At 39.0% G+C, this 130,206-nt stretch overlaps 1 protein-coding gene, 2 long non-coding RNA genes and 1 other non-coding gene across 6 annotated transcripts; 2 read left to right on the top strand and 2 right to left on the bottom strand.

Moving 5' to 3' along the window:
• Positions 1 to 13,534: 13,534 nt before the first annotated feature.
• Positions 13,535 to 16,349, bottom strand: LOC131237566 (uncharacterized). Of its 2 annotated transcripts, XR_009167316.1 has the most exons (4): positions 15,879 to 16,347; positions 14,313 to 14,500; positions 14,046 to 14,144; positions 13,535 to 13,636 (listed from the first exon to the last, which is right to left on the bottom strand). It is a non-coding gene; the product is annotated as an uncharacterized LOC131237566 (long non-coding RNA). The 2 variants fall into 2 exon arrangements; XR_009167315.1 differs by lacking the exon at positions 13,535 to 13,636 and having other exon boundaries at positions 13,992 to 14,144; positions 15,879 to 16,349.
• A 25,055-nt stretch (positions 16,350 to 41,404) lies between these two features.
• LOC131230450 (uncharacterized) lies at positions 41,405 to 42,317 on the bottom strand. The gene is made up of 3 exons (XR_009164033.1): positions 42,223 to 42,317; positions 41,858 to 41,965; positions 41,405 to 41,772 (listed from the first exon to the last, which is right to left on the bottom strand). It is a non-coding gene; the product is annotated as an uncharacterized LOC131230450 (long non-coding RNA).
• Positions 42,318 to 74,332: 32,015 nt separating this feature from the next.
• Positions 74,333 to 83,497, top strand: LOC131237565 (uncharacterized). 2 transcript variants are annotated; one of them, XM_058235396.1, is made up of 3 exons: positions 74,333 to 74,739; positions 76,748 to 76,866; positions 78,766 to 80,449. In XM_058235396.1, exons 1-3 carry the CDS (start codon positions 74,536 to 74,538, stop codon positions 78,851 to 78,853), a joined length of 411 nt encoding a protein of 136 aa, XP_058091379.1. In that variant the 5' UTR covers positions 74,333 to 74,535; the 3' UTR covers positions 78,854 to 80,449. The 2 variants fall into 2 exon arrangements, 1 of the variants encoding a protein (XP_058091379.1); XR_009167314.1 differs by lacking the exon at positions 74,333 to 74,739 and adding an exon at positions 83,111 to 83,497 and having other exon boundaries at positions 76,173 to 76,866; positions 78,766 to 79,744.
• A 17,472-nt stretch (positions 83,498 to 100,969) lies between these two features.
• LOC131238069 (small nucleolar RNA R71) lies at positions 100,970 to 101,076 on the top strand. The gene has a single exon (XR_009167488.1). It is a non-coding gene; the product is annotated as a small nucleolar RNA R71 (small nucleolar RNA).
• Positions 101,077 to 130,206: the final 29,130 nt, after the last annotated feature.

Genomic DNA, 130,206 nt, shown 5'->3' with positions numbered 1-130,206 from the left:
GTATCAATGGAGGGCCCATAGTGGCGGGGTCCCTCCTCTCTATCTCACCGTATATTTCTCTCTTTCTCTCTTGTTGTGATGGTGTGGATCCCACCAATATATGTTTTATCTACCCCATCCATCTACATCAGGCGGTGTGGCCCACTCTATTGCAGGTGACGATCCACACCATCCATTATTTGGATGGCCCAATGCATTTTTTTAAATATATATATATATGTTATATTTTATATAATATATATAATATAATATATATTATATGCATATATGTTGGTGGGCCACATCTACGTGGGACCCACCATAGCAATGTGTTTATGTATGTCGTCCAGCGTCCAAGGACGCTGGACGTTGGCAAGTGAAGTGTTAATGGCAAGGGTGTGTACTTTAAGGAAAAAGATTAAAAAAAGGAGAGAGAGAAAGAAGTGGTGGACTTCTCATGCAAGCCCCACCTTGATTCAGGTATTTAATCCAAGCCTTTTATCCTCTTCCTCGGATAATTTTAGGCGTTGAGCAAAATTTTGGAACCAATCCGGTTCTCGAGCGGGGCATACCATAAGAAATAGACGTATCACCATTGAAACCCACTTTGACCCTTCCATTCGCCAATAACACATTGCATATTGGTCTCATTTCGTCGATCATGAGTCGTAGAATCGTATGGCTGGGTCGGATCGGACTGATGTGGGCCCTACCATAGAAAATCCGCAGAAAAAAGGTTTTCCTTTAAAAAAAACAAAAGCAAGGGATGCAGCAACGCTGACACTACTGTTGTCATCAGCGCTGGCCACTGACGGACGGACGGGCTGGGGCTCACGGCCCCAGCTGTGGGCCCCACCTTGATGCTTTTCAACCATCAACACCGTGCATTTGATGGGTCCCCTCAGTCCACACGTCCACTCCAAAAATCAGCCTTATACGGAACTCAGATGGGCCATACCATTTAAAATCATGTGAAGACTTGCCAAAACATATAAAATCACTTGGTGGGGCCTACCTGAGTTTTGGATGTCACTGAAATTTGGTCTGGACCGTTAGTCCAGTAGGACACACAAAATGGGTGGGCTGGATCGTGGACCACATCACTGTGGGCCATAGATTTGGGGGCTCCTCAACGGTTGAATGGCAAATAAACAATACCGTGGACCAGGGTCCACGGGACCTTGCAACAGATTGGATGACGAATAAACATCACAGTGGACCCTGCCCTGGTCCATGTGACCTTACGAACGGTTAGATGACAGTGGGCCCCAGTCCAGTGGGCCCTCCCCTAGTCCACATGATTTTATGAATAGATTGGATGGCAATAAACACTACCGTGGCCCATAGTCCACGTGAACTGTTTGGATGGCAAATAAACATCACAATGGGCCCTACCTGGGTCCACGTGGCTTTATGAACAGTTGGGTGGAAAATAAACATTATGTTGGGCCCTAAGTTGGGTGGAAAATAAACATTATATTGGGCCCTAGGCTGGGTGGAAAATAAGCATTATGGTGGGCCCCACATATGTATGTATTGTAAACCACACCCTCCATTAGTGTGGGCTCCATCATGATGCATGTGTTTCATCCAACTGTCCAACTATTTTAGAGATGATTTAAGGCCCATTGCTGAGGCCCACCTTGATTTGTATAGGGCCCATATTATGAGGCCCATTGTAAAGCATGTAAGAATTGTGTGTTTAGACCAGCTTGATGTATTTGTGAACTGCCCACTAAGGCCCACTTGAGATATATGAGCCCATGGTTTGAGGCCCATTTGGTGTATTTGGGCCCTTGGGTCGAGGCCCAACAAGATTTATATAAAGCCCATTACAACGTGACTCTACCATGGTTCATGCCTTGGGAACAATGTTGGTTTGATGTCCACATTACAAGTACAATGTTGGTTAAATGTCCGCATTGTCACTCTCCCTAAGGCCCATTAATAGGCTCATACCTGTAATATATAGGCCGTCTAGGCCCATCTTCATTTTGATCAGAGCCCATCACTACATAATATGTATAACATAGATCCATGATTCATGATCATATGCATCATATGTATGCCTGATATGAGAAGTGACTGATCATAGCATATGCCTTCGGGCAGATCGTTATGGGCTTCCTGATAGGCGGAGTCGCCCCACATGAGCGTTCGGTGCGCGGAGGATTGTTGCATGTTTGGTAGGGTGATTCATGCACTTGCATTTATGTGATCATAATTATTGTATGTCCTAGCAACATCAGGGCCATAACCTCCACAGACTCATCGTGGGTGGCTGGGTTGGATACCGAAGATGTTTGGTTCTAGCATACGGGCGCTATGGATGTCCCTGAGTGAAAATTCCTAAACCCAATGGTACCAGAGGATGACTTCAATGTCGAGACCGAGTGGATATATGAGCGCACGAGGGCCGAATACCAGGAGGCCGTGTCTCCCACTGTGTCGTGGTCGGTTGGAAAGGGGTGTGGCCTTACTCACCCGAGGGTAGGGGGCAATACTAGGCTGAGTTTGACCAGCTCGCGAATGGGTCCGCTATCGACGTGCCGGATAGGTATTGGCAGACTATTGGCCAGGAGGATAGTGAGGTTTCTTACGCTCACTTGGACTGTGCGGCTAGGAGAGCGACAGTGCCATTTGGAGTGTATTGAACCCCAGTGATTATCCAGAATGAGAACTGTACTGATATATGATAAGGTTTGGCATGCTTGAGTTGCATCTCACATCGCATGGCCGTGTTATGGCCGATAGCATTCATATCTTGCACCGCATAGCCTTGGTACGGCTGATTGCATTCATGTACTCATCACCATGATTCTGCATTCCTCTGACCTTGCGTTCTGAGCATACTTACATTGCACACATACTTACATCACCCTCTAAGCTTTCTATAAGCTTATGCACGATTGATGCATGTAGGTGACGCCAGGACGCAGTCGCAGCCATAGTCTCGCCGTAGTTGGAGCGTGCAGCCGAGCTTCTGGAGTTTTGTTTCTTTTGTTACATTGTATTTTTCCTTTCTGTCGCATTGTATTAAAAAGTTTTTGACCATAGTGGATTTTGTGGTGGTGCTCTTGTGGTTATTATTGTGGGTTATGCTTTTGTTATGCTCATTATGAATCAGACGGATGATTTGAAACCCTCCTTGTAGTCTCCCAGGATCGGAACCTGGTAAATGGGTGCCGGGATCCGAGAATGGGGTTCTACGGAGGCTGTCGGTGCCGGATTCGGCGATCGGGAGTTTTGTGAGCCCGGTTTCCGAGTTCGGGGCGTGACAATGGCCACCTATGCGTCCCAAATCTTCACGATCTGAGGCGGAAAGTTCTCGAGGCTGTGCATAATTTGAAGATAGTGATGCACACTGGAAGTATGAAGATGTATCCCGATATGAAGAGATCATACTGGTGGGACAACATGAAGGCCCATATAGTAGATTACGTGTCCCATTGTCCTACATGCCAGCAGGTTAAGGCAGAGCATCGCCGACCTCTTGGACTGCTTTAGCCCATGCCCATTACTAAATGGAAGTGGGACTTTATCTCTATGGATTTCATCTTAGGGCTACCGAAGACGAGGAAGGGGTATGACTCCACATGGGTGATTGTGGACCGGTTGAAGAAATCAGCTCATTTCCTCCCTATCAGAGTTTCGAACTCTATAGACGAGTTAACCAGGTTATACATCAAGGAGATTGTGCGTCTACATGGAGTTCCCTTAGAGATCGTGTCAGACCGAGACGCGATTCACATCTATCTTCTAGACTCGTATCCAAGAAGCAATGGGCGTGAAGTTGAAGTTCAGTATCGCGTTCCACCCACAGACTAACCGGCAAATGGAATGGGTGAACTAGGTGTTGGAGGATTTACTGCGAGCCTGTGTGCTGGAATTCAAGGACAGTTGGGATGACTGTCTTCCTTATGTAGAGTTCGCCTATAACAATAGCTTCCAGGCGAGTATTAGCATGGTTCCTTGCTAGGCACTATATGGGCGTCCATGTAGGGCACTGCATTGCTGGGCAGAGGTTGGCAAGAAGAGCCTGATTAGCTCAGAGTTAGTTAAGGCGACTTTAGAGAAAGTCGATATTATCAGGCCCCAACTTTTGGTAGCACAGAGCAGACAGAAGAGCTATGCCGATACGAGACGATGACCGTTAGAGTTCGAGGTTGGGGACCATGTATTTTTGAAAGTTTTTTCAATGAAGGGAGTCTTCCGGTTTGGGAAGAAGGAGAAGCTCACGCCTAGATTCATTGGCCCATTCCAGATACTTGATCGAGTGAGGGCGGTAGCATACCACCTTGCTTTGCCCACACCACTCATAGGCGTGCACGACGTATTTCATGTATCCAGGCTAAAGAAATACGTTCCCGATCCTTCCCACATTATCAGATGAGAGCAGGTAGAGTTGAGCGAGGACGCTACATATGTACTGCGACCAGCGCGTGTCCTAGACAGGAAGGAGTAGGTATTACGTAGCAAGGTTATCCCACTTGTAAAGGTATTGTGGACGCATCACACTGAGAAAGAGGCTACTTGGAAAACAGAAGCCGAGGTCCGAAAGAACTACCCTCAGATTTTTGAGGAGTACGAAAAGGTACTAATTTCGAGGATGAAATTTTTCTTTAAGGGGGGTAGATTATAACGTCTCGAAAAAATCCGTACAAGGACCCGAGTACCACCTCAGGCAAAAATCACCCAGGACCAAAACCTTTAGAAATTAGGTTAATATTAGGAAGTGTTAAACTAGAGTACTTATGAAATTAGCACTAATCCCTTTAAATATGATCTGCAAGACCCAAACCGTGCAGAATCATTGATGCTACATTGCCCTAAAATCTAGAATCCATCCCTAAACCCGATTGCTCTCGGGAGCACACCGAAACTCCATATCGGACCTGAACCACATGTCGAAAGTCCGATAATAGTAAAACTATACAGCTATGACCGCACTACTGGGCTTGACAACTCCCTCAGAAATCAAGTCTTAATTGTGTCTAGAAATGCACAACTTGAGCCCAGAGCAAAGTGTGTGAGAAATGTGAATATCTTTAGAAATAAAATTTGAATTTAAGTAAACTGAGTTGTGTCGCTTGGGCACCAAATATAAGGATTCAGACCGTCAGAATCTGACCCAAATATACCCTCGGATCAGGGGAAATTTTTCATACATGGCAAGTACTTGTGTCCTTGATCGAGTGACGGTGACCGTTGAACTGAAACTGGTTCGCCATGGTCGATCTGTAAACTTGATCGGAGTGAAAACTCAGCCTAACCTAGATCTAATGTCAGGAAGCTTAAGTCCGACCGAACACAGAAAAGGGGGCTCCAGAAGTGCTCCATTGGATCGGAACAGTTGATCTTTGGACATAACCTAAGTATACTATGGCCCTGGGGCCATTCCCATCAGTTTTAAGCCTATATAAGGGCCTTAAACCCTTTCTCTTATATTCCATACGAATTTTAAACCCTATGAAAGAGAGGAGAGGAAAGAGAGAGAGAGAGAGAGAGAGAGAGAGAGAGAGAGAGTTGGAGATTCATCCTGGGATTTGATCCCGTTACTCCACGCACTTAGCCACCCTATCTGTATCACAAATTCGACGTTTCTGACAATGTACTTGGGTAAGAAAACCTAACCCTAATCTGTTTTAGGGTTTCAGCTAGTGTAAGTTATGAAATAACTAACCTAAGTCATGCTATAGGTTGTCAATCCGCCGTTGACAAAGACTAAATATCTAAAACGAATTCGTTACGTGTTTACCGGCGTAAGGTGCGGACTATAAACGTTTAGGTTATGGTTTTCAAGACTTTCAATGTCAGTTAATGATTTATTACTGACGTGGGTGCTATTTCACATCCCAAATACGATGTTTGTTTTGCGTTTCAGGTATATATTAACTATATTGAGTTTAGTTTATTCCGTGTATTTGTAGAAAGGGTCGTATACATATGAAATTTGAAAATGTGTTTGCCATGATTAATTGCTATGTGTTTATACTAGTTGTATGTGTAACAACTCCTTGGCGAAAGGATTTGCCCCAATACATGTTATGCCAACATACGTCGTGTATGTTAAAAAGTGTAGTTTAAGTGTTTGTAAAAATGTCTGAATGAAGTAGTAGTTAGTAAATTGTACTTTATATGATTGTTGAGATATGATTCTCAACTACCTTAATTATGTATATTATTTCCTCCATATATTTATACTATAATGTCTGTTTAGGTATGAAATGTATATGTGTGAATTCATGTTCAAGTTGTATTTCCTAATATGCTCAAATGATTGTATGAATTGGATTATTGATTCATTGCTGCCTTGACTTTTTCATATGATTATCTGCTGAAGTTGAATGCGCATGGGACTATGATATAGTCCAGGCAATCGGTAACAGGCCCTGATTTGGTGGCTGAGGTTGTTTTCGCCCCATAGGACGTGTTCGATGAGTCTGAGTCATAGTTTGGTTGTCGACAGTGGTTAGGCCACACGGAGTGCTTATGCACTTCATGTCGATCAATTCGATGTGCGCTCGTACCATTCGAGCTCGTCAAGTAACCCAATTGACACGATGTATGTTTACCATGTATGGACACTACTGCTTGAACCTAAGGTACTAACTTACCATTGAAAATCCTGTTAGCCTTGGTACCTCGATCCGCTAAGACTCATGAGCCGGGCATGGTGGTATGGGACACCGTGGTCGAGCTGTCGGCCTACGTCAGGGTGATGAGCCCACCCGTAGTGACCAATGAGCAACACAACCTCGTGAGCTGAATACGGTGGTATGAGACACTGTATTCGAGCTGTCGGCTTACACTAATAAGGTGACGAGCCCTTTGTAGTGACCTCAAGCATATTCTAAGACCACGTAGAGGCGACGAGCCTTTACGTAGCAACAAGAGTACATACTAGGCCTGCACTGATAAGGTGATGAGCCCTTTGCAGTGACCTAGAACCGTAATATCGTATGAGATTTACTAGGACTGACGACCCTAGAATGGATCATCATTGGGAATTGATATAAGGGAGGTACCTTAGCTTCCAAATCTTGCTGTATGAAAAAGGACTAATAAGAACTCAGTAATCATGTTCATGCACCGCATTACGTGTGCGTTTGATGTAGCAGGTCAAGCACTGAGGAAGGGTTGCATGCCGCGATAGTGAGATGAAGTCGCTGAGGGAGACTAGGCGAGGGCAAGCATCATTATTTCATATCATTCTTGCATTAATTAGAGTATTTAGAGATGTTTGAACGTGCTGCTTTATCATTACTGCTTGATTGAATTGATAACATGTTAACCTTTGCTTTATAGCTCCACTGAGTTGATCACTCACTCCCACGTTATGGGACGATGTTTTAGACACCAACCAGACCCTGTTGTAGTTTTAGGTGATGGCGCAGACTGCGAGGCAGAGCTACACTTTGAGGATGATGAGGAGGAATTCTCATACATGCAGTATTCAGGCGGGTTTACGTAGACCGTTCTGAATCGACGGGGCTTCAGGGTTGATACTTTGTAGTGGACCATCACTTTTTGGATATTTTATATTTCGAAACAATACTTGTAACTATTTGACCTGGCAATACGTTCATACTTTGGGGACCTACAATGATTTATATATTTTATGCACCGATCGCAGTCTTCCGCTTGCGTAAATTCAACTATCCCTGGAGTATGATCTACTGATTTAGCTTAATCTCATTCATGTTTTATGCACTAATATGGACAACATCAAATCATCATTATCTATGTTGTATAAGTGATGCGTTGGAATTCGAGAGTTGGGTATCTGCTCGACCCCCGATTTTCAGGGCGTTACACCCATGATTGGGAAACCCCATGATTGGAATCCACGGTGCCAAATGACCCTAAGGGCCTATTTGGGAGTGTGAATTTGGAACCCCCTTGATTCGGAACCCCTAGGAGTGGAAACCCATTAGATTTGCAATCCTCCTAGGGCCTGTTTGGCTAGGTGAATCCCATGGGATTAGGAGGGATGGGATGAATTTTAAGGTAATGATGGTGGTGTCAGTGGATTGGTTTAAGATCCATGAGATTGCTCTATCCTGGTACACATATCCTGGGATTTTACCTTCCAATCCGTTCAACCTAGGGATGGGATTAATTTTAAGATAATGATGGTGATGTCAGTGGATTGTTTTAAGATCCATGGGATTGCTTATATCCTAGGACAGGTTCACTGGATCCGTTTGGCTCGTCATGCATATCTCGGGATATGCCTCCCATGTGACAATTTCCCTTGATGTGACAATTTCCTAACCTTTCCTTGAAAATGAGCAAAATCATTTCCCAAAAGACCTCTTAAACATAGATTTCCACAGTTACAAGAGACCTCTTAAGTAAGTTTGGTTTATGATCAATTGTAAGTAGCTTTTTTTTATTATTTAAAGTTACTTAATCACTTCAGTTTATATACTACCAGAAAAACATGCAAAGGCTACGGATAAAAGTCATAGCTAAATACCTATGGCTGCGGTTTTAGTCCGTGGCACGACCGTAGTCGTAGGTGCCATAACAATAGGTATAAAACCTATGGCTATGGATTTAATCCGTAGCCATAGATTAAAATAGCTACAGATATAATCTGTAGCAACTATTTCTGTAGCGAAAAGTACATATAGCTACGGATAGTATTTATCGCTAAAAGTGTGGAATTTAATAACAGCTACGGTCGTCAGATAAACAGCTACGGTCAATATCCGTAGCTATTTCTTACATTAAAAAGTTTATAATTATTCATTCATTCATTTACAATCATTCATTCAATAATGAATCAATTACAATACTTCATTCAATCAATTACAATTACAATTACAGTTACAATTATAGTTATAGTTACAGTTATAGTTATAGTTACAATAATATACTGAAAATACAAAGAAAATGTCATCAGGTCATCATCCTTTTCTTGGTGAGTCTGGTCCCCAACTGATGAATATCCCAGATCTGACACACGCTACAAAGATCCTCTTCCCTTTGCATAAATCTCCTTTGCATTTTTCTTTATTTTGCAGGAGGCAATACCTTTCCATCTATCTGTTCTTTTTTCCTTCAAGATTTCTTACTGCCAGTAGAGAGGATATAACCAGCATATATTGATGAACAACCAAGAGATGAAGATGGGTACATGTTTGTACCCATTCCCAGCCGACGCCCAGTTTTCTTAGCAATTGCCAATTGATCACCTGCAATGGTTTCCGTGGGGGACAATTATAGCAGCACTGACTGGCAGTGCGATAATATAAAGAAAACCAATTCAAACATGAAAAGGATGATTTCGACAATGAGAAAACTCAGAAAAAGGTTTCACTACTCCCAAACTTCAGTTGGGAAATCTGTAAATATAAAAGGAAAAAAGGAATTGATCAACCATTGTATTTATTGTTTGGCTGTGGATATCTCTGTTTAACCTTTTTCTCATACTAATTAACTGTTGATTCAATTCACATAAATAAAAAGAAAAGAAGTGTTAATATCACAACTGCTGGACAGTACTTAATGCTAAATTCTCATGAATGAGCTATGAACTGTGACACCGTAATTATCATTATCCCAGCAATTCAGGGATTGGAATTTCTAAAATACAATAGAGGAAAACTATGTAGTTAAGTATGAGTTTATTTAAGGGTTTTCTCAATGTCATAAACGTTTCGAGAGAATTGAGTATTGGTTCCATAAACTGTTCAGAGTCAGCAACATTTCTTGATTTACAATTCCTTGCAGTCTTGGTTGGCAACAACAAAGAATTTGCAATAAGATTCCAATCATATTTTTTTTTCAATAGTGCGCTCATTCATATGTATTTGCCCTATACAAAAAACAATTCACAATACCAATAAAGCTCAATTGTAACAGGTTCTGCCTCAGGTACATCAGGTGCATGTGTATCTCTATGTAGAACACGTAAAAGATGTGCAAGGTTCCACGTTCCAAAAGACCTCCAAAAACAAATTAGAATTCCATCTCCATTGGAATGAGAATGTAAATGCAATTTGTAACTCTGACAAAAACTTTTATGCTCTGGCAAAACAGACCAAAAATGGAGCAATACAAAGTAAAAAATGACATGAAAAGGAAAATAAAGCTACCAAAATCTATGCCACCTCAACAATTTTCTCCATTAGAACTATGGACTAGAAATAGACAGCTGAGAATGAATTAATGCCATTTCCAAGATTACATCATGATCTGCTGAGTTGCAGAATTGAAATGGACTGCAAATTGAATTTGAATGACAAACTTTTACAAATCATTCCACATCAAGAAACCTTATAAGCTACTAAGAAATTTCCAACCCATAGTGACAGATGATTGATTTGCAGGATGAAGGAAATCCATATTAAATCAATCAGTACAAGGAAAAAAATAAATAGATTATGGTTGCTACAAATATAAACAACAAAAATGGCAATATCTTTGCATTGTTGTATATCAAGAAGCTTCACAATAAACTAGAAATTCATCACTCACAGTAACAGATAATCAAAATAGTTATAAAAAAAAACTGTAACTTGTTTATATACAATATTGAAGTTACAAGCCATAAATGGTTTACCTCTAATTCTTGAAATTCAAAATGTTTAGTAGTTCCAATCATGAAAGATTCCAATTGCCACTTGAGTTCTTTGGAATCCATACAACAAAGAAACCCAACTTCAATTCAATGAAAATAAAGAATTATGCATGAAAAAATGTTAAAAAATTGAACCTTTTTCTATGGCACTCTTGCTTTACGCCAAAGCCTCAGCTCTTCTGGTAAGCTTCACGTCAAATTAATGTGTATGATAACCATTAGTCATTGCTCAGCAATGATTCAGAATAAGAAAGAAAGAACAACCATCATACAAAGGTGTAAGACATGCAAAGTTGTTGGGCATAGAAAACAAGAATCATGAGATAAGTGAGAGTGAATCGGCCTACCTTTTGCAAGAAGTTTATACAACTTTCTTTGGTATAATGCTAGCTTATAAAGAATACAAGACAAGCAATTCCCTATGGGTGTTCATTTTAACAAAAGGAAAAAGGCGGCAGAAAAATCTGTATCGTTCACTCATCAGATGGGTCCACAAGCTACAAAAAAATCTTACTGTTATGATGACTCCAAGCTACTCGCTGAAACTACCTTGAAAATTCCTCATAAAATTCGAATAGACTTAAAATAAGAGTTCAACCTCCTAGCACTTCATCGCATCCCAGGATATGTAGCTTTCTTGTCGTGAGTTTCAGCTTCTTTTCCACTCTGTTCCGGGATTCCATCTCTAGTTATAGCTGCCTTTCTAGCTCTATGAGTTGCATGTCCTCCAAAAGGAGATAAGGGAATGAGAAGAAAGAAGGATACTCAATTCAAAATCAAAGTTGACTTAGATTCCCAACATGTAATTTTAACTAAGAAATCCATCAAATTACAATACCCATGAATTTTTTTACATGGGAAAAAACAGAGGAGGGTATTCAAAAAATAGAAATTAAAAAAAAACCCACAAAATTCTACAGATATTATATAATTATAATATAATAGAAATGACAGTAGTCTTTCTAAAAAAGTAAAAAAAAAAAAAGAAAAGATAGTAGCAAAAGGAAATGAAGAAACATAGCTTAACATGTGGGTCCCCTGTACATTTCTTTTTGTCAATGAAAAAACATAGCTTAACCATTCGGTTTGTGCTTTAGATGTATTTATTAGTGGACTGTCTTTTATTTATACATTCAGACAAGAGAAAAAAGGTTAGTAATCCGGTAGAGTTAACGAATGGAAGGCAGGCACTTAAAAATTGCTAAAAAAATTACATACCTAGAATGCAAGTAATTAAGTTAAATTGTCCAAACCTGAAATGCACATGGATGGCAGGGCTCACACGCTTGTGGAATTAGCAAATATCTTTCCAATTTTGGCAAACTTGGTTTCAAAGACCTGCTTTTCCGTAGCATCAAGCTTGTCCATTAGTTTCAACCGAAAAAGGAATGGTAAATCAAACTTGCATAGAAGTATGAACTCGGATTGACAATCGTAGAGATTCCAAAAGAAAAAGAAAAGTGTAGATGAAACAACACTTTTTTCATCTTGCTGAAATAAAAGAATTAGTTCTTATGCCATTAGCCAAAGTAACAACATTTTTAAAAAAGAAAAAGATGTAAAAGAATCCTCTTTCAAAGCTACACCTGGAATTACAACACATGAAACAAAAACAGATGTTTTTTTATGATTTGTTCTAGCTGGAAAAAAAAGAAGTTATCATGACATTAGCCAAAGTAACAATAGTTTTTTATTTTTATTTTTAATATATTTAAAAGAAATTTCTTTCAAAGCTACACCTAGAATTACAACAAAATGAAACAAAAACACACTGGCCATCCTAATCATTCATTGAATCTAAACAAACATCACACCATTAATCAGACATGATTCCTTAGTGTAGTCTTTGGCCCATGGCTCATCTAGTGTGCCCACCCAACTCTTGAAAAGTTCTAATCACCACCATAGCAGAATGGATAGCGGAGATTTCTTTTAAGACCTAAACCAAACCATTTTCTAGATATTGGCACTCTCATTTTTCTATACTTTAATCTACAACACTCCTTTATGTCCACAAAAACATACAGGCAATAATGCATGATTTTCAGCAAATTATTTTAAAGCTATCATCAATTGATACTTCAAGTCAGGTAATGCTACTGCGTTGAGAGATCATAGTTATTTTTCATAGGGACCTCCCAGAAAGGGTGAAGAAGGGCTAACCAGGTAATATTTGAGCAACTGTTGCAGCATTTTCTTTTAGGTTTGGTTGGGTGAGAAGGTCTCGCTCCATGTCAAATGGTACTGGGTCAAGCTGGATGGCTTTTGGGATTTCGAAAGCTTTTAACTGCCAAGCATGAATAAGTTATGATTTAGCTTTGAGTGGACTATGAGATAGTTAGAAAAACCTTTCAGCTTCCAAATAAGTAAAAACATGACAAATGGTATTGAAAACCCAAGACTGAAGAAATATCACTTCAAACTGTTTAGCTACTAATTACCTTCTTTGCTTTGGCATGCTTTGTAAGTTCCCCAAGAATGTATTCTTTTGCCTTGGCATTCTCACAGAAAGCGGCATAATCCCCACTTAGCCCATTCTCCTCATCCCAACAGTCAAGTGCTTGCTTGTTGGGATTGACAACGGTGATGAGGAAAGACTCAAAGTTGTTTCCATATATTCATATCTAAGAACAAAAGGAAAATACACTGCAACAGAAACAAAATAGTGAAAATGTGTCCCTCCCATAGATTGTTTTGCAACATTGCTCATTCGGATTCATGTCCATGAATATCTCATTCTACAACAGAAACCAACAAAACTCTTTCATGGTTTTTGTACAAATCACATACTAGAGGATGTCTAGCTCAATATGAAGCGAACTTCTTGCTTGAATCCCATGTCAAGCATTCAATCAGCTTCGTCAAGAACCTGCAAATAGTTCATGGTTATTATATGACAAGCAAGGGAGAAAATAGATCAAAGGAGTGTGCAGGCATGTAAAATCATGAATTATGAAGATTTTGTCCCTTTTTGAAAGATTATGGAGAAAAGTAAAAGAAAAAAAGGGATTAGCTCAAACCAACAAATTAACCTGGAGTGTAAATCGATTCATCTAAATCATCATCCTGTTGAACAAAAATGCAATGATTAGTATCCATAGGAATATCCAGAACCAGACAGAATGACTTGATAATGAGTTCTTCAAGGAGCCATCATCAACATGTCTGCAAAACTATGCGTGAAACATGCCATTTTTTAATATTTGTGGTAGCATTTATGTGACTGTGTGCAACAAATGCAAGAAATAGGAGGCATGAAAGTAAGTACTTCCAAGGCAAAGGAGACTGGCTTTCCAGTAGTCCTCTAATCTAACCCAAGAAATAGGAAGCAAGAAAGTAATTCTTTTAGGATGTTAAAGAGAAAAACAGAGGCATTAAAAAAAGAGCTTCGTATAACTAATGAAATTCACTACGATAGTAAAAAAAAACTAACTCCAATTGCCTACATTCTTTAAGGACACTTCTGGACACTCACCCATAGAACCTGGGGCTTTGAGTATAGACAGCAAATTCTCTTTTGGTTGGGGCTCATCACTCAATGATGACAATGGTGAAGTCATTGATGCATCCCCACCTATTGCAGGAAAAAGAAAAAGTATAGAACAGTATCAACAAATAAGCAACTTTAATAAGAAACAATAGTAAAATCTCCTTGACATGAGTGGTGAAAACAATTGAAAACTTCATAGATGTAACAGGACCACCACAATAATAATTTAAAGAAAAAAATGGTAAGAGTTACATGGCATCTGTGTGATATATAGACGCAATTTCCAGCTCAGTCTCATTTTGCATTTTCCTTGGCCAGGAAAATCTGTCCCTGAGAGAAAAAACAAGCTTGTAGAATCATCGACTTGCAATTGTTCGTATCCACTACATCTATTGCTATTGTGAATGTTCTGAAGACATCCAATCTCTGTATACAAGAACCTGCAATGATGAGGAGCAACAATTACAAGTATAATATTAGATTCAGCTGCTAAATAATGTTCTTGTTGTAATATTCAGGAACATTAAAAAATGAACTTCCATTACTAAAATTTAACAGCAGATCTCAATAGTAGAGGCTATATGATTAAGAACTAGCACAATATGTACTAATGAAGTGAACTGAAATAATTAGTTCTTGAAGTGGAAGTGACAAAATTGCAATTACCTTGGTATTCATATTGAGGAACCAATCTCCAAATTTCAATTATATTACCATCATGTCAGATACAAATGGAAGTTAATTAACTGCAACTTGAGGGCTATTCCCTCATATCATAAATACTAGGACAATTTCACCATTTCCTTTCTATTGAACTAACCATGGTTAATTGGTCACGGTGCATCCAAATGCCCGTGATTCAATGAAAGCCCGTGATGTGAAGGTGTGGGACGTGCTAGAATCTAAGTAGACGCCAACATGTGCTGGAGATCTGTGGAAGTAATCAATATTTTGAAAGAGTACGTGAGACAATCGAGAATATTGGTTGAAGCATTTCTTCAAACATGTAGGGGGCCATGGACAGTGGCGGACATGGCTACCACTGCCATGGCTACTGCCCAATTTCCGGCTATCAAAAGAGAAAAATAGAGAGAGAGAATACCTCGAGTGACTCTGTTTATTTATTTATTTATATATTTTACATGGAGACTATAATTCTTCTTCAAGAGACAATGTTCAACAAGTTCAACTACTGCTACAACAAGGGCAGATACTTCATAACCATGAAGAATGAGTAAATCTTTCTATTTTTTTTTTATTTTTTATTTTTTTTTTATTTTTATTTTATAGGAATAGGATTCCTTAAAATTTCACAAACAAAGGGAGAAATCCGAATTATAAAAGAGATTTCAACATCAAAGTTGGGGAAAAAAAAAAGGAATATGATACCCAAACACCCAAATCCAAATGGACAAAAAACCATCAAATCCCAAAACAAAACCCCCCACTGAAGAAAACATAAATTACCATAAACCCAGTAACCCAAATCCCCAAAACACAAAACCAATCATACCCTTAAAAGAAAATGTTGAAATGAACAACAAAAAGAACCCACCCTCAAACCCAACACGATCAGACCCCAAAATCATTTAAAAAAAAAAAAAAATCCCACCCACGAAATGAAAGGAAAAGATGATCCTTTTCCCATTACAGATTCAGAAAAATAAACCATAAATTTGATTTTTATGAAAGCTCAAATCCTTTTCCCATTACAGATTTTAGGAAAGCCCTAATTCCAATATTGTAAAATATGATAATATGCAGATTTGTAGATCTAGAAATAAAAACCCTAAATCTCCATTTGAGAGAAATGAGTACCTGGTTGGGGAAGAGGTGAAGGGTGGGGGCTGCTGGCCACACCAGATCTGGAGATGATGCTGGAGACGATGCGCCGAGAGAGAGAGAGAGAGAGAGAGAGAGAGAGAGAGAGAGAGAGAGAGAGAAGGGCGAGGGCGAGCAAAGGCAAGGGAGTGCGAGAGAGGGAAAGTGAGGGCGAGAGGGAGAGGGAAAGGGAAAGTGAGGGCGGGAGTGTGCGGAGGTTTCTTTTACCAAAAGAATGAGCTAAAATTTTGGGGACCGCCATTGCATGGACAGTCCTGTCATGGGCTCGTGGGGCCCACCATGATGTACATGGTTTATCCAATCCATTCATTCATTTTAGAATCTAATTATATGCGTGATACAAAAAAAGGAGGCAGATCGAAGGACCACGTGGATCACACAAATATAAATGGCAACGACTTAATATCGACTATTTCCAACGGTGTGGTCCACTTGAGCCTTCAATCTGCCTCCTTTTTTTGGCACATGCCTTAAAATGAGCTATCCAAATGGATGGACGGCTTAGATAAAACACGCATGTTGCGGTAGGCCCATGGAGGCTCTCAGGGTACCGTAAAACTTCAGCAGGCCGTGGGAATGCAACATCCTTTAGCTATGGATTAAAACTCCAGTAATTAAGCTACGGTTTATATCCGTAGCAAAAAACTCTCATAGTCCGTAGCTTTTGGTCATTTTTATGGTAGAAACCAAGATAAACTACTTAAGGAATAAGCAACTTAAGTAACTTATGATCTAAACGCCCCCAAAGAGGCTGGAAAAAAAAAAAAAAACAACTAAAGGAAAAGTTACCGAGAATGGTCTGTTGTCGTTGATTTGGATTTACGCTATTTCGTCTTTCGTGTTCTTCTCTCGAATTCTCTTGAACATTTGTTTCTTTTACTTTCCATTTTCAGGTACCCAAGCAGCTCCAAGGAAGAGCACCGCTGCTGCTTCACTTTAATGAAAACTTTGTGGTTTTGTCTTTGATATTTGAAGTGAGAATTAATGGGCTGGTAATGGCAAGTCACATTTTAGTTACCTTCATTTTCTTCTTCTTCTTCTTTTTTTTTTTTTTTAAAAGACACGGGGTGCCCCACCTCTTTTTTGAAGTGAGACTAATCCCTTCGTTTTCTGTTTTTGGTTGGAGTTGGTCACATAGTGAACCCAATATTGCAAATGCTTTTTGGCGACGCAGCCAAAGTATGGTGCTACTTTCATCTGCAACTTTCTTTTCTGTACTATTTTTCCTTTTCTTTTTGTCTTTCCTTCATTTTTTTTTTTCTTATTTAATTACAACTTGCTGCTATTTATTGCAGTTATTAGAATCCTGAAGGCCAAATGAGACTCCAGGTTACAACTATTACAAGGACATGGGCAGATAGTTCTGCCAACTCAAGAGGTCAGATGCAGGTTTCAGTGTTTGTTTTTTGCTAGTGGATTGTTTGAAAACTGTTCTGCCCAAATATTGAAAGAATATTTCCTAGGGCTGTCAATTAAAAAGGATGCTACTTAGAGTTAACACACACGATCGTTAGGCCCATATTGGGATGCCAGTTTTTTGGCATTGGGGATGAGATGCTTATCCTTTAGGCTTTATTTTTCTGTTAATCTTTGCCAAAGTAATGTTCTTCATTATGGCCGCCATATCTGTTTCTACAAGATATATGCAGTTGGATAACTTTGTGTCCATCTTGTCAGTTAGACAATCTCTTTTTATACATCTGTTATGCAGTTGGTTATTGTATATCAATTCATATGTAAGAACATTTAGTGATGATATGCATAGGTTGAGCATGATATGATAATTCATATAAGGGTGTGCTTGGTTGCACTAAATATCATGAAACTTGGTGATATTTTGCAGTAAATAAGACTGATTAATCATTAAATTTCATGAATGACATTTGGTTCTACCAACTGCACCCAAGCTAAAATGTGCTTTAAGCTAATTAAACTATCCTTATTATAAACTAAGGCAAATGTATATACAGTTTTCTGTTCCATGATAGTCATCTTTGATATCCTGTTTATAGTTGGCCCCATGGCCAAACATCCAAGTCACTACAACAAAATGGAACATTGCTGCCGCATTTTTTGCAGCAGCCAACATTTAACGCTGGTTGTGGTTTCCACTTGTGGCAAATCAGAACATGAGCTTACTCTACATGTCATCAGTCATCAGACAGGTGATCATATAACTCTTGGTTGCATAGTGAAATTTTTCAGTAAATTGATTTAGGATTGTTTGGGTGGGAGTAGAAAACGAAAACATCATTAAGAGGGATACTGTTTTCCAGCTTTTTCCAATCCAAATTACATGCCAGGAGTTGTGAGTAGAGAAGAAAGGTTCATTTGGTTTGGGAATCTCAGTAACAAACCATGATGTAGCTCTATTTCCAATGAATGAAATAGGAGTTGTGAGTAGAGAAGAAAGGTTCATATTATAGCTGAAATCTGTGTCTGACACTTGAATGATATTACATGATCTATTTGTATGCTTATTTTCAAATCATCAATGAGCCCCAGAGGCTACTTGTGAGTCTCCCCAAATGTGACGGGTCCGGGCTGATCATATGGTGAGCCCCACCATGAATGTTTTGTGGCCAGAAAATCAGGCTGGTCCAGTGATCAGGCTGGTCCAGTTATATCAACCATCCAGTTTTTGTACAAGTGTGGCCCTCCCATTGGCCAAATTGTCCTTTATTTCAGGCCACACACATCTAAGGTGGGCCCCATGTGATGAAATGCATGGATCTTACACCTTGGCTCATGTTGGAAGAGTAGAACTATTCTTCACATGTCCTAGCTGTTCCTCAAAAAATGAGTAAAACCATTTTAAAAAGAAAAGAAAAAAAAGAAAAGATGCTGCTTTTGTTGTTTAACTGACCAATTTACTGAATGCTAACCATTAACCGAAATAGGATAATACTATTTGTATGGCTATTAAGTTGCTTAAAGAACTACCAAATATTGAAAACTTGGAAGCTATCTATTCAATGTGCTATTTTTTTGGATTCCAATTCAATTAAGAATCAACTTTGCAATGGATTCCAATTCAATTAAATTAGGAAAATGTTTATAACCTTTTATAACTCCAAAAACACCCAGATGAATTAAATCTAGACCTGACTTTCTTTTCTTTAATACAAATTTCAGTTTCCGATTAAAATTTCACTTCAATCATTTTTTAGAAAAAAATAAAAAACCATTTCTACCAGGCTAAATATTGTGTTTGCCCTGGTTCTAAAGGTGTTAACTCTGCTGTTCGAGCTTTGCCCAAGTCAGTCACATATCGTCCTGCTTTTTGTACTAAGAATTCCATTCCCCTTCCTTAATTTAATATTATTTCTCGTTACCAAGCACCTAAATTCAATAGAGACCACCCCTCTTTTCTTGATCCAATGAATCTAATATGGACGTCAATGTTCACATTCTTTTAGTTTTAACATATCTGGAATTTCTTATGAGATTGTGTTCTCACTGCTTCCACCATCTTCAAAATCATGCATAACTTACCATTAGAATTGAAAAGTGATGCGAAAAATATTGTGCTCAAACCAGTGCACCTCATTAATTACTCGAGGCATTGATAGCATCTTTTTGCTAGATAAACCAACATCTCTACCTCTATACACATTTGTTTCATCTTTTATAATCAGTCCTTATCATTACATGCATGTTCTTCATTCTCATGCTCTTTGTTGGGGCATGATTTGGTGTATCTTTGACATAATTCTTTCATTGGCCAAATTTGCTTTAGTTGCACCACCACTATCAAATATGAAATGATACTGAATTCACTTTAGTTGCACCACCACTATCAAATATCAAATATCAACAGACATTCAAGACATTTGCTCTATATGGATCGTGTGTGCCTTGGGTAAATAACTTGGCATTTCACAACGATTGATTTATTCTAAATTGTTTGGAATCTTATATGATTTGTGATATTTTGATAAACATGATGCATAGGTGCAGTATGTGCCTTTTGTTAATGTTTGGAGCAATCAATAGTTGTGAAACTAGTTCCATTACATTAACTAGAATTCTTTTCTTGCTTTACTCCTATTTTCGGGAAATGGTGAAGGGTCACTCACGTCGTGGTAAATTGGGCAGGTTATGATATTCTTCAGTGCACATGGGGTGATAGTAAGTTATGTTGAGGATTCAGGGGATCCTTATAGAGATCCAATGGAAGATTATATCAGTTTAATAATGGAAGAATTGAAATCTAGAGGAATTGCCAACAGTCACACTCTTGCATGCCAGGTAATTCATTTAAAATTTTAGCTTTTGGTTTCTAGGTTTGATTTCTAACTGCTTCTTGCTTCTCAGTTCTTCAGTTTGTTTGCCACTTATGAGACATCTAAATCACCATCATCTAAGCCTTATCCTGACTAATTGGTGTTGGCTTCTGAGACATCTAAATAAACAGTGAAAATTACATATGTGCTACACCAACCAAGGCTTTAGAACTTGCAAAAACCAAGTGGACTTGGTTTCGCTAAGGAACAAATTGATAGGTCCCTTTGAAATATATATGTTTCAGGATGAGTTGCTATGTGAAAGGTGGCAGTTTTAACTAACAAAGCCGCAAACTTACATATTCCTAACTACCCAAGTCTCCCATCTCAGTTGATGTGCCAGGTTCACAATGTTATACTACATGCATGTTTTAACTCATACTCAATCTTCCTTTAGTCTTTATGTTTCCCTTAGTAGATGCTCTCTAATACCTATCTGGTTGCATATATTGCTTGGAACTACAGGTAGAGAGAGTGCTGATGAGATTTACACCCAAGCGACTCTTCAGCCGGTGAACTCTGTAAGCAGAATTTGTTGTTAATGTTGACTGAATTATGTCTCCCCTTGCGATCTGTGATCTTTGAAGCTCATAACAATTTTCATTTGTGTAATGCTCATGCCCTTGTTGGAAAACAATTCTCTGCATAGGGGTCATGAAATTCCCCTTGGATGGGAAGCAGATTTTACTTGTTTATGATTCTTTTCCATGTGCTGGCTTCTTTACACGCCCAGCCAAGACTCGATGAGTTTGGTATCCTTGATTCAGTGGTTTGTACAAGATTTCGTATCGGTATTTAGCAAATTTGAGTTGACTCAACATGTTTTCAATTGTGCTTGGGTCAGGAAGCTATTAGATTCTTTATGAATTTCTTGTGGTTTTCTAACTAGGGATTGGGTGCAGGACTGGCTATTGGCTTGTATTCTGGCATCATAGTAACAGGGACCAATATTTGTCAAAATCGCTAAGATATTTGTGTTTGGATTGGTGAGAAAAATATTTGAAAGATCTTTCTAAAAAAGAAATAAGATCATGTATAAGACTTTCTACAAACTGGTAGAAGTCTAATGCCAAAGAAATTTGTGTAAGTGTCATTTGGTTTTGATGTGCATTAGCTGTCTTCTTTGTCTTATACAAGATTTTAAAGGAGCATGGGGCTCATGACCCCAAAAGAAGATTTGGCCATTATAAGGCATTTTCTAAAATCAAGTCCTTAATCAAATTGGCCGTCCATTAGCTTTTGTATGGTGGGATACTTGGAGACAACATGTCTTTTGTCTCAAGAAGTTTGTTCTGAAATTGCCATTTCTTTCTTTCACCTAATGTTTAGTCTTAAAATCACAATGTTTCTAGGAAAAAACTCCTTTGTTAGCTATATTGTACTTAGTGCTCTTTGCCTCCCGATATAAAGCAATCATTGTAATTTCTCCATTTTTCTGTGTGTTGTCTTCACTGTAACTTAGCTGCACTGGTCCTTTGCAATACTATTGTTTGGTTTTTGGCTTTTTGCTAATCCTTTGCTTTTGAGATGACTCAACATTGGGGAGATAAATGGACCCTCCTTGAAACCATAATGATAATTTTGTTTTAAAATCTTAACCATTTATTATATAAGTTGGCTTATTGTCATTTGGTCATGTTTCTATTCATAATAATTCCTCTGAACTCTAATCAGGTACACGAATCCTTGACTTGAGGTCCTTCTCATACTATTGACATAACAAGGGAGGTACATATTTTCCTTGAAAGTATGATACATGAGCCTAGTTCATTTTTGTCAAATTCCATGTATGATAGTGATGTTAATTTTTTATTTTTGTGTTACCATTTTACATTTGAACCATGACCATATGCAATCTGAGGTGTGGGGAGGCTCACGAGGTTCCTTGGAGATCTTTCTCAGTTGTCTCTAGCATCCCTGGATTAAGCTGAGAAAATGACCTTTGTATGCAAGGTTGGTCATCTTGTGCACAATGTATGAGGACGGAGATGATGACATTTGTATACAAGGTTGGTCATCTTTTGCACAATGTGTATCAATCATTTACTTTGTGCTTCCACAAAAAATGGACACATGCCGTGATGGTTTGTGATCTGAATTTTTGGTGAGGAAACTTGTTTGACAGTCATGTTAAAGGTGATACTTTTGTCCTTCTGTATTATATGTATGCAACTGATGCTTGATGTGGAAATCTGGCCCTTTTGAACCTTCCCTAATTGCATAAGTGGCTGAACCAGCTCTGTATGTTACACATAATTTGTCATCCACTAGTTTCTGTAAATGAAGAGAAGAGGATTGATCTTAACAGTATGGTCGTCATGCATATAGACAAAAAATGCTTGCAATGAATTTTTATGAGTACTAGGTAACCTATTAATGAAAACAATGTCTCCTTCCATAATACGTCTGTTTATGATTTGACCAACTTTCAAATATGTATGTCCTTTTGAACCTTCCCTAATTGCACATGTGGCTGAACCATCTCTATATGTTACACATAATTTGTCATCCACTAGTTTCTGTAAATGAAAATAAGAGGATTGATCTTAACAGTATGGTCATCATGCACATAGACAGAAAATGCTTGCAATGAATGTTTATGAGTACTTGGTAATTTTGGAGTCCTTGGTTAGGTTTAGGCTAAAAGTACGAGTGCTGGAGCCGACGCTTCGGAATCCGAACTCATTCTTTTGAAAAATAGAAAAATGGGAATATTAGTAAATATGGATTTTCTTGTTAAGAAGAAAATGAAAGATGGATTGAAAAAACAGAAAAGAGATTTTTTTTCTTCTTTTTTGCTTCAAGAGAGACGGAGAGGTGAGAGTGGGGAAATCGGGGGAGAGAGTGGGGGAATGAAGTGACCGCGTGAGATTTGAAAATAGCGAGTGTGGTTTGGTTTGAAAATGACGTTTCGCATGTGTGGCTATGAGAGGTGTCTACGGATGTAGATTTTTACTTGCCCATCTTTGTTCATGAAAACTTTAAGTTAATGTTGAAAAAGTAATTACTTCATTACTATTATTATTATTTAATTATATAAGGTTTTTACATTTTATTTAATTAGTATCCATATTGTAGATATCATCTCCTTTATTCTCTCTAGTAATAATTGGTTTTGTTAATATTGTTTGTATGTTGGGTTATTTGTGCATTGGCTGAGGGGTCTTTTTTTTTTTTTTTTTTGGTCTGCTATCTTCTGGAGATTTGGTTTTGCAACTTATCAACAATGTTCCTGACCTCTCTTGGGTGGAGTCAGGTACAAGTTTCATTTATTTTCTAGTAAGGCATGTAGAGGTGACTTATAATTCCATGTCTATGGACTTGAGAAATAAATCAATACAAGTGGTAATGTGTTTGAATTCAAGTACCTTAAACACAATTCAAGTTAATTGTGGAGTTAGAAGTCTTGTTACAGTTCTTTTAGTTTCCTTCTCAAAGTACAATCTCTTCCTAGTGGTAATGTGTTTGAACTCAAGTACCCTATATCATTGTGTTTCCATTTCAACATATTCTAGCATGTCTTGGGATATTTTGGCTTATCTTTGTTTACTAAAGACAATTCAATTTAGTATTGGCTGAAATTGTAGATGAACAAGGCACATTAAGTTATAAGTCTTTCAAACTTATTGCAGATTGCTGATGCTCTTTTACTATAATGCAACAATGACACTTGGCATATTGCAAAAGCTTGGGTTTATCTTTGGATCATTTAGTTTATGTTTGGATGGATTTACGTAGTTTGGGTTTAGATGGATGTGAATGTGAATATGATGAAATATATTATATAACAGGTGTATATCAGGAAGAATATCTGTGAAATTTATTGTAACAGGTGTATATCAGGAATTTGTGTGGAATTTTGTGCTGGAATATTTTTTTTTTAAAAAGAGACTTTTACCTACGAAAATTTTCAGTTTTGAAAATATTTTTACCTACGAAATTTTTCGTAGGTAAAATTTTTCTTATGTAAAAAAGTTTTGTAATTATTTTTAGTGACGAAAATATTCATCACTAAAAGTTTAACATTTATTTTTTAGCGATGAAAATATTCGTCGCTAAGAGTTTAACACTAATTTTTTTGCGACGAAAATATTTATTGCCAGAAGTTTTGTAATTATTTTTAGCGACGAAAATTATTGTCACTAAAAGTTTAACATTTATTTTTTAGTGATGAAAATAGTCGTCGCTAAAAGTTTAATACTTATTTTTTAGCGACGAAAATATTCGTCGCTAAAAGTTTTGTAATTATTTTTAGCGAAGAAAACTATCGTCGCTAAAAGTTTTACACTTATTTTTTAGCGACGAAAATATTCGTTGCTAAAAGTTTTGTAATTATTTTTAGCGACGAAAATTTTCGTCGCCAAAAAGCTTGCCTTTGCCGACGATTCAAAATTTTCGTTGATAATAACCTTTTACATTGGACTTTTAGCGACAAAAATTTTCGTCGCTAAAAGTTTTTGGCTACGAAAATTTGGCTTTTAGTGACGAAAATTTTCATCACTAAAAGTGGGATTTCTTATAGTATTTCCATTTTCCTTCTCACATCTTGAATAAATCCATATTCTATTTTGCACATTCCCTACTCGGTTAAAACGTATACAGTCATGCTTTTATTCTATTTTTGTTTCTTTAATATTTCATGAACTTAGATCCTAAAAAGCCTACGAAGTATGGCTTAGTTATCTACTTGTTTTCCTTACTTCACTATTGTGTTAAGTGCTCCTTTATTTTGTTTACATGTGTAACATCCCGTACTTTCCAGTACTTGAGTGTTACCATGTAATCTAATTAGTATAAATGCAAGCCTAGCCTAAGTGAACCTTCACGTTCATCCTAGCCTAAATCCATCTGTTGAAAACAATTCCCATCCATAGATCAACCTATCTATCCATTGTTATCCAAGATAGACGAGTCTAGCGGATTACGAATTCACAGACCAGGATCACGAGATCCACCATTTATCAGGTCCTGCCACTCAATGTTGGAATCCATTACTTGACCTCTACAACCAAGCCATTCATTAGCAACATCAGGTAGACTATATATTTACATTGAGACTCCTTAAGATAAAGAATGAATCAATCACAATGCTCCGTTGATCGACCCAATGATCGATTCCCTTAACTCGACCATCGAATTATAAATTTAACCATAAACCATCCAAGTAGTAGCTGTGCCCGAGATTTGGACACAAGGCTTAGCAGGACGTAATTCAAACCGCTAATGACCCTAATTAAAGGTGGGTCTGCATAAAATCTCACTACCAATAAAGATAAATAAATAGATGAGCAAATATCTATGTACGCACATACATTAATAAGGTGAGATGAAATAAGTAATGCAAATGATATTATTGTAGACTTTAATGACACTGATTAAGGTGGACCACTTAAACAAATTATGGAGGAGTAGAAGAAATTGTAAAAAATAATCATAATAAAAATAATGATAATAATGATGATGGTAATAAGGTTATTAAAAGCATATTAAATGATCTAGTCCCTAATCTAATCACTAAATCCCAACAAAGGGACCCTTGGACCCTTTTAACCGTTGACGTTCAAATTCAAGATAATCCAACTAGTGGATCAGCAAGGATCCATACTTAAGGCCAAGAATCACTTGGTATGGCCCACCTAGGCATTGGATCCACCTCATCTTTAGCCAAGTGTCCCAATATGACCCGTAGAATCTTTTGAACAGAGTAGATTTGGAAGATACATCCTGATGGGCCCCACATTGGTGCGTGTGTGCACGTGGAAGGCGTGCACTCGCTGAGGACCCAACCTCCAATGCGGAAAAAGGGAACTCTCCCGCCCGCTGCCGTTCAAAAATGGCATGTTTGTGCTTTCTCCTCCCTGTTTGATTGAGGCGTGGCCCACCATCTGGTCCCATCCTCACAATCTAGACCGTCCATATTAGAAAGCGGGAGGTACAGACCGAAACTGCAAACTTTCACCCGTTGGTATCCACATACGGATACACAAGCACAAGCGCAAGCGGGCTAAGTGCAACATCCTCTTTCCAAAAATAGAAATTTCTGGTTTTCTTGCTTTTACACACTGGCAATCCGCGTGCTTTTGCATCCTCCCATCTCAACCATCCCTTGGAGGGTTTTCCTAGTCGTCCATTCCTAAGAAGCTGGTTTAGGGCTTCCTCAATACCGGAAAGAGAAAACCAGCGGCTGAAACCGCTCCTCTTTGGTTGTTTTTAGAAACCAGATGCTGGGATTAAATCACAGCATTTCATTCGCAATCCAACAGCCCTAATGGCGTTGAAATCCCTACAAGAAGGGAAAGAAAACACCCGGATTTCCTGTTCTTGCGGCAACACAAGGGAAACCGACTGTTTCCCTCTAAACTCAAACCCACCACTCTAAACTTCCTTAAGCTTTGGAAAAGCTTATCTACAAGCTTTTTAGGGTCCATATGGACCATCTGAAAGGAACATATCAAAGGAAGAAGTTGTCATTTGCAATCCACCATTAATGCTAGAAGCTTCTTCCCCACGCACTCGCGCCGCACTACACTGAGTCATGCCGATTCGGGGTGAGCTCTGGTCGGATTTTGAGTCCTTACTGGCTAAGGATGGAACAAGAAAGAAAGAACAAGAAAGAAGAAGATTAAGAGGGAGAGAAACAGGAAGGGTGGGGCGTTGCAATGTCTAGCTGCACCCCCCTACTAAGCCAAATCAGCTGGCTGTCTTCACCACGTCGGGCCCGGTGGAGTCCGAGTGAGCAGCTGGGCTTCCTGGAATGTCCAGAGAGAAGGAGAGAGGTAGGGACCCCACCTTGATGTTTGTCTATCCTCACCGTCTAAATCTCTAGACGGTGGGAGTGGATTGGCTGAAGTACTTCCCACCAGCTGTATTAATGTTACCAAGTTGTGTGGATCTGACTGAGGTATGTGTCATTCAGCACCGTCCATCCATTTGTCTTGAAGTGGGACCCACCTAAATGTATGCTATATCTATACCGTCTATCCCATTTCCCAGCTCATTTTATGCATTGACCCGAAAAATGAAGCCAACCCAACTCTCTGGTGGGCCACACCAGCAAAAAGACTATTTTAAAAGTGGAAATCGTTAGGGCCCGCTGTGATGTTTCTGTGCGTCAAAACTTATTCAATATTGGGTTCAATGGACCTGTCCCGAGCCCTAGAACCCAACCAGCGGAGTAAATCCTCCTGATGTGGGCCCCACCCATAAAAAATTAACCAGCAAAAAATTTAAAAAAATAGATAAATATATATGAAGCATGCTGGATGTTGTAGCTGTCAGCGTCCAGAGGACGTTGCCTCCTAATGCTTAAGATTTTGGCCAGGACCGTGGGCACCACCACAGGCCCCACCATGATGTATGTCGAATATCAGCACCATGCATTTGATGGGTTCGCTTTAAAAATAGGGTGTCCCCAAAAATCAACCGTGCACAGAGCTCAGGTAGCCCACACCATGTACAATCATGTGAAGACATGCTATATTATATCGGCTTATTTTGATATTCACCCTATGCGGCTTATTTTGATATTTGCCCTATGTGGCTTACTTTGATATTGGCCCTACGTAGCTTCGTTTTAGTATTTTCTCTATATGGGGTCGATCTTTTATACTGTACAACTATGCGATGGTAAGCCCCATATACTATAATATGATTGGCCACTAGTCGACGAGTTTCCATTAAACATCCTAAGATGGTAGCCTTATGAGCTGGGGATGGTGGTATGGGGCCTATGCCCGAGCCATCGGCTTACGCTGGTGACGAGTAATGACCTTTGAGCTTATTTAAAATGACTGATTATAATTGGACTAATAATGAGTTGGCTAATCATGCATACATGGCACAGACGAACATCTATTACTATCATATGTGATGTAGGTATTTATCTGTAACGTCTCAAAAAAATTCGTACAAAGACCCGAGTATCACCTCAGGCAGAAATCACTCAGGACCAAATCCTTTAAAAAATTAAATGAGAATTAGCTAGTGCTACCTGCATTACCTTAAAACTTAGGATCCATCTCAAAGCTCAGTTGCTCTTGGGAGCACTTTGAAACTCCGTATTGGACCTGGACCGCACATCGAAAGTCTGACTACCGCGAAACTAGACGGTTATGACCGCATTATTGGACTTGACAACTATCTCGAAAATCAAGTCCTAACAGTATCCAGAAACGCACAACTTGAGCCCGGAGCGAAGTGTGTGAGAAACACGAATATCTTTAGAAAATGAACTAAAACTTAAGTGAATTGAGTTGTTCACTTGCAGGCCAAATCTAAGGATTCTGACCTTTGGAATCTGACCCAATTACACCCTCAGATCAGGAAAAATTTTGAACATATGTCAGTGCACTTATGGCCCTGATCGAGTATCGGTGACCGTTGAACTGAAACCGGTCCGGCACGATCGATCTATAAATCTAATTAGACTGAAAACTTAACTTGACCTAGATCCAATGTCAGGGAGTTTAAGTCCAACCGCTCGCAGAAAAGAGGCCTCCAGAACAGCTTCGTTGGATTGAAATAGACGCCTTTTGGATATAACCTAAGTATACCTTGGCCCTAGGGCCATTTCCATCAGTCCTGGGCCTATATAAGGGTCTTAAACCCTCTCTCTCCCTTTACATACGAATTTCTAACCCTAGGTGAGAGAAGAGAAAAGAAAGAGAAGGAAAGAGAGAGAAAGTGAGAGAGAGAGTTGACATTTGTTCCGGGGATTCAATCCCACCGCTCCATGTGCTTAACCACCCTTCTCGTGTCGCTACTCCAGTGATTCCGATTCCGTTCTTAAGTGAAAAAATCTTACCCTAATCTATTTTAGGGTTTTCAATAGTGCAAATGGTGGAATAGCTAACCTATTCCCTGTTATAGGTTGTTGTGGTGCCGTAGACAAAGACTTAGCTTTTAAACTGAGTTCGTTACGAGTCTACCGGCAAAAGGTGCAGAGTATAAATGTTTAGGTTATGGTTTTCAAGGCTTTCAATGTCAGTTAATGATTTATGACTGACTTGAATGATACGACATGTTAGATGCGATGTTTCCTGCACTTTACACACACACACACACGCATATATATGAACTATGTTGAAAATAGTGAAATCTATATGTTTGTTGATATATTTGAATGAATATGGAATTATGATTCGAGCTTGCCATGATTATTGATTGTAAATGTATAATCGTTGTATACGTGGTATCTCCTTGTGAAAGGATTTGCTATAACATGTGTTTTAACTAAGTTATTGCATGTATGTCATATGTGTAGTCTAAGTGTTTGATAAAATGCCTTAATGAAGAACTACTTGTTAAAATACATGTAATGAGGGTGTTGAGATAGGATTCTCAATTCCCTTAACCATAGTTATAGTTTTCCTTTATGTATCCTATACACTACTATATGCTTTATGGTTGAAATGCCTATGTACGCTAATATGCACACTATGTGTTCGTTGAAATGCTCAAATGAGACTTATATTTAAGTTGGTTGCTACATGCTGTTTTGGACTAGCACATACGTATTCCTATTGTATTTGGAGTGTGTTTGGGACTATGGTATAGTCCAGGCAATTGGTAACAGGTCCTGGATTGGTGGCTGAGGTTGTTTCGCCCAATGAATCCGAGTCGTACTTGGGTTGTCGACAGTGGTTAGGCCACACGGAGTGCTTGCGCACTCCATGTCGATTGGCTCGACGTATGCTCGTACTAGTCGAGCTCGTCAAGTAACCCGATTGACCCGATGTATGTTCACCATGTATGGACGCTACTGCTTGAACCTAAGGTACCAAACTCACCACTGGAAACCCCGCTAACCTTGGTACCTCGATCCGCTAAGACTCATGAGCCAGACATGGTGGTATTAGACACCGTGGTTAAGCTGTCGGCCTACGTTAGAGCGACGAGCCTCCCCGTAGTGACCAGTGAGCAACACTACCTCGTGAGCCAAATACATTGGTATGAGACACTGTATTCGAGGTGTCAGCCTACACTGATCAGGTGACGAGCCCTTTGTAGTGACCTCAAGTATACTCTGAGACTGCGTTGAGGCGACGAGCCTTTTCGTAGCAATTAGAGTATAAACCAGGCCTACGCTGATCAAGTGATGAGCCCACTGACCTAAAACCGCAACATCGTATGAGATTTACTAGGACTGATGACCCTAGAATGGATCATTGTTCGGGAAATGATATAAGGGAGGTACCTTAGCTTCCCAATCCTGCTGTATGAAAGGTCTAATAAGAACTCAGTAATCATGTTCATGCACCACATTGCATGTGCCTTTGTCGTTGGAGTTGAGCACTGTGAAAGGGATGCATGCCGTGACCGTGAGATGAAGTTCACAGAGAAAGTGTAGGCGAGGGCATACATCATTAATACATAACATTCTTACACTAACCAGAGTATTTGGGAATGCTCGTTGTATTGCTTTATCATTACTGCTTGATTGAATTGATAATATGTTAACCTTTGCTTTATAGCTCCACTGAGTTGATCACTCACTCCCATGTTCTGGGATGGTGTTGTACACACCAACCAGACTCTGTCTTAGCTGCAGGTGATAGTGATGCCTCGAGGTGGAGCCAAACTTCGAGGATGACGAGGAGACATTCTCCTACATGCAGTTATTAGGCGAGTTCATGTGAGTCGTGTCCTAATTGTCGGGGCTACAGGGACACTGACTAGATGCCCTTACACTGTTATTCTGTATTTTTGAGCACACATATATATTCATTTTGTACATTTTGGGAGTATACATGTATATATTTAACCTGGTAACATGATCACATTTCGGAGACCTACTACAGTTAATATATCTTATACATGTATTACAGTCTTCCACTTACAAAACTCACTTGTCTCTGGAGTAGGACATGTTATTTTGGTATAATCCCATTCATGTTTAATGCACTAATACGGACAATATTTAATCATCATTATCTATGTTGCATAAGTGATGTGTTGGAACTCGGGAGTTGGGCCTATGCTCGACCCCCGATTTTCAGGGCGTTACAAGTTGGTATCAAAGCATGATTTGGATTAAATTGGACCTAGGTTATGGTCACACGATGCACACTAACGTACTTTGACTTAGGAGGGAGCGACCAAACGAAGGAACAGGCATATGATTACCAGTTTTCCAATCAGTGAAATTTACCAAAATCGACCATCGAAATTGGACCCATAGGCCTCAATGATCACGTTAAATGACCCTTGATCACTTCTAGACCGTCAATCAATGGTTTTAGACAAGGATTTAACCCATTCCAACCTCAAACGACCCAAAAAATGTCAATATGCATGAGATAGGACCCGAAATGACTCGAACGGACTCTGGGGCCAAAATCGTATAAATCGGGGGCAGCCAGAGTGGACCCCGCATGTTTCTGACAATCGCCGGATCGGCGAGCCCTCGCCGGTCGGGTGCACCGGGCCGATCGAGCCAACACTGGTGGGGTGCTGTGGGGCCCACGAAATCAAGTGGGACCCTTTTATTGCTCCCATTTGCTCCCCTCTCTCCTGTGACACACCTCCAAGCTCTCCTTTCTCCCCAAAAACCTTATTTTCCTTCTCAAATCTCCCCTTCATTCTCCCATTTCCTCATTTTCCTTCAAGATTTATGCCCCTCCACCATTTATAACAAAATCCCTCTCCTACCGCCTTCTTTTCCTCTCATTTTGAGCATACAAACACCACTTATGCTTCAAAAATCTTGGAATCCAACAACCCATCTTATTCCCCATTGTTATCTCACTCAAATGGCTCTCTTTGAGCTTGCGGTGACCATATTTTCACTTTCCACACTTCTTTCCCTCATGGGGAAGAAGAGAGCTCCCGTGGATGAAGTCGGGCCTAGTTGCCCTACTCGTTCAAGGAGATCGAGAAGTGCTACCGCAGATACGAGCGTCGATTGAGAGATAAGGACCAAGCGAGATCTTGATCCCCAGCTTCCATTGAAAGGGCTCCGTTGGCGGAGCTGTCTCATGGAAAGTTTGAGGGCCATAGGGTCCTTTTCGAAGTGCACGTGGACGAGAAGCTCTTTGGGGAATATCTGCTGATGGATCGCCTAGTCGAGGCTGGGTAGGGTCCCGTGTTTGAGGGCAAGTCTCGTGTGAATGTGAACACTATCCGAGCCTTCTACGTGCATATCTGGAAGCCGACACTAAAGCCTTTGCAGTTTAAATTTCCTGTGGGAAGGCGAGACCTCATAGTCAATGTTGCCTTAATAGCCCGAGTCATGGGAATGCCGCTTGGCGAGGTCCATGCTAGTGAGAAGAATCTTTCAAGTGCCCGGGAAAGGGACCGCCACACGCGATTCCTTTGTGGCCACCTAGTCCACTGGAATCCAAACAATAGCCTCCTAGCGTCCAAAATGAACGACAACTTCTGCCTACTCTACCACATCTTCACGTAGAATGTGTACCCTAGGTGGAGCAATCGCAGCGAGTGTACACGCTTAATGGTGGACTTCTTATACCGTGTGAGGCAGGAAGACAACCTGTGCCTGCCTACCTTCGTCTTGGAGAGATAGTCCTGACTGCACGCTTTACTAAGAAGGCCATTTCACTCCCATTTCGCCGTCTCATATGCAAGCTTGCACGTGCATTCGCCTACAGACTTGGCGCAGAACTCCCTATGCCGATCTACTTCATCAACGACATGACTCTCCACAACATGGAGAATGGGCCACGATAGCGTCGAGCCCGACGTGAAGAGAGTGAAGATGAGGCGGAGAGTGAAGAGGAAAACACTGACGAAGAGGGCGATGAGATAGAAGAAGAGCAAGAAGGAGAGGAAGAGGAGGCCCAAGACACTGATGAGGGCTTTCCTCCTGCTGCTACGTGAGAGCGTGACAATGATCGGGCTGTCAGGGAAGCCCACTTAGCTCAACTAGAGGAGGGCCAAGTTGCCCTACGACAGGAGATCACGTAGATCCGAACCAAGGTTGACAAGATCGAGGCCTTCATGAAACAAAAATTCAAGAAGATGGCTCACACCTTGAGGTCCATCCTGTGCTGTGTACAGGACAAGAGTGCACCTCCACCATCACCAGATTCTGATGACTAGTCCTGCACGTAGTCATCCTTTTAGTTGCTTTGTGTGTTTCTTTCTTTATTGCTATGTATAACCGTGTTGGGCATAGTCTTATGATAGGGTCAGTCGTATGTTTTAGTGTTTAAGCTAGTTTGAATTAGCTCACATGCATCTTTTGTCATGATTCATGTAATACTACATCTCATATATTGTGACAATTTTGGTAAATGAAATGCATGAAGTTTCTTTAAGCTGTGGGTGAATGTTGTGTTGAGGAGTTGTAAATATACTAAATCTGATGTGGGTTGCATCATATGTTGTATATAGGGAATGCCACCTAAGGCCGCACGGAGTATGGCTCGTCTCACTTCTGGAGATTCGACTGACGGGGCACCTCCCCTGAGCAATAGCCAGACAGACCCTAGTTTGGGCCCAACTCACGCTACTATGCCGGATTCTCAGCTAGCCGCTGGCCCCACTAATGGTCGACACCTGTTGCACCACCGGTTCCATAGCAGAACCGTGCATCTACTTCGACGCCGCACATGCCTCGGGCCACTCCTTCTACGATAGGTTGGAGCAGATGATGTTATTGATGCAGCAGCAGCAGCAGCAGCTTTTGGCCACCCTTGGTGGATTCTTTGCTCAGAGCATGGGTGTGGTTCGCCTGCTCCATTTGCGCCCCCTGTTGGGAATGTAGGTGCTGGCAGCCAGTTCAAGCGATTCCAGCGCTTGCGGCCTCCTACTTTTGTGGGTACTCAACGACCCGAGGAGGCCAAGTATTGGCTTGACCGCATCTCTAAGATGCTAAAGTCACTGCACTGCACTGAGGCAGAGTAGGTGGAGTTGGTCACTTTTATGTTCGAGAAGGAGGCCAGCCTTTGGTGGGACAGTGTCCTTTGGACTGTTGCCGTCGGATATGTATGGACGTGGGCAGCCTTTGAGACCCGCTTCTACGAGAACTACTATCCCCTCACTTATCGCCACAAGAAGGAGAATGAGTTCCTTCGCCTCTAACAGGGAGGAATGATAGTGGCGGAGTATGAGAACAGATTCACAGAGTCGGGCAGGTACACTCCGTTAATATTGGCCAATGAGCCGATGCGCATGCGGAAATTTTCTGAGGGTCTGCGACCCGAGATCCGCTCGAAGATGTGCTGTGCTAGCATACCCAGCTATGTTGAGCTAGTGAGCATGTCTATGCGAGCAAAGCAGGACGGGGATATGTAGTCTCGTATGCGAGCACTTATGGCTCCTAGGCCGCAACCAGATCTTTCGAGCAGACCATTTCTCTGTAAGAGGCCGCATGCAGATTCACCATCTAGGCTTATGACTCCCCTAGCCCCGACAAGGCGATCAGACATGTGATGTACCTACTGCAAGAGGTCAAGCCACCCGGAGACAAATTGCTTCTCCAGGATGAGGGACAGCGGGTTCTCACCGCCTCAGAGGATCAACCGCCCGATGCCTCAAGCTATCTCCGCTCCACCTCTACGGATAACACTTGCACACCCCTCCTTTCGACCGTCGGCACCTTACTTTAGGCCACCTCAATGGCTTATGGCGCCACAGCCGAACCGTTCACAGCAGGCTCGGGTGCACTCACTTACAGCTGAGGCATCCGAGGCATCAGACGTAGCACCTGTGGCTTTCGAAGTCACGGCATAGATCCAAGCACTACCAAAAAAAGGGGCAAAGGATACAGACCACGTTAGTTTTTTGTTACGGATATAAACCGTAGCTATAGTTACTACGGTTTTAATTCGTAGCTAAAAAGTTGACACACCATTAATAATTAATGGTGTTGTAAGGGGCTCTATGGGGCCTAAAAAATATATATATGTTCTATCTAAGCCGTTCATCTATTTGTAAATATTACTTTAGAGCATGAAATAAAAAATAAGCTAAATCGAAGGCTCAAGTGGACCACATGGTAGGAAACATGGAGATGAAATCACATTTGCTTCCTATGGTGTGGTCCACTTGGACCTTCAATATACCTTAAATTTGGGATCATAAATTAAAATAATTTAATAAAATTAATGGTCGGAATGGATAAACCAAATACATCATGGTGGGCCCCACGGAGCCCCTATCAGGACCATCCATGGTCCGTCTAATGAAACGACGCCCAATTTTGGGCGCGCGCTCAAAACAGAGCCACGCCCAAGACTGCATTATCTCTCTCTCTCTCTCTCTCTCTCTCTCTCTCTCTCTCTCTCTCTCTCTCTCTCCGTTCCCTAATCCTTCCCCTCTTTCTCTTTGCGTTTCCCAATCCTCTCTCTCCCTCCCGATCTCTGCTCCATTTCTCTCATTCTCCTCGCTCTCTCTCCAATGCATCTCTGCCATCTCTTCTATCTCTCTCCATTGCGGCAGCCGTGAAGCTCTCCTACTCAAAGAAACAAACGCTGTGAAGTTCCTCTCCATAGGTTTGATATCTTCTTCTCTTTTTCTGTCTTTCAAATTTGATACATGCTAACTATTTGATGAAATGGCTGCTATCTGTTTATTGAAATGGCTGGATGAAATGGCATGCTATCTGTTTGATGAAATGGATATATTTCATGCGTGCTATCTGTTTGATGAAATGGCATGCTATCTGGCCCTGCTAATTTTTCAGGTTGCTGGGTACCGCTGCTCCATTCCCTATTTTGGGTTCTTCAGCCTGGCTCAGTTCAAGGACGTCTGTCCATTTCCATCTAGATTTCTCAATTTAAATCATTCTTTCAAAATATCAAAATGTAACATATCATGCGAGATATGGGTCTCTTTTTTTTTTCCCTCTCTTTTTGTGGTGGATGGTTCATATTACATTTTCAGGATTGTTTGGACAAAGTATTAGATCGATTTTTGTCCTATTGCCACTGAAAAATGAGTTTATCTCATTTTAGTTAACAGTTAGAGATTTTGATAAGGATTAAAAATAATCTCTAAAACCCATAATTTATATATGATCTCTAGTACATAATTACAGTTAATATCACTTTTTTAATGCAGTCAGACAAGGCCTAAGAGTATGTGGACATACATGTAGTTTCTTACTCTTCATTTGGTAACCATCAAATCGTATTATGGATTGTTTATTAGAACTATTCTAATATACACATTATTGAGTTAAATTCCAATTGCAATTAGTCCCTCTAATAACAAGCTTGTTTTCTTGGCCGAAAGAAAGAAAGAACAGGGAATGAAAGATTAGTGATGTCCTTTGAACTAAGGATTCTTGATCTTGTTGAGGTTGTTCATGCATTTTGTTCATTGCAAATTCCACCCTGGAACAAGGATGTCTTTATTTTCAGTTGCATCCTACAAATATTTTATTAACCTATCACGGTGGCGGGCAACTTTCTTTAGGTTGATTCCGGTGCGATCTTTAGGTTAGATTCTTTTTTAAGTTCAAATTAAATTTGATTTCTAGTTGTTGTCTTTATTTTGGTTCAAATTAAATTTGATTTCTAGTCGTTGTCTTTGTTTTGGCTTGATTAGGAATGTGCATATCCTTTGTTATTACCATTTAGGTTTGAGTCTTGTGATGCATGCAAATTCCATCTAACTTACAGATTTCCTTTTAAAATTGTTCATTTACAGGGAGGACATTGTGGTATTTATGGTGCCAACTATCCTGAATGGATTATTATTATGGAGGTACGGTTATGCTTTTCCATGAACTTGATCATCATTCATGAAAATGATAAACTCATGAAGTTTTTAATTTCTGCAAGTTTACTGTTCATGCGCATAAGTAGCCATCTAATGCCGCCACATCTGCTAGCATGGCACACAAGTGTGAATTCATCAGGTGGCTCCACTGTGTAGATGCACCAGTCCTAAAATTAGGCTTACCCACTCATCATGTTGCACCAACCCTAAACTCTTGGTCGCATGCAGAACCAGTGGCAGAGAATTGTCTATCGTTTGTCTGAGTTTGGGTTATCATTCCCTTTGAAATCTTATGCTGGAAATGTGCAGCTTGAGGTAGATTCAATTGTGTGATTCTGTCAAGAAGTTGTGGTTGCAAGGTTTGTATCTGAAGCTATTGGAAGGGGTCAGGCAAGGGCTGAAACTGAAGCAGCTGCGGAGGCCGTCATTGATTCCAAGAACCATGAAATTTCACGGCTGCAAGATAAGGTATCATACTATGAAGCTGTGAACCATGAGATGAGCTAGAGGAATCAGGAAGTTAAAGGTATGGATTATCTATTGCCTTTGTTTTCAGTTTCCTTTCAGTCATGCATTATATTGTGTGCATATTGCCCAACACTTCGTTACTTTGTAATGGGTGCCACTGCTAGCTAACTATCATAATAATAAAAAATCTGCATATTTGCAATTTTATCCACTGGACTATTTAAATTTCCTTTTTTTTTTTATTTATAGTTCTCATCAATTTTTTTTTTTCCAATTTTATCCACTGGACTATTTAAATTTCCTTTTTTTTTTAGTTCTCATCAATTTTTTTCTCCAATTTTATCCACTGGACTGTTTGAATTTCCTTTCAGTTCCTCTAAAAGTAAGCTCTCTCTCTCTCTCTCTCTCTCTCTCTCTCTCAAAATGCATAAAGGTTGGATGAGACATTCCATTAGTTATGGGCACTTGTGAGAATGTGGACACAATCTGGAGATTCTGGACCCATTTTTTAAAAAGTCATATTCATGTGGCTTATATTTCCATTGGGTGTAAGTAATTGGTGTTTTAAAATCTGGACACGATCTGGACCCATTTTTGTGGGCAGTTTGGTCAAATGGGGTTTTCTGTACAAATGGGGTCCATGGTTCAGCGGTCCAAACTGTCTGTACAATGCACGAGCTGAAATTTGTACAGTGATGGATTTCTGTACAAATGGGGTCCATGGTTCAGCAAATATGTGTTCTAACTTTGTTTTCTCATCAGGTCCACAATAACTCTTTGAGTAACTTCTTTTATAGAAGTAATGATGGTTCATATAGATAATCTCCTAAAGGTTGTCAAGAATCATAGATGGCAAGAGCGAGGTTTTTGCAAATTATTGTGGACCATTTCATTAATGAGCATGTGATTCCAGTGGCTGATTCTTCTGAGGCAGATTATAGTTCCTAAGGAAAGGTATTACTCAACCTTCTACACATTTATAGGCTTTTGAAAGATGTTATTATTTTATTCCACTTTGTTTTCAGGCTGGTTTGAAACATGTTATGAAATTACGGCATGATTCTGGATTTAAAGAAGGCATATGATAAGGAAGGATCATTTTTACCTTACTGAGCTTTTATATAGGAGTAAGTATTCTGAAATGGGGTAGTGCTATTTGTGCAAAATGCAATTTTACATGCATATATATACAAGAATTTTCTGACCTGTCTATATTTCATGAAGTGACTGAAATCATTTCAAAAATCAAAAGATTTGCTGAATCATTTACAAATCTTTTGTCGAGATATGATTGATACAGAGACTAGTCATGTAATCAAGGCATGCACGGGAGCAAAATCCAAACTTCCCAAATAGTGGGAACCACTTTAGATGAGGTATGGGCGTTTAGCGCCATAGGACAAAATCTCATGTGATTGAGTGGGCACTAGCATCAAAATCATTCCGCATTTTCCGGAGTGCTGGACGGTGTTGCAAATCTTTTTGTTTTTATACTAGTAAATTTGTGGCTTTGGCCTTTTTGTAATACAATCATCAATGTTTAAAAAAAAAAAAAGGTATTTAGGGCCATGACAGGAACTAGATCTTTATGCATTAGTCCTTGCACTTTTGTAACACCTACGTGGAATAGTACATACATAATTATGTATCTATTTGGTATGCTTATCTTATATGCTAAATAATTAAAAAACAATAGGATATGTCTAAAACTGTATCCAGCCGTATGCTGTATGTGGTATCCTGTTGATAACGAGTATTTAGTACTTTTGTCCTAAATCCATGGCAAGAAGAACACATTTATGGTTTAGTCCAGACAAGAATCGTCTACAACACCTGTTTTACACAGCTGCATCGAACACTTGAGCTCTCTAGAGCCCACCAAGCTGTATATGTAAATCCACTCTCTTATGGTTGAAGGCGTGATTAAAGCAATAAGTAGTTATCATATGGTTGAAAGCGTGATTGGAGCTTGGCTGGTGGCTATGTTAGTAGTTGTATGTAGTTGGTGCTTGGCTGGTGGTTGTGTTAGTAGTTGTATGTAGTTGAAGCAAGGCATGGAACTTTGAATGACTTTGTCAGCCCTCTTGAGAGGCTATGCAAGCTGGCCTTCATAGATGGTAACCCTCTTGAGAGGCTATGCATGCCAATCGGCAATCATACCCAATCATTAAGTGATCAAGTCCGAAATTCACAAAGACAAAAAATTGAGCTGAACTATGATGGAACTGTGAAGCATTTTGGACTCAATATCGGGAGTCTAATCGAAGGAGTTGCCTATGTAATTGCTATCCCAGGTATGGTTTTTTGCTTCTTCTCTTTTCAAAATCATCAAGTCATGTTGATGATATACAAGTTATGTTTCCTGTATGATGATGCCCTCCTTTGTAGCAATTTTTTTTTTTTTTTTTGGAATGGTTTTTGCTTCTTCTCTTTTCAAAATCATCAAGTCATGTTGATGATATACAAGTTATGTTTCCTATATGATGATGTCCTCCTTTTATCATCCTTATTGTTTCTACCATGTATAATTTTGAATGAATTGGGTCATTTCTTCTTTTGCAAGTTGCACATTTTCTCTCATTGTTATGAAATTTCATGTAGTTCTCGTTGCACTATATGAGGAGAATGACAAACCTTCCTCTTCAACTGAGTAAGTTTTCCAATACGAATATTGAAATTTCAAGTCATGTAACTGATTATTTATTTTGAACCATGTGTAGCACTGTCATGCATCTGATTATTGTTAAGATATTTTCTCATTTCATGCACCGGATCTAATGATTTTATCCGATAATCTAGATTCTGCATTTCAAACAATAAGAACTTATTATTCCAGGAAGTTATCTTTTGCTCTGAAGATGTCATGGGAAGAATATTTCCTAGTTAGATTTTTTTTTTTTTGGTAAACAAGATATTGAGGAATGTCTTATTTTCCTATTCCTTTCCACACTGATGTTTTTTTTTTGAAGATCTCCAACTCTTCAACCACTACGAGAAATACCACTTTTAGCGATGAAAATTTTTGTCGCTAAAAGTCAGATTTTCGTAGCTAAAACCCTTTAGCGACGAAAATTTTCATCACTTAATTCGTCGCTAAAAGACCGACATATAAGGATTTTATCGGTGAAAAATCCAAATCGTCGCTAAAGCAAGCTTTTTAGCGACGAAAATTTTCGTCACTTAAAAAACTATACAAGACTTTTAGCAGCGAAAATTTTCACTGCTAAAAAAATTCGTTACACTTTTAGTGACAAAAATTTTCTTCGCTAAAAAAACCTATACAAGACTTTTAGCAGCGAAAATTTTCGCTGCTAAAAAATTCGTTGCACTTTCCTAAAAAATTTCCAAGACTTTTAGCAGGGAAAATTTTCACTGCCAAAAAATCGTTCAACTTTTAGCAACGAAAATTTTCGTCGCTAAAAAAACTGAACAATACTTTTAGCAGCGAAAATTTTTACTGCTAAAAATTCGTTCCACTTTTAGCGATGAAAATTTTTATTGCTAAAAACCTTTACATGGCTTTTAGCAGCAAAAATTTTCGCTGCCAAAAAATTCGTTACACTTTTAGCAACGAAAATTTTCGTCGTTAAAAAACTTTACAAGACTTTTAGGAGCGAAAATTTTCGTTGCTAAAGTCCCTTTTTTTAATATACTGCTCAAAATTTCGCACAAAATTCCTGATATACACCTGTTAACAATATATTTCATCATATTCATCCTGATATACACCTATTATATAATATATTTCATCATATTCACATTCACATCCATTTAAATTAACCCAAACCCAAACCCAAGCATAAACTACATTCATCCAAACACAAACAATCTTATCTGCATCACATTCATTCACGCATAAATAAATATAAACTTAACATTATAAACAAATATACAAAAAATCACAAAGATGAAGGCAGAGGTGGTGGGGCATCAGTGGGTAAGCGTGCAGCGATAACCTGAAACATCTCCATCATCCATCGCTCATGCTCCACCCGCATCTCCTCCATCCTTCTCTCCTGCTCTTTCCTCTATCTCGCTAGCTGATCGTCCATCCTCCTCTCCTGCTCCTCCCTCTGCCTTACCAGCTCCTCCTCCATCCTCCTCTCCTGCTCCTTCCTCTGCCTCGCCAGCTGATCCATCATCTTCCTCTCCCGCTCCTCCCTCTGCCTGTCCAGTTGATCTTTGATGTCATCGACGACGACCCGTAGCTGCTGAACCTCTCTCTCTGCGGTATCAGCTTGGCGTACGGCGCTGTCGCCAACGACGATGGATCGGCTGGAAGCAGCTCTAGCAGGTGCCATGAGCTTAGCACCATGGCCAAACCCACGTACATATCCAGAACGGGGACCAAGCACCTGACTTAGGATCTCTGGCTCACTCCGCTAAGTACCATCGGGAGTGGGCTGACTGCGTAAGGTGTCCATCTCCTCCTGTAATGAAAACATATGAATTTTCATAATAAATGACACTATTATAATTTAATGCAAATAAATTTTACAATGTAAGGATCTTTACTCAAATCTCGCTAGCTATAGGATGTGCTCAAGATCCTTTCGCCTGTCGACAGTGAGTACCTTTGTAGAAGTCTACTGGTCCGGGCTCCTGACTAGTGACGGAATCTCGCTGCGCAATTGAAAAGATAATAGAATTAATATAAATGCATGGAAAGAATATATAAATGTAATAATTACTAGTACTTTCTTACCATGTCGTGACGAAGTCGTACAAATGAGTTTGAACTAGCTACGTGGTTTACTTCTAACTTTCCTCTGTTGTCAGAATTTATTTTGCTCATCTTTTAAACACATTATTCATAATACATTATTATTAATTTCAAATTTAATTATTACGTTAAGATATCATAAATATGTAAATATTACCTGAAAAGAATCAGATGAAAACCTATCACAGAGTATCTGCCAGTCCTTATTGATTACGTGCAGCGGTGCAGACTGAACGGCCTCCTCGTGGCTCATGCACTGCTTGTACTGCTGGTGTAACTTACTGGGTAATCCTTGAGCCGCTCTTTCATCATGTCGTCGATGGCATGAGAGATGTGTGGAACACTCAAATTCAAGTCAAATTTATCCTGCAATTTCATAAATAATAGATTAAGACAATAAACTTATTAAGAAAATAAATTAACCGTAAATGAACTTTTATAAAATAAATTTTAATTTACTAAAATTTACCTGAAGGCACTGAGCGATGAGCTGCCGCACATCATCTGTTATGTCTCCCTAACGAGGGGGTGGGGGGATCAGAGATTGGCATAAGACACCGACCTCCGATGTAAACAGCATGGTATTGTTCCCAACAGGTCTAATGTAGTCCTGTGGGAATTCTACCATCACCCTACCCTCACACATAAGTTGCTCTAAAAGTAACCCGCATGTGAGTCCACGTCCTCGTCGGTTGGTCGACGATGTTGTTACAAAAGAAATATGTAAGTCTAAACATAAACAGAAATTATTAAAAGAAATATACGTCTAGACTTACATGCAATGCCCAGTGTGTGCGCGACTGAGGGATCAGACGCCTACGATGCAACATGTGACGATGATGCTGGCTTCGTCGCATCACGGGTAGAAGGGGTAGATCCAGTGCACGAACGACGTACTCTCCCACCTGGTGCCATCACTAAATATGTGCAAGCTACGAACTTATAAATTTAAACAATGTCAATACAAGTGGAATATACTAAAATATTATACAAGTAGTGTTGACGGTACAATGCATTTGTGCTTATGCTTAGAGAGATGATTAAAATATGATTCGACCATTACACTATAATGCAAGCAGAATATAATAAAACTGTAAACTTTAATTTATAACCATTGAAAATTCCATTATACATTGTCATTCTATATTAAATACACATATTTCGTTGTAATACAAAACAACTTTGAGGCAAACTATCCGAAGTACTCCTTGCGTAAGCTATCGTATGCTTCAGAAGTATATGTCATTTCGTGTGAAGCACTCGACATATTTACAGCCAATATGTCAGTCACAATAGGAGAAATCTGGTCTCTCGGGACTCCATTCAGATGTGCAAGTGACAAAGTCGCATCTTCCATATCTTGTTTCCTATGGTTATATATCTCCATCAGCCCCAAAATTTCTTTGAGATGACATAATCTTTCCTCTGAGTCATCATCGATATATTCCACTTTACACTCATTGACCAGACCGGGTATCTCTATGGCCCTACCAGAAGAAGATAGGACCGAAGCATTCATCTGCAACAGTTGATGAATTATGTTGCTTGATTCTACTACACTCTAGTTTAAGGAAGACGTGATCAGAAATTGACTCAACTGCAAACGTGGATTATAAACAAGTCAGTAAAAAGAATTAATCATGACTTGTAATTTTCACATATACATGGAATACAAAAATTATTCAAATTGAAAATTGGCATATAAATCATGTGTACATTTAATAATCGTCATCTGTATCACTATCGCTTAGGGCTATTTCTTCACCATCACTATCGCTGATCAGTATTTCATCCTCATTATCCATAATGTCGTCATCAATGAAACCGCTATCATCTGTAACAATATCACGTACTATTGAGGCATCAACATGATCAGGTGGCACATCATCTCTATCTAATTGCACCACATCAATATCAATACTTGAATTAGTCCCTGTATCCCTAGATGGCATGTCTTCTTGATATGCTTCTTCAACCCTAAACGTGTCATTTCCCTCGTCCTCGCTATCTTCAACTTCTGGTAGGGAACGTCAAATACGTTCCTGAGCTTTATTTTCTACACCACGTGCCAAGAGCTACCTAACTTGGTGTCAGCGAGGTAAAATACTTGTTTGGCTTCGCTGGCGAGGACAAATGGGTCGTCATTAAACCACTTCCGAGATAAATTTGCATTCGTAAAGTAGTTGTCAGTCTTTATTCTCAACTCTTATTTCTAATGTCTCACTAATCACATCTAAATAAGTACACCCGCTTTCTCATACAATAACTCAGCTCAATAATATCTGTCAAAATGCCATAAAAGTTAATTCATCCTCCTCATTTGTTCCCTTCACAACCACCCCACTATTTTCTGTGGTCCTGTATTTCTCATGTTCTTCGTTGTGGAACCGAATCTCGTTTACAATACAACCTGTATATCTAGATACACGTCTATCAGGGCCACATGCCAGTGAGTATAATGCATCAGACGCATCCGCAGAGTTGCTCGTGCGCAACGTCTTTATCTATTATCATGTACAAAATATAATTGTTTAGGGATTTTCATAAGTTGAAATAATGTACAATACAACGAAAATGCTAAGTGTGGTGAGATACAATGTGAAATCTTACATGTTTGGCGAACCATTCTGGAAACTGATCCCGATGCATTCGATCATAATTTGTGAGGAATTTGGACTTCATCTTATCTATGTGTTCGCTACACATAAATAGCACGTCATTAGAAAGAAACATTAAGATCATCGTATGTAGAGAAAATAATAATCGAGGGAAGACGTACTCCAAGTACGACTCTATTTCTTCACAATTATACAACACATACTACCGTGCCTTTGCTAGATCCCCAAGTTCCATATCCTGAAATGTCAGGGATCCTAAAGGACGAACGTTATATGCAAATACAGATATGAGTCCTTATTCATGCTCCTGCCCTTCATCGGCATTCCGATCTTCTCGGTTGAATCTAGTCTCTATGCCACAAAGATACATGGAACAAAATGTAAGGCACTCATTATCAATGTACGCTTCAGCTATCGACCCCTCCGGTCATGCCTTATTCCTCACAAATTATTTCATTGTGTGAAGGTATCTATACATAAAACTACTATGTTATACATATGAAAACATAGATATACGTAGTTTATGGAATGAATAAAAATTTTAACATATTAGTACCACCTTTCGATCGAATACATCCAACGATATTGTACTGGGCCTGCAAGCTTCGCCTCCTGCGATAAATGAATCGCTAAGTGTACCATGATATCGAAAAACGTAGGTGAAAATTTTCTTTCAAGTTTGCAAAGGATTACGGCAATGTCCCTCTCCAGTCATTTAATAACATCTACATTCAACGATCTCGAACATGAATCCTTAAAGAATATCCCTAACTCAATCAGTGCCGCACTGATATCCTTGCTCAAGAATCCATGAATCACAACCGGCAGTAAGCGTTGCAGAAGGACGTGACAATCATGACTTTTCATTCCTGTTATCTTACACTCCGTAATGTTTACGCACCGAGATATGTTTGATGCATACTCATCGGGAAACTTCACCGATCTCAACCATTCACATAAACGCTTTTTCTCTAGTTTTGTCAATGTGTAGCAGACTGCTGGTATAGTATACGAATTTTCATGTGGTTGCAAGTGCAACTCTTTCCTTAAACCCATTTCTTGTAGATCCAATCGAGCCTTAAAACTGTCTTTTGTTTTCTTCTCTATGTTTATCAATGTTCTGAAGACATTGTCATATATATTTTTCTCAATATGCATGACATCCAAGTTGTGTCGTAATTTCAGATCACTCCAATAGGGCAACTTAAAAAGATGCTCTTCTTCCTCCAATTATAGTCCAATACTGTACGTTTCCTCTTCTTCAAGTGTGATGCCTTACCAAATCTAACTTCTCCAATGTTACTCAGTTGCTGCATCACGTTTTCTCCAGATAGCTCTTTCAGAGGTGGCCTATGATCTTGTTTGCCATCAAAGATCATCGTCTTCCTATGCCAACTATGATAGCTCGGAAGGAAGCGACGATGGCCCATATAACATGTTTTCCTACCATGCTTCAATGACAATAAACAAGTCTCAATACCACATGTAGGACAAGCCAACTTGCCCTTCGTGCTCCACCCAGATAAATTTTCATACGCGGGAAAGTTATTTATTGTCCACAAGATTGCTGCATGTAATCGAAATATCTGTCCTGTAAATGTATCATACGTTTGTACACCTTGACTCCACAACTTGTTTAACTCGTCTACTAACGGTCGCAAATACACATCAATGTCATTTCCAGGTGACCTGGGTCCAGGAATAAGTAATGACATCATAAAAAATGACTCCTTCATATACAACCAAGGAGGTAAATTGTAGGGCATAAGTACCACTAGCCACATATTGTACGAGCTACTCATATTATCAAATGGATTAAAATATCACTTGCAAGGCCTAGTCGAACATTGCGAGAATCCTCTGCAAACCAGTCATGTTGCTTGTCAAAATTTTACCAGACTTCAGAGTCCGCAGGGTGCCTCAGTGTACTATCATCATGAACGCGTTTCTCCTTATGCCACCTCATATCTTCAGCCGTCTTACGAGATATAAACAATCTTTGCAATCTGGGTTTCAATGGAAAGTACCTTAACACCTTTCGTGGGATTTTCTTACCCTGGCTCTATCATTCTTCCACCTAGACTCTCCATATTCTTAACACTCTTCAGCCTTATCATGTTTTTTTTTGATATAATAAACAATCATTTATACATGCATGTATGAGTTCATAACCAAGGACTAAGTCTCACATCAAGGATTTTACCTCGTAATGAGACTTTGGTAATGTCTCACCATCTGGTAATGCTTCTTTCAACAACTCAAGTAACATGTCAAACGATTTGTTATTCCAACGATTTATTGTCTTCAAATGAAGTAACTTTATAAGAAAATTCAACTTGGAGAAGTTCTCACACCCCAGATAAAGTGGACGTTACGCATCCCTCAATAACCTACTAAACTTTTCTGATTCGACATTACTCATTGGAAGAATATCTTGGCTACTGCTTGTAGTTGCAAAATCAGTATCCGCAGCTATTCCCCTGAACACATCCCCTATGATATCTTGCATTTCGTCAACGTCTTCATCCTCGTTATCCGGCACAATTGGGTCAGTAAGGACTTTAGTGAGCTCAACTCTATAGGTAATATCTTCACCATGATAGATCCACCAAGTATAACCCTGGTCAATCCCAACTATGAATAAATCGTCCTCTACTTTGTCTAAAGTCTTATATATCATGTTCTTGCATTTTCGACATGGACACCTAATCCTATTCCTTGAATCTGCCCGATTTCGTTCAAATTTCATGAACTCTTGAACCCCTTGTTTATACTCTGGGCCAAACCTGTTCTTAGCTCGCATCCAACTCTTATCCATGTCTACAATGAAAAGACTAAAGTCAATTTAAGGAAATAGCTTTAAGATTAGGCTAGGTTATAGGTTTAGGTTATATGTTTAGGTTTAGAGAATAGAGACTAGGTATAAGTTTAGGTTTAAGTTTAGGAAATTAGAGTTGAGATTGGGATTAGGTGTAGGTTTAGGTTTAGGGATTTGAGTTTAGGTTATAGATTATAGGTTACAGGTTATAGGTTTAGGTTAAGGTTATAAGTATAGGTTTAGGTTATAGGTTAAGGTTTAGGTTTAGGTTATAAGTTTATGTTTTGGGATTTGAGAATAGATTTAGGTTAAGGTTATATATTTATGTTAAGGTTATAAGTACAGGTTATACGTTAATGTTATAATTTAGGTTAAGGTTATAAGTATAGGTTATAGGTTAAGGTTATAGTTTAGGTTAAGGTTATAAGTGTAAGTTATACGTTAAGGTTAAGGTTTAGGTTTCGGCTATAGGTATAGGTTTTAGGATTTGAGAATAGGTTTAGGTTAAGGTTATAAGTATAGGTTAAGGTTATAGGCTATGGGTTATAGGTTTAGGTTAAGGTTAGGTTATAGGTTATAGGTTTGGGTTAAGGTTTAGGTTATAGGTTATAAGTATAGGTCATAGTTTAGGTTAAGGTTATAAGTATAGGTTATAGGTTAAGGTTATAGTTTAGGTTAAGGTTATGAGTATAGGTTATAGGTTAAGGTTAAGGTTTAGGTTTCGGCCATAGGTATAGGTTTTGGAATTTGAGAATATGTTTAGGTTAAGGTTATAAGTATATGTTAAGGTTATAGGTTATAGGTTATAGGTTTAGGTTAAGGTTAGGTTATAGGTTATAGGTTTGAGTTAAGGTTAGGTTATAGTTTAGGTTAAGGTCAAGGTTTAGGTTATAAGTATAGGTTTTGGGACTTGAGAATTGGTTTAGGTTAAGGTTATAAGTTTAGGTTAAGGTTATGGGTTATAGGGTTAGGTTAGGGTTTAGGTTATAGATTTAAGTTTAGGTTATAAGTGTAGGTCATAGGTTTAGGTTATAGGTTCTGTGATTTGAGAAAAGTTTTCGGTTATAAGTATAGGTTTAGGTTATAGGTTTCAGTTTTAGGTTATAGGTTATAGGTTTAGGTTTAGGTTAGGGGTTTGGGGATTTGAGAATAGGTTTAGGTGATAAGTATAAGTTTAGGTTGGGTTATAGGTTAAGGTTTAGGGATTTGAGAATCCATTTAGGTTTTAGGTTTAGGTTTTAGGTTTTGGGATTTGAGAATAGGTTTAGGTTATAAGTTTAGGTTTAGGTTTAGGTTATAAGTTTAGGTTAAGGTCTAGGTTTAGGTTTAGGTTATAAGTATAGATTATAAGTTAAGGTTTAGGTTTATGAAATCGGATTCGGGTTCGGGGTCGGGTTTAGGTTATAGGTTTGGGTTTAGGTTTTAGGTTATAGGTTTAGGTTTAGGTTTATGTTATAAGTTTAGGTTTTGGGATTTGAGAATAGATTTAGGTTAGGGTTATAAGTTTAGGTTAAGGTTATAGGTTATAGGTTATAGGTTTAGGTTATAGGTTATAGGTATAGGTTATAGGTTAAGGTTAAGGTCTAGGTTTAGGCTATAAGTATAGGTTTAGGTTATAGGTTTCAGTTTTAAGTTATAGGTTTAGGTAAAGGTTTAAGTTTAGGTTATGAGTTTTGGGATTTGAGAATAGGTTTAGATGATAAATATAGGTTTAAGTTGAGTTATATGTTAAGGTTTAGGGATTTGAGAATCTATTTAGGTTTTAGGTTTAGGTTATAGGTTTTGGGATTTGAGAATGAATTTAGGTTATAAGTTAAGGTTTAGGTTTAGGTTATAGGTTTAGGTTAAGGTCTAGGTTTAGGTTAAGGTTATAAGTATAGGTTATATGTTAAGGCTTAGGTTTATGAAATCGGATTCGGGTTCGGGATCGGGTTTAGGTTATAGGTTTTAGGTTTTGGTTTAGGGTTAGGTTTAGGTTATAGGTTTTAGGTTTTAGGATTTGATAATAGGTTTATATTAAGGTTATAAGTATAGGTTAAGGTTATAGGTTATAGGTTATAGGTTTAGGTTAAGGTTTAGGCTATAGGTTATAAGTATATGTTATAGGTTAAGGTTAAGGTCTAGGTTTAGGCTATAAGTATAGGTTTAGGTTATAGGTTTCGGTTTTAAGTTATAGGTTTAGGTAAAGGTTTAGGTATAAGTTCTGGGTTTTGGGATTTGAGAATAGGTTTAGTTGATAAGTATAGGTTTAAGTTGGGTTATAGGTTAAGGTTTAGGGATTTGAGAATCCATTTAGGTTTTAGGTTTAGGTTATAGGTTTTGGGATTTGAGAATAGGTTTAGGTTATAAGTTTAGGTTTAGATTTAGGTTATAGTTTTAGGTTAAGGTCTAGGTTTAGGTTAAGGTTATAAGTATAGGTTATAAGTTAAGGTTTAGGTTTATGAAATCGGATTTGGGTTCAGAATCGGGTTTAGGTTATAGGTTTAGGTTTTAAGTTTTAGGTTTTGGTTTAGGGTTAGGTTTAGGTTATAGGTTATAGGTTTTGGGATTTGAGAATAGGTTTAGGTTATGGTTATAAGTATAGGTAAAGGTTATAGGTTATATGTTATAGGTTTAGGTTAAGGTTAGGTTATAGGTTATAGGTTTAGGTTAAGGTTTAGGTTATAGGTTATAGGTTAAGGTAAAGGTCTATGTTTAAGATATAAGTATAGGTTTAGGTTATAGGTTTCGGTTCTAGGTTATAGGTTTAGGTAAAAGTTTAGGTTTAGGTTATGAGTTTTGGGATTTGAGAATAGGTTTAGATGATAAGTATAGGTTTAGGTTGGGTTATAGGTTAAGGTTTAGGGATTTGAGAATCCATTTAGGTTTTAGGTTTAGGTTATAGGTTTTGGAATTTGAGAATAGGTTTAGGTTATAAGTTTTGGTTTAGGATTAGGTTATAGGTTTAGGTTAAGGTTATAAGTATAGGTTATATGTTAAGGTTTAGGTTTATGAAATCGGATTCGGGTTCGAGATCGGGTTTAGGTTATAGGTTTAGGTTTTAGGTTTTAGGTTTTGGTTTAGGGTTAGGTTTAGGTTATATATTATAGATTTTGGGATTTGAGAATATGTTTAGGTTAAGGTTATAGGTTTAGGTTAAGGTTAGGTTATAGGTTATAAGTTTAGGTTAAGGTTTAGGTTTAGGTTATAGGTTTTAAGCATAGGTTATAGGTTAAGGTCTAGGTTTACGCTATAAGTATAAGTTTAGGTTATAGGTTTCGGTTTTAGGTTATAGGTTTAGGTAAAGGTTTAGGTTTAGGTTGTGGGTTTTGGGATTTGAGAAAAGGTTTAGATGATAGGTATAAGTTTAGGTTGGGTTATAGGTTAAGGTTTAGAGATTTGAGAATCCATTTAGGTTTTAGGTTTAGGTTATAGGTTTTGGGATTTGAGAATAGGTTTAAGTTATACGTTTAGGTTTAGGTTTAGGTTATTGGTTTAGGTTAGGTTTAGGTTAAGGTTATAAGTATAGGTTATAGGTTAAGGTTTAGGTTTATGAAATCGGATTCGGGTTCGGGATTAGGTTTAGGTTATAGGTTTAGGTTTAGGTTTTAGGTTATAGGTTTAGGTCTAGGTTTATGTTATAAGTTTAGGTTTTGGGATTTGAGAATAGATTTAGGTTAAGGTTATAAGTTTAAGTTAAGGTTATACGTATAGGTTAAGGTTATAGGTTATAGGTTTAGGTTAAGGTTAGGTTATTGGTTATAGGTTTAGGTTATAGGTTATAAGTATAGGTTATAGGTCAAGGTTAAGGTCTTGGTTTAGGCTATAAGTATAGGTTTAGGTTATAGGTTTCAGTTTTAGGTTATAGGTTTAGGTAAAGGTTTAGGTTTAGGTTATGGGTTTTGGGATTTGAGAATAGGTTTAGATGATACGTATAGGTTTAGGTTGGGTTATAGGTTAAGGTTTAGGAATTTGAGAATCCATTTAGGTTTTAAGTTTTGGTTATAGGTTTTGGGATTTGAGAATAGATTTAGGTTATAAGTTTAGGTTTAGGTTTAGGTTTAGGTTAAGGTCTAAGTTTAGGTTAAGGTTATAACTATAGGTTATAGGTTAAGGTTTAGGTTTATGAAATCGGATTCAGGTTCGGGATCGGGTTTATGTTATAGGTTTAGGTTTGAGGTTTTAGGTTTTGGTTTAGGGTTAGGTTTAGGTTATAGGTTATAGGTTTTGGGATTTGAGAATAGGTTTAAGTTAAGGTTATAAGTATAGGTTAAGGTTATAGGTTATAGGTTAGAGGTTTAGGTTAAGGTTAGGTTATAGGTTATAGGTTTAGGTTAAGGTTTAGGTTATAGGTTATAAGTATAGGTTATAGGTTATGGTTAAGGTTTAGGTTTAGGCTATAAGTATAGGTTTAGATTATAGGTTTTGGTTTTAAGTTATAGGTTTAGGTAAAGGTTTAGGTATAGGATATGGGTTTTGGGATTTGAGAATAGGTTTAGATGATAAGTATAAGTTTAGGTTTGGTTATAGGTTAAGGTTTAGGGATTTGAGAATTTATTTAGGTTTTAGTTTTAGGTTATAGGTTCTGGAATTTGAGAATAGGTTTAGGTTATAAGTTTAGGTTTAGGTTTAGGTTATACGTTTAAGTTAAGGTCTAGGTTTAGGTTAAGGTTATAAGTATAGGTTATAGGTTAAGGTTTAAGTTTATGAAATCAGATTCGAGTTCGGGATCGGGTTTAGGTTATAGGTTTAGGTTTTAGGTTTTGGTTTAGGGTTAGATTTAGGTTATAGGTTATAGGTTTTGGGATTTGAGAATAGGTTTAGGTTATAGGTTTAGGGATTTGAGAAAAGGTTAAGGTTATAACCTTAACCTAAACCTATTCTCAAGTCCCTAAACCTAAAACCTAAAACCTAAACCTATAACTTAAACCTAAACCTATAACCTAAAACCTATAACCTAAACCTTAACCTAAAACCTAAAACCTAAACCTATAACCTAAACCTTAACCTTTTCTCAAATCCCAAAACCTATAACCTAAACTTATTCTCAAATCCCTAAACCTATAACCTTAACCTTTTCTCAAATCTCTAAACCTATAACCTAAACCTATAGGTTTCGCTGCAAATGTAGTAAAAAGATTCATACTTGCGAGTGACGCTACGAAGGTCAAAATCAAACTCATACACAGAGCTTGCACCGCCATTCACTCTAGAATGAATACATTTTATAGAGTGAGAGAGAGAGAGAGAGAGAGAGAAATGGTGGCGAGGTGACTTTTGCCCTGACTGAGGAAGAGAAATTAGTGTGGTGATTTGATTTGCCCAATGAGTAGTGAGATTTCAGTCAACGCCGGTTTCCTGCTAAAAGCCTTTCCAAGAAGTTCATGCGCAAGCATGTTGGGTGGGGCCTAACTCGTGTTTGAGAAAAACCCACTCCGTCTTGGAGCTCATTTTAGGACGTACGACCAAAACTGAGATGTATCTAACACTTAGATGAGCCACACGAGAGGAAACAATTTATTTGGGAGAGAGAAATCTGGCATATCTTGTTAGCTGGAGTCATCAAAAATGACGTGGACCAATGAAACCCATCGGCACTTGAATGTCTCGTGCCTTCAACATAGACCATCCATACTCTATTATAATTTATAAGTAACTTATATATTGGCCGAGTTAGGTTGGGTTAGATTAGGTCAGGCAACCCAAGACTTCAACCTTAGCTCAATCTAAGTTTTATTAAGTTGGTGTTTGTATAACAAAAGTTATCCGGATGTACGTCGGAACTATCCGGATGTTGAGTGGGGATCCCTAGAAGATGGAAACCGTTGTCATGACCATGATGAAGTTATCCATTTCCTATAGATAGCATTGGAGGGGCCCGACCGATTAGAGCAAGCCGTGTTTATATCTGTATTTGCTTGAAATTAATGGAGTAGACCCGGATGTACGTCGGAGCTATCCGGATGTTGAGCGGGGATCTCTAGAAGATGGGAACCGCTGTTATTACCATGATGAAGTTATCCATTTTATATGGACAACATTAGAGGGGCTTGGCCAATTGGAGTAGGCCGTGTTTATATTTATATTTGCTCGAAATTAATGGAGTAGACCCGGATGTGCGTCGGAGCTATCTGGACGTTGAGAGGGGGTCCTTGAAAGATGGGAACCGCTGTTATGACCATGATGAAGTTGTCCATTTCATATGGACAACATTGGAGGGGCCTGACTAATTGGAGCAGGCCATGTTTATATCTATATTTGCTCAAAATTAATGGAGTAGACCCGGATGTACGTCGGAGCTATTCGGATGTTGAGCGAGGGTCCCTAAAAGATGGGAACCGCTGTTATGACCATGATGAAGCTGTCCATTTTCTATGGACAACATTGGAGGGGCCTGGCCAATTGGAGCAGGCTGCGTTTATATCTATATTTGCTCGAAATTAATGGAGTAGACTCGGATGTGCGTCGGAGCTATCTGGATGTTCAGCGGGGGTCCCTGGAAGATAGGAACTGTTGTTATGACCATGATGAAGCTGTCCATTTTTTATGGACAATATTAGAGGGGCCTGACCAATTGGAGCAGGCCGTGCTTATATCTATATTTGCAGGGACCACACCCTTAACCTAAACCACACCTTATACTTATAACCGAAAACTATTCTCAAATCCCAAAACCAATAACCTAAACCTAACCTTTCCCTAAACCTATGACCTACACTTATAACCTAAACCTAAATCTATAACCTAAACCCTAACCTAACCTATAACCTATAACCTTAACCTATACTTATAACTTTAACCTAAACCTATTCTCAAATCCCTAAACCTATAACCTAAAACCATAACCTTAACCTATAACCTAAACCCGATCCCGAACCCGAATCTGATTTCATAAACCTTAACCTTAACCTATAACTTATACTTATAACCTTAACCTGAACCTATTCTCAAATCCCAAAACCTATACTTATATCCGAAACTTAAACCTTAACCTTAACCTATAACCTATACTTACAACCTTAACCTAAACCTACAACCTTAACCTAAACCTATTCTCAAATCCCAAATCTTATACTTATAACCTACACCTAGACCTTAACCTTAACCTATAACCTATACTTATAACCTTAACCTAAACTTATTCTCAAATCCCAAAACCTATACCTATAGTCGAAACCTAAACCTTAACCTTAACCTATAACCTATACTTATAACCTTAAACTATAACCTATACTTATAACCTTAACCTAAACTTATAACCTTAGCTTAAATCTATTTTCAAATCCCAAAACCTATACTTATAACATAAACCTAGACCTAAACTTATAACCTATAACCTATAACCTAAACTTATAACCTAAACCCGATCCCGAACCTGAATCCGATTTCATAAACATAAACCTTAACCTATAACATATACGTATAACCTTAACCTAAACCTATTCTCAAATCCCAAAACCTATAGTTATAACCTTAACCTAAACTTTAACCTATAACATAAACCTAAACTTATAACCTTAACCTAAACTTATAACATTAACCTAAACCTATTCTCAAATCCCAAAACCTATAACCTAAACCAAAACCTTAACCTAAAACCTAAACCTATAACCGAAAACCTAAATGTAGTCTCAAATCCCTAAACGTAAACCTACACCTAATCCTAATCTCAACTCCCAAACCTAAACCTAAACCTAAACTTAAAACCCAAACCTAAACCCTATCCCGAACCCAAACCCAATTTCCTAAACCTAAACCTTAGCCTATTCTCAATTCTCTAAAGCTATAACCTATAACCTAAACTTAAACCTAAACCTAAACCTAAAACCTAATACCTAAATGTATTCTCAAATCCCTAAACCTAAACCTTAACCTATTCTCAATTACCTAAACCTTAACCTATAACCTAACTTAAACCTAAACCTAAACCTATAACCTATAACCTATAACCTAAACTTATAACCTATAACCTAACCTTAACCTTAACCTAAACCTATAACTTAAACCTAAACCTATAACCTAAACCTATAAACTAAAACCTAAACTTAAACCTACAACCTAAATGTATTCTCAAATCCCTAAACCTAAAGCTACACCTAATCCCAATCTTAACTCCTTAGCCTAAACATAAACTTGAAAACCCAAACCTAAATCCGAACCCGAACACGATTTCCTAAACTAAACCTTAAGCTATTCTCAATTCCCTACAGCTATAACCTATAACCTATAACCTAAACCTAAATCTAACCTAAACCTATAACCTAAACCTAAACCAAAACCTATAACCTAAACCTAAACCTTAACCTATTCTCAATTTCCTAAACCTTAACTTATAACCTAACTTAAACCTAAACTTATAACCTACACTTATAACCTAAACCTAAACATATAACCTAAACCTAAACCTAAAACCTAAATGTATTCTCAAATCCCTAAACCTAAACCTACACCTAATCGTAATCTCAACTCCCCAACCTAAACGTAAACCTAAACTTGAAAACCAAAACATAAACCCGATACTGAACTCGAACTAGAACCTGATTTCTTAAACCTAAACCTTAACCTATTCTTAATTCCCTAAAGCTATAACCTATAACCTAGACCTAAACCTAAATCTAAACCTAAACTTAAACCTAAACTTTAACATATTCTCAGTTCCCTAAAGCTATAACCTATAACCTAAACCTAAACCCTAAACCTAAACCTAAACCTATAACTTAAACCCGATTCCGAACCCAAATCTGATTTTATAAACCTTAACCTTAACCTATAACCGATACTTATAAACTTAACTTAAACATATTCTCAAATCCCAAAACCTATAACTTATAACCTAAACCTAACCCTAAACTAAAACCTAAAACATAAAACCTAAACCTATAACCTAAACCCGAATCCGATTTCATAAACCTAAACCTTAACCTATAACCTATACTTATAACCTTAACCTAAACCTAAACTTATTCTCAAATCCCAAAACCTATACCTATAGTCAAAACCTAAACCTTAACCTTAACCTATAACCTATACTTATAACCTTAACCTAAACTATAACCTTAACCTATAACCTATACTTATAACATTTACCTAAACTTATAACCTTAACCTAAATTTATTCTCAAATCCCAAAACCTATACTTATAACATAAACCTAGACCTAAACCTATAACCTATAACCTATAACCTAAACCTATAACCTAAACCCGATCCCGAACCTGAATCCAATTTCATAAACCTAAACCTTAACCTATAACCTATACGTATAACCTTAACCTAAACCTATTCTCAAATCCCAAAACCTATACTTATAACCTTAACCTAAACTTTAACCTATAACCTAAACCTAAACTTATAACCTTAACCTAAACTTATAATATTAACCTAAACCTATTCTCAAATCCCAAAACCTATAACCTAAACCAAAACCTTAACCTAAAACCTAAACCTATAACCGAAAACCTAAATGTAGTCTCAAATCCCTAAACGTAAACCTACACCTAATCCTAATCTCAACTCCCAAACCTAAACCTAAACCTAAACTTAAAACCCAAACCTAAACCCTATCCCGAACCCGAACCCAATTTCCTAAACCTAAACCTTAGCCTATTCTCAATTCTCTAAAGCTATAACCTATAACCTAAACCTAATACCTAATACCTAAAAGTATTCTCAAATCCCTAAACCTAAACCTTAACCTATTCTCAATTACCTAAACCTTAACCTATAACCTAACTTAAACCAAAACGTAAACCTATAAACTATAACCTATAACCTAAACTTATAGCCTATAACCTAACCTTAACCTTAACCTAAACCTATAACTTAAACCTAAACCTATAACCTAAACCTATAGACTAAAACCTAAACTTAAACCTACAACCTAAATGTATTCTCAAATCCCTAAACCTAAAGCTACACCTAATCCCAATCTTAACTCCTTAGCCTAAACATAAACTTGAAAACCCAAACTTAAACCCGAACCCGAACACGATTTCCTAAACCTAAACCTTAAGCTATTCTCAATTCCCTACAGCTATAACCTATAACCTATAACCTAAACCTAAATCTAACCTAAACCTATAACCTAAACCTAAACCAAAACCTATAACCTAAACCTAAACCTTAACCTATTCTCAATTTCCTAAACCTTAACTTATAACCTAACGTAAACCTAAACTTATAACCTACACTTATAACCTAAACCTAAACATATAACCTAAACCTAAACCTAAAACCAAAATGTATTCTCAAATCCCTAAACCTAAACCTACACCTAATTGTAATCTCAACTCCCTAACCTAAACGTAAACCTAAACTTGAAAACCAAAACATAAACCCGATACTGAACTCGAACTAGAACCTGATTTCTTAAACCTAAACCTTAACCTATTCTTAATTCCCTAAAGCTATAACCTATAACCTAAACCTAAACCTAAATCTAAACCTAAACCTAAACCTAAACCTTAACATATTCTCAGTTCCCTAAAGCTATAACCTATAACCTAAACCTAAACCCAAAACCTAAACCTAAACCTTTAACCTAAACCCGATTCCGAACCCAAATCTGATTTCATAAACCTTAACCTTAACCTATAACCTATACTTATAAACTTAACTTAAACATATTCTCAAATCCCAAAACCTATAACTTATAACCTAAACCTAACCCTAAACTAAAACCTAAAACATAAAACCTAAACCTATAACCTAAACCCGATCCCAAACCTGAATCCGATTTCATAAACCTAAACCTTAACCTATAACCTATACTTATAACCTTAACCTAAACCTATTCTCAAATCCCAAAACCTATACCTATAGTCAAAACCTAAACCTTAACCTTAACCTATAACCTATACTTATAACCTTAACCTAAACTATAACCTTAACCTATAACCTATACTTATAACATTTACCTAAACTTATAACCTTAACCTAAATTTATTCTCAAATCTCAAAACCTATACTTATAACATAAACCTAGACCTAAACCTATAACCTATAACCTATAACCTAAACCTGTAACCTAAACCCGATCCCAAACCCGAATCCAATTTCATAAACCTAAACCTTAACCTATAACCTATACGTATAACCTTAACCTAAACCTATTCTCAAATCCCAAAACCTATACTTATAACCTTAACCTAAACTTTAATCTATAACCTAAACCTAAACTTATAACCTTAAACTAAACTTATAACCTTAACTTAAACCTATTCTCAAATCCCAAAACCTATAACCTAAACCTAAACCTATGACCTAAACCTAAACTTATAACATTAACCTAAACCTATTCTAAAATCCTGAAACTTATAACCTAAACCTAAACCTTCACTTATAACCTTAACCTAAACTTATAAACTTAACCTAAACCTATTCTCAAATCTCAAAACCTATAACCTAAACCTAAACCTAAACCTAAACTTATAACCGTAACTTATAACCTACACCTATAACCTAAACTCAATTCCCTAAACCTTAACCTATAACCTAACCTAAACCTAAACCTATAACCTACACTTATAACCTAAACCTAAACCTATAACCTTAACCTAAACATAAACCCTAAACCCAAAACCTATACTTATAACCTAAACCTATTCTCAAATCCCAAAACCAATAACCTAAACCTAAACCTACATTTATAACTTTATAACCTAAACCCTAAACCTAAAACCCAAATGTAAACCCGATCTCGAACCCGAACCCAATTTTCTAAACCTAAACCTTAATGTATTCTCAAATTCCTAAACCTAAACCTACAACTAATCCTAATCTCAACTCCTTAACCTAAACCAAAACATTAATTTTGAAATCCCAAACCTAAACCTAAACATAAACCAAAACCTAAACCAAAACCAAAACCTATAACCTTAACCTAAACCAAAACCTATAACCTAAACCTAAACCAAAACCTATAACCTAAACCTAAACCTTAACCTATTCTCAATTTCCTAAACCTTAACTTATAACCTAACTTAAACCTAAACTTATAACCTACACTTATAACCTAAACCTAAACATATAACCTAAACCTAAACCTAAAACCTAAATATATTCTCAAATCCCTAAATCTAAACCTACACCTAATCATAATCTCAACTCCCTAACCTAAGCGTAAACCTAAACTTGAAAACCAAAACATAAACCCGATATTGAACTCGAACTAGAACCTGATTTCTTAAACCTAAACCTTAACCTATTCTCAATTCCCTAAAGCTATAACCTATAACCTAAACCTAAACCTAAATCTAAACCTAAACCTAAACCTAAACCTTAACATATTCTCAGTTCCCTAAAGCTATAACCTAAACCCTAAACCTAAACCCTAAACCTAAACCTAAACCTATAACCTAAACCTGATTCCGAACCCAAATCTGATTTCATAAACCTTAACCTTAACCTATAACCTATACTTATAACCTTAACTTAAACATATTCTCAAATCCCAAAACTTATAACTTATAACCTAAACCTAACCCTAAACTAAAACCTAAAACATAAAACCTAAACCTATAACCTAAACCCGATCCCAAACCCGAATCCGATTTCATAAACCTAAACCTTAACCTATAACCTATACTTATAACCTTAACCTAAACCTATTCTCAAATCCCAAAACCTATACCTATAGTCAAAACCTAAACCTTAACCTTAACCTATAACCTATACTTATAATCTTAACCTAAACTATAACCTTAACCTATAATCTATACTTATAACATTTACCTAAACTTATAACCTTAACCTAAATTTATTCTCAAATCCCAAAACCTATACTTATAACATAAACCTAGACCTAAACCTATAACCTATAACCTATAACCTAAACCTATAACCTAAACCCAATCCCGAACCCGAATCCAATTTCATAAACCTAAACCTTAACCTATAAGCTATACGTATAACCTTAACCTAAACCTATTCTCAAATCCCAAAACCTATACTTATAACCTTAACTTAAACTTTAACCTATAACCTAAACCTAAACTTATAACCTTAAACTAAACTTATAACCTTAACCTAAACCTATTCTCAAATCTCAAAACCTATAACCTAAACCTAAACCTATGACCTAAACCTAAACTTATAACATTAACCTAAACCTATTCTAAAATCCCGAAACTTATAACCTAAACCTAAACCTTCACCTATAACCTTAACCTAAACTTATAAACTTAACCTAAACCTATTCTCAAATCTCAAAACCTATAACCTAAACCTAAACCTAAACCTAAACCTATAACCTTAACTTATAACCTGCACTTATAACCTAAACTCAATTCCCTAAACCTTAACCTATAACCTAACCTAAACCTAAACCTATAACCTACACTTATAACCTAAACCTAAACCTATAACCTTAACCTAAACATAAACCCTAAACCCAAAACCTATACTTATAACCTAAACCTATTCTCAAATCCCAAAGCCAATAACCTAAACCTAAACCTACATTTATAACTTTATAACCTAAACCTTAAACCTAAAACCCAAATGTAAACCCGATCTCGAACCCAAATCCGATTTTCTAAACCTAAACCTTAATGTATTCTCAAACCCCTAAACCTAAACCTACACTTATCCTAATCTCAACTCTCTAACCTAAACCTAAAACCTAAACTTGAAAACCCAAACCTAAACCCAACCCCAAACACAAACCCGATTTCCTAAACCTAAAACCTTAACCTTAACCTATTCTCAATTCCCTAAAGCTATAACCTATAACATATAATCTATAACCTAAACCTAAACCTAAACCTTAACCAAAACCTATAACCTAAACCTTAACCTATAACCGATAACCTAAACTTATAACCTAAACCTAAAACCTAAACCTAAACCTATAACCTAAAACCTAAACCTATAATCAAAAACCTAAATGTAGTCTCAAATCCCTAAACGTAAACCTACACCTAATCTTAATCTCAACTCTCAAACTTAAACCTAAACCTAAACTTGAAACCCCAAACCTAAACCCTATCCCGAACCCGAACCCGAACCCGAACCCGATTTCCTAAACCTAAACCTTAACCTATTCTCAATTCCCTAAAGCTATAACCTATAACCTAAACTTAAACCTAAACCTAAACCTAAAACCTAAATGTATTCTCAAATCCCTAAACCTAAACCTTAACCTATTCTCAATTACCTATAACTTAACTTAAACCTAAACCTAAACATATAACCTATAACCTATAACCTAAACTTATAACCTATAACCTAACCTTAACCTTAACCTAAACCTAAAACCTAAACCTAAACTTATAACCTAAACCTATAAACTAAAACCTAAACCTAAACCTACAACCTAAATGTATTCTTAAATCCCTAAACCTAAAGCTACACCTAATCTTAATCTCAACTCCTTAGCCTAAAAATAAACTTAAAAACCTAAACCTAAACCCGAACCCAAATTTGATTTCCTAAACCTAAACCTTAACCTATTCTCAATTCCCTAAAGCCATAACCTATAACCTATAACCTATAACCTAAACCAAAAACCTAAACTTAAACCAAAACCTATAACCTAAACCTAAACTTTAACATATTTTCAATTTCTTAAACCTTAACTTATAACCTAACTTAAACCTAAACCTATAACATACACTTATAACCTAAACCCAAACCTAAACCTAAAACCTAAATGTATTCTCAAATCCCTAAACCTAAACCTACCCCTAATCCTAATCTCAACTCCCTAACCTAAACATAAACCTAAACTTGAAAATTAAAACACAAACCCGATAACGAACCCCAACCAGAAACTGATTTCTTAAACCTAAACCTTAACCTATTCTCAATTCCCTAAAGCTATAACCTATAACCTAAACCTAAACCTAAATCTAAACCTAAACCTAAAACTAAACCTTAACCTATTCTCAGTTCCCTAAAGCTATAACCTATAACTTAAACCTAAACCTATAACCTTAACCTAAACCAATACTTATAACCTAAACCTTAACCTATAACCTATAACCCCTAATGTCACGCCCCAGACTCGGTAACCGGATTCACAAGGAACCAGATGGCCGGTTCTGGCCGCAACAGCCTCCGTAGTACCCCATTCTCGGCTCCTGAAGCAGGTTCCGATCCTGGGATCCTACAAGGAGGATTTCCATAACAATATAACCATTTCCAATACGAGCATACCCAAGATCACAACAAGTAAATCTGAGAATAAAAAAGGCACTTATCACAAAATCCACTAAGAATTTGAACTTTTACAAGTTTACATGAGGTCCAAAAGGACATACATAAGATAATAGAAGAAAGAAAGGAAGGATGCAATACTGGGTCCTCAAGCTCAGCTCTAATCCAAACTCTGCCACTGCGACACCTGCCTAGGATCTCCTGCACGCATCAATCGTGCATAAGCTTATAGAAGCTTAGAGGGTGGTGTAAGTGTCTGATAATAGTGCACAAGAATAATAGGAGATACAGGAAGGAGACATGCTCAATGAGAATATCACTAGCCTTACCAAGGCTTATCATGAATATGATGCAATGAGTAATCTGGACGCCATACCAAGGCAATGCATGAAGGGGCTTGCATAACCAATACTAATGCGATGCAAGTAATGCCAGTGCTCATAACCAAACCGTATGTCAAGTATATTTCCAATCATAAGGAAATCACCGGGTCCATTACACTACTGGATGACTGCCGCTCTACAGACCCCGCACAGTCAAACGAGCATAAGAGACCTCACTACCCGCCTGTGGACAACCAATCACCAGGCCCGACGGTAGCGGACCCATTCACGAGCTGGTCAGACTCAGCCTAGCAATGCCCTCTTACATTAGGCGAGTAAGGCCACACCCCTATCCAACTGACTACATGACAGTGGGAGTCACGACCTAATGGTATAAGGCCCTCGTGTGCTCATATATTCCACCTGGTCACGGCGTTGGAGCAGATCCTTGATACCATGAAAGTTTTAGGAATTTCACCCATGGGCATCCTATGCACCCGGTATGCTCAAGTAACATTTCCGGTGTCCAAACATGGCCATCCACGATGTATCTGTGGAGGCTACAACCCTGATGAAGCAAGGGTGATAATACTCATATATTATGCAATGCTGGATGCATGAATCACACAATCAACTATGCATCAATTCCAAGCATCCAACATGCTCAAGAGGGAATATTACGTCCCTCGGGAAGACAGCATGCAATGCCCAATGGCACAATCATAACCACACACACAGTGTCATCCAAGCATACAATGATGCACATGGGTCATGAAGATGGGTCTAGGCGCATCATGCGGCGATATACAAAGTAAATTACATTCCTCCTATCCAAGAAGGAACCAAGACTAGGTACTTAGACAATATCCATAAGGAATCCCACCTCTAGTGGGGGCCCATTTACCTGGGGTAGCCCATAAGACTAAGCATACAACTACGGGTCTAAGTAATATAGAAATGAGCTTAGCAACTATCTAAGATAAGTATCCAATCACTTTTAAATACAACCGGACCTAGAGGGGTCCATAATGGGGACATTTAACCACCATTCCCCAAAAGGCATATCTACCATGAACTATATGGATAAAAGGCCCAAGGCCTACATTTAAGATAAAAATAAAAGTAATTACATACATATATTCCTCATAATAGGCCATAAAAAGATATAATACCACTTTTAACAACATGGCTCTAAGAGGAGAATTAAGGCCCAAGGCCCAATTCCCAATGGCCATAGAATCCATGCATTAAGTTGGACTTGGTGGGCAGCCCGCGTACACAATATACGGCCCAAAAATAGGTTTAAGTTTGGATGAAATGGACCCCACTACATCAGCCCAATAATTAGTAATTTAAGTAGGCAACCGAGGGCCCAATACTATCCTTACCTCAGCCCACAAGTCCATCAAAATGGTGGAAGTCGGCCCAATGTATGGTTGGGCCAAGCTGGGATGTCCCTGCCCAATCTGGGCTCACTAGATGTCCCAAAATTCTGATCTTAAGATGGGGTCCTCATAAGATCACTAAAAGTGACCCAAAGAATGCACTGATTAAGCCCAAGGATTATAAGAAAGCATAAGCATGTAACACGTACACAAGTTCTCAATATGGTGAGCCCCACAGCCAAATAAAGTTGTAACCATAAAATTGTACATTGAAGGCCCTTTGATAAACTTTTGGCCTGTTTGACTTCCTGGGCCTGCTAAGGTCCAGAAATTAGTTGAGTATGTGGAAATAATCTCATGAAGGCCAACTATACTCACTAGGGGACCGCACCAGATGGGGAGTGTGTATATATCATGAAAAGATCAAGTAGGCCTACTACTGGATTGTGAGTCCAGCAGCAACCCAAGGCAGAGAGTGCTTCCACAATCGGGCGATCTAAGGCTTGGACGGCCTGGACCAAACATGCATTAAGGTAGGTTCCACATACATGCACATTGAGCCTTAAATAAATAGCCTAAGGTCTATGGTGGGCCTTTAACCACCCATAGAGAAACCTATGAGCTTACCTTAGGATCACCCAGGAGGACACCCAACCTCAACTGGTTTCCAAGAGGTAGCTCACCACTACCCATGTAATGAAAGGTCTAAGGCCTAAGCAATGTGTGGACTAGTAGGCCATACACCAAGCCCAACTCATAAGCCATATAGTGGGCCCTCAAGTAAGGTTTGGGCCCAACCACAAAGGTCATAATTCCACCTATTGTGGTGGGCTTCATGGGCAGCCCAGTAATTCATTTACATGGGCAAGTTTCGCATTTAACACAAGTGAGTTGGGCCTCACTTTTGGCCTAAGTACAGGGTCAGTTTAATGGGCAGCCAAGGGCCCGACTTCTTGTGTATCATTGCCCCTAAGCCCATCACAATAGATAGGAGAGTATAGGCTCAAGATCAGTGGGCCTATCCAAAAGAACTGAGTCCACAAGGCCTACTTGCTAACACAAACATGCATATACTATATCACATAATGGGCCCTAAAGAAATAGCCCAAAACAAAAGTCATCCAATTCATACATTATGGTGGGCTTGAGGGCAGCCCATAAACCCAAGAATACACATATGCAAGGCATATACTGATAGTGTGGGCCTTACCACATCAGCCCAAAGACTTAGCAAGGCCCTCCACACTATACATTTATGTGGGCCCCGCAAGTCAGCCCATAATTAAGCATTTCATGAGGGCATCACGGCTAATAAATACACACGGTCAGCCTGTAGACGGCCCGTTGGGCCCGTGAAACAATAAGGTCAGGCCCTACACGATCTTGGGCTCAAGAAATAGGTTTCCAGCCCATTGGGCCTACAAACTACCAAAAATCTGGTTAAGGCTAACCCCCAACATCACCACAAAGGTGAGCCTTAAGAGCCACTAATTACGGCCAAAAATATCTAAGGAAATAAGGCAAGGAGTGTGTGCAATACTCCCTTAAATCTGGTGGGCCACAACAACTCCAAAACAATCCACTATGGAGCAAATTTGGGCCCCTTGTTGGAATTCCAGCCCACCCACTTCCTGGGCCTGCTGGAATCCAGAAATTTATTTAATTCAGATGGGTTACTGGCCCATGGTGACCCACACATATCACAGTGGGTCCCACCAGATGAGAGGGGAATACACAACACACATTAGAAGTGGGCCATGCCGCTGGAATACAGGCCCAGCAACAGCCCAAGGTAGGGGCGTCCCGTGGTGGGTAGTCCTACGGGCCTGAGTATCTGGCCCAAAACTGACCCAAGTTTGCAGCCACACCACGATCAGTACAGGGGCCCGATGGCCATGAAATTTTACAAGATGGTTCTCCCATAGGTGGACCACGAATTCTCAAAATTTTGTGATTTTTGGACGATCAGAAGTATTTTAATTAATTTAAATAAATCAGACCATTAAGAAAATCTGGTGAATCGGGACACCTGGACGTGGTGAGCCATTCCAGCACTTGTCACGGTGTACACAGGGCTCCATTGGCCCCAAAAATTTGTAGGTGAGTCCCACCATGGGTGGACCACCTCTCTGTAAATTTTCATGATTTTAGGATACTCAGAAGTATTTAAATTAATTTAAAGAATACAATCTATCTAGGGTGAAATATTGCTGGAATATAACTGTCCTGAATTTGGGCCATCCAATGGGTGGGTTCTGGGCCTCCAAAATTCCTGAAATTTGGACCCAAGGTCCCTCATCAAGCCTAAAACAAGTTGGCATCCAGAAATATAGCCCACCTTCTTAGAAATTATTTTTTTAATATTATTTTTATGGGACTATGCTGCTGGACTGCACAGCAGAAATTTCTGGCAGTCCAGTATGTTGGCCCACCCTTTTGGATGCCCAAATAGGATTCCTTGGCCCTGAAATTTTGTGGATAGGTCCTACTATGGGTGGGACACCTCCCTACAAAAATTTAGGATTTTTGGGATAGTAAAAATATTTTATTTAACTCATGCAATTTATGGACAGCAAGGTCCAGATTTTTATTTTCCTGCTGCAGCAATGCTGCTGTCCCTGACTTTAGCACCCCATTTGAGTGGGCCCAGGTCTATGTAAATTTGGAAAAATACAAGGCCAACCTTCCTATACAAGTATACATTAAGGTGGGGTCCACAAAGGTGGCCCAGCATTTCAAAATCAGGCTGATATTTATGAGTTTCCAGCAAACAGTGTAGCTGGACAGTCCAGAAAAATCTGGACCGTCCACCCTCCTTGGCCCACCCTTTTGGGTGATCAAATAGGGACATTTGAAGCTGAGGTTTAGCATACTTTTAGGTGGGGTCCATACCTCAAAGAGAAGTCTAAGAAATCAGGAAAAATGAGACCACAAACAAGGCCTACAACACATACATTACAGCATAAAAAAATTCCAGCAATCTGGACAGCAACATGTTGCTGTCTAGATCAGCCCAAAAATTTAATAAATGGGAAATAAATCATAGATTTCATAAGGTGGGGTCCACCCTGATGTGTCACACAACTCCCAGGCCCAGCCCCTCCCCAAGAAAATCCATAAAATCAGGCCCAAAGGCTTTCCAAATCAAGCAGCAAAACTAGGCAGCACAGTTGGGCCTAGGTGTCCAACAACTTGGGCCTGGATGTCCCAAAAATTTAAAAATTCTGGTTGCATGGCACATCAGGTGGGCCACATAATCATTACATCCAAACCATAGAAAGTGGAGAAGAGAAGAATAAAGGAAATCTCATCAAGATGGGGTCCATGGAGAATGGCCCCATCAGGATCACATGCATGCAAGAGATGGATAAAAAAAAACTTATCCAAGGAGTGGTGGACCTTCACCATTGATGTGGTGAGTCCTACACTCTCCATATGATGCAACAAAAGATCTATGACAATAAGAACCATGCAATCTATCCTACATGCTCACCCACTTGTTGGATCTTCAAGATTCTTCAACCACCATGCTCCTTAAGCTACAAGGAAGGAGGTTCAATGGTGATGATGGATCTTTGATGGTTAGATCTAGGGGAGAAGAAGAGGATAGAGGGCTGGAAAAATTCAGCAATGGAGGACATTTGCAAAGAGGAGAAGAGAGAAATGAAGAAAGAGAGAGGGAGATGAGAGAGTTTCTAAGGTTGAAATGATTGCTTCTTAGAAAAAGATGAATTTTTGAAAAGAGAAATAATCATTGCTCATGGGATAAGATGGCTCATCATTGCCTAGAGAAGCCAATCTCATCATGGTTTTCTTGAGAAAAGAAGCCATTATTGCTAGCCTAAAGGTGGCTTACATTGGGAATAGTGCACATGGGGAAATGTGCAATCAGGTGGGTCCCACCAAAAATGCAATCAACGGTCCAAATAATGCGCGGCCCATAACTTTTGATGGACATGCCGGATTTACGCATGAGACGCGGCACTGGAATCGCGGCGACGATGTGGTCGGAATGGCATAGGTCTTGGGTCAATCCGAGTTTGGTCTACATGACCAAACTCGAGGGTGACCGCAATCACTATCCGAAGGTCACGGGTCGTTGAAATTTGACCGGTAGGACCGCGGGACCAAAATACATGAGATGCATACTCACACACACAAATGCACACATGCGAACTCAGGACAGGTCTCACACCTAACCTATAACCTAAACTTATAACCTATAACTTAACCTTAATCTAAATCTAAAACCTAAACCTAAACCTATAACCTAAACCTATAAGTGTAGGTTATAGGTTTAGGTTTAGGTTAAGGTTGTTTTTCTTTTCATTTGTCTGGATCACCTCTCATATGTTCTCTCTCTTTTCATTTATTTTTTTTCATAGGATTGTTTGTGTTTGGAGGGATGTAGTTTATATTTGAATGAATGTAGTTTATGTTTGGATGAATTTACGTAGTTTGGGTTTAGATGGATGTGAATATGATGAAACATATTATATAACAGGTGTATATCAGGAAGAATATGATGAATTATATTCTAACAGGTGTATATCAGGAAATTTGAGATGGAATTTTTTTAAAATAAGAGACTTTTACCTACGAAATGTTTTGTAGGTAAAAGTCTCATTAATGTTTTTTAGCTACGAAACTTTTCGTAGCTAAAAGTAAACTTCTCAAAATTTCCACAGATTTTAAAAAAATCCTTTAGCAACGAAAAGTTTCGTAGCTAAAAGTCTCATCCACGATTTTTAACTACGACAATTTTCATAGATAAAAGTATTTTGAAAAATTGTTTACAGCCTTTAGCGATGAAAATTTTTGTTGCTAAAAGTCTCATTCACGTTTTTTAGCTACGAAAAATTTTGTAGCTAAAAGTAAACCTTTCGAATTTTATGAAAAATTGTTTACAGCCTTTAGCGATGTAAATTTTCGTTGCCAAAAGTCTCATCTACGTTTTTTAGCTACAAAATTTTTTGTAGCTAAAAGTAAACTTCTTTACAGCCTTTAGCGACGAAAATTTTCGTCACCAAAAGTCTCATAAATGTCAAATTTTTAAAATTCCTTTAGCAACGAAAATTTTCGTCGCTAAAAATCTCATCTATATCTTTTAACTATGACAATTTTCGTAGCTAAAAGTAAACCTTTCGAAGTCTTAGAAAAATTGTTTACAGCCTTTAGCGACGAATATTTTTGTCGCTAAAAATCTTATCCATGTTTTTTAGCTACGCAAATTTCGTAGCTAAAAGTAAACCTTTTGAAATTTTGTTTATAGCCTTTAGCAACGTAACTTTTCGTCGCCAAAAGTCTCATCCACGGTTTTTAGCTACGAAACTTTTCGTAGATAAAACTAAACTTGTTTACAACCTTTAGTGACGAAAATTTTTGTCACCAAAAGTCTCATAAACTTCAAAATTTTAAAATTCCTTTAGCGACGAAAATTTTCATCTCTAAAATTCTTATCCACGTTTTTTAGCTACGACAATTTTCGTAGCTAAAAGTAAACCTTTCGAAGTTTTTGGAAAAATTGTTTATAGTTTTTAGCGACGAAAATTTTCATCGCTAAAAACTCATCCACATTTTTTAGCTACGAAAGTTTTCGTAGCCAAATGTAATCCATTCCATTTCTTTGAAAATTTCTTTGTTGCCTTTGGCGACGAAAATATTCATCACTAAAAGTCTCATCCAGGGTTTTTAGCCACGAAAAATTTCGTAGGTAAAAGTAATCCATTGAAAATTTGTTTGTTGCCTTTGGCGAAGAAAATATTCGTCGCTAAAAGTCTCATCCAAGGTTTTTAGCTATGAAAAATTTTATAGGTAAAAGTAATCCATTCGAGTGCTGTGAAAAATTGTTTATAGCCTTTAGCGACGAAAATTTTCGTCACTAAAAATTTCATCCTCGTTTTTTAGCTGCGAAAATATTCGTCGTTAAAAGTATATTTTTAGCGACGATAATTTATTTCGTCGTTAAAAGTGACTTTTAACAATGAAAAATTATTTCGTCACTAAAAACCCTCTTTCTTGTAGTGAACAAATGGCATTATCTTAGAGAATCAATTTCTCCCTATATGATATTTTTTTGGCAACTAGATGTAGATGCAACTTTTTTAGCATTCTTTCTATGTTTATGACAGGTTCATTCAACATAAATTAGGTGGGCCAACACCGTTTGAATATGAAAAACTACAAGCAGAAATGCAAGATTTGTAGTTAAAGTATGATGAGCTTTCAACAACTCACCTAGACACTTGCAGGGAGGTAAACCATTTTAACCATACAGACTGATAGAATTAAGGACTATACATTGTGGAATTATGTATTTATTTTCTATTGAGGCATGGGGTCAGCTTCTGCCCTGATTTTGAACTATTCAGGCTGGACCTTTTCAAAGTTTTGATTATACTTTGCCTCATGCAACCCTTTGACAGTCCTACTTCCACATAATATGATCTAGACTTCCAAAATCATAACCAACCATTTTAGCTCTCCTACCTGATATGGTTTTCAATCTTGACCCATTGGTTTTAGATTTCAGATGGGTTAAACGACATTGTATTTCAGCCCTTCCAACATTTACTATGAAATGTTTGAATATCTTGCTTCCATATCAAGATTTCTCATTTTTCTGTTCCCTGTTCCCTGTTTTGTGATTTTCATTATTGTACCTTCTTCTTTGAATTCTTTTATAACAGTTAGCATGTTGGCAAATAGTTCTTAAATTCAGATGTTTTCAGTTGTAGGCAAATGCTTCTTATCTCTGCTAATTGGGATATCCAAAACATAGGTCCCATTTCAAAGATTGCCTCATCTATATGATGCTCACATGATGGAGCAATGCAAAGATTACCCTTGTAGTGAGTCCAATTAAGATTTCACCATGCGGACTTTTCATTTATCTTTGGTTTTTCCTGTTCTTCATAAATAATGTCTTATCCTCTTGTCATTACCAGCTACCAGCTAGTCTTGTCGCTATTTGTACATATGTCATCTCATGAGTCTTACTATTTGTAATTTTCTTACCCCTGTAGTGATTATCAGAAGCAGTGGGCCATCATTGAAAGATTACCCTTATAGTGAGTCCAATTAAGGTATGGATAATATATGGTTTTAGTTCATGGTAAATGGTACCTTTTATTATGGATCACCCCTGGACCAAAGACCTGGTACCTATTGTTGTAAGTTCGTATTGATTTCACTAATTGTAATAGAAAACAGACTGAAGCTCAAGCTAGGGGAGATTGTTACCACAATTCCAACTATCGGCAAGTACAATTTAGAAGGCAGATTTAAATTTGATTTATTTGTAAATTTGTGCCCATATGCATTGTCGGAGAAACTAAAAAACTTACTCATTCTCAGATTGCATTGTGGAATATGCATCCATTATTCAAAGAAAGGGCGACATTCCAAGCACTCACACTTTCTCTCCTTGCTTGCTAAATTAGTGAGTCTTCTTTCCTTCATACTATATGATTCATCGATGAAGTGGCCTGGCCATTTGGATAGGCCCATGTTTATATATTATCTTGAAATTGATGAAGCAGATCCGGATGTGCGTCGGAGCTATCCAGATGTTGAGCGGGGGTCCCTGGAAAGTGGGAACTACTGTTATGACCATGATAAAGCTGTCCATTTTCTATGGACAGCATTGGAGGGGCCTGGCAATTTGGACATGCCGTGTTTATATATGTATTTGTAGGGACCACACCCTAAACCTATAACCTAAACCTAAACCTTAACATATAATCTAAACTTTAACCTATAACCTATAACCTAAAACCTAAACCTAAACCTATAACCTATAACTTAACCTAAACCTAAACCTAAACCTATAACCTAAACCTATAGCCTATAACCTAAACCTAAACCTATAACCTAAACCCGATCCTAAACCCGATCTCGAACCCGAACCTGATTTCCTAAACCTAAACCTTAACCTATTCCCTAAAGCTATAACCTATAACCTATAACCTAAACCTAAACCTAAACCTAACCTAAACCTATAACCTAAACCAAAACCTATAACCTTAACCTATAACCTAAAACCCAAACCTAAACCTAAAATGTAAATGTATTCTCAAATCCCTAAACCTAAACCTACACCTAATCCTAATCTCAACTAGTTAACCTAAACCTAAACTTGAAAACCCAAACCTAAACCCGAACCCGATTTCCTAAACCTAAACCTTAACCTATTCTCAATTCTCTAAAGCTATAACCTATAACCTATAACCTAAAACCTAAACCTAAACCTAAACCTTAATCTAAACCTATAACCTAAACCTAAACCTTAACCTGAACCTAAACCTATAACCTTAACCTAAACCTTAACCTTAACCTATAACTGATAACCTATAACCTAAACTTATAACCTATAACCTAACCTTAACCTAAACCTAAAACTTAAACCTAAACCTATAACCTAAAACCTAAACCTAAACCTAAAACCTAAATGTATTCTCAAATCCCTAAACCTAAACCTACACCTAATCCTAATCTCAACTCCCTAACCTAAACCTAAACCTAAACTTGAAAACCCAAACCTAAACCTGATCTCGAACCCAAACCTGATTTCCTAAACCTAAACCTTAACCTATTCTCAATTCCCTAAAGCTATAACCTATAACCTACACCTTAACCTAACTTAAACTAACCTTAATCTAAACCTAAAACCTAAACCTAAACCTAAAACCTAAATGTATTCTCAAATCCTTAAACCTAAACATACACCTAATCCTAATCTCAACTCCTTAACCTATACCTAAACTTGAAAACCCAAACTAAACCCGATCTCAAACCCGAACCCGATTTCCTAAACCTAAACCTTAACCTATAGCCTGTAACCTAAACCTAAACCTAAACCTTAACCTAAACTTAAACCTAAACCAAAACCTATAACCTAATCCTTAACCTATAACCTATAACCTATAACATAAACTTATAACCTATAACCTAACACTACCAAAAAAAGGGGCAAAGGATGCAGACCACGTTAGTTTTTTGCTACGGATATAAGCCTTAGCTATAGTTGCTACGGTTTTAATCCGTAGCTAAAAAGTTGACACACCATTTATAATTAATGGTGTTGTAAGGGGCTTTATGAGGCCTTAAAAAAATTATGTGTTCTATCTAAGCCATCAATATATTTGGAAATATTACTTTAGAGGATGAAAATAAAAAAGCCAGTTGGATTGAAGGCTCAAGTGGACCACATGGTAGGAAACATGGATATTAAATTACATTTACTTCTTATGGTGTGGTCCACTTGGGCCTTGAATATACCTTCAATTTGGTATCATAAACTAAAATAATTTAATAAAATTATGTATCAGAATGGATAAACCAAATACATCATGGTGGGTCCCATGGAGCCCCTGTCTGGACCGTCCACGGTTCATTTCGTGAGACACGCCCGGAAACGGATTGGCTACTGCCCCTGCCACCGAGCAATGGCTGATGGTCGGTGCTCTGTGGGCCCTACCATGATGTTTGTTTTCATCCATGTGGTCCATCTATTTTTATAGATCATTTTATGATATATGAGAAAAAATGAGGTATATATAAATCTCAAGTGGACCACATTACAAGAAAAAGTGTTGGATGAACGTTGACCATTAAAAACGTTTTGGGGGCATAAAAGTTTTGGATCAAGCTGATATTTATTGTTTCCCTTCATCCGGGTCTTTATGACCTAATCAACATATTAGATTTCAAATAAACAATATAGTGGGCCTTAAGAGGATTTCAATAGTGGATATCCAATCATTATTGATTTCCTGTGGTGTGGTCCACCTGAGATTTATATACATATAATTTTTTGTATAAAGCCCTAAAATGATCTCTAAAAATAGATGAACGGAATGGATGAAACACATACATCATGGTGGGGCCCACAGAGCACCCACCACCAGTAGCCAATCTATCTCCCAAATTTGGGTTCCCGCTCAAAATAGAGTCGCGTCCAAAATGGGTTCTCTCTCTCTCTCTCTCTCTCTCTCTCTCTCCATTCCCTAATCTCTCCATTCCCTCCCGATCTCTTCTCCATCTCTCTCATTCTCCTCCCTCTCTCTCCAATGCATCAGCCGTGAAGAAACACGCCGTGAAGCTCCTCTTTTATCTCTCTCCATTGCAAAGGGACGGAGATGGATTCACGATGATGTTTGCGTGGATGGGTTCGGCAATCATGGGCTGCAAATGTGGTCTCTGGAGATGAGAGACAGAGAAGACGAGGGTTTGGGTTGCACTAAATCTTCCGGAAACAATGGCTGTCAGCAAAGTCAGGGGAGTTTTTTTATTTTCTCGACAGGGGGTGATGCTGGTCGTGGACCCTGGTGGATTCAGGCAGTGCTAGTATATTCCGGTACTGCAGATGAAGATGATGGTGATGAACCACCTCTGGTATTGTTTTTCTTGGATTCTTATTTTTTTCCTGATATATTTCACGAGGAGATTTAGGGCTTTCGAGTCTGATTTTGGTTCCTAAGTATTGCTATATTAGAATTAGGGATTTGCAGTGTGGGTTTTCAGTTGCATGTTCTGTGTTTCCATATAGGGTATTGCACGGATGTGCACAATGAAAGATATGACTTTATGAAGTCAAGCATATGGCTTAGTTGATCCACAATGGTTATGTGCCATTATAGGCACATAACATACGTCCTGCAGCATGTAAAGTGAGGTAGAAAATGTAAGAGGGACATGGCTAGGTCTCGGCACATTTCATAATGTGCATTTGGTTAATGGCCAGCCACTAGCACTTTAAGTGGCTAGGGATCTCTTGTTGTTTGATTTACTGAATATGAGGAAAGTCACTCCAGGCAGATTAAATCCATTCTTCCTAAATCACGTTCTATGGGTTCTTCTAAGTAGATCTCAAAACTCTTAATTACTACTTATACTTGTCATATAAGCATCAACATTCCTACTTTTTTGAGACCTGGTTGGGATAGAAAGAGTTTGGTGCATAAATAAGCATAATAGAGTAATAACATAAGGACAAGTGAAAAGAAGAGAAGAACAGAAAGTGGTTGAGGGTTTTGGGGCATTGAGCTTATTGTGTCAGCAAAAGGGTGTGCTCCACATTGAGTTCTTGATGTTTTTCTTTACCTTTTATTTTTTATTTTTTATTTTTTAAATTTAGTTATTTGACTAAGTTCTTAACCACTTATTTCAAAGATTAGTTGTTAGCCTTCATGAGCTACTACCTAATAGTTAACAGGGTTTTCTGTCACTTATAATGCAACGCATTCACCGTATATGATGGCATGGATAAACTTCATTCCTGGCTGTCTAAATGTGGTCCCTATTGTGATAGGAACATAACCCAAAATTCATGTTGATTGGACAATCCTAAGTGTTTGCTTGGTGATGATGGTTAAAATGGTGGCTGATCCCTTATTCTAACAATTAGGCAAAATCAGATGGTTAAGATTGTTAAATGAGATAGATTTCAGAGGTGAATCTACCTTGCTAAGGCTGGTCCATGAGCTGGCTATAAAGAGTCAGACCCAAATCTGTTTGGTAGTTTACATCTAGACCCTGGCCTGGCCAAGCCCACTCCAGAGTGCTAGCCAAATCTCCAGTCCCATGTTGTGAGATTTTATCGTGCACTATTTTCTGATTCTGTATTATGTAAATTGTTGTTGCCCAAAAATCTTATGTTTGTAGAAGAAATTTTTCACGATTGGCCTGGCTTCTCTTGCTTTTGTATTATGTAAATTGTTGAGCAATTTAGACCCACATTAGTGAGATTTTATCATGCACTGTTTTCTAATTTTGTATCATGTAAATTGTTGTTGCCCAAAAATCTTATGTTTGTAGAAGAAAGTTCTCACCACTAGTCTGGCTTCTCCTACTTTTGGTTTTTGAGAAGGAAGCATCTTTGGAGAAGTTGTTTGGTTAAGAAGGCATAACATCTCATGCTATGCATTTAGAGTTTACTTTCCAAGATGTTAAGATTAAATTTCAACCTTGGGAACCCCTAAAAGACTGTAGCATTAGCATCTATACCATACGAATTGAATTGTGTGACATTGGGAGTGTTTTGGTTCCATCATAGAACTTTAAGCAGCAGGTTATTTTATTTATTATCCATTGAACCAATTTCTTTCTTGGATAACCAAAAACTTAGCTGAAACTAAGAGAGATCCATCAAGGCAATGAATGTGAGAGAGGCTTGGAGAGCACTCGAAAGAAGGAGGAAGAGAAGAAGAAGAAGAAGAAGAAGGAGAAGAAGGAGAGTAAATCAAGATTCCTCAAAATTCTAGAACCATGGTGAGTTCATGATTACTTGGTGTATCATGTTTCCACTGCAGATGCAATTTAACTCTTCTTTCTCTTCAAATGATCTTTCGTTATTGAATCGAGATTCAATTATTTTAAAGATTGAAACTCATTTTTCTTCCAGAATTTGTCGAGGCAAGTGCAAGTGAATGTTTTGGCACAAGAGGTTGGAGAAAAAGAGAGATCTCTTTATGATTCTTACACTTATGATGTTCCTACATCGTCATTATCTCATATTATCCAGTAACTGAATCTTCATTTTTCTTCTTTAAATTAGCTATTTAAAGCCTCGTCTTCGAGGTTACTAACTTTTAGATACCATTTCATCTCATCCAAATTAAATCTAGACTTGGATCCTCAAGAAACAAATGCTCTATTCCACTTGGAATGTTGGTGGATATGTTCACAAGAAACAAATAAATTCTACTCTTGAATCAGCAACTAAAATGATTTTCTTGGAAAGAGTATTTTGGGAGATTTTTTGTTTTGTAATTCTTTCTGTAATTTGATCTTGAGTTCATGATAAAGGGTTAAGTTTATATAGCTCATTGGGTTGTTGTAGAAAGGGTGGACTATGATGCCCATGCCCGATTGTGTCAGAGACGCATGATATATCAATACTAGTACTCTGCGGTCCAGGATACTTGCAGTGCTATAACTGAATCCTATTGTATTAGATTTGTAACTTTGAAATCCTGGAGATTTTCTTACATTCTTTTCATAATAAATGCATGTGTGTACTATAAAATAAATGCACTTGTGTACTATAAAAGTTTTAAACACTAACAATGATGTTAAAAACATCACGTTAGAATGATTAAACAATCAATAAAAGAGGAAACACTGAATAACATTGCCTTATATAAAACTAAAATTTAATGGAATATGTCAAACATTTCATCATAAATGTAACTATGAATATCATGTTATAGATGGGATACATGTATCCTTATCCATATCCTAGATTTTTAGAATTGGTTAGTTGTATCCTTTTCCCATATACATGCGACTTTCCTTGTCTGGGACCCTGTCTACCATAGCAAGCAGACAATATGAGGTTCCTGCTTTTAAGGTGCCATCAATTATATAAGGTGTCTCATTGCAGTTTTTTTTTCCCCTGCTTTTTCAACAGTGTGCTTCTACCCTCTTGGCTATTTGAGGATTCAGTATAGTTCTTGTCCAGACTTATCCTTCTAGTTGTCCTTTGAATTTATAGAGCATCCCTTTCCAGGGTCAACAAAATTTTAACTTACTGTGGCTTTCCTGGAGGGCACATCTAGGTTGACTGTGATTGGCAGTTCTCTATTTTGATGATGAGGTTGTGCTCGTCCTTTAGGGGCATAATTTGCATTAGACTGTGGAACTTGGACATGGATGTGTGTCGGCATCAGACATAGATATGAAGCATCAAACATGGAGTCTTGAAAGTCAGATTCAGCTATGCATCCTTGCAGTTATTTTTCATTATTTTACATAATAAAAGTTATAGTTTAGTAGTATCTTGCAATTATTTATACCTAAAAATCCCAAACAAATTACATCAATACTAGACAGTATTCCACGAACAAAAGTGAATAGATTAAACATTAAAAATTAGTTTATATATATATATATATATATGATCTGTGTCTAGAAGTGTCAGGTTGGCAGACTTGGACAGGTACTGAGATGGGGAATTTTCAAAATGAGAAAAAAGGATTGTCCTTCTTACATGGATCATGGATGTAAACTCTAGAGTGCTTATCTTAGCCAACTGGAATATCGCTTCAGCTGCCTAGTCTTTTATGGAATACCTCCCCTCAATCAAGGAATGAATGATAGTGCATTTGCAAACCATTTCGCACATTATATTCTTTTTGGTTCAAATAAACACATTTTTCAGATGAAATTTTTTGCAGAAATTAACTAGGAAAATCTTTATGTGACATTTTCCTTATGCAAGAAAGTAATGCTCTTGAACACCCATATGTTTACCTATTTATTCAAATTTGGGGCAAACAAAAGAAAGATGTATGCTATTATTGTCTTTAGCATTTGTTAGATACTTTCAACCTACTAATGATCTTGTGTATGATACAGCTTATCCTTTTTCTGTGGAATTTCATAATCTCCTTTCTAAACATTGCTTTCTATATTGTATAGAATGAGAACCAGGAATGTTATCTTCAACTATAGGTACTATAACAACACACGGCAGAAAACTGAAGGTAGCCCTTCTCTTTTGCCATGATTTCACTTTTATGAGATATTTGTTTTCATCTTTCTCAATCTTTTGTTGTTTTTCCTTTGAAGTGGTTATTTTCTTTTAGTCTTATCTAGTGAAGATTTTGCTTGATGAATATTTTTGTTGTTGTCATATTGATATTGTTTCCATGAACATGTGCAAAATAAAAGTGTGTTTTTCTTATTCTTCTTTCTCTTTTTTTATTCCTCGCTTTACTTTCATTAATTTTTCTTTTCTCCTTTCTTCCTTTTCTCTAAAAGGTCAAAGCTAAAAACCTTTTCCAATACTGAGGTAAGTTTGAAGTTTGAAATTCTAGGGTTTCTTTGTCAGAGGATGTTGTACTTGAGGGATATATTTTGAACATGGGATAGGTGTAGTTCAATCATTTTCTATTATATTGTGAAGTACATAACCTATAGGGCTCTTCAGTGTAACTACAAATTTCAGAACCTTGATTTGTATTGAAGATTGTAACAAGGGTTTTCAGGAATACTATGAGTCCTAAAGTGGGAAAAGTTGTCTATGACCCCAAAAGATGGTAGATGCCCCTCATTCGACAGAGACATTACTTCATGAATTCATAATGTGGTTCTTCATCATGGAAATTGTAGAGTATTAGTTTTCATGCCGCAATTGTCCTTGCGGGCCAATGTGATCCAGGATTGAATTGATCAGTCTTTATGGCCATAACTTGAAAGGGGGAATTCTTTGGTGTCATTTTTTGTTCCTATTACGATAAATCATTTTATATTGCTATGAGTATGAAGTAATTTTTTATTCTCACTCTAAAAAGCTTCTTTCTTCTGATCTCATGTATTTTTTTGAAGAAACAGTTACCGAAGATTTCACCTGTACAACATTGGTGCAGTTATCTTGCTCTGGGCACCTGTAGTCTTGGTATGTCTCATTGTCCTTCAATAATTTAATATATCGAGATTTCTTTCCCATCATCATTTACATTTTTCTTCTTAATCGATACTTGGAAGTTAATATAATCATTTACTCTGTTTTACAATCTTTAAAATCTTTATATGTAAATCTGTGCCCATATGCATTGTCGGAGAAACTAAAAAACTTACTCATTCTCAGATTGTATTGTGGAATATGCATCCATTATTCAAAGAAAGGGTGACATTCCAAGCACTCACACTTTCTCTCCTCGTTAGCTAAATTGGTGAGTCTTCTTTCCTTCATAATATATGATTCATTGATGAAGTGGCCTGGCCATTTGGACAGGCCCATGTTTATATATTATCTCGAAATTGATGAAGTAGATCCGGATGTGCGTCGGAGCTATCCGGATGTTGAGTGGGGGTCCCTGGAAGGTGGGAATCGCTGTTATGACTATGATGAAACTGTCCATTTCCTATGGACAACATTGGAGGGGCCTAGCCATTTGGACAGGCCGTATTTATATCTGTATTTGCAGGAACCACACCCTTAACCTAAACCACACCCTAAACCTATAACCTAAACCTAAACCTTAACCTATAACCTAAACTTTAACCTATAACCTATAACCTAAACCTAAACCTATAACCTATAACCTAACCTAAACCTAAACCTGTAACCTAAACCTATAACCTATAACCTAAACCCGATCCTAAACCCGATCCCGAACCCGAACCCGATTTCCTTAACCTAAACCTTAACTTATTCTCAATTCCCTAAAGCTATAACCTATAACCTATAACTTAAAACCTAAACCAAAACCTAAAACGTAAATGTATTCTCAAATCCCTAAACCTAAACCTATACCTAATCCTAACCTCAAATTCTTAACCTAAACCTAAACTTGAAAACCCAAACCTAAAACCGATCCCGAACCCGAACCCGATTTCCTAAACCTAAACCTTAACCTATTCTCAATTCCCTGATGCTATAACCTATAACCTAAACCTGAACCTAACCTAAACCTATAACCTTAACCTAAACCTAAAACCTAAACCTAAACTAAACCAAAACCTATAACCTTAACCTATAACCTAAAACCTAAACCTAAACCTAAAACCTAGATGTATTCTCAAATCCCTAAACCTAAACCTACACCTAATCCTAATCTCAACTAATTAACATAAACCTAAACTTGTAAACCCAAACCTAAACCCGATCCCGATCCTAAACCCGATTTCCTAAACCTAAACTTTAACCTATTCTCAATTCCCTAAAGCTATAACCTAAAACCTAAACCTAAACCTAAACCAAAACCTATAACCTTAACCTAAAACCTAAAACCTAAACCTAAACCTAAAACCTAAATGTATTCTCAAATCCCTAAACCTATACCTACACCTAATCCTAATCTCAACTACTTAACCTAAACCTAAACTTGAAAACCCAAACCTAAACCCGATCCCGACCCCGAACCCGATTTCCTAAACCTAAACCCTAACCTATTCTCAATTCCCTAAAGATATAACCTATAACCTATAACCTATAACCTACACCTAAACCTAACCTAAACTTATAACCTTAACCTATAGCCTAAAACCTAAAACCTAAATGTATTCTCAAATCCCTAAACCTAAACCTAAACCTACACCTAATCATAATCTCAACTCCTTAACCTAAACCTAAACTTGAAAACCAAAACCTAAACCCGAACCCAACTTCTTAAACCCAGACCTTAACCTATTCTCACTTCCCTAAACCTTGACTTATAACCTGACTTAAACCTAAACCTATAACCTACACTTATAACCTAAACTTAAACATATAAACTAAACCTATAACCTTAACTTAAACGTAAAACCTAAACCTAAACCTAAAACCTAAACGTATTCTCAAATCCTTAAACCTAAACCTAACCTATAACCTAAACATATTACCTACAACATTAACATAAACTTATAACCTAAACCTATAGCCTACAACATTAACCTAAACCTATACTTATAACCTAAACTTAAACCTATAACCTAAATCTAAACCTTAACCTATAACCTAAACCTTAACCTATAAACTATAACCTAAACTCAATTCCCTAAACCTTAACCTATAACTTAACCTAAACCTAATCCTATAACCTACACTTATAACCTAAACCTAAACCTAAACCTAAACCTAAACCTAAACCGGTAACCTTAACCTAAACGTAAAACCTAAACCTAGACCTAAAATGTAAATGTATTCTTAAATCTCTAAACCTAAACCTATAACCTACAATATTAACATAAACTTATAACCTACAACATTAACCTAAACCTATACTTATAACCTAAACCTATTCTCAAATCCCAAAACCTATAACCTAAACCTAAACCTATAACATAAACCTAAACCTAAACCTCTAACCTAAACCTTAACCTATAATATATAACCTAGAACCTAAACTCAATTCCCTAAACCTTGACCTATAACCTAACTTAAACCTAAACCTATGACTTAAACCTAAAATCTAAACATAAACCTAAAACCTAAATGTATTCTCAAATCCATAAACCTAAATCTACGCCTAATCCTAATCTTAACTCCCTAACCTAAACCTAAACCTAAACTTGAAAACCCAAACCTAAACCCGATCCCGAACCCAAACCCGATTTCCTAAACCTAAACCTTAACCTATTCTCAATTCCCTAAAGCTTTAACCTATAACCTATAACCTAAACCTAAACCTTAACCTAAACCTATAACCTAAACCTAAACCTTAACCTAAAGCTATAACCTTAACCTAAACCAAAGCCTATAACTTAAACGTTAACCTATAACCTATAACCTAAACTTATAACCTATAACCTAACCTTAACTTAAACCTAAAACCTAAACCTAAACCTTTAACCTAAAACCTAAACCTAAACCTAAAACCTAAATGTATTCTCAAATCCCTAAACTTAAACCTACACCTAATCCTAATCTCAACTCCCTAACCTAAACCGAAACCTACACCTAATCCTAATCTCAACTCCCTAACCTAAACCTAAACCTAAACTTGAAAACCTAAACCTAAACCCGATCCCGAACCCGAACCCGATTTCCTAAACCTAAACCTTAATCTATTCTCAATTCCCTAAAGCTATAACCTATAACCTATAACCTAAACCTAAACCTAAACCTATAACCTTAACCTAAACTTAGGTTTTGAGTTTAAAAGTCCATCCTAGGTTTGAACACATTACTCATGTTGGATTTTGCCATAGTTTAGAAGATTTATAGGTATATTTTTTATTTCTTCATATATAAGTGTTTTTTTTTGTCTTTCTTCCTTTTGAGATGTGTGCAAAGGCATGCTTATTTGATTGTGTCTACAAATGCTGTTTTATACAGGCTGACAAGCTAAAGAAGTCAGTGGAGGATGAAATTCATTTTCTCACGGGAAGGGTTTCAGAACTTGAAAGTAATCTTGTGTCAAAGTCCACAGAAGTTACATCTGAAGTTTCAAGGAAAGAAGAAGCTCTATCTTCTGCATTTACTGAAATTGACCGGCTAAAGGAAGAAAATTCTGTAAAAATGTGAGCATTATTGAATGCATATGGAGGGTGTTTACTGTGTTGGAGTATATTTGTTTCTTGCAAATGAGGGCACACCTTATTTGTAATTCTTATGATAGGTTGAGCAAAGTGAAGTATTGTTTATTTAGAAATGTGAATGTACGATGCATTGTATGATTTGATTGCTATTTGTAATAAATGTATCATTTTTTTTCTGATTGCATTTTATGTACTATTTCTATCAGCATTAAGCTTAGATGAGTTATCAATCACAGCAAATTCTTGCAATGGAAACAGGTCGTATTATTACAATTTAAAAAAAAAAAATAGCTACAAATATAATCTGTAGCTATAGCTACGGCTTTTGTCCATAGCTATTGGTGTCCATTGCTACGGATATTATTGGTGCTATTGGTATCTATTACAACGAATAAAATTCCTTTTGCTACAGATATGATCCGTAGCCCGTCTATCGCTATTGGTGGGGTAGCTAAAGGTATTGCTCCGGATATAATCTGTAGCTATTGGTATCTATTGCTAAGGATTATATTCATAGCTATTAGTATCTATTGCTGCAGATATAATCCGTAGCTATACCTTTAGTTACCCCACCAATAGCGACGGATGTGCTACGGATCATATCCGTAGCAAAAAAGTTTTTGCTACGATTTTTGGCCGTAGCCTTTACCTGTTTTTCTTGTAGTGAAGGTACTCCAGTTTTCTTATTGGTGGACATTGGGTCCACTATCTCCATCATTTTATACGCGGCAATCAAGCGACTAGAGTTGGATACTACTCCTACGAAGGGAGTGAGAATCACTACCACTACAGGGACCTTTTCAGATGTCACCCGGATTTGTGAGGGTTGCTCAGTAGATTTGGGTCGCAGGAAAGTGCTCGTTGACCTTATTGTCGCCCCACTATGGCACTACGTCACTATCCTCGTTATGGATTGGCTCACCGAGATAAGGGCAGAGATAGATTACGAGACCAGGGTCGTGATAGCCTATGAACCTGAGGGCATGGTCTTTACTTTTCTAGTGCAGGTCAGTTGGCCCTGTCGTGTTGATTGTTATGCTTCCTTACAAGAGCATATTGATGGGCCGATGTTAGGAAACACGCCAGTAGTCCAGGAGTTTGAGGACGTGTTCAGGGCGATACCTGGACTACCTCCTCGGCGCGAGATCAACTTTACTATCGACCTGGCGCCCGGTGCGACACCCATTTCGCTACCCACGTATCACATGCCTCTGTGTGAGATGGAGGAGTTGAGAAAATAGATTGATGACCTGTTAGATGCGGGCTTTATACGACCTAGTGTGTCTCCTTGGGGAGCACCTGTGTTGTTTGTAAAGAAGAAGGATGGTTCACTGCGACTATGTATTGATTATCACAAGTTGAACTAGGTGACGGTGAAGAATAAGTATCCTTTGCCCAGGATAGATGATCTGTTTGATCAGTTGAAGGGGGCACGATACTTCTCGAAGATCGATCTGCAGTCAGGGTATCATCAGTTGCGCATCAGGGATGAGGACGTGCAAAAGACGGCTTTCAGAACTAGTTTTGGGCACTATGAGTTTCTCGTGATGTCATTCGATCTTACAAACGCACCGGCCACGTTCATGGATCTGATGAACAGGGTGTTTCAGCCGTTTCTGTTCCGATTCATCATCATGTTTATTGATGACATTCTGATATACTCTAAGAGTCGAGAAGAGCACGAGGAACACCTGCGAGCAGTCTTGGGTACTCTGAAGAAGAACCAGTTGTTCGTACAGTACAAGAAGTGCGACTTCTAGAAAGAAGAAGTCAAGTTTTTGGGACATGTGGTGTCCAAGGAAGGGATAGCAGTTAACCTCATTAAGGTAACCCCAGTCCAGGACTGGGAGCAGCCCGGTTCAGTTACTGAGGTGAGGAGCTTTCTTGGTCTGGCAAGGTACTACCGTTGATTTATTAGGGACTTCTCCAAGATTGTCAGACCGCTATCTCAGTTAACTCGGAAGGATCTGAAGTTCGCCTAGAATGAGAAGGTGGAAGTAGCTTTTCAGGAGCTGAAGGACAAGCTAACATCCGCCCCTATGCTAGTATTTCCAGAGCAAGGGGTTAAGTATATTATATACACCGACGCGTCTCGTGTTGGTTTGGGTTGTATCCTTTATAGAAGGATAGGGTGATTGCTTACACCTCGAGGCAGTTGAGGAAACACTACAAAAACTATCCTACACACAACCTAGAGTTAGCAGTTGTCATCTTTGCACTGAAGCTCTAGAGAAATTACCTCTACGGAGAGGAGTTCGAGCTCTTTTGTAATCATAAGAACCTCAGATACATATTTACTCAGTCGGACCTAAATATGAGGCAGCAGCGATGGATGCAAACCTTGATGGACTTCAAGTTCGAGGTTTCCTACCATCCGGGCAAGGCTAACCTTGTGGTTGACGTGTTGAGCCACAAGAAGACCATAGAGTTTGTGGCTCTACTGATGGTGGAAGAATGGGGTATGGTAGAGTTCGTGCGAGACTTTGAGCAGAAGCTCATTGTGGAGGAGTCGTTCGAGAGCGTCGTGCACATTCGTGTGCAGCCACTTATTGATGATAGGACTATCACAGCTCAGAAAGACGACGAGCTATTGGCGAAGATGAGAGAGCAGGTCAATGACAGTAAGGACTCAGAATAGAGAGTTGGTACGAATGGGGGTTTATATTACCGTGGCTGCCTATGCGTCCCAAATCTTCCTGACTTAAGAAAGGAAGTCCTCGAGCTGCTCACGATTCGAGGATGGCAATGCATCCTGGTAGTACGAAGATGTACCGCGACATGAAGATGTCATACTAGTGGGACAACATGAAGGCTCACATAGCAGAGTATATATCATGTTGTCTCACGTGCCAGCAGGTCAAGGCCGAACATCACCGACCTCCTGGACTACTTCAACCCATGCCCATAACTGAATGGAAATGGGACTTCATATCTATGGATTTCATCTCAGGGTTACCAAAGACGAGGAAGGGGTATGACTCCATATGGGTAATCGTGGACCGGTTGACGAAATCGGCTCATTTCCTCCCTATCAGAGTTTCGAACTCAGCAGACGAGTTTGCCAGGTTGTACATTAAGGAGATTGTACGTCTGCATGGAGTTCCTCTGGAGATCGTGCAGATCGAGACACAGATTCACATCTATTTTCTGACTCGTATCCAGGAAGTCATGGGTGTGAAATTGAAGTTCAGTACCACGTTCCACCCATAGACTGACGGGCAGACGGAACGGGTAAACTAGGTGTTAGAGGACATGTTGCGAGCTTACTTGTTAAATTTCAAGGACAGTTGGGACGATTGTCTTCATTATGCAGAGTTCGCGTATAACAACAGTTTTCAGGAGAGTATTGGCATGACTCCCTATGAGGCCTTGTATGGGTGTCCCTATTGAGCGCCACATTGCTGGGCAGAGGTTGGCGAGAAGAGCCTAATTGGCCCAGAGTTAGTTCAGGCGACCTCAAAGAAGATCGACATTATCAGGCGTTAACTCCTGGCAGCACAGAACAGACAAGAGATATGCCGATACGAGGCAGCGGCAGTTAGAGTTTGAGGTCGGGGATCATGTGTTTTTGAAAGTTTCCCCCATGAAGGGAGTTCTTCGGTTTGGGAAGAAGGGGAACCTCACGCCGCGATTCATTGGCCCATTTCAGATACTGGATCGAGGGGGGGTGGTAGCATACCGCCTTGCTTTACCCACACCACTTGTAGGCATGCACAACGTATTTCATGTGTCCATGCTGAAGAAATATGTTCTCGATCCTTCCCACATTATTAAGTGGGAGCAAGTGCAGTTGAGTGAGGATGCTACATATGTTCTGCGATCGACGCCTATCTTAGACAGGAAGGAGTAGGTGTTACACAATAAGGTTATTCCACTGGTGAAGGTATTATGTATGCATCACACTGAGAAAGAGGCTACTTGGAAAACTGAAGCCAAGGTCCGAAAGAACTACCCTCAGATTCTTGAGGAGTACGAGAATGTACTAATTTCGAGGATGAAATTTTTCTTTAAGGGGGGTATATTGTAACGTCTTGGAAAAATCCGTACAAAGACCCGAGTATCACCTTAGGCAGAAATCACTCAAGACCAAATCCTTTAAGAAATTAGCCAAGAATTAGCTAGTGCTACACTAGAGTACCTATAAAATTAGCACTAATCACTTTAAATATGATCTGTAAGACCCAAAACGTGTAGAATCGTTAATGCTGCATTACCTTAAAACTTAGGATCCATCTCAAAACCCAGTTGCTCTTGGGAGCACTTTGAAACTCCATATCGGACCTGGACCGTACGTCGAAAGTCCGACTATCGCGAAACTAGACGGTTATGACCACATTACTGGACTTGACAACCATCTCAGAAATCAAGTCCTAACAGTACCCAGAAATGCACAACTTGAGCCCGGAGCGAAGTGTGTGAGAAACGCAAATATCTTTAGAAAATGAACTGAAACTTAAGTGAATTGAGTCGTTCACTTATAGGCCAAATCTAAGGATTCTGACCTTCGAAATCTGACCCAATTACACCCTTGAATCAGGAAAAATTTTCAACACATGTCAGTGCACTTGTGGCCCTGATTGAGTACCGGTGACCGTTGAACTGAAACTGGTCCACCACAGTCAATCTGTAAATCCGATCGGACCAAAAACTTAGCTTAACCTAGATCCAATGTCAGGGAGCTTAAGTCTGACCGCCCGCAGAAAAGCGGCCTCCAGAGCAGCTCTGTTGGACTAAAGGAGATGCCTTTTGGATATAACCTAAGTATACCTTGGCCCTAGGGCCATTTCCATCAGTCCTGGGCCTATATAAGGGTCTTAACCCTCTCTCTCCCTTGACATATGAATTTCTAACCCTAGGTGAGAGAAGAGAAAAGAAAGAGAAGGAAAGAGAGAGAAAGTGAGAGAGAGAGTTGGCATTTATTCCGGGGATTCAATCCCGCCGCTCCACGTGCTTAACCACCCTTCTTGTGTCGCTACTCCGCAATTCCGATTCCGTTCTTAGGTGAGAAAATTTAACCCTAATCTGTTTTAGGGTTTCCAATAGTGTAAATGGTGGAATAGTTAACCTATTCCCTGTTATAGGTTGTTGTGGTGCCATACATAAAGACTTAGCTTTTAAACTGAGTTCGTTACGAGTCTACCAGCGAAAGGTGTGGACTATAAATGTTTAGGTTATGGTTTTCAAAGCTTTCAATGTCAATTAATGATTTATGACTGACTTGAATGATACCACATGCTTAGATGCGATGTTTCCCGCACTTTACACATATATATGAACTATGTTGAAAATAGTGAAATCCATATGCTTGTTGATATGCTTGAATGAATATGGAATTATGATTCATGCTTGCTATGATTATTGATTATAAATGTATAATCGTTGTATACATGGCATCTCCTTATGAAAGGATTTGCTATAACATGTGTTTTAACTAAGTTATTGCATGTATGTAATATGTGTAGTCTAAGCGTTTGATAAAATACCTCAATGAGGAACTACTTGTTAAAATACATGTAATGAGGGTGTTGAGATAGGATTCTCAATTCCCTTGACCATGGTTACAATTTTCCTTTATGTATCCTATACACTACTACGTGCTTTATGGTTGAAATGCCTATGTACGCTAATATGCATACTATGTGTTCATTGAAATGCTCAAATGAAACTTATATTTAAGTTAGTTGTTACATGCTATTTTGGACTAGCACATACGTATTCCTATCATATTTGGAGTGTGTTTGGAAATATGGTATAGTCCAGGCAATCAGTAACAGGTCCTGGATTGGTGGCTGAGATTGTTTTGCCATACCGAACGTGTTTGATGAATCTGAGTTGTACTTGGGTTGTCGACAGTGGTTAGGTCACACGGAGTGCTTGCGCACTCCATGTCGATCGGCTCGACATACCCTCGTACTAGTCGAGCTCGTCAAGTAACCCAATTGACCCGATGTATGTTCACCATGTATAGACGCTACTGCTTGAACCTAAGGTACCAAACTCACCACTGAAAACCCCGTTAACCTTGGTACCTCGAACAGCTAAGACTCATGAGCCGGACATGGTGGTATGGGACACCGTGGTCGAGCTGTCGGCCTATGCTGGGGCGACGAGCCTCCCCATAGTGACCAGTGAGCAACACCACCTCGTGAGCCGAATACGGTGGTATGGGACACTATATTCGAGCTGTCGGCCTACACTGATCAGGTGACGAGCCCTTTGTAGTGACCTCGAGTATACTCTGAGACTGCGTTGAGGCGACGAGCCTTTCCGTAGCAACTAGAGTATAAACTAGGCCTACACTGATCAGGTGATGAGCCCTTTGTAGTGACCTAGAACCGCAACATCGTATGATATTTACTACGACTAACGATCCTAGAATGGATCATTGTTCAGGAAATTATATAAGGGAGGTACCTTAGCTTTCTAATCCTGATGTATGAAAGGTCTAATAAGAACTCGGTAATCATATTCATGCATCACATTGCATATGCCTTTGGCATTGGAGTTGAGCACCGTGGAAGGGATGCATGCTGCGACCGTGAGCTAAAGTTCGCAGAGGAAGTGTAGGTGAGGGCATACATCATTAATACATAACATCTTTGCATTAACCAAAGTATTTAGGAATTGATTGAATTGATAACATGTTAACCTTTGCTTTATCATTATTGCTTAATTGAATTGATAACATGTTAACCTTTGCTTTATAGCTCCACTGAGTTAATTACTCACTCTCACGTTCTAGGACGGTATTATACACACCAACCAGACTTTGTCTTAGCTGCAGGTGGTGGCGATGCCTACGAGGCGGAGCCAGACTTCGAGGATGACGAGGAGCCATTCTCCTACAAGTAGTTATCGGGCAGGTTCATGTGAGTCGTGTCCTAATCGCCGGGGCTACAGGGACACTGACTAGATGCCCTTACACTATTATTCTGTATTTTAGAGCACATATGTATATTCATTTTGTATATTTTGGGAGTATACATGTATATATTTAACCTGGTAACATGATCACACTTCGGAGACCTACTACAGTTCATATATCTTATACATGTATTACAGTCTTCTGCTTGCAAAACTCACTTATCTCTAGAGTATAATATACTGTTTTGGTATAATCTCATTTATGTTTAATGCACTAATACAGAAACATTTAATCATCATTATCTATGTTGCATAAGTGATGTGTTGGAACTCAGGAGTTGGGCCTATACTAGACCCCCGATTTTTAGGGCATTACATTATCCGACTAGATGCTTTTCCCAAGTCGATGATGCCCGACTGGATGCTTTTCCTAGGTTAATGGTTGCATGAGTGACAAGCCCACTGTCCACATGGATGAGCATCCCCGGGGCGATGATTGCATTCACGCATTCATGCACATAGTAAGACCTGCATCATGTATTGTTTTGTATGCTTTGCTTTATAACTATGCTTACCTAATGCGGCAGTGTGTAATCTTGAGGGGAATTCACACTGAGTTGGCCACTCATCCATCAAATATACAAACGTATAGGTAGTACAGGTAGTACAGGTGGCTTAAGTGATATGTAGGTTCAGATTGATGAGGAGCCGTTATAATGGTCAAGGATGCGTGGTTGTACTTGTCAAGGAAGCTGTGCGATCTTACGGCTTTCGGTTATATATTTTCTTTTATATTTCTCATATATGTAAATCTTATAATTGTTAACGTTGAGACAATAGGTTTGTGTAAGTCATTATTGGCAACTTCTTATATATTTTAAATGTAATTGAAAATTTTCTTTTATGCTTACTTGTCTATTCTACACACATCTGCTTACTCTGATAGTTGAAAAAAAATACTTGAATTTGACCATCTTTTAAGGTTAACACTCGGATTTTTGGGAAACGGGTCATATACTCAGGTCTTGAAAAGTCGAGGTAGTACAACATGTGCCTTAAAAGCTTGCGAGGTATGACATGATTTATGCAATATTGAAAGTTCCCATGAATTTTCTTAAAAACTGTACAATTCTGTAAAGTAGAAATTGTGCATTGCACTGGCAAAAAATAGTGCCTAATTCCTTCATTTTTTTTCCCTAACCAAGGTCCTTATCTAGAATCTAGGGTACAAACCAATGTAGAAGTCACTCGAGTCGAGAATTCTACATATTTGTTGCTTTCTAAGCAATTTTATGAATCCTAGCTAACCATAAATTATGAAACCTTGTTCTGATTAACTACGATTACAAGTCAAACACATTTTACCTTTAAATTGACCCCACATTCAATCAAACTAAAGCTAAAACCAACAGATAAAAAGTTAAGAAAGTGAGGGCATCATTCCATCACATCGTTTTCACCCGCGGGAGGGTGTTTACAGATCCACCTAAGATTTGGATATAGCTCATTTTTTAGTTCATGCCCCAAAATAAGCATACAAAATGGCTCAACAGTGTCCATAAATATACAAATCTTTGACACCAAGTAACTGTGGATGGTATTGGGTCACTAGCTAAGGGCTTGTTTGGCTAGGTGTATTAGCTGGTATTATATGGGATGGTATTCATAATCCCATCTTATACATCTTGTTGGCATGTTTAGAATGGAGGATGAAAATCATTTTGGGTTTGGTGCCCAAACACTCGTGACTATGGGCGGGATTTCGCCATCTCTCGATTCTCCAAATCCCACTCCATGAGTTGTAGGAGAAAGGTGGGGCCTCCACTGGTGGGTCCCAACTTGATGCATATGTTTCATCAAAGCTATCCATCTGATTTTTCATTCCATTTTAGCCTTAACCGTTAGGTGCAAGGGGGACTAGAAAACTCTAACCTCAATGAAGCTCGCATGCATAAAATTTTAAAGTGAGATTCTACTTATGAGACCCATAATGAGGTAGTTGTTAGATCCACACCATCCACCTCTTTAATTAGCTTATTTTGACCGCCGAGCTAAAAAATCAAGCTGATCCAACCATCAGGTGGACCACAGTACAAGTGATGGTGGGTTGGAAAGACCCACTCACGTCATTGCTCACTGTTCACTCCCCAAGTATAGGGTTGTGATGTAGTAATAAACTCGGTGAGACCGAGGTTGAATCCCAAGGGACTAAAACCTGTACGTAATCTGAAACTAACTAGAACTAGAATTAGAATAAGATGAAATCTAAATCGAGTGTAATTTGAGGAATAATGATGAAATAATTATCTACAACTTAAACAATTCAGGGAAAGGAACTAGGGATTCAGAGGATCCACTTGTAGAGATCAGGGAGATCTTATGCCTAATTCAAAAACTCAACTAGACCTAGAGTCCCATGTTCATGAAAATCAAGACTGAACTTCCTTTGATATAGTTTTTAAGAGATGAAAGGTATATGAATTAGAATGGATTCCATCACCAAACCATGCCCATGAGACGAAGTAAACAACAGAATTAAACTACTTACTAACCAATCAATAATGTATGAAGGTTAGGAAGGGTACCATCATCCGATGTTCACTCCCCAAGTATAGGGTTGTGATGTAGTAATAAACTCGGTAAGACCGAGGTCAAATCCACAGGGACTGATACCTGTACGTTATCTGAAACCAAGTAGAACTAGAACTAGATTTAAGATGTGATCTAAACCAAATAGAATTTAAGGAATAATTGTGGAATAATTATCTAAAACTTTAAGGAATTCAGATTAAGAAACTAGGGATTCAGAGGATCCACTTGTAGAGATCAGGGAGAAATTATACCTGCTTCAGAAATCATGGAATTTAACTAGACTTACTTTGATATAGTTTTCAAAAGGTATATGAATTAGAATGGATTCCATCACCAAGCCATGCCCAGGAGACAAAGTAAACAACAGAATTAAACTAATTACCAACCAACCAACAATGTATGAGGATCAGGAAGGGTACTGTCATCTTACCATGCCCATGGGACAATGATGAACAACAGGGGTTCCTGACTTCATAAACATAAAAAGGGAAAAGAAATACTTAAAGCCATTGCAAACCCATTGTAATTTCAGTCACAACAGACCATAAAAGACTAAGAAAAATATTCCTTTAATAATTAACTAAAATCAAATTCAGTTTATGAATTTTAAATTAAAGGCACAAAATATAATTTCCCATCTCGCTACAGGCTTCACCTCTTAGCCCTAGCTAAGAGGTTTAACCACACATGAATGGCCTGAACCCAAAGCAAATAAAAAGAAAAATAAAAAGAGAGAGAAAAGAACAAGAAGGAAAGAAAAAAACAGCCTCACGTCCAGCCTTCAAAACACTTCTCCCTGACGTCCAGCCAAGCTCTTCTCCCCACGGCCCTCCAAAACTGTCCGTTTCCAGCCAAGCTTTGGATCCCTCCGTCCCTCACACGCTCCACCTTTTGCTCACGTCCTTCTCCCCTCAAAGCTCTCTCTTTTCTTCCTTTTATCCCTTGCTAGGGACGGAGGAGTGAGGTGTTGTATTCGAAACGGAAACAACTCCGTTTACGCAGACAGGGCTGACGCAGCCGAGAATTTCGTAGCCGGAAGAACGACATGGTCGGTGATGTTCACCGCGGATATCTTCAAGAAAACTTCCTTGCACGGTCGGTTTTCACTCCTGCTCCATCTGAATGGCTCGGATCATCGTGAGGTATGATGATGGTGGCCCACCAGAGTCGACGTAGCTTCCTGCTGCGGAACAGAGTCGCCGCAAGTCGACTCTGCCACCTGCGATGGCCCATTTTTTGAGGCCGAGTTGAAAATCCACTCCGTCCATTGAATGAGGAATGAAAAACCAGGTGGGAATGGCTGGTTTCGGATTAAACTTGGTGTGGCCCACGGATTTCTTCGTTGCACCGTCCATCCTGCGTTTACATGCACTGTACCTGTGTGTGTGTGCATGGGACAAAAAAGAAAGCTAGGCGACGGTTTTGGTCACCTCGCAGAGCATATGGACGGTTCTGATTTTCGAAACCTGTGATGAATGGGGCCCACTACACAAAAACGGACGAACAGCGTCCGCCCGCTATTCTTCGCATGCGATAAGGATCGGGTCAGCGCCACTGACCCGATCGGCTTGATTCGGTGCACATCGAGTGCACTTACGCACCGTGCACTGGCAATTCAATGGGGTCCACTCGTGATGAATCTGTGCAATCCTCTCCATCCATCTTCTTCCCCTTTTAATTTAAGATGTTGAGTCCAAAACTGAAGCGCATCCAGAGATTAGGTGGGCCCCACTTGAGGTTTTAAAGGGCTGCTCTATCCGTTGAGCCACTTCCACAGCGATCCAATGGCTGATTTTTGATGCATACGGTTAATTCATGATCATCAGGTCTCATAGAAAGTTTGGAGCCAATCGGACAGTGGGAACCCCATAATCCTGCATTCTGGATGTCTTTCAGGCCTGCTTGAGCTTCAGTTTCTCGATTTTTCCGGGTCCCTGATGTGTAATTCTGTTGATCTTGGGTCTCTGGAGTCCGTCCCATGCTTTGGTGTCATTAGAGCGTTAAGTCCATGCTTTAAGCACCCTTTTCGGTCCAGGCTCGTAAATGCGTCCTGTATTACAAATACGATTAAAACATGCCGTCAAACAATATCATATTCGTAAAATCGGGTAATTACTGGGGTCTGATATGCAATATTTGACCCTCAACACAACCCCCAACCAGCATTTTGCTAGTCCCGAGCAAAATATGCGAAAAATAAGTTGAGAATTACATGACAATTTTTAGAGACTCAAGTGATTTTTTTTATTTTTGAAAAACAATCCAGATCCTAGAATTTTAAGATTCATGAATGTTGGGTATTTCTTTCTCCTAGACTCATGCGCACAGTAAAGTTCATAGTCAAGATCAAGGTATTAATCCATCAATTAGAAAAATTCCAAACATTGAGTTCCATGGGTGTATAGTGTAATCTTGGCTTATCGATCACTAAGAGATCAAATTGTCGATTTCATGACATCATTGGTAATCAATCAAAAAAAATCATAACTACCATCACCTAAGCCAGAACTTTGCCTCACAAATCATTCTTCCATTTTTCTAGTCTTTTTTATTTTTATTTTTTTATTTTTTTATTTTTTTAAATTTCAAGATGGGAATCGAATCCTCACCTATAGGGAGCAAACCCATGGTGTAATTCTTTTTTATACCCTGATGGCCAAATCTTTTAGGCTGGTTTTTGTCATGCTCAGTGATTACCAAATTAACCCTTCATTTCAAACTGAAATCTTAATGTGTAAGCGAGACGTGACATGTGAAATCCTGACTCAATCAATGTTTACAACTTCTAATCATGGATTAATAATTCAAACTTAACTGTGAAATCTAACGAGCAACTAAATCCAAGAGTAGTAAATCACCAACATTCACCTATCTTGTAATTCTAAATCCAAGATGGCCATCAAAATCACTTCGAATTCACAAGAATGTTCAGAAAAATTTTAAAAATTTTCACAATTTTTGCTCAAGATGAAGAAAACACTGATTAGGTAACCTAATCTCCCACCCCCAACCTAAAAGCTACATTGTCCTCAATGTAAAAGAAATAAACATGCGATGCACATGGGACAACAGAAATATAAGAGGAGTGATGGAAAGATAGTACCTGGACGAAAGAATCAAGAGGCTTTCCAAAGATATCTATGTAAGAGCGGGTCAGCACAAGAGAGAAACCAACAAAAGTAAACTAAAAATCAAAAATAAAATCCTACCTATACCACTTTCGTAGGTGCTCTCGATTACATTTAGCGTATGCAACAAGCCTTTAAACCCCTAGGTTACCCTTAGTGGACGAGTTGTAGTCTCGTGAGGGTTTGCAGTAATGTTACCCACAAACATTGAACTGATTAATGATAAAAATGACATGAAATGAAGAACTGGGTTGCCTCCCAGGAGCGCTAAGTTTACCGTCTTCAACCAGACAAATAAAGCAACTACCCTAGTCCTAAGAAAACAGGAAACCTACCTATACCTCCATCAGACTAGGAGATCAATCCTGGTAAACAGGATCAGTCAGAGGCATGGACATGTCCTCTGAATCAAATTTCTCGACAAATGGTTTCAATCGATGTCCATTGACTTTAAACTCCTTGCCATTGTCGGGATCTCTTATCTCAACGGCCCCATGCGGAAAAACAGTGACAACAATGTAAGGGCCGGTCCAACGAGATCGAAGCTTACCCGGAAAGAGATGTAATCGAGAATTGTACAAAAGGACCTTCTGACCAGGCGTGAATGATTTTCGCAAAATATGTTGGTCATAAAATGCTTTCATCTTGTCCTTGTAAATTCTCGAATTATCGTACGCATCATTCCGGATTTCTTCAAGTTCATTCAATTGAAGTTTGCGTTACGAGCCAACGTTGTCCAGATTGAAATTAAGATTTTTGATCGCCCAGTACGCTTTATGTTCCAGCTCCACAGGCAAGTGACAAGCTTTCCCATAGACAAGCCTAAAGGGAGACATTCCAATAGGGGTTTTAAAGGCAGTACGGTATGCCCATAAGGCATCGGTCAATCGGATTGACCAATCCTTACGATCAGGGTTAACCGTTTTCTCCAAAATGTGTTTAATCTCCCTATTCGAAATCTCAGCTTGTCCACTTGTCTGTGGATGGTATGGGGTGATCACCTTATGAGAGATACCGTATTTTTTCATTAAGCTCTCGAATGGTCTATTACAAAAGTGTGAACCCCCATCACTAATGATGGCTCGAGGCATTCCGAATCGAGAAAGGATATTTTCTTTTAGGAATTTAATGACCGTGCGATGGTCATTCTTTCGACACGGAATCGCTTCGACCCATTTAGTGACATAATCCACGGCGAGCAAAATATACAGATTCCCAAACGATTGGGGGAATGGTCCCATGAAATCAATGCCCCAGCAATCAAATGCTTCAATGATAAGGATGGGATTCAAAGGCATCATATTTCGACGGGACAATGCTCCCAATTTCTGACAACGCTCATAAGCTTTGCAAAACTCATGAGTGTCCCTAAACATAGTGGGCCAGTAAAAGCCACACTGCAGAATCTTGGCCATGGTCTTTTTAGCAGAAAAGTGACCACCACAGGCCTGTGAGTGACAGAAGGAGATGACGCTCTGATGCTCATCGTCTGGTACACATCTCCTTAGGATTTGGTCTGGGCAATATTTAAATAAATAAGGATCATCCCAGAAAAAGTTGCGCACCTCGGTGAAAAATTTCTTCTTATCTTGCGCAGTCCACTGTGTCGGTATGGCACCTGTAGCAAGATAATTAGCAATATCAGCGAACCAAGGTGAATGGGAGACTCTGAACAGTTGTTCATCAGGGAACATGTCGTTGATATGGGGAGTCTCAAGGGACTCAGAGGTATTAAGGCGAGAAAGGTGATCGGCCACTACGTTCTCTACTCCCTTTTTATCTTTAATTTTCAAATCAAATTCTTGGAGTAGAAGGATCCATCGTATCAAACGGGGCTTAGAATCATTCTTAGAAAGAAGATACTTAAGTGCCGCATGATCTGTGTAGATAATGATCTTGGATCCGATCAAGTAGGACCTAAATTTGTCCAAGGCGAACACTACAGCAAAGAGTTCCTTTTCCGTAGTCGAGTAGTTTACCTGGGCAGAATTTAAAGTTCTACTTGCGTAATGAATGACATAGGGCCGCTTATCTTTTCTCTGGCCTAGGACCGCTCCAAGAGCATAATCAGAAGCGTCGCACATAAGCTCAAAAGGAAGGCTCCAGTCGGGTGGCTGCATGATAGGTGCAGTGGTTAACGTGCCCTTAAGCTTGGTGAAAGCTTCCTGGCACTGCTCAGTCCACTCTACGGAGCATCCTTTTGAAGAAGATTACATAAAGGACGAGAGAGAAGACTAAAGTCCTTTATGAATCGCCTGTAAAATCCTGCGTGTCCTAAGAAGGATCGCACGTCTCTGATGTTCTTGGGTGGAGGTAGGTTAGAGATAAGATCGATTTTTGCCTTATCTACCTCGATTCCTTTGGACGAGATGATATGCCCAAGGACAATTTCCTTCCGAACCATGAAATGGCACTTCTCCCAATTAAGTACCAAGTTCTTTTCTTCACATCTTTTCAGCACACATTTAAGACTTTCCAAGCACTTGCTGAAAGATGGACCGTAAACAGAGAAGTCGTCCATGAAGACCTCTAGGTATTGCCCCACCATATCAGAAAAGATACTAAACATACATCGCTGAAAGGTGGCAGGGGCATTACATAGTCCGAATGGCATCCTTCGGTAAGCAAAGGTGCCATAGGGACATGTAAATGTGGTCTTTTCCTGGTCTTCAGGGGCTATCTCTATCTGGTTGTAGCCCGAATACCCGTCAAGAAAACTGTAATAGGAATGACCAGCTAACCTTTCCAGGATCTGATCAATGAATGGTAAAGGAAAGTGGTCTTTCCTCGTGACGGTATTCAACTTCCTGTAGTCAATGCACATTCTCCAACCAGTAGTGACTCTAGTTGGCATGAGTTCATTATTAGCATTGGCTACGATGGTGATTCCGGACTTCTTAGGGACCACTTGAGTTGGACTCACCCATTGACTATCAAATATAGGGTATATAATACCCACATCCAATAGTTTAAGAACCTCGGCCTTAACCACTTCCTTCATGTTTGGATTTAGTCTACGTTGTGGTTGCCGAGCGGTTTTTGCCTTATCCTCAAGATATATGTGGTGAGTACAAATCGAAGGATCGATTCCTTTGAGGTCCGCTATCATCCATCCCAAGGCTCCTTTATGCTCAATGAGAGTAGATATAAGCATACTCTCCTGTTCTTTCTCCAGGTGGGCAGAGATCACCACCGGGTATGTCTCATCTTGACCCAAATATGCATATTTCAAATCAGAGGGCAAAGGTTTTAGGTCAAGCTTCGGCGGCTTGAGGTTAGACGGTAGAGGCACTATATCGGTTTGTGGCAATTCTTCAAATTGTGGCCTCCACCGGTTAACTTCAAGTACCGGTGCAGTATCAAGCAAGGCACACGTCTCCCTAATCATGTCATCATCAAAATCATGGGAGTGGGCCAGGCACGTCTCCAGATGGTCGGAGGATAAGGTCAGCGGTGTTGTATCTTCCACGAAAGAGTCAATCATGTTAATGTCGTGGAAATCGTCATCATCCTCTGAGTTGCTGCCGTTATTGAAAAAAATGTTTGACTCCAATGTCAAATTTTCAAAAGACATAGTCATGACACCATTCCTGCAATTGATAATTGCATTTGATGTGGCAAGGAATGGGCGACCAAGAATGACGGGAATCTGAGTGCTCATGTTATTGATGGGTTCGGTGTCCATGATGATAAAATCTACAAGGTAGTAAAATCTATCGACCTGGACTAACACATCCTCAATTATCCCTCTTGGTACACGAACAGAGCGATCAGCAAGTTGTAGTGTGGTTAGGGTGGGTTTTAATTCACCCAAACCTAACTGTTTGTATACCGAGTAGGGAATCAGATTGACGCTCGCTCCTAAGTCAAGAAGTGCGTGATCAATTCGATGGTTCCTGATTACACATGATATGATTGGGCTACCGGGATCCTTGAATTTCTGCGGCACGTCTTGCTTCAGGATGGCACTCACTTTCTCAGTCAAGAAGATTTTCTTTTGAATAATTTTTCATCTTTTGGTCGTGCATAAGTCTTTCAGGAATTTGGCATATGAAGGTATCTGTTTAACGACATTAAGTAGAGGAATGTTGACTTTCACTTGTTTCAACACCTCTAGAATATCCTGAGAGTTAGTGAGAGGTTTTGGTGAAACCAACCGTTGGGGGAATGAAGCAACTGGCTTCTCTAGAAGTTCCGGTTCTACTTTTTGTAGGGCATCACTGGATCCATCATTGTTGTCCTTTTCTGGTTCTTGAGGCTTTTCGGGCCTAACCGGAAGAGTTTTATCAATGATCTTCCCACTCCTAAGAGTGGTGATGGATTTAGCATGCCCCATCTGATTTGAAGAGCTGGGATCATTAATCTTGTACTGCGGTTTAGGATTGGGGAGAGGTTGTGTAGGAAGCATCCCCTTTTCTATAACCGTCATACGAGAATCTATCTTTTGCATAAAATCTGTAATTCCCCGCATTGCCTGAGCCAGCTCTTGTATGGGATTTTAAACCGGTTCCTCTTGAGGTTTCACTTGATTTGGATTTTGATTGAAGAAACCTGGAGGAGTCGCCGTTTGTCCATTCCTCCAACTAAAGTTTGGATGATTTTTCCAGCCAGGATTGTATGTATTGGAATTAGGTCCAGTAAAAGGTTTTTGATAGTTATTTACGGCATTGGCTTGTTCATTCAACACTCCTCGAAAGGCAGGTATTGTAGGACAGTTTTCAGTTGTGTGAATGTTGCAATCACAGATGCCGCAAATAATTTCATTGACCTTATCCTTCTTTCCTTCCATGGCCTCAACTTTCCTTATGAGCGTAGTCACTTTACACTTGAGATCATCCTCTTTTTTCAAGAGATATAATCCACCTTTCTCCTTTAATTGAGTCGGCCTAGACGTGGTGTTCGCCATTGGGTAATAGTCCCATGATTGTGTTTTTTCAGCGAGACTATCGAGGTAATCCCATACCTCGTCAACATCTTTATTAATGAACTCTCCATTACACATTGTCTCGACCATTTGGCGCATGGAAGATGTCAGTCCATCATAGAAAAAATTTGTAATGTGCCACGTTTCAAATCCGTGTTGTGGGCATGAACTGACCAAATCTTTGAACCTTTCCCAACATTGGAAGAATGTTTCATCTTCCTTTTGGGCAAAGTTCATGATCGCTTTTCTGAGGGTAATCGTTTTATGATGTGGGAAGAATTTTTTTATGAATTCTCTCTGCATGCCGTTCCATGTGCCAATGGATCTAGGACGCAGTGAATGTAACCACGTCTTAGCTTTCTCTTTTAAGGAAAAAGGAAAGAGTTTTAGCCTAATTGTATCCTCAGATACATTAGGAAAACATAATGTAGCTATAATCTCATCGAACTCTTTCAAATGTAAATATGGACTTTCTGATTCAAGTCCATGGAATTTGGGAAGGAGTTGGATAACTCCTGGCTTGATGTCCATTTGTCCTGTGTTTTCAGGAAAAATCATGCATGAGGGCATACTCACTCCCGCCGGTTGTAGATAATCTCGTAAAGTACGAGGCAGGGGTGCCTGTTGCACCTCATTTTCATCTTGGGTATCCTCCACCCTGGGTGGAAGTAGAGGAGGTTGGTCTTCAGCCATAACTTCACTTAACCCATGGGATTTCGAGTGGTGTCTAGTCCTGCGATGGATAGTCAACCCCTCAACCAATCCTCCTTCAGTCAAGAGACGTCGAGTGTTGTCACGGGCCCACTTGGGCATGAAAACACTCGCAGCCCTCAATTAAAAACCTAAAAAAAAGAAAAGAAAATCTAGAAAGAAAGAGAGAGTTGGAAAGAAATTACCAAATTGGAGTCCGAAGTTAAGGACCTGCAAAATAAAAACAAAATAAGTTAGATTCTAAAAGAAGAGGAACAATCCTTTAAAATAAAGGTAGTAGTAAACTAATTTCTAAAAGAAAGTGGAACTTCTAAAATAAACTAGGAAAGTCCTAAACTAGAAAGTAAATTACTAAGAGAGAATTGAAAAATAGAAAGTAGGGAAGGAGCTTACCGAATTAGAGATTTCTATCTTAAAGGCCTACAAAATAGGAAGGTTAGTTTCTAAACAAAAATTCTAAAAATAAATTAGGAAACAAATTAGACTTTAAAAGAGTTAAAATAAGAATAGAAAGTTAATTTCTAAAAAGGGAAAGAAATAACCTAATTTCTAAAAATAAACTATTTCCTACAGAAGGGAGGATACTAGAATTAGAAAATTTCTAAAATTTAAACCCTAATTCTAAAAATAGGAAAAATAGAGAGATTAGGAAGGAATTACCAATTGAGAAACTTATGTCAAGATCCTATAAAACAGGAAACAAGTTAGTTTTGAACTCAGATAAAAATAAATAAATAAAAAAACTAAGGTTAGTAAAATCCTAATCTTAAACTAATCCTAAAACCAATTAATTTCAGAGAATCGTAACCGTCAGTCCCCGGCAACGGCGCCAAAAACTTGTTCACTCCCCAAGTATAGGGTTGTGATGTAGTAATAAACTCGGTAAGACCGAGGTCGAATCCACAGGGACTGATACCTGTACGTTATCTGAAACCAAGTAGAACTAGAACTAGATTTAAGATGTGATCTAAACCAAATAGAATTTAAGGAATAATTGTGGAATAATTATCTAAAACTTTAAGGAATTCAGAGGAAGAAACTAGGGATTCAGAGGATCCACTTGTAGAGATCAGGGAGAAATTATGCCTGCTTCAGAAATCATGGAATTTAACTACACTTCCTTTGATATAGTTTTCAAAAGGTATATGAATTAGAATGGATTCCATCACCAAGCCATGCCCAGGAGACAAAGTAAACAACAGAATTAAACTAATTACTAACCAACCAACAATGTATGAGGATCAGGAAGGGTACTGTCATCCTACCATGCCCATGGGACAATTATGAACAACAGGGGTTCCTGACTTCATAAACATAAAAAGGGAAAAGAAATACTCAAAGCCATTGCAAACCCATTGTAATTTTAGTCACAACAGACCATAAAAGACTAAGAAAAATATTCCTTTAATAATTAACTAAAATCAAATTCAGTTTATGAATTTTAAATTAAAGGCACAAAATATAATTTCCCATCTCGCTACAAGCTTCACCTCTTAGCCCTAGCTAAGAGGTTTAGCCACACATGAATGGCCTGAACCCAAAGCAAATAAAAAGAAAAATAAAAAGAGAGAGAAAAGAACAAGAAGGAAAGAAAAAAAAACAGCCTCACGTCCAGCCTTCAAAACACTTCTCCCTGACGTCCAGCTAAGCTCTTCTCCCCACGGCCCTCCAAAACTGTCCGTTTCCAGCCAAGCTTTGGATCCCTCCGTCCCTCACACGCTCCACCTTTTGCTCACGTCCTTCTCCCCTCAAAGCTCTCTCTTTTCTTCCTTTTATCCCTTGCTAGGGACGGAGGAGCGAGGTGTTGTATTCGAAACGGAAACAACTCCGTTTACGCAGATAGGGCTGACGCAGCCGAGAATTTCGCAGCCGGAAGAACGACATGGTCGGTGATGTTCACCGCGGATATCTTCGAGAAAACTTCCTTGCACGGTCGGTTTTCACTCCTGCTCCATTTGAATGGCTCGGATCATCGTGAGGTATGATGATGGTGGCCCACCAGAGTCGACGTAGCTTCCTGCTGCGGAACAGAGTCGCCACAAGTCGACTCTGCCACCTGCGATGGCCCATTTTTTGAGGCCGAGTTGAAAATCCATTCCGTCCATTGAATGAGGAATGAAAAACCAGGTGGGAATGGCTGGTTTCGGATTAAACTTGGTGTGGCCCACGGATTTCTTCGTTGCACCGTCCATCCTGCGTTTACATGCACTGTACCTGTGTGTGTGTGCATGGGACAAAAAAGAAAGCTAGGCGACGGTTTTGGTCACCTCGCAGAGCATATGGACAATTCTGATTTTCGAAACCTGTGATGGATGGGGCCCACTACACAAAAACGGACGAACAACGTCCGCCTGCTGTTCTCCGCATGCGAGAAGGATCGGGTCAGTGCCGCTGACCTGATCGGCTTGATTCGGTGCACGTCGAGTGCACTTACGCACCGTGCACTAGCAATTCAATGGGGTCCACTCGTGATGAATCTGTGCAATCCTCTCCGTCCATCTTCTTCCCCTTTTAATTTAAGATGTTGGGTCCAAAACTGAAGCGCATCCAGAGATTAGGTGGGCCCCACTTGAGGTTTTAAAGGGCTGCTCTATCCGTTGAGCCACTTCCACAGCGATCCAATGGCTGATTTTTGATGTGTACGGTTAATTCATGATCATCAGGTCTCATAGAAAGTTTGGAGCCAATCGGACAGTGGGAACCCCATAATCTTGCATTCTGGATGTCTTTCAGGCCTGCTTAAGCTTCGGTTTCTCGATTTTTCCGGGTCCCTGATGTGTAATTCTGTTGATCTTGGGTCTCTGGAGTCCGTCCCATGCTTTGGTGTCATTAGAGCGTTAAGTCCATGCTTTAAGCACCCTTTTCGGTCCAGGCTCGTAAATGCGTCCTGTATTACAAATACGATTAAAACATGCCGTCAAACAGTATCATATTCGTAAAATCGGGTAATTACTAGGGTCTGATATGCAATATTTGACCCTCAATGCCCAGGAGACGATGGTGAACAATAGGGCTTCCTGACGTCATGAACATAAAAAGAAAAGGAACATGCTTAAAGCTATCGCAGACCCATTGTAATTTTACTCACAATAGACCATTAAAAACTAAAAACATTCCCTTAATTAAACTAAAATCAACATAAGTTCAGTCTAAACAAAAGGCACAAGCAAAAAGTCTCCCATCATGCTATGTCACACCCCAAACTCGGTAACCGGACTCACAAGGAACCCGATGGCCGGTTCTGGCCGCAACAGCCTCCGTAGTACCCCATTCTCGGCTCCTGAGGTAGGTTCCGATCCTGGGATCCTACAAGGAGGATTTTCATAATAATATAATCACTTCCAATGCGAGCATACCCAAGATCACTGCAAGTACATCTGAGAATAACAAAGGCACACATCACAAAATCCACTAAAAATTTGAACTTTTACAATCATCCAAAAGGTCCAAAAGGACATACATGAGAATAAAAAGGAAAAGAGAGAAATCAGCAACACTGGAGTCCTCACTACTCAACTCTACTCCATGCTCTGCTGCTACGGCGCCTACCTAGAGTCTCCTACACGTATCAATCGTGCATAAGCTTATAGAAGCTTAGAGGGTGGTGTAAGTGTGTGACAATGGTGCACAGAAGAATAGTAGGAGGTATAAGGAGAGAAGCATAATCAATGAACATATCACTAGTCTTACCAAGGCTTACCATGAATGCGATGCAATAAGTAATGAGTGCCATACCAAGGCAATGAATGAAAGGGGGGCTTGTATAGCCAATGCTAATGCGATGTAAGTAATGTCAGTGCTCATATCCAAACCATAAGTCAAGTACATTTTCAATCATAAGGAAATCACCGGGGTCCATTACAATGTGCCGCTCTGCAGACCCCGCACAGTCAAACGAGCGTAAGAGACCTCACTACCCGCCTGTGGACAACCAATCACCAACAAGGCCTTAAGGTAACGGACCCATTTGCGAGCTGGTCAGACTCAGCCTAGCAATGCCTCCTCACACCAGGCAGGTAAGGCCACACCCCTATCCAACCGACTACACGACAGTGGGAGTCGCGGCCTAACGGTATAAGGCCCTCGTGCGCTCATGTATTCCACCCGGTCACGGCGTTGGAGCAGATCCTTGGTACCATGGAAGTTTTGGGAATCTCACCCATGGGCATCCTACGCACCCAGTATGCTTAAGTAATATTTCCGGTGTCCACACATGCGGCTATCCACAAATGTCCCTGTGGATGCAAGGCCCTGATGAAGTAAGGGCGGTATCCTCATGAAATGCGATGCCAATGCATGAGTCGCACACACAAATCATGCACAAGTTTCAGGCACTCAATGTGCAAAAGGGAAAAAAACTCCATCCCTGAATGACCACTATACAATGCAATCAATTCATACAGATGATGCATATGGGTTGCAACGATGTAAGTGTGCTACCTGAGGAATATGAAATCGTCTGTCTCAAGGAGGGTCAAGATCTAGGCACATCGACAGGTATTCTAAGAAGAAGAGAAGTCCTCTAGTGGGAGCCCAGTACTTTAGGATGACCCACAAACTAAGAGAGTCAAAATCCTAAGGAGGAACAGTCCTAGCCAGGCCCAAGGTGGGCCTTTAACCACCTATAAGGGCCTCTATGGGCCTACCTTAGGGCCACCAAGGAGGACATCCAACCTCAACTGGGTCCCAAAAGGTAGCCTACTATATATATAAAGAAAGGTCCAAGGCACAATCAACCCATGGCCTAGTGGGCCATACACTAAGCCCAAAAACAAAGGCAACCTAGTGGGCCCTTAAGCAAGGTTAGGGCCCAACCATAAGGGTCATAAGTTCATTCATTGTGGTAGGCCTAATGGGCAGCCCATTATCCCAACATATGGGAAATTCTTAAATTTTTAACACATGTAAGTTGGGCCTCACATCTCGGCCCAAGTATGGATTTATTATAGTGGGCAAACAAGGGCCCAACTACTTGAGTATTTGACCCATAAGGCCCATCACAATGACATGGTAAATATAGGACCCAAGGGTTCAATGGGCCTATCAAAAGTTCCAGCCCAACCAAGGCTATAAGGCCCTTACTTAACTAAGAGACTAGCCCAAGAAGAATCCTATTTGGGATGGGCCTTTAATCATACACTAATTAAGCCCAAAAAAATAAAAATTAAGATGATAAGATACTGACATAAATCCTCCTCAAATCTAGTGGGCCATATTGCCCCAAAGAACATCTATAGGCAACAGTTATTGGGCTCAATGCCAAATTCCAGCCCACCCAAATTTCTAGGTTGGTTGGAGTTCAGCATTAGAAGTATTTCTTAGTATAATTAATTCTGGATGGCTCACACACATCACTGTGGGCCCCACCAGATGAGAGAGGATATACAATACATATATGAAATGGGCCAGACTGTTAGAATGCAAGCCCAGCAGTAGCCTAAGGCAGGGATGTCCCATGTGTAGGGAGTCCTATGGGCCTGGGGTATATGGCCCAAAAATCCACCTAATGTGTTCTAATTGAATAAAAAGGGGGCAAGTATGATCCATCCCCTAAGGACCCTACATGGATGGGTGGTGGGACATTCAACACATCGAGGTGGGCCCACGAAGCAGGCTAGATGCCCCAGCCTGGGCGTCCCTGACTAGCAGACCACTTCCAACCATACCACGGGCAACTCAAATGTATTTTGGATCTGAAATTTTATAGAGTAATACTTCCATAGGTGACCTACACCCCCACAAAATTTCAAGATTTTTGGACACTTAAAAATATTTTAATTTATTTAAATAAAATAGACTGTCCAGAAAATCGGACTGACCTGGACGTCCCAACGTGGTGGGCCAGTCCGGCCCTTGCCACGGTGTACACAGAGGTCCATTGGCACTGAAATTTGGTAAGTGGGTCCTAGAATGGGTGGAACATATCTCCACAAAATTTCAGAATTTTTAGACATATATAAATATTTTAATTTATTTAAAGAAATCAATCTATCCTAAAAATCGGACTGATCTGGACACCGTATTGTAATGGGCCAGTCCAGCCACCACCATGGTGTGTACAGGTGTCCATTGGCCCCAAAATTTTGTAGGTGGGTCCTACCATAAGTAAACCACCTCTCTGTAAAATTTTATAATTTTTGGATACTCATAAATATTTTAATTAAATTAAGAATTTCAATCTGTCCAGGAAGGGATGTTGCTGTCCATGCATTGTTTACCCAATAAGGTGGGCCCAACCTTCATCCAAGAGGGGAAAATGGAGGTTTAGTATTTTCTTCATAGAATAAAGTAAGGTGGGGTCCATAAAAGTGGCTCATCCTTCAGAGAAACCAAGCTGAAGTGTATGTTTTCCCTCCATACATGTGGGTTGGACAGCCCAACAAGGTGGACCGCCCACCCCTATGGGCCTCCTTTTTGGGTACCATATCATGGACCATCTGAGGTATGACCCATCACACCTCATGGTGGGGTCCATACCTTCTCATTACACTCCATACTTATAAAGAAAATAATGACAATCATGATCCAAAAATCCATGCCAAAGATTGAACATGACAATCCATGCAACAGTCCAAGTTTTTGGACAGCAATACATGGCTGGACACATCAGCCTATATCTCAATAATCCCAGCCATAAAAAGGGTGTGTGGCCTTCCTCAGTGGGCCCCACATAAGTCCAGATCACATACTAGAACTAGGACACTTGCATACATTTGATTAAGGTGTCCGATGATCATGGAGTTAGGTGATAAGAGCATCCCACCTTGCTGGATTTTTATTTTTATTTATTTTGGGACATCCAAGGCCCACTATAAATGGGCCACACACACACTATCATCCATACATCAGAGAAAGAAAATAAGGAAAGAGAGTAATCCGGCCATGGGGGTAGGGCCCCGCCACTAGTGGGCCCTCCCAAGAGTGAATCATACCCATACAACTACATTGATTTTACATGCAACATAAAATCACTACATGCATGATATATAATTGTTATGGATGGTTGGGATGCCATCCCAACATGATCCTTAGGGTCTAGATGACCTTAAGATGGAGTGGATTATAAAATACATCATGATGGGGTCCATGGAGAATGGCCCCATCATGGATCATGACATGCATGTAGGATGGGCCAAAGGGCCACATCCATGGGATCAAATGGGATCCCCACCATGGATTGGTGGGTCCCATATGATCCATCTAGAAAGAAAAAAAAAGATCAAAGGGTAGAAAATAAGATCAACAATTATAATCACCCACCTTAAATCTTCAAGCTACCACCAACACTAGGTACTCCAAGCTCCAAGCTTAAAGGTTCAATGGTCAAGATGAATTTGTGATGGCTAGATGGAGGAAGAAAGGAAGGGAAAGTTGCTGGAAATTGGGAGAGGGAGGGCTGGAAATTCTTCCATGAAAGAGGAAAATGAGAGAATGAAGGAGGAGAGAGAGGAAGGGAAGGTTGTAGGGGAGTCATCATTACTCTCCCTCCTTGGTTAGAGAAAGAAATCATGACGTATGGTGATACAAACAATGCTTGCTAGGGTAGGTTAGGTGTGGGTAGTGTTTAGGATGGGTAGTGTTTATTCCATGGGAATTGTAGTGTGTGTGGGTGGTGTGCATGGGAACTTGTGCCTGAGAGTGGTCCATATGCTTTTGTACAAAAAGTGGGCCACATGATGAAATGCTCACAACTTTTGATCTATAAGTCGGATGAATGCACAAGACGCGTCGTTGGAATCGCAACGACGATGCGGTCACAATGGTATAGGTCTCAACTCGATCCGAGTCGGGTCTTCATGACTGGGCTCACGGATGACCGCAAACACTATCCAAGGGTCACGGGTCGCCGGGATTCGACCGGTAGGACCGCGGGATCAAGATGGACGGAATGCATACTCACACACACACACATGCACACATGCGAACTCGGGTCGGGTCTCACTTGCTACAAGCTTCACCTCTTAGCCCTAGCTAAGAGGTTTAGCCTACACTAGGCATATATGATTAGGCTAAACATCGTAAAAGAAATAAAAATAAACAGTAAAATAAATAATTGTTACTCTCTCTCTCTGCTCCACACGTCCAGCTTCCTTGATCCCCCTAGCCAAGATGCCCTTTCTCTCTCCCTCTCTCTCCTTTATAGAATTCCGGAAGTGGTGGTTGGAGTTGAGCACCGACTTCTCTTTCGCAGTTAGTTTGCAACAGAACCAGACTCCCTGTTTACGCACACTACGCCAAAGTGGCCATTTTGCGACGTATTTTTGCGACGGACTTTGTTCGTCGCAAAAATCTCTTGGTTTAACGACGGATGTAATCCGTCGCTAACGAAAAAAGTCCGTCACTAAGCTTGTCTTTCTTGAATATCCGTAGGCCTAACGTCGCGAAATTTAGCGACGGACCAAAATCCGTCGCTAAAATCCGATTTACGACGTATTTACAACGGATTTTTTGTCCGTCGTAACTAGGCGACGGATGAAATCCGTCGCAAAGTTTGATTTGGCGACGGAAAACGAACAGTTGCAAATTCCCGCCGAAATTAGCAAATGGCGGGCTTTTCAGTTGATTTTGCGACAGATCAGGTCCGTCGTAAAAGGACTTTTGCCTAAACATTAATTTTTTTTTTCATTTTCTTTAGAATATGGTGGAAAATTAAGTTTTTTGTAGTCTAATAATTGTTTTTTAATATAATTTCAGTGGTTTAATTGTACATATTTGTATCTAAGATTATTTTTTAACAATTAATTGAATGCAAAAGAAAATTTATTTCGTTTTTATATCAAATGAGTGGATTTTTTTTAAAATTTAAAACTAATATTTAAATGATTTATAATATCACATGAAAAAGAATATTGAGTAGTTAAAAAAATTTAACAATATTTGAGAAAAAAATTAGGTTTTGAAAAAATAAAAATCGTGATTTAATATAAATCTATTGTGGGAACAAAAAAGAATATTTAATAAAGTTGATAAATTTGAAAAAAAAAATAGCATTTGATTTTGAGAAAAAATAATATCCTGAAAAAGAAAATTAAAAATATTTTAAAAAATGTGAAAATTTTCACAATGTTGAAAAATGAAAATATTTTTAAAAAGAAAATGAGTGTTTGAAATTTGAAAAAAAAATAAATAAATTGTGAAGTTCAATTAAAATTGACAATTTCAAATAAAATGCTTTAAAAAAAAATGGAGAAGTGAAAAAGAATTGAAAATTTTTAAAATAAAACGATATTAAAAAATCGATACTTTATCAAAAAACAAATATTTTGAAATGAAAAATAAATAAGTTGAAAAATTTTGTGATTTTGAAAAATAATTGAAAATGTTCAAAATTCGAAATTAAAAGAAAAAGTTATTTATAAAAACACTAAGATTTTGAAAAAATATATATAATTTTTTAAAAAAATTGAAAAGTTGAAAACAACATGATGCTTTTAAAGAAAAAAAATTGGCATTTTGGAATTTTTGGGAAAAAAATTAAAAATTGTGAAAATTTAAGATATTTTGAAAATAAAAATTCAGAATTTGTATTTTAATTTATTTTTTTGAAATATTTTATATTAAAAATGATATTTTGTTACAAGTTTTCAAAGAAAAATTAAGAGTAAAAAAATATACATTTTGAAAAAAAATGTAATTTTTGAATGGAAATTGATATTTATCTGTGAAAATAAATATTTTTTTAATAAATTATTAGGCACATCCACTAATTGAACATTTAACCATTTTTGGACAATCGAGTTAGTCCAGATTGAAGAGTAAATAACTTCATATGTTTAAATCAAATTTCACTCAAATTGTTGATCAATCTTGTATTCCCAATACCTTTCTCACATGTAGCTAGCCTGATTGAGGCGAGTAACTAGTCAAATTGAGGATATTGATCAATAAAATAGAGTGAATGGACTATACATATAAAATGGGCTAAATGTTATTGTCAAAATTGTGACCCAATTTATTGACCTTGTGAGAACCTACAAATTGATGTAGATAAGTTTTGTGGGCCCCATCATGATGTGTGTCGAACATCAACACCGTGCATTTAATGTGTCCCCTTTAGGTTATGAGATATCTCAAAAATCATCCGTAAACGAAACTCAGTTGGACCATACCATCTAAAACCACGTCAAGACATCATAAAAAATATAAAAGCACTTGGTGGGGCCCACATGAGTTTTGGATGCGGCTAAAACTTGGTCTGACCCCTCATCCAAGTGGGACACACATAATGAGTGGGTTGGATATGTGAATCACATTAAGGCAAGCCTAATATATGATTATAAATGTTTTAAGGAAACCCCTCTACATTCAGGTGAATTAGTCATTACCTTTACCAAAGTAAATTTTGTGGGGTCCACCGTTATTTATTTATTTTATCCATTCCGTTTATCCATGTTAACAAATAATTTGAGGTCTAAAGAACAAAAAGGAAGCATATCCAAAGCTCAAGTGAACCACACCATAGGAAATAGTGTGATTGAACCTCTACCATTGAAAAATTCTTGGAGGCCATAGAAGTTTTGGATCAAGCTGATGTTTGTGTTTTCTCTTCATTCATATATATTTGATATTATGAATAGGTTGGATGGCAAATAAATTAACGTTAACGTTACTATGGGCCCAAGGAAGGTATCAATGGTGGAAATCATTATTCCACATTGTTTCGTGTGGCATGGTCCACTTGAGCTTTGGATTTACCGAAAATTTGGGATCAACCCACACCGTTCATCCATTTTTCGAGATCATTTCAGAGAATTATTCCAAAAATGAATCATTTCCAAAGATTAAATGGACCACACCACAAATACCAGCATGGATGGGAACAGATTGGCTACTCCCCTGCCACCCACCCGTTGGCTAGTATTACGTGCTATGTGGGCCCCACCATGATGTATGTATTTCATCCATTATGTTCATCCATTTTTACCGATCATTTTAGGGCTTGATCAAAAAAATGATAGGGATATAAACCTAAGGTGGACCACATCATAGGAAAACAATATTGATTGGATATCCAACAGTCACATTTCAATAGGAAATGACCATTAATCAAATGGCTACAAATCGATTTATGGGATGTACCTAATTCTTACTGGATCTGATATTTTGGACGGTTAAGATTAAGTGAAGGTACGAAACGTGCGTGTGAGAATGTGTACGTGTATATAATCAACGTCCCCTAACAGAGCACGGTTGGTCAGGCAACCACATCACCTTCCCATTCTTTAAATTTGAAATTCCATGACGACTCGCATGAGAAGAGAGTGAAGAAATGAATCGCGGTATAAATGATGATATACCTACATATTATTAGATCTGACCCATTAATCAGATTTTTTTAGATCAATTTAATTCTATATTCCATATATCCTATCCATTAATTTATTATATAATGGAAAATTACAGGAACACAATCACCAATGGTATATATTCGATGTACACGTGAATAGTAAGTGATTTGGGAAACGGATTGGCTACTCCCCCTGCCACCAGCCAATAGCTGGTGTTCGGTGCTATGTGGGCGCCACCATGATGTATGTTTTTCATCCATTCCGTCCATATATTTTTATAGATCATTTTATGGTATTACACAAAAAATGAGATATATAAAAATCTCAATTGGACCACATTACAGGAAACAGTGTCGAATGAACTTCAACCATTAAAAACTTTTGGGGGGCCATAAAAGTATTGGATCAATCTGATATTTGTTTTTTCCCTTCATCTGGGTCTTTATGACCTAATCAACCGATTGGATGTCAGATAAACAATACACTGAGCCTTAGGAGAATTTAAATGATGGATATCCAATCACTATTGTTTTCCTATAGTGTGGTCCATTGAAGATTTATAACCCTCGTATTTTTAAAATAAAGCCCTAAAATGATCTTTAAAAATGGATGAACGGAATGGATGAAACACATACACCATGGCAGGGCCCACAGAGCACCGACCACCAGCCACAGGGCTGGTGTCAGGGGGAGTAGCCAATCCGTTCCCAGATTATTTCTGTGAAACGGAATGTCTATTTTTTTTTCACCTGATTCATGGTCTAGATCTTGCACTGTGAATGTATGTGGTTAATCCACACCGTCCATCCTTTTTTCCCTCTAATTTTAGGGGTTGATCCAAAATTTTAAGTCAATCCAAAGCTCTAGAGTACCATACCACAGGAAATAGTGTGGAATAATGATTTACACCGTTGAAAACTTCCTAGGACCCACAGTGATGTTTATTTGTCATCCAACCTGTTCTTAAGATCACAAATACATAGATGAAGAGAAAAAACAAACATCAGCTTGATCCAAAACTTCTGTGACCTCCATTAATTTTTCAATGGTAGAGGTTCAAAAAAACTGTTTCCCGTGGTGTGGTCCACTTGAGGTTTAGATATTCTTCCATTTTGGTATCAAGACTTAAAATTATCTGTTAAAATGTATTAACGGAGTGGATAAAATAAATAAATAACGGTGGACCCCACATGGTTTACTCAGTACGCAAGGTACTGAGTTAGAACGCAATCTGCCTTAAATGACTGCCCTTTTCTCTCTCCCTCTCATTCACTCCGTCTCTTCCTCTCCCAACGCCGGCCGCAGACATCTCTCCCACCTCTGTCTCTTCCTCTCCCAACGTCGGCCGCAGACATCTCTCCCACCTCCGTCTCTTCCTCTCCCAACGCCGGCCGCAGACATCTCTCCCACCTCTTTCTTCCTGTCGATCTCTTCACCAACACAGGTAATGCTCTCTCTCTGTGGTAACAGTGAAGTGTTAACTGATGGTGGGTGTGTACTGACGATGGGTGTGTGCTGACAGTGGAGTGTGTGATGGTGGGGTCCATGAGACCCATCCACGCCGTCCACCCTTTTAGATGGGCCACACCATAGAGTATGTGTTTTATCCAACCGTCCACCACCCCTAGACGGTGGGACCCACATCCGTGTGGGGCCCTGTTTATCCACGCCCAGATCCATAACTCAGTGGTAGGCTGGTTGAAAGGTACCTCGTTTTAACGCTGAGACATTAGTGCCTTGTACAGTGGCTAACACAAAGGTGTGGACTGAGGGTGGGGTCCATGAGACCCACCCACGACATCCATCCACTTTAGTGGGCCACACCACCGTGCATGTGTTTTATCCAAACCGTCCACCGTGCACACCCCACGTGTGAGGCCCTCCTTGATGTATGTGACTGTCCACTGTCCAGGCCGTCCAGGGCCTGGACGTCAGCATGCACATATATGTTATATATTTTATATTTATATATTATATATATTATATATTATATATTTTATATTATATATATATAAAAGATGGTGGGCCCTACATGGGACCCACCCACCAAACAAAATAGGTGATGTTGTGCTGGTGGGCCCCAGAGGGAAGCGGTGGAACGACCGTGTTATGCTACCCGGCTACCAACCCTTTCTTGATATTGTCTTTTATTACGAAAACAAAGTGCCCACAGCAAAACTTTTGCTGTTGTTGATCAATGATATTGATCGTCGATCGACTTGAAATGAAGGTGATCTGGAGTGTGCTATTAATTGCACTTGCATTCTATCCTACCTAACAATTAGAATTGCCTTTTTTTTTTCCTTTTATTTATTTATATATAGATGACCATCCAGGTCTGGTGGACCCTTTGTGTGACAACGTGAACTACCTGTACCACTTGTTACAAAAATCTCATGTTATGAAACTTCTAACGTGAACCTGTTGAAATGTGACGCGTGTTCATATAGGTCACATGGCGGGCGGAAAAATCAATTTGAAGATTTACATAGATGAGATGATGGCCCACAACGTGATGAACACATGACACATTTTGACTATTCCACCTCGCAAACAGTTTGGATTGCCAAAAACCAAAATAGCTGCAGTGTCATGGCATGTCGGTGTGTGATCTAGATGGTCCACACGAGAAGAGTACGACTATGTGGATGGATGACCTGGCCCAATAATCATGTTAATCAGATGGGCTGAAATTTTCCAAGTAAAAGTGCAACTAATTAGAAAAGCTTGGCTGAAGTTTTCTAAGCAATTCCTTCTTTCTAAATTCATTGCCCACTTCCTGAGTGGACTAGATTTGTTTCTTAGGTGAGAACATCAACATGGCCAGACCCACTAGGTAGATGGATAGCCTGGTCATTGCACCTGTTTGCTATGGTGCTGTGCTGGGTTTACGATATACCACCTTGTACATGCGGATAGTCATAGCAAAGCTCTCTTGAATGATCCTTATTAAAGGCCCACTGGCTTGTATTAAACGTTGATGCAGGGATGGCCGTGATGAAGTCTAGCGCCGTCTTCTTTGAGGGATAACTATTCTGAATGAAAGAGAAGCTAGCTTTTCGGCTTTTGATCTCAGCAGTGCTGATGTCTTGCAAATGCGATCAAGGCACACGTGTGCAATATCAGACCCACTCGTCATTTGATCCCAGCAGTGCTGATGCCTATTGTACAATATAAATGAAGGCAAAGAGCAAATTGACATGTTTTGGCTGCTTTTGGATGCATGTAATCTACACAATAAGGAAAGCCTGGTCAACTTTCTGATCTTACACACGTGTGAGGCGAGTTCAACCAGCAGTAATTGCAGTGTTTTACTGCTTGAGCCGTGTGCCTGCCTCGGCTGCTACATGACCATGATAGATGCTGAAAATGGACCAGTTGATCCTGCCTTGGCTACTACATGATAGATTATTTGTGGTTCCAAACTAGGGTCCAAGTTTACTCTGACAAGTCATGTGTAACTCAGATGAGTCGTCAATCCATGTCATTTAGAACAAATGGCTAAACTGTTCTTGGACAGTTACCATCCATGAGAAAATTTTAGTCACTCGAATCTTTTCTAATTTTTACTATATATAATGTGATTAGCTTTTCTTGGCCAGTTACCATCCATAGAAAAATTTTAGTCACTTGAATCTTTTCTAATTTATGCTATATAGAAAAATCAAAAGCAGAAGTTTATAGATGTCATGCATTGTTGGAGAAACTACAGGTGGTAACTGGTCGGTAGATGCATGTAGATGCTTCTTGTGTAGTTTTTGTAGTTTAGGCATCCATTTTGGTTTGTTTTGAATCTTATTTTGGGTTTTGGATTTTGATGGTTTTTGTTAGATTGATTCGGATTTTCAGATTTTGGTCATGTCTACTTTCATGTATGGGACTAACTAGATTACACCCATCTGTTAGAAAATAATATCCCCATCACCATGCTTAATAAAAAGAAAGGAGGATAAACCTGTTACACTTGTATTGAGCATTTTCTTTTTGCTACTACTGGTGAAATGAGGATTCAATGTTATTCAATGTCATGCTCTGAGTTTTGTTTATCTGTTTATGTATGGAGAACAGGTGGTGCTGGTATCTGGTGAGACTGGTTGCAGGAAAACAACTCAGGTTACCAGTTCTTTTGCTTTGATTCTACATTTAGAAATGAGTTGTATTTTGAATTATGTTCATTTAGATTACATATTTTGATGTGATTATATATATATTAAGACAATCAATTACCCATTTAAGGGTTTTTATGTGGCCAGGCATAGATACGGTGTGCTCTTTAGTGCATAAAAATCCTTAAATTGTCCCTGTTTGGACAGTTCAATGCCGGATAGAATGTAATGCTTTCATTTTAGCAATTCAAATGCACTTGCCTTTTCTATGCATCATCTCTCTTTCTCTCTGGATATGTTTCTTGCATTTATTTCCATTGTCAAATATCATCACTTTGTGTTGATACCTGACGTGGGAATCAAATACAAGATCAATATATCTGGAGAGATATGGGGAGATGCTGCCGGAATTTCGGTGTAGGCATTTAAATTTGAAAATGAAAGCGTTACAATCTATTTGGTCTTGGATGGGCAACTGATTTAGTCAGTTAAATAGACATACTCATTCGTAATCTAACTTAAACACATCATGTATACGTTACCAGAGATGGCTTCCATGACACCATGCAAGAACTGGATGCGGGCAGGAAGGTTAATTGTTGAATACATGGAAGGTGTTGTAACATTTCTAAAGTACGTGAAACAAAATTCAAATGGGGAAGACTGGCACATCTGTCCTTGTGCCAAGTGTTGTAATATACGTGGGAAGATGACATTAGAAACCATTTCCGAACACTTGGTTTTTAATGGCATAGATCAAACGTACACGACATGGTTTCTCCATGGGGAACAACGTCTTGAAACAGGTGCGAGTAATTTGTTGATAATCGTAATGAAGATGTGTTGCCCAGAATGGTCGATTTGGTGAATGATGCTTTCAGTCGTTTTCAACCCATTGAGTTAGATGCATGCATGGATGAGGTTAATAATGGAGATGATATTGAAGCTCATGATGAATTAGGCGATGAGGCTCGGTATAGGAAGTTAATGGAGGATGCAAAACAACCCCTATATCCATCATGTAAACCAGAGCATACAAAGTTGTCTGTGACAGTGGAGTTGCTGAGTATGAAGGCTAGGTTTCGTTGGTCAGACAATAGCTTTACAGAGTTATTAAACTTGCTCAAGAAAATTTTGCCCAACGAGAACTCTTTGCCAGATAGTACTTATAATGCAAAGAGGCTGATCAGTTCATTGGGTATGAACTATGAGACAATACATGCATGCCCTAACGATTGTATTTTGTACTGGAAGGACCATGCTGATAAGCAGTGTTGTCCAAAATGTGGAGCAAGCAGATGGAAATTTAATAGTGTTGTAAGGTCAACCGCCCCACATGTACCTTGTAAGGTGCTAAGGTACTTCCCATTAACACCGAGGTTAAAAAGACTTTACACTATACCAGAGATTGCAGAGAATATGATATGGCATTCAAAGTCGGCTCAAGATGATATTTACATGCGTCATCCAGTGGATTCGTCTATGTGGAAGATTGTCGATGAAAAGTATGCTGATTTTGCTGCGGAGCCACGTAACGTTCGTTTAGGATTTGCAACGGATGGATTCAATCCTTTTGGGAATATGAACAATTCATATAGTTGCTGGCCTGTTATGATTCTTACGTATAATCTCCCGCCTGATTTATGCATGCGGAAGGAGTTTACCATGTTAACACTTTTGATCCCTGGAAAAAAAGGTCCAGGACATGACATTGACGTTTACTTGCAACCGTTGATTGCAGAGTTGCTTGAATTATGGAAAGGATCTGTAACATATGACTCGCACAGTAAGAATATGTTCACAATGAGGGCAATTTTACTATGGGCAATACATGATTTTCCAGCATATGGACATCTTTCTGGTTGTAGGACAGGAGGAAGGTACGCATGCCCTATTTGTAGTGAGGAGACAGAATCGGTTTGGCTTGAACATGGAAAGAAGTTTGCATATATGGGACAGAAGATTCCTGCCATCAGGTCATGACTTTAGGACTGATAGAACCAGATTCAATGGGAAAGAGGAAAAAAGAAAGGCTCCGAAGCGTATGAAAGGTTCAGATGTACTACGTAAAATGAATAATATTGAAACCGTTTTCGGAAAGCAAGTGGGAAAGACTAAGAAAAAGTCTAAGAATGACCCGAATAACATTACTGCCTAGACAAAGAGATCAATCCTTTTTGACTTGCCATACTGGGAGCATTTGCCCATTCGTCACAATCTGGATGTGATGCATGTTGAGAAAAATGTCACCGAGAACCTCATTGCAACAATCATGAATACAAAAGATAAGACTAAGGATGGTTTACAAGCCCGTCAGGATCTTCAGGCTATGAAGATAAGAAAGTCTATGTGGCCTGAAGAAAGAAACGGCAGGTTATTCTTACCCAAAGATCCTTTCACGTTGTCCACATCTGAAAGAAACATGTTTTGTCTGACACTAAGCAATTTGAAAGTCCCAAGAGGATATTGTGCAAACTGGACACATCGTGTCAATTTAGAGGATTGTCAGCTAAAGGCCCTCAAGTCACATGATTATCACATTGTGATGCAGCAATTGCTACCAGTTTTGTTGATGCACTCATTTTTAGGAAAGAAGAAGACATTGCGCACTGCCATTTGTGAAATGTCAAGATTCTTCAACGTCATATGTTCAAAAGTTATTAATCGTGAAGAGCTTCAAAATATGAAAAATAAAATAGTGGAAACATTATGTGTATTCGAAAAATATTTTCCCCCATCTTTTTTTGTTCCTATGACACACCTAGTGGTGCACTTAGCAGAGGAAGCACAACTTTGTGGACCTGTCAGATATCGGTGGATGTATCCTTTTGAGAGGTAACATTAATTATCAGAATTTATCAACTTTCTTTTTCCATTTTTTTTAAAATTTATATCCATATCTGATTTTAATGTGTATAGGATGATGAGAACATACAAAAAGTATGTGACGAATCAAACTTATCCAGAGGGTTGTATTGTTGAACGCTACATACTGGAAGAGTCCATGATGTACTGTATGGACTACATGCCTGATAAGATGTTAGGAAGCCATAAGAGAGTGAAAAAGATATTCTATGATGAGGGTGATGATAATGCCGATAATTTCCAGATCGATAAAAAAGGAAAAAGTGATAAAAAAGGAAAAAGTTATCTTCTTACTAATGTGCAATATCAACAAGCACGCAGATGGGTATTACAACATCACGCTGAAAATGCTCAATGGCTGGGGTAAGTTGACAAAAGTCTATGTTTCTATCCTTAATGTTTTTAAATTGTACCATATAAAGTAAAAAGTTTAATTCATACATTATATTATATGTGAATTGTAGGAAGTACAATGAATACATTCATGGCCAAACACGTAAGGGACAAAACAAGAGGGGCAATCCGTCGGTACAAAAAGAAGTAGACTACAATGCTTGGTTAAGGGAACAATTAGAGAATGAAGAAATGTCACAATTTAAGAGAATCGCTACTGGTCCTATGTGAGACCCGACCCGAGTTCGCATGTGTGCATGTGTGTGTGTGAGTATGCATTCCGTCCATCTTGATCCCGCGGTCCTACCGGTCGAATCCCGGCGACCCGTGACCCTTGGATAGTGTTTGCGGTCATCCGTGAGCCCAGTCATGAAGACCCGACTCGGATCGAGTTGAGACCTATACCATTGTGACCGCATCGTCGTTGCGATTCCAACGACGCGTCTTGTGCATTCATCTGACTTATAGATCAAAAGTTGTGAGCATTTCATCATGTGGCCCACTTTTTGTACAAAAGCATATGGACCACTCTCAGGCACAAGTTCCCATGCACACCACCCACACACACTACAATTCCCATGGAATAAACACTACCCATCCTAAACACTACCCACACCTAACCTACCCTAGCAAGCATTGTTTGTATCACCATAGGTTATGATTTCTTTCTCTAACCAAGGAGGGAGAGTAATGATGACTCCCCTACAACCTTTCCTTTCTCTCTCTCCTCCTTCATTCTCTCATTTTCCTCTTCCATGGAAGAATTTCCAGCCCTCCCTCTCCCAATTTCCAGCAACTTTCCCTTCCTTTCTTCCTCCATCTAGCCATCACAACTCATCTTGACCATTGAACCTTTAAGCTTGGAGCTTGGAGTACCTAGTGTTGGTGGTAGCTTGAAGATTCAAGGTGGGTGATTATAATTGTTGATCTTATTTTCTACCCTTTGATCTTTTTTTCTTTCTAGATGGATCATATGGGACCCACCAATCCATGGTGGGGATCCCATTTGATCCCATGGATGTGGCCCTTTGGCCCATCCTACATGCATGTCATGATCCATGATGGGGCCATTCTCCATGGACCCCATCATGATGTATTTTATAATTCACTCCATCTTAAGGTCATCTAGACCCTAAGGATCATGTTGGGATGGCATCCCAACCATCCATAACAATTATATATCATGCATGTAGTGATTTTATGTTGCATGTAAAATCAATGTAGTTGTATGGGTATGATTCACTCTTGGGAGGGCCCACTAGTGGCGGGGCCCTACTCCCATGGCCGGATTACTCTCTTTCCTTCTTCTCTTTTCTTTGATGTATGGATGATAGTGTGTGTGTGGCCCATTTATAGTGGGCCTTGGATGTCCCAAAATAAATAAAAATAAAAATCCAGCAAGGTGGGATGCTCTTATCACCTAACTCCATGATCATCGGACACCTTAATCAAATGCATGCAAGTGTCCTAGTTCTAGTATGTGATTTGGACTTATGTGGGGCCCACTGAGGAAGGCCACACACCTTTTTATGGCTGGGATTATTGAGATATAGGCTGATGTGTCCAGCCATGTATTGCTGTCCAAAAACTTGGACTGTTGCATGGATTGTCATGTTCAATCTTTGGCATGGATTTTTGGATCATGATTGTCATTATTTTCTTTATAAGTATGGAGTGTAATGAGAAGGTGTGGACCCCACCATGAGGTGTGATGGGTCATACCTCAGATGGTCCATGATATGGTACCCAAAAAGGAGGCCCATAGGGGTGGGCGGTCCACCTTGTTGGGCTGTCCAACCCACATGTATGGAGGGAAAACATACACTTCAGCTTGGTTTCTCTGAAGGATGGGCCACTTTTATGGACCCCACCTTACTTTATTTTATGAAGAAAATACTAAACCTCCATTTTTCCCCTCTTGGATGAAGGTTGGGCCCACCTTATTGGGTAAACAATGCATGGACAGCAACATCCCTTCCTGGACAGATTGAAATTCTTAATTTAATTAAAATATTTATGAGTATCCAAAAATCATAAAATTTTACAGAGAGGTGGTTCACTTATCTTAGGACCCACCTACAAAATTTTGGGGCCAATGGACACCTGTACACACCATGGTGGTGGCTGGACTGGCCCATTACAATACAGTGTCCAGATCAGTCCGATTTTTAGGACAGATTGATTTCTTTAAATAAATTAAAATATTTATATATGTCTAAAAATTCTGAAATTTTATGGAGATATGTTCCACCCATTCTAGGACCCACTTACCAAATTTCAGGGCCAACGGACCTCTGTGTACACCGTGGCAACGGCCGGACTGGCCCACCACGTTGGGACGTCCAGGTCAGTCCGATTTTCTGGATAGTCTATTTTATTTAAACAAATTAAAATATTTCTAAGTGTCCAAAAATCTTGAAATTTTGTGGGGGTGTAGGTCACCTATGAAAGTATCACTTTATAAAATTTCAGATCCAAAATACATTTGAGTTGCCCGTGGTGTGGCTGGAAGTGGTCTGCTAGGCAGGGACGCCCAGGCTGGGGCATCTAGCCTGCTTCGTGGGCCCACCTCGATGTGTTGAATGTCCCACCACCCATCCATGTAGGGTCCTTAGGGGATGGATCATACTTGCCCCCTTTTTATTCAATTAGAACACATTAGGTGGATTTTTGGGCCATATACCCCAGGCCCATAGGACTGCCTACACATGGGACATCCCTGCCTTAGGCTACTGCTGGGCTTGCATTCTAACAGTCTGGCCCATTTCATATATGTATTGTATATCCTCTCTCATCTGGTGAGGCCCACAGTGATGTGTGTGAGCCATCCAAAATTAATTATACTAAGAAATACTTCTAATGCTGAACTCCAACCAACCCAGAAATTTGGGTGGGCTGGAATTTGGCATTGAGCCCAATAACTGTTGCCTATAGATGTTCTTTGGGGCAATATGGCCCACTAGATTTGAGGATGATTTATGTCAGTATCTTATCATCTTAATTTTATTTTTGGGCTTAATTAGTGTATGATTAAAGGCCCATCCCAAATAGGATTCTTCTTGGGCTAGTCTCTTAGTTAAGTAAGGGCCTTATAGCCTTGGTTGGGCTGGAACTTTTGATAGGCCCATTGAACCCTTAGGTCCTATATTTACCATGTCATTGTGATGGGCCTTATGGGCCAAATACTCAAGTAGTTGGGCCCTTGTTTGCCCACTATAATAAATCCATACTTGGGCCGAGATGTGAGGCCCAACTTACATGTGTTAAAAATTTAAGAATTTCCCATATGTTGGGATAATGGGCTGCCCATTAGGCCTACTACAATGAATGAACCTATGACCCTTATGGTTGGGCCCTAACCTTGCTTAAGGGCCCACCAGGTTGCCTTTGTTTTTGGGCTTAGTGTATGGCCCACTAGGCCATGGGTTGATTATGCCTTGGACCTTTCTTTACATATATAGTAGGCTACCTTTTGGGACCCAGTTGAGGTTGGATGTCCTCCTTGGTGGCCCTAAGGTAGGCCCATAGAGGCCCTTATAGGTGGTTAAAGGCCCACCTTGGGCCTGGCTAGGACTGTTCCTCCTTAGGATTTTGACTCTCTTAGTTTGTGGGTCATCCCAAAGTCCTGGGCTCCCACTAGAGGACTTCTCTACTTCTTAGAATACCTGTCGATGTGCCTAGATCTTGACCCTCCTTGGGACGAACAATTTCATATTCCACAGGTAGCACACTTACATCGTTGCAACCCATATGCATCATCTGTATGAATTGATTGCATTGTATAGTGGTCATTCAGGGATGAAGTTTCTTCCCTTTTGCACATTGAGTGCCTGAAACTTGTGCATGATTTGTGTGTGCGACTCATGCATTGGCATCGCATTTCATGAGGATACCGCCCTTGCTTCATCAGGGCCTTGCCTCCACAGGGACATTTGTGGATGGCCGCATGTGTGGATACCAGAAATATTACTTGAGCATACTGGGTGCGTAGGATGCCCATGGGTGAGATTCCCAAAACTTCCATGGTACCAAGGATCTGCTCCAACGCCGTGACCGGGTGGAATACATGAGCGCACGAGGGCCTTATACCGTTAGGCCGCGACTCCCACTGTCGTGTAGTCGGTTGGATAGGGGTGTGGCCTTACCTGCCTGGTGTGAGGAGGCATTGCTAGGCTGAGTCTGACCAGCTCGTAAATGGGTCCGCTACCTTCAGGCCTTGTTGGTGATTAGTTGTCCACAGGCGGGTAGTGAGGTCTCTTACGCTCGTTTGACTGTGCGGGATCTGCAGTCATTCAGCAGTGTAATGGACCCCGGTGATTTCCTTATGATTGAAAATGTATTTGACTTATGGTTTGGATATGAGCATTGACATCACTTACATCGCATTAGCATTGCCTGTACAAGCCCCCCTTTCATACATTGCCTTGGTATGGCACTCATTACTTATTGCATCGCATTCATGGTAAGCCTTGGTAAGACTAGTGATATGTTCATTGATTATGCTTCTCTCCTTATACCTCCTACTATTCTTCTGTGCACCATTGTCACACACTTACACCACCCTCTAAGCTTCTATAAGCTTATGCACGATTGATACGTGCAGGAGACTCTAGGTAGGCGCCGTAGCAGCAGAGCATGGAGTAGAGTTGAGCAGTGAGGACTCCAGTGTTGCTGATTTCTCTCTCTTTTCCTTTTATTCTCATGTATGTCCTTTTGGACCTTTTGGATGATTGTAAAAGTTCAAATTTTTAGTGGATTTTGTGATGTGTGCCTTTGTTATTCTCAGATGTACTTGCTGTGATCTTGGGTATGCTCGCATTGGAAGTGATTATATTGTTATGAAAATCCTCCTTGTAGGATCCCAGGATCGGAACCTACCTCAGGAGCCGAGAATGGGGTACTACGGAGGCTGTTGCGGCCCGAACTGGCCATCGGGTTCCTTGTGAGTCCGCTTACCGAGTCTGGGGCGTGACATCCTAGCTACGATGCCACATCATACAGTACATACTCAGTAAATGGATATGTTTTTTGCACATCAGACTTTGAAAAAAACTTGACAACACAAAACAGCGGAGTCTCTATGAAAGCCTTAACTATGTTCAGGGCGAGTGCCAGGGATAAGAACTTGGTAGAACAGGAAGCCACCTATTATGGTATCATTAGACAAATTCTTGAATTAAACTACTTCACCTTTAAGATAACATTGTTCTACTGTGATTGGGTGCATATCGAAGATACTTCAAATGGATGTTATGTAGATCCTGAAACAAATCTGATATTTGTTAACCTAGGAAGGTTTAGAAGGAATATCAAGGAAGAGGATGAGCCATTTATACATGCATCTCAGGCGGCTCAAGTCTTCTATTGCAAGGATCCGACAAGAGATGACTGGCATGTTGTATTAGATGTTCCGAAGCGACTAACAAAAGATGCATATGCATTTGAGGATCCGCTAGTGTTTGAGGCCAGGTTGACTGCAGGTTCCTCGAGCCCTTCCTTAATAGATGATCTGTATGACCCAACTAGTGAAGATATACAAGAAGGGTCATATGTAGAAATTGTATCAAGTAACCCACGTATTCAGAAGCGAAAAAGAAATTGATCAAGTTTCATATCAGGTTGAAATAAATTTAACTACTTTTACTATATTAGATTATTTTCCTTTTCATTTTTTCTAAATTCAGTAAAAACTTATGCATGTGTATAGTGTCATCTCTTTATTATGTATAGCAACATATTAAATGACTAATAATCTTAATTTTTTTTTAGGAATTATGTCGTATGTAGGGCCTTCTAGTTCTGCCCCAGGAAGCACCACAAAGATAAAAGTTTCAATTAGTCCAGTTGGAGAGATTACTGGAGATAACAAAAATCAATTCACCTCATTTCTAGGAAATGTGGTCAGGACTCATTGTCCAATTGCATACAAAGACTGGCGGCTTGTGCCAGATTCCATCAAGGATAATGTTTGGTCAACTATTTTGGTAAGCATTTAAATACATGAGTTTTACTTTCTAATGTTTATAATATAATTGTTGTTGACTAATTGCCCTATTTAATGAAATATGTAGGCCAAATATGATGTTGACGACAGTGACAGGTGTAAAACTGCCATAATTAAGCGTGCTAATGATATGTGGAAAGACTGGAAGAACCGATTACGAGGAACTGTCCTGGATATGTATGATAATGATGGAGACAGGAAAAAAAATTGCCCTAATGGCGTAAAGCTAGAAGATTGGGTCAAATTCGTTGATTACGAATCTACAAAAGAGGCAAAGTCTCGTCGTGGAAAGGGAAAGGAATCCAGAAGCGAAATGAAGTTCCCTCACATGACTGGGCGACAGGGATCTGCTAGGACGGCAGAGTTGATTGTAAGTTTTTAATATAACTTTAATTTCTTTTAATCCAATTTAAGAATACAGAATAATTAACATGATTTCTCATTGTAAATTACAGCAACAAAAAAATCCAGATACTCAAATCACAAGAACTGAATTGTTTCTGGTAACTCATACTAGATCTGATGGGTCTCTCCCTTCACAGGAGCTGAGCATCACAACCGAAAAAATAAAAGACATAGTTGCCAATGACCCGGCTTGTATACATAATGATTTAAATCACGACCCAATTGCACAAGTTTTTCATTCATTCTCTTCACTTTGACATACTTAGCTTTTTGAACATTTTTTGTTACTAATATACATGCATTACTAATAATGGTTGATTATCATTTAGGTTTGTCGTCTTGATAAAAGAGGACGTGTAAGGGGGTGGGTCATATTGCAAAAACTACCATTATTGCTTCAACCCCTTATATTAATGAAATTAGAGAAGGAAAGGGCGAAATTGCTGAGGTTAAAGCATCGATGATTGTATTAAAAGAGCAAATGGAAAACAAGATCAACGAGTGCAAGGACATGATATTGACCATTGGAGAACGTTTGCTTGAAGTTCAGAATCAAATAAATACTCCAATTCAACCAATGCAATGCTCTCCAGGCATTGCTGGTTCTCAGGTATTTTAACAATAAAAGAATAATGTACAGTTACTATTTTATCCATGAAAATAATAAAAATTATTTCTTGTAGGCATTTTTTCGATCTGGCAATACCTCAAGTCATTGTGATGAGTCAGCTCCACCTCCACCTCCACTTCTACGGGTGGAACAAATCTGTCATTTGACAGATATTTGTAGTCGAGTTGTTGCACATGAGCGTCTGATTAGAGATAATGCAGGCATCCCTCCAGATTGCATCAAAGTTATATTGGATGTTGTTGAAGTTCCCAGTGCGAATGTGTTTGGTGACATTGAGAAGACGTTAGCCGATTGCGACGTGGGTGATGTTCTCGTTTGGCCTAGAGTGCTGACGAAAACATAGATATTAAAGGAGTTTACTTAAAACTTTTCCTAAGTCAAGAACATATTTTTGTAATTTGGTCAGGACATATGGATTGTGTTTGAGGTTATTTTGGATATTATTTGACTAAATCTTTATCTTGAATTATTTAGTAGTTTTGCTTGACTAATCTAGTGATTTGTTTCAGCTTTTCATCTTCTTATGCATGACAGAAGGTACACATATTTCTATTATGATTTATTTTAATTTTTTCTTTGCTTATGCGTAAAATGTTCTGATTTAAATATTAAGAACTACGTAGTGGCTTGATCCCAATCTTCCAAACATTGGGTACGTAGGCAGCCGTTCATACTAGACCGTATCGGTGCAGCCACAATTTATTTATTTTTTCCCTTCTCGTAGTGTGGATGCATTTTCGTCAGGACTACTTGGCAATAAGAGCGAGGTGGATGTAAGTTCTTGAAACCTTTAATTAATCTCAAATCATTTATATCTTTATCGCTTCATTTATATGCTGTCGTTAGGGTCAACTTGTAACTCCTTAGAACCCGCTCTGCCGTAAGACATTACGGTGCATAACGGTTCCCAACAGGTTAAGTTGCAAATTATTATTAAGAGTTGGTTGGATATATTTTATTTTTTGTAAATGTTGTTAATAGTTTGATGGATGATGAATGTATTTGTGAATGTAAATGAAAAAAAAAAAAACTTATTTTATATATATATATATATATATATATGTTATCAATGGAGGATGCCTTGTTTAGGGGGACATGAAATTTTGTAGCTTATGGTATGGTGCCCCAATATTGGTTGTATGTTACTAGTATGTAGTAGATAATACTAGGATCAATAGTAAACATTTTGTTTTGAGTGGAAGACCGAGTAAAAGAACTTGGAAGATGTACTTTTTATGCCTTTCAGCTTCAAACTGGATACCTTTTGGATAAGCCAAACATCCATTCACCACTAGTTTTCCAACTTCAGATTCATACTTTGGAATTCAGATTTAACAAATACCAACCTGGCATGTTTTGGTAGGAAATGAATAGATAGTTTAATGTTTATTTTTTCTTCTTTTAATGCGATTTGTGTGATGGACGGTTGCAAGTGTTCGGTTTATGTGATTGAATTTGCTATTTTTTTCTTTATTTTTTCATTCCAAAGTTATCTGAGATTCTTTGTCACGCCCCAGACTCGGTAACCGGATTCACAAGGAACCAGATGGCCGGTTCTGGCCGCAACAGCCTCCGTAGTACCCCATTCTCGGCTCCTGAAGCAGGTTCCGATCCTGGGATCCTACAAGGAGGATTTCCATAACAATATAACCATTTCCAATACGAGCATACCCAAGATCACAACAAGTAAATCTGAGAATAAAAAAAGGCACTTATCACAAAATCCACTAAGAATTTGAACTTTTACAAGTTTACATGAGGTCCAAAAGGACATACATAAGATAATAGAAGAAAGAAAGGAAGGATGCAATACTGGGTCCTCAAGCTCAGCTCTAATCCAAACTCTGCCACTGCGACACCTGCCTAGGATCTCCTGCACGCATCAATCGTGCATAAGCTTATAGAAGCTTAGAGGGTGGTGTAAGTGTGTGATAATAGTGCACAGAAGAATAATAGGAGATAGAGGAAGGAGACATGTTCAATGAGAATATCACTAGCTTTACCAAGGCTTATCATGAATATGATGCAATGAGTACTAGACGCCATACCAAGGCAATGCATGAAGGGGCTTACATAACCAATACTAATGCGATGCAAGTAATGCCAGTGTTCATAACCAAACCGTATGTCAAGTATATTTCCAATCATAAGGAAATCACCGGGGTCCATTACACTATTGAATGACTGCTCTCGAGACCCGCAGTCAAACGAGCATAAGAGACCTCACTACCCGCTTGTGGCAACCAATCACCAGTAAGGCCCGACGGTAGCGGACCCATTCACGAGCCGGTCGACTCGGCCTAGCAATGCCCTCTTACATCAAGGCTAGTAAGGCCACACCCCTATCCAACCGACTACACGACAGTGGGAGTCGCGGCCTAATAGTATAAGGCCCTCGTGCGCTCATATATTCCACTCGGTCACGGCGTTGGAGCAGATCCTTGGTACCATGGAAGTTTTGGGAATTTCACCCATGGGCATCCTATGCACCCAGTATGCTCAAGTAACATTTCCGGTGTCCAAACATGGCCATCCATGATGTATCTATGGAGGCTACAACCCTGATGAAGCAAGGGTGATAATGCTCATATATTATGCAATGCCAGATGCATGAATCACACAATCAACTATGCCTCAATTCCAAGCATCCAACATGCCCAAGAGGGAATATTACGTCCCTCGGGAAGACAGCATGCAATGCCCAATGACACAATCATAACCACACACACAGTGTCATCCAAGCATACAATGATGCACATGGGTCATGAAGATGGGTCTAGGCGCATCATGCGGCGATATACAAAGTAAATTACATTCCTCCTATCCAAGAAGGAATCAAGACTAGGTACTTAGACAATATCCATAAGGAATCCCACCTCTAGTGGGGGCCCATTTACCTGGGGTAGCCCACAAGACTAAGCATACAACTACGGGTCTAAGTAATATAGAAATGAGCCTAGCAACTGTATAAGATAAGTATCC

The sequence above is a fragment of the Magnolia sinica genome, chromosome 2 (genome assembly GCF_029962835.1).
Source record: "Magnolia sinica isolate HGM2019 chromosome 2, MsV1, whole genome shotgun sequence".
Classification (NCBI taxonomy): Eukaryota; Viridiplantae; Streptophyta; class Magnoliopsida; order Magnoliales; family Magnoliaceae; genus Magnolia; species Magnolia sinica.
This window is presented reverse-complemented; position numbering and strand designations above follow the sequence as displayed.

Excerpts from the sequence above, each read along its gene's own strand:
- LOC131237565 (XM_058235396.1), top strand. The coding sequence starts at position 74,536 with ATGTGGTCTCTGGAGATGAGAGACAGAGAAGACGAGGGTTTGGGTTGC. Across the intron at positions 74,740-76,747 it reads ATGGTGATGAACCACCTCTG|AATTTGTCGAGGCAAGTGCA; the intron begins GTATTGTTTTTC and ends TTTTTCTTCCAG. Across the intron at positions 76,867-78,765 it reads TCATTATCTCATATTATCCA|AATGAGAACCAGGAATGTTA; the intron begins GTAACTGAATCT and ends TATATTGTATAG.